At 42.5% G+C, this 144,179-nt stretch overlaps 2 protein-coding genes across 10 annotated transcripts in view; both read right to left on the bottom strand.

The window, feature by feature from the left end:
- Positions 1–14,433, bottom strand: part of Arhgap12 (Rho GTPase activating protein 12) — a 105,791-nt gene extending 91,358 nt beyond the window's left edge. For 5 of the 9 annotated variants that reach the window (XM_042277933.2, XM_042277935.2, XM_042277936.2 and 2 more), the window contains exon 1: positions 14,262–14,432. The gene's annotated coding sequence lies outside the window, so the exon portion shown is untranslated. Of the gene's footprint in view, positions 1–14,261 lie in introns of all 9 variants that reach the window. The other 4 variants (XM_042277937.2, XM_076572422.1, XM_076572423.1 and 1 more) reach the window with 2 other exon arrangements.
- Positions 14,434–77,799: 63,366 nt separating this feature from the next.
- Positions 77,800–127,992, bottom strand: Kif5b (kinesin family member 5B). Its single transcript, XM_006973911.4, has 26 exons — positions 127,800–127,992; positions 120,111–120,198; positions 112,309–112,382; positions 111,132–111,236; positions 110,655–110,703; positions 110,022–110,077; positions 109,846–109,933; positions 109,566–109,690; positions 107,477–107,581; positions 106,889–107,034; positions 105,475–105,623; positions 103,766–103,959; positions 102,309–102,377; positions 97,341–97,547; positions 94,694–94,837; positions 92,782–92,970; positions 92,305–92,422; positions 91,550–91,611; positions 91,343–91,452; positions 90,404–90,505; positions 88,388–88,448; positions 88,216–88,287; positions 87,948–88,052; positions 86,431–86,647; positions 85,565–85,712; positions 77,800–80,360 (listed from the first exon to the last, which is right to left on the bottom strand). The coding sequence occupies exons 1-25, from the start codon at positions 127,923–127,925 to the stop codon at positions 85,582–85,584; spliced, it is 2,892 nt and encodes a 963-aa protein (XP_006973973.1). The 5' UTR covers positions 127,926–127,992; the 3' UTR covers positions 77,800–80,360; positions 85,565–85,581.
- Positions 127,993–144,179: the final 16,187 nt, after the last annotated feature.

Below are 144,179 nucleotides of genomic sequence, written 5' to 3'. Positions count from 1 at the left end.
AATTCAAAAAAAATTTTTAAAGAAAATACTGGACTGGAGAGACAACTCAGTTGGTGTTCCATGCAAGCATGTGAACCTGAGTTTGGTCCCACAGAAGCCATATAAAAAAGCCATACACAATGGCATATACCTGTAGTACCAGCACTGAGGAGGTAGATTCAGAAGGATCCCTGGGATTCAAAGACAGATTATTTGTCACAAAAGGTGAAGAACTATGAAGACATTTGAGTCAACCTCTGGCTATAGCATACACGTTCACAAACACACACAAAGAACTACTCCACAGGGGCTAGAGAGATGGCTCAGTGGTTAAGAGCACTGACTGCGCTTCTGAAGGACCTAGACTCAATACCCAGCACCCACATGGCAGCTCACAACTGTCTGTAACTCCAGTTCCAGGGGATCTGGCACCCTCACATAGACATACATGCAGGCAAAACACCAAAGTACATGAAATAAATTTTTAAAAAATTACTCTAAAGATCATAATTTTTACTCAAAAAATAAACAAACAAACAAACAAACAAAATAGCTAGGCTGTGGGGGCGCACGCCTTTTGTCCCAGCACTCAGGAGGCAGAGCCAGGTGGTTCTCTGTAAGTTCGAGGCCAGCCTGGTCTATAGAGTGAGACACAGGCACCAAAACTACACGAAGAAACCCTGTCTGGAAAAAAACAAAACAAAACAAAAAAAAAAAGGCCGGGCGGTGGTGGCGCACGCCTTTAATCCCAGCACTCGGGAGGCAGAGGCAGGCGGATCTCTGTGAGTTCGAGGCCAGCCTGGTCTCCAAAGCGAGTTCCAGGAAAGGCGCAAAGCTACACAGAGAAACTCTGTCTCGAAAAACCAAAAAAAAAAAAAAAAAAAAAAAAAAAAGTAAAATTGTTGCTGTTAAAACAATACACTTCCAAAAAACTCAGTCAAGGAAGAAATCAGACAGAAAGCCTGAACTGAACTCAATGGTACACTAAGTAAAAATAATACTCAACATTTACACTATTTAATATTATTACAAAGAAAAACATTTTTAAATCTCTACTAAATGACACCCTGAGAAACGAACAGAATACAAAATTACCAGAGGTATTTGATAAAAAGCAGAGCAAAAATTAGTAATAGAAAACAGGAAAATGTTAGAAGAAATCAGTAAAACCAGATCTGGTTCTTCTAGATCAGGAAACTGGTATCTTATGATCACACTATTCAAGAGCAGGAGACACAAATTACCAGGGTCAAAAAAAAGATCTTAGGAATAAATATACTTACAGGTTCTAAAACACTGGGAGAAAAATCAAAGGATTATAAACTTTATGACAATAAAATTGATAAGTAAGACAGAACAAAAGTTTTAAAAGATAAAAATTATCAGAACTTTCTCAAAAAGAGATAGATAACTGAATACTTTTGTTTATGCAACAAAATGACTGATTATTTAAAAACTAGCCATGGGCTGTCAAGATTGTTCAGCTGGTGAAGTGCTTGCCCCACAAGCAAACAATGTGACCTGAGTTACATTCCCAGAACCCGTGTAGAAAACCTAACATGAAGGTCCACACTTTCAACCCAAGGCTGGAGACAGCAGGATCCCTAGGGCTAGCAGGGCAGCCAGACTATTTATTGATCAATGTGCTCCAGTTCAGAGAAACTCAGTCTCAAACAAACAAAGAAGTGGGACCTCCGGCCTTCACACACATATGTAAGCACACATGCATGACACATGCATGACATACACACAAAAAAAAATATTAAAAACTATCCACAAAAAAAACTCCTAGCCGAAATGGTTTGGCTGGTGAATTTTACTCAAAATTAAGGGAGAAACCTTATGTCTACAAAAGCCTCGGTGAAAGATGAATGTGAAAAAAATCTAACTCGGCCAGGCGTTGGTGGCGCACGCCTTTAATCCCAGCACTTGGGAGGCAGAGCCAGGCGGATCTCTGTGAGTTCGAGGCCAGCCTGGGCTACCAAGTGAGCTCCAGGAAAGGCGCAAAGCTACACAGAGAAACCCTGTCTCGAAAAAAAAAAAAAAAAAAAAAAAAAAATTCTAACTCATTCTATGAAGTTAGCATTATATTTATAGCAACATCAGAAAATGATGAGAGAGGAAAAACTGATGCTAACCAGTATCATTCAAGAATATAGACACAAAAATTGCTAATCCAACTGTAACAAACTGGACCCCCTTACCCTCCATCATCTCATGGAGCCCAAACCAGCCGTGAACGGCATATGCCTACTGACCCCAAACTCTCAATCTTCCTGACTCCACCTTCCAACTTCTGGGATTCAGGCACGCACCAACCATCATGCTTACCTTCCAACAATATTTTCAAATCATAATGTATCAAGTCCGAGAACAGTACAAAGTTGATCATTTAAAAATCAATGTGGGCTGGAGAAATGGCTCAGAAGTTAACAGCACTGCACCAGCTGTTCTTTCAGAGAACCCAGGTTCAACTAACTCCCAGCACCCACATGGTGGCTAAAGCTGCCTTCTGGCCTCCTCAGGCACTTGGCTCACAAATGGTATCCATACATACATGCAAGCAAACACCATACACATTTAATAAAAGAGTAACAAATTTTAAATCCATCTATTTAATGAAAAATTCTATTAAAAAAAATAGGTCAGGGCTGGAGATGGTTCAGTAGGTAAGAGCACTTACTGCTCTTGCAGAGGTCACAAGTTCAGTACCTAGCACCCATGCCAGGCAGCCCACAACCAGCTATCACTTCAGCTCTAAGAAATCCAATGCACAAGCCTCCACAGGCACCTAAACTCAATGTGCAAACACAGATAACACAAAATTAAAAATTAATCTTAAAAAAAAAAAAAAAGAGCCAAAGACCTTAACAGACACCTCACCAAAGATGATACACAGATACCATATAAACGTATCAAAAAAGACTATCAGCAGGGCCCTGGTAACCCATGCCTTTTATCCCAGCACTTGAGAGGCAGAAGCACGAAATCTCGAGTTCAAGGCCAGCCTGGTCTACATAGCAAGTTCCAGGACAGTTGGGAGCCAGGGGGAGATCCAAATATTCATACCATATGCCAAGGAAATGCAAATTAAAATAACAATGAGACATTACTGCGTACTTATTAGAAGAGCAATGTCCAAAATATTGACAGCACCAAGTACCAGCCAGGATGGAGTTCCAGGTACTCCATCGTCGGTGGGAATGTGAAATGGTATAGCCACTATTGAAGACACTGGAAGTTTCTTTCAAAACTAAACATGTTACTTTTAGCACATGCTGCAGGAATTGTGCTCCTGGGTTTTTATTTTGTTTTGTTGATTGTTGTTGTTTTTGTTTTTAGAGACAGGGTTTCTCTGTATAGCCCTGGCTGTCCTAGAACTTATTCTATAAACCAGGCTGGCCTCAAACTTAAGAGATACACCTGCCTCTGCCTCAAGTGCTGGGATTAAAGGCGTGAGTCACCACTGCCCTGATAGCTCCTAGATTTTTACCTACAGAAGATAAAATCTAAAGTCTGCACAAAAACCTGCATACAGGCGATAACCACAATGCTGTCTATAATTACTACAACCTAGGAGCAACTAAGGTATCTTTCAGTAGGCAAATGCTTAAACTCTGAGACATCCAAAATGTAATTTGTTTTGTTTTGTTGAGACTGAATCTCCCTATTTAGCACAGGCTGACCTCAAATTCTCCATCCTCCTGCCTCACCCTCATGAGTAATTTAGTACAATGTAATTTTAGCACACACAAAAGAAGCTATTAAGCCATAAAAAGACATGGAGGAAACGTATGACCAAGTAAAAAAAGCCAGTCTGAAAATGAAATATGCTGTATGATTCCAACTGTATAACACCCTGAAAAGGGCAAACTACAAGAGACTGTGAAAAAGATCAGAAAGGCAATTGGGGATTGTCACGGGCTATGAGATGAGAAGATAAACAGTGTAGTCCCCAAAACCTGGGACTTTTGTAGTGGAAATACTGTGCATTTTATTGTAACACTGGATACACAAACTCATATAATGTACACCACTAAACTCAAACTCCATTTGTGTAAATTACTATTCAGGAATAACAATGCAGGCTCACTGATTTTTAAGAAATATACCACTGGGCTTGATGGCCCACACCTTTAATCCCAGCACTCAAAGGCTAAGGCAGGAGCATCTCTATGTTCCAAGAAGCCAGCCTGGGCTACATGAGTTCCAAGACAGCCAAAGCTATATCTGTATCTATATCTGTGTCCATATATATATATATATATATATATATATATATATATATATATACATATATATATGTATATATATATATGTATATATATATGAGAGAGAGAGAAGGGAGGGAGGGACGGAGGGAGGGGGGAACAAACCACTCTAGTCTGGTGTGGGAATGTTCATAATGGGTGGTGGGAGTTGGGGGGGGTTTTCTCTCCTTCCACCATGTGGATCCTAGGGATCCACCTCAGGCTGTCAGGCTTGAAAGCAAACACCTTTACCTGCCAAGTCATATCCATAGTCTGACATTGTCAACAAACAGTAAAAATTCAACATTCATATAGTATTCTTCTACCATATACTTCACAGAAAACAGACTTTTAAAAGCTTATGACCAGGAAGATATTAGTAATTATTGGTTTGGCAAAGGTTTATTTATTTATTTATTTTCCAGACAGGGTCTCACCATGAAGCCCAGCTGACCTCAAACTCACCATCCTTAGCCCCTCAACTACTAAAATTACAGGCATTCACAATCACATTCAGCTTTGTCAACGGTTTCTTCTAAGGAACAACAACCAAAAAAATTTAAAAAAAAAAAGGCAAATATTCAAACTGGATTTCACCAAGCTCCTTTGGGGTTCCTCAGCATGTGGCAACAAAGGCATGAGTTAGAGAGATGCTAACTGTCCTCAAAACTAGCCAAGTCCACTTTGTCTCATGTGAAGTAATAGTCTTTTTTGTTTGTTTGTTTGTTTTTGGTTTTTCGAGACAGGGTTTCTCTGTGTAGCTTTGCGCCTTTCCTGGAACTCACTTGGTAGCCCAGGCTGGCCTCGAACTCACAGAGATCCGCCTGGCTCTGCCTCCCGAGTGCAGGGATTAAAGGCGTGTGCCACCAACGCCCGGCCGAAGTAATAGTCTTAATGCAACCCTTTCCTTGTCTTCTGGTGTATCATCAAGACTTTATCTGGCCAGGCAGTGGTGGCGCACGCCTTTAATCCCAGCACTCGGGAGGCAGAGCCAGGCGGATCTCTGTGAGTTCGAGGCCAGCCTGGTCTCCAAAGCAAGTTCCAGGAAAGGCGCAAAGCTACACAGAGACACCCTGTCTCGAAAAACCAAAAAAAAAAAGACTTTATCTGTAGTTCATCCCTTGTAGCATCAGGCCACTAACCTAGAGGATGCTCCATAGACTGAACGTTGCTCTCCTCATTTTACTTTAAAATTCACTATGTTTGGCTTGCAGTCTACCAATTTAAGAGGTCCTAATTCCCAACGGCAAAATGCCTCCAACAAGAAACAGCTGGTTTCACTATAGTGAAATGAAAAACAAAAAACAATGCCACCATACACCTACTATGGCTAAGTGTGGTGGTTTGAAGGAAAATGGCCCCCCAAAGGGAATGGCACTATTAGGAGGTGAGATCTTGCTGGAGGAAGTGTGTCACTCTGGGGACAGGCTTTGAGGTCTTTTTCTCAAGCTTTACTCAGTGTGACAGCCAGTCGACTTCCTGTTGCCTGCAAGATGTAGGACTCTCGGCTCCGGCACCACGTCTGCCTGCATGCTGCCATGCTCCCCTTCATGATGATAATGGACTGAACCTCCTTACCCGTAAGCAAGCCACCCCAAATAAATGTTTTCCTGATAAGTGTTGCCATGGTCATGGTATCTCTTCACAGCAATGAAAACCTAAACTAAGATAATAAGTCACATCATACTCATGTTTCTGGGAATATGGAACAGCTAGAACTCATTGCATGTAAGGATGTAAAATGGTCAAAAAATGGAAGAAAGAAAAAGAAAAAATATTTGATTACATTTATCAAATACTTAAAAATTTAACTACATCACATGACAAAAATTCTTTTAGGGATTCACCAAAGAAAAATGAAAGCAGTTTCCATTTAACAACAGTAGGTTTCTTAACAGCTGATTTGATTGCCCAAGGATCAGTCAGTAAGTTTATAGACAGACTGACTGTAGTATACCCACCTAAGAAATGCCATTATTCAATAATAAAAAGGAATGAACTAATGTCACAACAAATTAAATCTCAAATAATTTTATGGAGATAACCCCAAGGCAGTGCATGAGAGTTCATCTACACAAAATACCAGGAAATGTAAATGTGGTGATATATTGTGTACCCTAATAAACTTGCCTGAGGATCAAAGGACAGAGCCAGCCACTAAATTAGACATAGAGTTCAGTACAATGGTGCACACCAATCCTATCACTCAGGAGGCAAGGGATCCATCTGGATCTCTGTAAGTTCAAGGCCACACTGGGATACATGAGACTGATCCAGTGTAGGAGAGAAAACAGAGCCAGGCATGGTGGCATACACCTTTAATCCCAGCACTTGAGATCTCATGCCTCTGCTTGGGAAGCACACATGCCATTAATCCCAGGAAGTAATATGTCAGGGCAGAGAAAGCTATATAAGGTGTGAGGAAACAGGAACTCACTCTCTTTAGGCTGACGATTTCGTATAGGTAAGAACTAGAGGCTGGCTGTTCTGCTTCTCTGATCTTTCAGCTTTCACCCTGGCTCTAGGTTTTTTATTAAAAGACCATCTAAGATTTGAATATTAGGCGCCCAATGTGGGGCATGAATTCACAAAAAAAAAAAAAAGCCTCTTGCCTATGGCCTCACAGGCCCCAGTTCAAGCCTGAGCTGCAAGTGGCCAGAGTCTCCATCCCACGTGGGCTGGTTGTCCTTAACCTGCTGGCTAAGTTTTTGTTGCAGCCTCTCTGCAGCAAACTCCATAGGGTTTTTTTTTGGCTAGAAAAAAACATAGGAGTTAGCCACTTTCTCAAGGTCCCTCCTGCAGATGGTTGGCTCTGTCCTCTGATGCTCAGGCAAGTTTATTAGGGTACACAATGTATCACCACATGTAAACTAACTTACAATGACATAAAACAGATGAGCTGATGCCAGAAAATGGGAAAAGAACTCAAGAGATTTGGGAGTGATGGAGTGTTAGGTGCACTCACATCTTGATAATGGTGATGCCTTCTGTATTGGATTTACATACAATAATACCTGAGGCTGGTTACTTAGCTCGTGGTTCTGGAGTTTAAATGATATGGTGCTGGCACTGCCTAGGCTGTGGTGAGAGCGCATAACAAGCAGTTTCAAAGTGGTGAGAGGACAACAGAGAAGGGGGACCACAGAGCAGGAAGCCAAAATGCTACTAGGAGAAGCCAGGCTAGCTCTCTTACCAATAACCCTCTCTCTAAAACCAGCCAGATCCAAAGAGATGCACAAATTCCTCCTGAAGGAGGTGCACTCAATAGCCTCGTAATTTCCACACAGGCCTTTCCTCTCACTGGCTTGTTCCATCTTTCATTACTGCAAGAAGATGCTGTCATCTGCAAAAGTCACACTCAATAACTTAGTGACTGAATTTTTAAAACCACACACCCAAAAGCATCTTGTTTTAAGTTAAACTACAATTTTGTTTGGGGCCACCGTTATAGCTTTTTTTTGGGGGGGGAAGGGGGTTTGAGACAGGGTTTATCTGTGTAGCCCTTGCTGTCCTGGAACTCATTCTGTAGATGAGATAGTTCTCAAACTCAGAGATCTGCCCACCTCTGCCTGTTGAGTGCTGGGATTACCATGGTTTATCTTTTTGGAGGTACAAATTCAGACCTTGTTGGACATACTGGAAACTCTGAAATCACCCTGCAACATCACCACCCTGAGAAGCAAGCTCCAACACACAAACAAACTCAAACCATGTTCCAACTACAGCATGTTTACAGGTACATACATATTACTAAGCTCATCAAACTGCACATTTTAAGTCAAACAGCTAGACATTACTACTTATTTACCAATTTTTTTAAAAGACAGTATCTCACTGTACAGCCTGGCTGTAAATTAAAACTGTGTAAACAATGCAAGCCTTGAATTCAGAGTTCTCCCGGCCTCTGCCTCCTGAGTGCTGGAAGAAAAGGTGTTCCACCAAACTTAGCAAAAATGACTTTTAAAAAAGTACTCTTTTATGGGGCTGGAGAGATGGCTCAGAGGTTAAGAGCACTGACTGTTCTCGCAGAGGTCCTGAGTTCAATTCCCAGCACCCCCACATGGTGGATCACAACCATCCATAATGAGATTTGGCACCCTCTTCTGTGTACATAATAAATAAACAAATCTTTAAAAAAAAAAAAAGTACTCTTTAGGATAAAAACAGCAGCAAGTAGAATCTACATTCATCATTGTAAGAACGCAAAATGGCACAGCTATTCTAGAAAATAATTTGTCCATTTCTAATAAAAGTAAGCATATGCTTACTGTGTAAACTGGTAACCCACCCAAGAGAAGCAGCATCTGCCAACAAATGCCTAAACAAACTCTGGTACACCCCTCTGTAAAAGAGTAAACACAAACCCTGAAAGGTTTCTGAGAAGAGAAAGATAAAATGTGTACTAATGTATCTACTAATTTAAAAAGCATGGTAGACAGTATCCCGTTTGTCACTGCTTGCCCAAGGATACAAAAGTTGTGATAGAAAGAGAAAGAAAGAGAGAAAGAGAGAAAGAAAGAGAAGGAAGGAAGGAAGGAAGGAAGGAAGGAAGGAAGGAAGGAAGGAAGGAAGGAAGGAAGGAAGGAGTTAATTAATTACAGGGGATCAAACAGCCTTCTGTGCTTCATTTGTATCATTTAGAATAATGCTTCTGAAGTACATCTGTGTTGTTTTATGTATTTATTCATAGGAGTTTACTCATTTTTATTAAGCATGTGTATTTCCAATGCATGTATACTACACCTCAATAAAAGTAAGCTTCAATTTGAGCAGAGGAACACTATACATACAACCTGGGACCTACTAAAAGTGCAGGTGATTCCCCTCTTCATTAAGGTTGGAGAAACCCTAGATTAGCAACAAGGCAGAGGGCCTTCAAGACTTCAGTACTTTTTTAGCAGTTCAACTACAAAGCAAATCACCTATGAACTGAAACTGCAGGATATCAGTCAGCTCGACGAAAGCAACAAACAGCTCAGTCACCAGGATCTATCACAATTACACCAGTTGACCCAAGAACAGTCAAGTGAGAAAGATGGCAGCCCAATGGGTCCTGAACTGAAGATGACATCAAGTACAATGAGTCTCAGTGTCACAATTATTCCTTTCCATTTGTGCCTCGGTCTATAGAATAGGACACAGGTTAGTCTATAGAGCGAGTTACAGGATAGCCAAGGTGTTACACAGAAAAACCCTATCTCGAAAAAGGGAAAAAAGAAAGGAAAGAGGAAAAAAAAGATATTCTAAATTCTGTGTGGTAGAAAAGAAAAAGCACAGAACTCAAGGTCAGAGATCTAAAGTTTAAAACTGGGCTGTACCATTTCAGCTCCTTGGGTATCCTATCAGTTTAAAAAAAAAATTCGCCGCGCAGTGGTGGCGCATGCCTTTAATCCCAGCACTCGGGAGGCAGAGGCAGGGGGATCTCTGTGAGTTCGAGGCCAACCTGGTCTACAAAGCAAGTTCCAGGAAAGGTGCAAAACTACACAGAGAAACCCTGTCTCGAAAAACCAAAAAAAATAAAAATTCAAACCTCAAAAGATCCCTGTGAGAGAGAAAAAAGGAGAACTCTGTCAATGAAAACATGATACACAGTATCCACATTAATCACCATATACCTAGGAAGCAAAACTTGTGAGTAGAGAAACACAATACAGTGAAACTAGTCCCTGTCTCATTGGCTATGTGATCTAAGGGAAGGCACTGAACCTCTCCAAGCCCCTTTGTTTCCCACTGCACATCAGGCTGCTTAGTAACACGTACCACATATTGGGAGAATTAAATGTACAGGTACCTTTTTGGGGGGAGAGAAGGGGGGCGGGGTTCCAACACAGGGTTTCTCTGTGTAACAGCTTTGGCTGTCCTGGAACTCACTCTGCAGACCAGGCTGGCCTCGAACTCAGAGATCCACCTACCTCTGCCTACCAAGTGCTGGGATTAAAGGAATGTGCCATCTCCCCTGATTTTATGACTAGGTATTTAATACAGTAAGTCCCTCCTAAATTTTATCTCCTCTGGCAAAAGTACTCAATACTAAATTCCATTCAGCCAACCAAGGTGCAGAAGGGCAAGTCACTGGTGACTCAGAGCACTGATTCTCATACTTAGAGCAATGGCATCACCTGGATCATCTATTTTTTTAAATACATTTCTTATTTTAGAAGTGTTTAAGATTTATAGAATTCCCCCGCCCCAAAGAAAAAGAAGCGGTGGGAGTGGTGGCACACGCCTTTAATCCCAGCACTCAAGAGACAGAGCCAGGCGGGTCTCTATGAGTTTGAGGCCAGCCTGGGCTACAAATTGAGTTCCTGGACAGCTAGGGCTACATAGAGAAACCCTGTCTCAAAAAAACAAAATTAACAAAAACAAAGATTTATAGAATTAGAGCTGGTAAACCGGGCAGTGGTGGCGCACGCCTTAATCCCAGCACTCGGGAGGCAGAGTCAGGCAGGTCTCTGTGAGTTTGAGGCCAGCCTGGTCTACAGAGTGAGATCCAGGACAGGCACCAAAACTACACAGAGAAACCCTGTCTCAAAAAAAAAAAAAGAATTAGAGCTGGTTTACAGCTTAGGTAGAGTGCTGCTCAGCATACAAGAGACCCTGAGTTCTACTCCCAGCACAGCATAAACTGTGTGTGGTGGCAAACGCCTATGATCCCAGCACTTGGGAGGTAAAGGCAAGAGTATCTCAAATTCAAGGTCACATTCGATGACATATAAAGTTCAAGGTCAGCCTGTGCTACATAAGACCTTGTTTCAAAAAGAATTATTACAATAATAGTTCAGAAGGGTTCCCATGTGCCTAAGACCCGATTTGCCTCATTCAACATTACACTTGGCACACTTTTCTTAGTCTATAAATCAAAATCAACTGATGCATAACAATGTTCATGCTTGGTTCAGATTTTCTTAGCTCTTCCCTACTGCCCCCACCCCCACCTTTCTTATCTAGGATCCCATCTAGACAAACATTCCATAAACATATCCTGGAGAGTTTTTAAACCAAGGGGTATGAGTCCCAGTTCTAGAAATTTTAAGGACAGAATGAAACTGAGGCCCCAAAATCTACACTTCAAAATCAACACATTGCCAAGGGCTGCTGCTGTGATAATCTGCAAACATACTTAGAACAGTGTATCAAGAATTCAGACTAGGGGCTGGAAACATGGCTCAGCAGTTACAAGCACTGGCTGCTCTTCCAAAGGACCCGGGCTCAGTTCACAGCACCCACATGGCAGCTCACAACTGTCTGTGACTCCAGTCCCAGTGGATTCAACACCCTCACACAGACATACATACAGGCAAAACACCAATGCACATAAAATAAAAATAAATAAAATTGAAAATTAAAAAAAAAAGTTCAGACTAACCAACAATATACAGGATAACACAATAGCCACTGTTGATATGAAAATTTGAAACACAGGCAGAAAAAACTATGTGCTCTAAGTATAAGCTACACAATCTATCAAAAAGTTAATCAAAAAATGAGAGTAATTTTCATGATACTTATATATTTTTAATATACGAGGTTAAATAGATTTATGTTATGTAGTTTGCTCACTTGGTATTTTTTGCAACTCGAGTACTAGAAATTAAAATCACCGGGTAGCTGGCAGTGTTTTTCTAGGACACTCCAGTTGTCAGTGGTCTGGATGCAACAGTGTACATGTGACCTGGGGGCTTATTAGAAGAGTGATTCCCCTGTACTTCAGGGTAAGAGAAGCCCCAGACTGTCAACAGAGGTGAGGAGCTTCCAAAGCATCAGCATTTGTGGGCTCAGTTCAAATCACCTACAAACTGACACCACAGGACATTCACTGGGTCTATGGGAACAACGTGGTTCTGGCACAATTAGACCAGTTAACCAAAGAAAAGTGGAGTCACAAAGATGGTAGCCCAATATTTGGGTCTTCAACCGAAGGTGAGGTGAAGTACAATGAATCCTTGTTACAAAGATTCATTTCCACATCTGACTTAGTCTACAGAATAGAACATACTTATAATCATAACAAATATTTACTAGGTTGTTGTTTTTATTAGAAAAAAAACGTTCACCTAGCATGTCAAGGCCCTGGGTTTGATTTCCAGTAGCACACACTCATAAATAAGATTAAAACTGTAAATACAAAAAGTGGTAAGGGTTTAATTTCACTTTTCTCTATTACAAAATTGCAACATCCATTTCCTCAAATAATACTACTACTATTTAGTGACTTTATAGATCACTATCTCACTTTAATCAGTTTAAAATTATTATTCTTAGTTGGACATGATGGGTGCACCCTTTAATCCCAGAACTTGGGGGGAGGGTGATCTCCTGTCAGTTCAAGGCCAGCCTGGTCTACATAGAGTTTTAGGCCAGCTGGGGCTACAAAGTGAGACCCTATCTCAAAAAAAAGTGCATAAATGAATAAAATTATTACCCTTAATTCCAGTAATGTCATTTGCAAAGCTCATTTTTTTTACCAGGCCATTTTTTAAAAGTATTGAATAAATATTTTCTGATTTAAAAAAGTAAAATGATTACAATTAATAATCTGTTCTGCAGCATTTACATATTTCATTTATGCCTCACAACTGCAGCATATTCAAGAACTAAAAGATTGATAATTATATAAGCACAACTATCTACACAAGCAGCGTCATATCATGATTCAATGAGCAATCTCCAATTCCATGGGTGATTAAAAAAAAAAAAACAGGAGATTGTCAATAAATACTAAGGACTTAGAGACACACACACACACACACACACACACACACACACACACAGCATTATGCTTTGTTTCCTGGACAGAATAAATACTAAGGAACACACGAACGAACACACACACACACACACAGAGAACATTATGCTTTGTTTCCTGGACAGAAAAACACCTCAGAAAGGTGCAAAGTTACGTTCGGCCTGTGGCCTAACTCTTCGATGGCATGGCAAAATCATACCTTCGCGAACCCGTCTGCTTTGGGGTTCCAAAAACTGTTCTGAAAGGCTTCCAGTTCAATTTTAAAATAGAAAATAGTGCACCTGCAGCCAGACTCAGAGAAGTGCAGGAACGGAAAGGGGATCCATGCCACAGTACACCCTCTTAGAGATCAGGTAAGCAAAACCGGACGTGAGCAAATCAACACCTCCAGGCACCATTTCTCACTGCAACATTCGGAGTCTTCCAAGGTCTCACCTCTTTAAGTCGGACAGCAGAATCTGAACCAGAACCCGGGTGACTCCTCAATGCTCCTTCCTCCAATGTACCTCCCTTTAGGAATGTGTGCCTAAATGGTCAATAAAATCTACTTCCGCGTGTCAACATGAACCACACACGGCCAACCTTGTAACCAGTGTTAAAAACCTTTACCCGTGGCAGTTCACTTGGAATGGCATTCCAACTTTTAAAAAACGGTATACTAGAAACATTTAGCTTTCGCCTGTGCAAAGCATTTTAAACTGCTGCTGCAGGCAAAAAAGAAAAAAAGAAAGAAAAAAAAAAGGAAAACATCACCCGCCTCTGAAACTGAAGGGCGTGCCTTTCTCCCTAATGACCACCTTGTGGCCATTCTGTCTGAGAGGGTCTGCAGTAACTTAAGACACAACGTGTCAAGGGCAGCCTTTCCGGAAAGACAAAACAAGCGCCCGAGACGGGAGGCAAGCAGCGCGCTGGCAGCGGGGTCTGTTGTTTCTGATGGACTCGAGGGCTCGGAAGACTCCTCGGATCAGAGCCGGAGGCAGCAGACGCACCCCTCCGGGGCCGGGGAGAGCCAGCCGCTCGCGTCCACGGTCCCCGCCGCGGCCCAGGTGGCAGGTGTGTCCACCGGCAGCAGCCGCGGGGGGCGGGCCGGCCCTCCCGCCCTCCCGAGGGCCCGCTGCCCGCAGGCAGGAAGCCCGGGAGCCCAGGCTGAGACCCGGGTCATGGAAACCTGCTCGCCCCGTGGGCCAGGCGGCCGCCGCCCTCCCCGGCGCAGCCTTCAGCGGGCATAGCCCGCGCCCCCGAGCGCCTTTGTGCGTTCCGCGGGAACCCGCGCCCGGCCTTCTTACCAAGGGTCGTAGACTTAGCGACGGGCAGCTTCCCTCCTCCGCCGGCGCGGCGGCCGGGCGACGGAGAGACCGCCTGAAGAGCGCGCACTCGGGGGCCGCCACCGCCGGGCGTCCCCGCAGGCTGGTCTCTGAGGGAGGGTAAGTTCCAGGGCACGTCGGAGCGCGCCGGCGCGGGGGCGGGGCGGGGCGGGGTGGGCACTAAGGGGAAGGCGGGGCGTCCCTGCCACGTGATGGAAGGGGCGGGGCGGTCGCTGGGGAGGGCGGGGCGACCGGATCACATGGTGGGAGAGGGCGTGGCGAGTCGCTCGTGAGGGGCGGGGCGGAGGGCCCACGTGATGAGCGGGGGCGTGGCGGGTGTTGTGGATGGGCGGGGATGATGGGGGTCACGTGTATGGTGGCGGGGGCGCTGGCGCTGTGAAGCGCGGGCGGCTCACGTGACCGCTGGAGTGGGCGGGGCTCCAAGCTCCTGGCATCAAAGGGCGGGCAGGGAGAGATGGCCGCAGAGTTCCAGATGGGCGGGGTGCCGGGAGGTTGGTTGGGCAGGTTGGGGGGTGCGGAGGAATTAGGGAGGGAGCGGAAGCTGGCGGCCGAGTGGGTGTCAACACTTTGTAAACATCTAGTGGGAAGTGTTGGGAAAACGCTAGTGGGAATGGACGGGGGGGGGATGGAGAGCTGAAAGTACTACGGCAGCAAGGAATCTGCGGTCTAGGGCTTAATGGCGCCCTAGGTCACGGGTCCACAGGCTGGCAACCCCCTGCTAGTCGGGGAACATGCCGCACTTACATTGGCACGAAGTGGAACTCAGGTGATCTTGAGCTACTAGGTCGGTGCCGAGCTAGTGTAGTGCGGAGCTAGTGGTGGCCTCAGCCTTGCGTAGGGTGCTGGACGAGCAGTACCCAGGAGCGGCGTGGCTGCTTTTTGAGTCCATGGAGCCTGCTCTTGTGTGATCACTGTGGGCCAGGATGTCATTGTCCCAAGTTTGCAGTGTGGCAGCGTGGAACCCGGAAGTGGCCCACGGTGAAGGTTTTGGGTGGTGATCATGTGGTGAGAGTTACTAGAATGAAAATCCGCAGAGGCCTGGCTTCTGCGATTCATTGTCACTTAACCGGTTTTCTGCACCTCCACTATCACGTGAAGACTCTTGACTTAAAATCTTCCGGCGCTAAAAATCGGAAGACTTTGAAAAAAAAATTAAGTATTGGGAATTCAGAAATTATTCATTAGGCACTTGTTGGTTGTGCCTCTTAAGATGCCCAGATCAGATTTCAGTAACACCAGAGAAGACGGGAAAGCCGCATAGGGTTCAAGAGCCAGGTTCTGGAAATAGCTCTTTTCTGGTTTCATCCATAAAGATGCAGCAGTGTCTAGCTTAGCACAAGCTGAACTCTGAATTGTTTGTTAAGTGATAATAAATAAATCCCACTGGGATGTTGTCAAGGTTTCTAACAGCTGTCTCTCATAATCCTTATTAAATCTAACCGGGCTAATGTTCTAAGAAACTCTCCTCTTAGATGCTCAAGAAGAGAACTTAAAAATAGAAGACTATACTGTATCTTTGCACTTGCTATTCCCTTTCATTGGCTTTCATCATGTTTCTGGTCTCCCCCAGTTTCTAACATGTTCCCTTTTCCATGCCCTTGTTCAGGATATACAAAATATGCCATTGCTCGGTATACATAGTAAGGTTGTGTGCCTCTGAAAGTACTTTCCACAGAATTCCCTTTTGATCCCTTTCCAAAAACCAAAACAAGGACAGTGTGCAAAAAGGAAATTGTGCCTTGATAAGAATGTGCTGATGGCCCTGTCTTGCCTCCTCCCAAGCCTGAAGTGGGCACCCAGAGTTTCAGCAAGTGATAGCAGGGAACAGTTTGCATACACTTGCAAATCTGCTTGTAACTCCACTTCCTATTTCACAACCTAATCTCAGCTGATACCGCAGTCCCACAGTATGCTGATCACTACCAACAGCAGATGGAGGCGGATAAAAAGAGCTCTCTGGTTGGTATGTTGTTGGAAGAGGACCTGACAGAGTGGTGAAATCATGGGCAACATTGCCCCTACTTGGTTTTTAAATAACACTTTGTAGCATATGTCTGGCTCCCATGTGGAGAATCTCAACAGATCCTTTTCAGGATTTTGACATTTAACTGGCTTCTTAGGAAGTAGCAAAGAGTTTCAAACTGTAGAACTCAAGTGTAAGTTCCATATACAGACAGGGATATGAGTTTGAATTGTTGGGATGTATATATATTTCAAGCGCCTAAAAGCTCTTGACATGGGATAGGTTCAAAAGAAATTCCTGTTGAATGTATTTTTGAGTGAAAATTAACTCTGCATTGCTGAATATACTTGTCCTACTTTCTAGTTCTTTAATGAGAAACCTACTTACTTGGCATATTTCTAACTGAAAAGCATTAACATCTATGTAGCTTTGCTACTTTGGCGAGGCTAGAGCAAAACAGGAACTGGCAGAATCAAAATTACAAATGCACATGAATTTGAAAAGACACATTTCTATACATAAGAACGAACAGCTTTTTGTACCAACACACATTCCAGCCAGGACGTGCTGCCTGATCACAAGTTCAAAGCAGCAGGACCAAATCAATCATGCACTCAAATCTTCAACACTAGCAACAAAAACAAACCTTTTCCATTCGAAGGTTACTTGTCTCTTGCATTTTGTTATAGTACTGAAAAACTAACATGTACTGTTGTAGAGAATAGCAAAATATTGGCTACAACATAAATGTACATCAGTAGAACACTAAATCAGTTATGATACTGCTTTATGTTGTGTAACTAGGAACTGAAAGAGAAAGCTCTTTCTGGTTCAATATTAAGATTTTAAGTTTTTAAGTGAAAATGCAGAAATAGTCTAGTTTATGAATTAGCTTATTTGGGTTATGCTAACTCAGTAAACAGAAAACAAACTACAATTAGTTTTGAGACTAGGTATGTTCTTTAACAAATAAATGTAATTTTGTCTTCCTTCTGATACAGTCTACAAATGATGGAGTCTAGGGGTCTTGATCAGGTTCGATTTTTTTTCTGCCAGTTAAAGAATTAAAAGGCGCCGGGCGGTGGTGGTGCATGCCTTAAATCCCTGCACTCCGGAGGCAGAGGCAGGCGAATCTTTGTGAGTTCAAGACCAGCCTGGGCTACAGAGTGAGTTCCAGGAAAGGTGAAAAGCTACCCAGAGGAACCCTGTCTCAAAAAACCGGGGGGAAAAAAAGAATTAAAAGGCAGGAAAATGCTGAAGTGCAACAGGTAGCTGCAGAGAAATCTCAAGCACCGCAAACAGAATCAGCAAATAAAGGAAGCCACTTATTGGGGTGAGGTAACATGCACACAGCAGACACCCAGAGAAGACCCTCTACAAGGCAGAGGGGGGACTCAGAAAACTGAAACTCCAGTCTTTTCTTGAGGCCTGGGGGTTTTACAACCTCTGAAGAATCTTTCTCCCCTAATCTAGGGTTGGTCAGTTTGAAGACAGGATTGTTGACGGTCCAACTGTGTGTGATCTGTCCTGATCAGGCCTTGAACTTGTTGAGTGAGTCTGTCAGCAGGGGCATGCTAGTGGGAGACAAAAGCTGAGAGGAGGTTGTACAGGCTAGTTTTGTATCAACTTGACACAAACTAGAGTCACCAGAGAGGAGGGGGGCTCAATTGAGAAAATACCTCCGTAAGATCCAGCTGTAGGGCATTTTCTTAATCAGTGATGGGGAGGGCCCAGCCCATTGTGGATGGCGCCATCCCTGGGCTGCTGGTCTTGGGATCTATAAGAAAGCAGACTGAGCAAGCATAAGGACCAACAAGGCAATAGGCAGCCCTCCTCCATGGTCTCTGCATCAGCTCCTGCCTCCAGGTTCCAGCCCTGTTTGAGTTCCTGTCCAGGCTTCCTTCAGTAAGGGACTAAGGTGTGGAAGTATAAGTGAAATAAACTCTTTCCTCTCCAGCTTGCTTTTGGTCATAGTGTTTCATAGCCGCAGCAATAGAAACCCTAACTAAGACAGAGGTTGAGGAAGAACCTTGGGAACTGTCCCCCTTCTTACCCAGCCGTGGTCCCTCTCCCTAACTGTCTGCCTACCAGAGAGTTGGCTTAACTCCTGGTCTCTCACTTTCTTGGTTTCCTTCCCACTACTGGGGGATTGAGCACAAGACTCCATGCAAGGAAGGCCAGGACGTTGGCATTGTACTACCATCCTGGCCCCTGTACATTTTCAGAAGTGTTTTAAGTAGATCCTTGTTTAAACAAGTTTTAATTGCTTGGCTCCTCCAGTGTAAACATTAAAATTAAAATTTCACAGACCATTTTTTGGTCTGCTAATTAAGGTCAAGAAAAAACTACTTTAGGAAAAACTCCAAGGCCGTGTATTTCTTTGTGAGTCTGTTCTCTCGCCCACGTTGTAACATCGACTGCCTTTTGTGTCCATGGGTTACCACAGATGCCCTGTAAGTAGTGCTAGCTGAGATGTTTCATATTTGATTGTGCTTATTTCTAAAAACCTCAGATGTAATTATGGGTACAATAGTAGCTAAATTAACAGAACACCATTTCTTTCAACATTAATATTTTCTTATGAAATATCACTGTTTTTACCCACATGATTGGCTTTGTAAATTGCCATATGGAGCTTTGTTTCCAAAATTACATAGCCTGGGCTGCCTAATAAAAGAAAATCAATGTAGAAGGACGTAACCTGTAATCCTAACACTTGGGAGCTGAAGCAGGAGGATTGCAAGTCAGCCTTTCTCAAATCAAATAACACACAAAAATGAAAAAGAAAACCAGTAATTGGCCTTCAACTTTAGGCAGTACTTAGCCAGTCAATAATTTACCAATACATTCGTTGATAAATTATTCTGCTGTGCTCTTTACAGTAAAAGTGAACTCATTTTAGTTTTACATATAACTCAGATAAAGGCACTAAACAGCCATTAAAATTTTGCTTTATAAAGCCAGGCTTAATGGAGCACGCCTTTAATCCCAGCAATGGGGAGACAGAAGCAGGTGGATCTCTGTGAGAGGTCAGTCTGGTGTACACAGTGAATTCCAGGACAGTCAGAGCTACACAGTGAGAGCCTGTCTCCAAACAAACAAACAAAAGTTGTTTAAGCCTCTTCACGTGGCAGGTAAAACTGTCACTGTTTGTCACAGTTGGGGCACAGCTCAGAGAGAAATAGCATGGTTTGTTTCCTTGATACAGGAACAAAGCAAGGCCTTTGCCAATTCTAGCCAGCCTCACCCTGGAAGCTCTAGTAGATGTCCAGCAATATGTCCATCTGAAGAGAAGACTTTAGGAAAGTTTTGTCATTTGGCTCAATAGATAAAACATCCAAACAGCACATTGTTAAATGTCTAATCAGTATATCGGGATGTGTAGAGGACCAAACCAAATAACAGATCAGCACATTCTTATCCCGGCACAGCTTCCTTTTTGCTATCTGTCCTTGGTTTGGTTTGAGAAAGAGATAAGAGGAATGCAGGACAGCAATCTCAGAAGCAGATCCGGAAAATAGTTTCAGAAATAAACATGGGCAAATGGTAGAGTGCAGGAAATGTGAAAGAAACCTTTTTTCAACTCTTTTGTTGGTGAAAGGGAAGGGTTCCACGGATCAAACCTAGAGCTTCCTGCTCAGCTCAAATTGAACTTGACTTTGTGGGGGATTTTCAATGCAGAGCAAAGGATACAGCCAGCTCTCCTAGTTGGATCTGGGTTACTTTGAGATGATGATGTGAGATTTCCATTGTGTGAGAGTTTGTACTGACAATTCACCCCTACCATTGTGCACAGGATTGGGTTGAGAAATCAGTCTCAGGCAATTTTTATTACAGACTTGGAAAAATTGTTTTTGAGTTGTTAAAAAATATTCATTTATTTATTTATATCCTGGCGTGATCAGACTCCGGACGAGGTAGGAATTAAACATGGTTCCTCTGGAACATCAGTCAGTGTTCTTAACTGCTGAGCTACCTCTGTCCTCTAAAAATATTAGAATAGTAAAATGCATGTTGTCATCTTTATTGCTACAGAAAGCACAACCTTGTCATTTACCAGTGTCAATAATGATCTGATCTGCAGGTGTTGTCTCTGGTAAAGCCCTGTCCTAGATGCCATGCCCCCGCCCCCAGTACTACACACAAACAAAAACTAGAAATAAGGCGTCATGATCAGCCAGGTGTGGTCATGCCTTTGGTCCCAGCACTCCAGAGGCAGAGGCAGGAGGATCTCTGGGTTCAAGACCAGCCTGGTCTACAGAGCGAGTTCCAAGACAGCCAGGGCTACACAGAGAAACCCTATCTTAAAAACAACCAAAGATACAGTAATATGGTTACAAAACTGTAAGTCAGATACAAGATAATATCAACTGTCCAAATAGCTGGATAACAAAATGTAAGAAAAAAGGTGGGCTGCTATGGTGTATGCAATTTAAATTCTCATATGTTCCATAGTCTGATGATTATTCTCCATTTGCTTTACCAATTTTCAGATTCTTTCTCTACCCCTCTGTGTCCTGGAGGCTCATTCCTAGGAACTATATCAATAAAATAAGGCTTCCTTGTTCTGCCCTTCATACAAAGTCATTCACAGCTAACAGCAGTGAGAAGACGGAAAAGCCAATTTTTCATCTCCCTTTGTGCTCTGCCTTGCTCAGTTTCTAGAAGTAGCTGTTCACCTCTACAAAGGCCATTTGCACTGGACAGTCATTCTCTCATGCTGTCTGCTCCCCCTTCAACTCGTGACTAGAGGCCTGGAGTGGATGGAGATATGTTCAGACCGCCCTGGTCTCAGGATGCCTCATTATCCCCTCACCTGTTCCACTTGGCCTTAGCCAACCCTCTTTGCATGGCCCAATCCTTACATTAGTTTCTTTTTTTTTTTTTAATTTATTTTATGTGCATTGGTGTGAAGGTATCAGATCCCCTGGAACAGGAGTTTCAAACAGTTGTGAGCTGCCATGTGGGTGCTAGGAATTGAACCTGGGTCCTCTGGAAGAGCAGCCAGCTCTTAACCGCTGAGCCACCTCTCAGCCCCCTTACGTTAGTTTCTATTAAGTCCGCTTGAGTGGGCTTTTTCCTGACAACATCCTGATTAACACCCTGACTTCAGTGTTTTCCAAACAAGAAGCATTTTAAGACAGTACAAGTCTTTGATAAGTGTTTGTGCAACTAAAAATTATCAGTGTCAACAAAAATTGGTGGAAGGGTGTGGGGGGGCGGGGGGGGGGGGTCAAAGAGAGGAGAGAACAGTTTGCACACCATGAAGAGAAGTGCACCCTGAATGGTGGGAAGAGGAGGCTTGCACACAGAAAATTCCAGACTTATGAAGGGTGCAGGTCCTGACTGTGGATTGCAGATCACAGCTCGCTAGCCAGTGCTTGGCAGCAAACTGAGAGAATATGGTGAGGTGAGACTGAGGGAGACCATGCTGTGGATCACACAGTTAAAACATGAAGGTGCCCAGAGAAAGCCCCACACACCCCCCAGAAAAATGCCTGCCTGTCTCCATTAAGAACATGGGGTCATTTCCACTTGAAACCTTTCTTGGGATCATTCTGCTTTTTCTCTTCCTTTCCATCTCCCTCTTTCTATCTCATGTAGCCCAGGCAAGCTTTGGATTCTCTCTATAACAACAGGTAACAATGATTTCCTGAGCCTCCTGCCTCCAGCTGGCCTCGAACTCACAGAGGTCTGCCTGCCACTGCCTCCCTAGTGCTGGGATTAAAGGCATGTGCTACCACTGCCTGGCTTTTTTCTATTGTTTTAAAATGTTGGCTGGGCAGTGGTGGTGTAGGCCGGGCAGTGGTGGTGCACGCCTTTAATCCCAGCACTCGGGAGGCAGAGCCAGGTGGATCTCATTGAGTTTGAGGCCAGCCTGGGTTACCAAGTGAGTTCCAGGAAAGGCACAAAGCTACACAGAGAAACCCTGTCTCAAATAAATAAATAAATAAATAAATAAATAAATAAATAAATAAATAAAATTTAAAAAATAAAATGTTTTGTATTATAGTGTGTGTGTGTGTGTGTGTGTGTGTGTGTGTGTGTGTGTGTGTGCATGCAGTGTGTGAACCCCATGTGTGCAGGTGCCTGCAGATGTCAAAAGAGTGCATCAGATCCCCTGAAATTGGGAGTTACATGCAATTATAAGTTGCCTGATGTGGGTGCTGGAGACTGACTTTGGATTCTCTGGAAGAACAGCAAGTGCTCTTAACCACTGAGCCCCCACACGTCCCCCTTTGATGGAAGCCTTTTGGCAGAGAGCATTGATGGTCAAGGCAGTTATGTACCATGACAGCATCAGAGTGGCTGGCTCATCTGATGCTGTATCAGAGCCTTGGATGCCAAGGGCTAGTGAAATGGTTCAGCAGGTAAAGGCACTTGTCACCAAGCTAGACAGTGAGTTCTGTCCTTGAGATCCATGTGATAAAAAGAGAGCCAGTCCCACAAACTGTCCTTCGACCTCCTCACAAGCGCTACATAGCACATGGGGCCCCTCACCCCACAAAATGGATGAACAAATGGAACAATGTTTTTTAAGCCGGGAGGGCTGGGGAGATGACTCTGATTAAAAGCACATCTGATCTTCCAGAGGATCCAGGTTCAATCCCACATAGCAATTCACAGTTGTCTGTACCCCCAGTTCCAGGGAATTCGATGCCCTCTTCTGGTCTCCTGAGGCATCAGGCTTGCAAGTGGTACACAGACATACATGCCCACAAAACACGCATCCAAATAAAATTTAAAAAAAAATTTAAAGAAAGAAATGATCCTTGAGGCTGGTACCATTTGAGAAACTGAAGTCACTTGCTAATGAGGGGCACCAAGTACCTGTTTGTTCTGAACCAAAGTCTCTTGGGTTACATTGGTTCTGACTCCTGCTTAGCTCAGCCCAGACTCAAGGTCTTAACATTCTGGAGGATGTGTCATATCAACAAATGTTAAAACAGCACAGAATAGTCTTAAAGAGAAGCCAGAGGCTTAGCCCCAGTGAGAGAAGGAAACTGCAGGGAAGAACCGTGGGGGAGGGGCGCAGCCAGCTGGAAACAGCTGAGAAATTGGCGTTTCCTCATCTGAAAGGGCCATTTGAAGTTACCCCCTCTATGGAAATTAGCCGGTCTGGAAGTTTGAAAGCTTCCTCTTCCGCTCCGCTGGAAATATTTATCCAAGTACACCGCGTGGAACTGTCACAGCACAGACACTGCCCTGCACACCGGAGGGGACCCAGTGCAGTGAAGTCACATTGAGCTAGGGACTCTGGTTGGCCTCCAACAGCCTGAGCAAGGGAAGGTTGTTGAAGTACTCACTACAGGCTACGCCGGTTTCTAGCTAGGACCCAACATTCTTTTAACTCTCCAACAACCAGAATTCCTATAATAATAATAATAATAATAATAATAATAATAATAATAATAATAATAAATTTTAAAAAGCCACACCCTTGGGAATGCCCTTGGCTCTCATCCTCATTATCTGGGGGGTTGTCATCAGTGCATGGAATGGTCCCTCTGATTAGGATGGAGATTGCCAGGAGTTAGCACCTGAGCTGTTACTTGGAGAATGAAATTGGGGAGGCTGGCTCCCCAACAAAAACTGTCCTCCCATTTGCCAGCAATTTAAGCAGTCATGGGGGCGGGGTGCACATTAGCCTAGATATATTCTCGAAATTTAGGGTCTCATTTTTAGGTAAAACTTTGGCAAGATTAAAACAAGAGATTAGGATTGTGCATCCCTCTGAGGCTCAGGGACCATTGCAGAAGAGGAAACAGAAAGACCAGAGGAGGCAGGAGAAAGGAGGAAGAGGTATGAAGTGTCATCTTCCGCAACCTGGAATTCACTGCCACTCTGCAGGCCTCTACTGGATCTGCATAAGAACGGGCCGTCGGTAGTCAGGGGGCACCAATGGAGGAGGGTTCAGGGTTTACTTACTGCTGAATCATTTGCTACAGACAGATTCAGAGAAGGGGATGCTCGCTGGCTTCAGTTGTATCCCCACTGATGACTAGTGGGTAGGGGTAAAGTGATTAGAATGTATTATAGACATGGAAGAAAAACAGAATCAAGTCATCAAAACCAAAGATTAGTATCAACAAGGGCACAAAGAGGTAGAGTAAAGTGAATCTGGCAGACAAATGAAGTTGAAGTTAACGCCAGGGGTGAGGTGAGTAGAAGACCTCGGTTGTACATAAAGGATTTGGCTAATAGGCATCTCCTGTCCTAGCAAGTCTCTTCTGAGTATTTAAGGGAACGAGGAGCCACGGGCACATAGAGTCAAGAAGATAAATGTTAGTGCTCTGTTTGCTAATCTTAGAGGGTTTTTTTTTCAGTTAGGTTAAAAAAAAAAAGCGGGGGCGGTGCGGGGGGGACTCGGAATTTATCGTTCTGTAAATCAATGTTGTTTAGTGATTGAAGAAATACAACTGTTAAAGAGATAAGTGTTTCAGAAGGGAGAGAATTCAACTTCCAGGGCAGACGGAACAAAGTCTGTGGATATTATCATGAGAGCATTTACATAGCTGTCATGGCAACCTTCATTTAATCCTCCATTAGTGTCTCGGAACACCCAGGCATCCCAGGAAGTGAGGAGGGTGAGTCAGCGGCTGGCACACTCCTGCCTCTGAGTCAGGAAGGCACCAGCGTCCTCCCTCAGCATTGCCAGAGGCACCCTTTCAGGGGGTATAAAACGAAGCCACTGTGTGATCCGTGACACTTTGCACAAGAGCCAAGTGCTCACTTCGGTCATCTGCCTCTAAAGTCAGCCCCACTGGCTGAGCTTACACTTCGTCCAGACACGGGGCCTTTATTTCCTTCCTGTCCTAGGTCTTTCAGTCAAATTACAACACGTCGCTTTCCTCTTCGGGACAAGGTTGGTAGGGATGTAAAACAGCTCTGTTACTGCCTTTCTGGCTTTACTTGAAGGCAAGTGAGAAAAGAGATTGAAAGTAATGGCTAAAGTGAGGTGTTGTTGGTGTTCGTGTCCTGGTACTACACCATAGACCGGAATCCCCAGACCGGAATCCGCAGGACCACCAGATTCACATCGGGAGTGTGGGAAGAAGGCTCCTGTGACTTGTGTATTCCCCACAATGAGAGATATCAGCATGAACTGCAGTTTGAACCATTTTCTCTGCAGTGTGCTGGATTCAAGAGCAGCACACTCTTACCCATGGAGCCCTCTCTCCAGTCCGCTTTGAATTTATTGATTTTTAATTGTTTTGTTTTGTTTGGACTTTTGCTGTGAGGAATATGTACCAGTCCCACTGGCCTGGTACTTACTATGTAGCTCAGGCTGGCCTTGAACTCCTCACAGCAGTGGTTCTGCTTTAGTAACTCTCCTAAGCATTGGAATTACAGGCATGCACTCCCACACCACACTCAAAAGATTCATTTTAACAGAAGAAATAAAAATAGGCAAATAATTTGGAAAAGTGCCAGGAAAGTTACTGAAGCAGAGAACTTGCTCACTGACCTTCTCTGCTGACTTTTTGTCACAGTGGAGGCAACTCTCCTGTGCCCCAGGTACTCGGGCTCCCGGCCTGTATCCCACTCCCAGCTCTATTTACATTTCTTGAATGTGTGTTTGCGGTGAAAGGAAGGATTTTGTACAGCTCGATATTTATTATATATTATTTAGATTGGGTGAAGTATATGAAGGGACATGGAAGTTGTGAACTAGGAAAAGAAAATGAGGAGAAGAAGAAAAGCTTCACTCTTGGTTTCGCTAAGTTCTGTGGCAGCTCTCCATCTGCCTATAAGGTCCCAATCAGATGCTTAAAAGTATCTGCTAATGTACAGTTTCCCGCAATTCCATTCAAACAAAGCACCTTGCTCACCCCCTCCCTATCTTTTGTCAATGGTGCCTCCATCTATTGACTCTGAAGCTCCTTTCCAACCCATATATCTCTGGGGTGCCTTACACTCCCACTGAAATGCCCGAGAAGAAGGTTGGGTCCTCTGAAGTCACCCCAGAGCCTGCCTTCTTGGTGTTATCCATCTTATTTTTTTTCTCATATTAACCAATCTGTTGAAACAAGATTGCACACTCTCTGTCAAACTGGTTCCACCTCATTTCAGTGACCTTCGTCCTGCGTGTTTGCAGTACACGCTGGCTGATAGAGAATGGCATTAGCCTGAAATATGACTCTGGAGAGGCTTGGCTTTGATTAACATCTGCTCTTTGGTACTTATTTCTCAAAGTTTTAGACATATGGCATTTTGTTTACGTGCATTCACATTTTATTGTCAAAATCTTATATATATTTTTTTAGTCTATTTGAAGTAGATTTTTTTTTCCTTTTGAGACTATAGCCCAGGCTGTCCTGGGATTCCCTGTGTAGCCCAGGCTGGTCCTGAACTCAGAAGTCTTCTACCACAGACTCCCAAATGCCACCATCCACATAGTTCCTTCCATCTTTAGTAGAGATTGCATTTATTGGTTTCCTATCCTTTCTTATATGTTTCAAAGGAAAGAGAGAGAAAGCATGGTACTGCATCCTATAATCCCAGACTCAAGGAAGCTGAGGCAGAATTTCAGGCTAGTCAGAGCTATAGAGAGGAGGAAAAATAATATGGAATCCTTAACCTAATAGTACTTCAGTTGCATGAGTGTTTGCTGTCATACTTGAGCATCATTATAACATAACCTTTGGGGACTGGAAATGTGGCTCAGTAGTAAAGCTCTTGGCCCAGCATGTACAACGCCTTGGGTTCAATCACTAACACTGTGTGATAGTTTACATCAATGGTCAACTTTATAGGATCTAAATCCACTTTGGAAATGGTTCTCAGGGCATATCTTTCAGGGATTTTCTAGATTAGGTTCCTTGAGGTAGGTAAACCCATCAAGAATGTGGGCAGCACCATGACATTCCAGATTCATAAAACAGAAAAGCTAGCTGAGCAGCCACATTTGTGACTTTGTGTCTCCTGACACAAATACTATATGACCAGTGCCTTCTGCCCCTCCCCCCCACCATGATTAAGACTTCTTTTCCAATAGTAAGCTGAAATAAACCCTGTCTTCTTTAAGTTGCTTTGGTCAGGTAATTTTCATAGCAGTGGAGGAATTAAAACACTGCAAAAAAAAAAAAATCACTGCGTGAGAAGAACATTTATTATCCCTATTTTTTGTATTTCCTCTAGAAATTCAGGGAAGTTGCTTGACAAGTACGATGATGGATGTTATAGATCCCTGTCAGCATTTGAGGCTTACTTGCTGGTCTCAAGCCCCGCCAAGCCAACAAGCCTGGGTCAGGACATTCCCTAGCACACAGTGAGAACAGCCCAGTTGACCCGCATTCACTTCAAGCCAGGGAGTCTATTTATATCTCTTTTTATACTTGTTCCACTGCCTCTGTACCCCAGGCTAGCCCGGAGCGTCAAGCCCTGCCTTTCCCTGTGTACTGACACTGCCTGGTGCCACCATGGTAGGCAGATCACAACACATTGTGGAAAAGAAGCGTCACGTGTCAGCTCCTGGCAGGCAGAGCCCACACTTCCGTGAGCAGCACCTTAGCTTTGCCTTCCTCCTCTTTTGTCCCCAAGCACTTCCGCTCGGAATTTGCTGCTTCTGTTCAGAACACACACTATCTTTTGGGTACTGAATGTAATTAGTTCAATTTGAATATCAACCACTCCTCCACCCTTTATCAGCTGTTCTGTAACATGTGGTTCTGAAAACAAAAGTTTAAAACTGACAAAATGAGCCGAGCGGGTAGTGGTGCACGCCTTTAACCCCAGCACTTGGGAGGTAGAGGCAGGTGGATCTCAGTGAGTTCAAGGCCAGCCTAGTCTACAAAGCAAGTTCATTGACAGCCAGGAACACAGAGAAACCCTGTCTCAAGAAACAAAACAAAACAAACAAACAAAGTGACAAAATGGTATAGCTCTTTTTGCTCTTAACTTATAGATAAAAAATGAAAGGCACGGCCCCTTTTCATGAGACATGCTGCCGGCTCCAAGCATGCTGGGTGCAACTGTGCATTGTATCCTGTCTTGCCTGGGTGCTCATCATTGCCCTCTCACTTGGAGCTCATGCCCCGGCAATATGCATACCCTGCATGTTGTGTGCTGTCCATTCACCCTGCTCACCCTCTGTGGATTGTTGCCATCTGCTGGAAAAACAGGGTTGGCCACCAGAAGATAGTTTTGAAATTTATGTAGGAAGTAGTCCTTCCTGAGGGAAAAACGTGTTTATTTCTCTCCTGGATGTCCTGGGGTTCCAAAGTAAGAGATCTTTTGCTCTATTTCACTTAGGGAAATATTTAGCAGGTTCGGTGGCCGAACAGATGACAGATCTATTTTCCACAGAAGAGGAATACTTACGAAAAAGTTGGACCATGTTTTTATGTAACTGTGATCCTAAAACAAAATGACAAAATAAAACAGAGCTGAAATCCTTCTGCTACCTCGCCTTTTGCTGAGGGGGAAAAAATCCTGCTGCTAAATTCTATAATTGCACACTTGAGTCCCTGAGCAATTCTAGGGCACTTTGGTTTGTAAACTGACGTTTATTTGTGTTCAGCATTTAACATTTTTCAGAGTGACAAGATAAATGTAAGTCTAATGCAACGAGGAATTTCTCTTTCATAAGTTGTCACAGAATTTCCCAGCGCTGTCACAGTTCTTCACAATCGACAGGAAGAAGATAGCAGGTGTGAGTTGCTCAAGATTGTTCCACTAGAAACAGGACGGAATGTTCAGGCTGCTATAAAAAAATACAGTAGAGTGAGCTTGGCAGGGTGGTACCTGCCTATAATTCCAGCACTCCAGAGACTAAGGCTGGAGAATCGGGAGTGGGAAGTCAGCCTAGACTAAATATTTAGACCCTGTTTCAAAAGATAATGAGATAGGTAGTTACTAAACACAGTGAATGATTCTTGGTTGGAGTGTAATCTATTAAAAAAGCACAACTGCAAGAGAGAGCTGGAAAAACGTGAACGTGAACGACATAGTAGCTGGTGTTTTTCACGTGTACATGTGTGCTGGGAGGTAGGGTGTGGACAGTTGTAAGTGCACATGGAGCCTCAGCTGTTGTTTCAGGCACTGTCCACCTTCTTTTTTGAGACAAGATGTCTCGCCTGGTCGTGAACTCACCAATTAGTCTATCCTGGCTAGCCGGAAAGCCCCCAGGGAACGGCCCGTGTCTGCATCCCCAGTCCTGGGATCACAAGCGAGTGCCATCACACCTGGCACTTTTATGTAGATGCTGGGAATCGAACTTGGGCCCTCAGGCTTGCAAGGCAAGCACTCTATTGACTAAGCTATCACTCAGTCCTATATTAGCTAGTACTGTTGTGTCTGTATTATATGTAGGTGTATATTGTAATGGTTCTTAGGTAGACTAATGTTGTGACTTTATAAGAGAACGTTCTCTTCTTGAAGATGCAGGATAATCTTTCTTTCAACTGATGGAAAAATTTTAAAAGGACATAAAGCATTTGTGGTAAAATACTAAAAGTTAGTGAATCCAGACAAAGACTATGTGCATATTCACTGGTCAATGTTTTAAAATTTGACGTAAGGTCAGGTGTGGTAGCACCTATGTTTAATCCCAGCACTCAAGAATCAGAGGCAGTTGGATCTTTGTGGTTCTGAGGCCAACCTAATTTATCTAGTCAGTTTCAGGCTAGCCAGAGCTTATATTTGAGACCCTATCTCAAAACAAACAAAAATAAATAAAATACAATTTCACATAATCTTCACATTTTTTTTCTAAATAAAAGGTTGTGAGGACCGGGCTTCGAAGCACATGCCTACAATCCCAATGTGTAGGAACCAAGTGGGTGCTAGCCTAGACTACTTAGGAAGCCCTTGCCTCAAAAAGAAGAGAAAGGGACAAAAAAGACTTGGGAGAGGAGAAGATATGTAAACTTGGTGGTCTTTGCAAAGTTCTCAAGAGTGGGTGAGGTTCCTCACACATATTGAAGTTATCACTGGGCTGAGGGTGCAGTTAGGTGCTAGAGTACTTACCAAAAATGAGGTTGATTTCAGTCCTGAGAATCCTAAAAACTATCACTAATGAGGATGAAAATGGGCTCAACTGTTGCTCTAATTGTAGACCCATTACTGTATTGCCAGTTGGCAGACTATAAGGAGGTCACTTAGTCGGACCAGAAAGCATCAAGTAGTTTCTGCTTCCAGCCATGGTGAGACAAGACTTGAGTTTACTGTCTGACCTTAACCAAAAGACTGAACATGTATGAAGCACAGGTTTCCACACAGTGACCAGCATTCACTCCGGACTGTGATCCCTGGAAGAAGAAAAGCAAACGGGTTGAGACCTCCCCTGGTCCCAGCTTACTCTCTAAAGAGGAGCATATGGGCTTTGTTTGGCTCATGGTGAGGCAAACACAAATAGGATCTCCCGGATGCCCTGGGTTGAGAAGATGGAGTTGAAAATGACTGAGTTGAAGTGAACACAATGAGAAAATGTAGTACAAAACGAGGCACATTCCTGTAATCCCAACACGAAGGGAGCAGAGGCAGGTGGATCTCTGTAACTTCAGGACTAATCTAGTCTACATTGTGAGTTCCTGGCCAGCCCGGGCTACATAGTGAGACCCTGTCTCAAAAACAAACGAAAAATTAGAATTTGTGGTACTGGAGAGGAAAGAATTGTATAGAAAGACAACTTCATGGAACTTTCTCTCAGGTCTTCACCAGAGTACAGATCAGCACACACCTGTGAAGGAACCACCTGAGAGTGGGAAGTGTCCCAGCAGGAGAGAGGAAGTGACACCCTCACTGGAGACTGCCTTGGGCAGGTGTCCTCGTATCGTTGTATCGCTGTGACCAAATGCCTGACAGAAGCAACCGAGAGAGGAAGAGCTTTATTTACTCTGCCTCACACTTTGAAAGGCTTTTAGTCCCTCATGGTGGGGCAGGCCTCGAAGAAGCGCATCAGTTCATGGCTGCAGGAACATGTAGCAAAGGCCGTTCACATCACAGTGGACCAGGAGGGCCAGGTATAACCTCCAGAGGCCCACCCCAGTGACCTACTGCTATCAGCTAGGTCCTATTTCCTGGAGGATCATGGAGGCAACCACGCAGATGCAGAGAAAAGCCTGTGAGACGAGGCATTGTGTGGTGGTGCTGGATTCCCTCCAGGAGCCCCTGATAAGACGAGATGTGAAGCCATGAGGACTAAATTTGATCACCAGTGGAAATCCCAAGATATTCCCAAAGGCTCCACAGACTCCCAAACATCACCAGGAGAAGGTCAGCTATTCAAAACACGAGGTGTGTTTGGGTGTGTATTTCAGATTTTTTTTTAAAGATTTATTTATTATGTATATGGCGTTCTGCCTGCATGTAGACTTGAATGCCAGAAGAAGGCGTCAGATTTCATTACAGATGGTTGTGAGCCACCATGTGGTTGCTGGGAATCAAACTCAGGACATCTGGAAGATCAGCCAGTGCTCTTAATGGCTGAGCCATCTCTCCAGTCCCCATATTTCAGATTTAAACCACAAAATCTGTCCCTGAACCCCAAAGATTCATGGGGAATCAAATAATGCAGAAAGCATTTAATCCAACTTTAAAAGTCTCAAAGTCTTAACAGTCTAGTGTTGTTCAAAAGACTAAGGGCAAAGTCTATATTAACACACAAGGCTTTTTTTTTTTTTTTTTTTTTTTTTTTTTTTTTAAGATAGTCTTTCTACATAGCACTGGCTGTCCTGGAACTCACTATATAGTTGTAGACCAGGCTAGCCTCAAACTCACAGGCCTGCCTCTGCCTCTCAAATGCTAGGATTAAAGTTGTGTTCCATCATACCTGGAGGCACAAGGCAATCTTTACATTTTGAGTCTCTATAAAATAATTTTAAAAGTTGAATACATCTGATATACAGTGGGCTGACTAAACATCCCTCTATAAAAGGGAGGAAACCAAAATATGACTGAAACTAACAGACATACATTTAATTCTGTAGCTCATGCCTGATATTTGAACCAGTATAGCATCATCGGAGCTCCAACAGGCGCGGGCAGTTTCACCTCCTTGGCCTTGCCATTTGTAGCCCACATGACTCCTTTTCTGGCCTGGCTTTTCATAGCAGGCATCTCCAACGTTATAGATTCTCCAGTACAATTTAGGCCTTACTCTTGCAATTTCATACTGCCTGTCAGGAGCTCCCTGCTGGGAACCCAACATTGCCACACAATGCCTGTTCTCATAGGCGCTTCTCTGGAATCTCGGAGGAAGTCTTCAGGATCCTGTGACTCTTGTATTTTTCACAACTGCAAAAAAACCGGTACCACATTGATGATGCCAACTCCTGCTGGGGCCCTCTTGGACAATAGCTGCAGTGCCTTCTGAATGCCAGGGTGGCTGAACCCGTGAAGACACAGCAGAATGCAGTGGGAGCACCCTCTTTTTCTTTCTTTCTTTCTTTCTTCCTTCCTTCCTTCCTTCCTTCCTTCCTTCCTTCCTTCCTTCCTTCCTTCCTTCCTTCCTTTCTTTCTTTCTTTCTTTCTTTCTTTCTTTCTTTCTTTCTTTCTTTCTTTCTTTCTTTGTCATTCAGTTCTTTATCAGACCATCAGGTGTTTTAGACAGACACAGTATCACAGCTTCACAGAGTTAAACAAATGCAACATAAACAAAAGTAACACACCTTAAAATAATATTCTACAACAGAGAAAGAACAAAAGAAAAAAATCCTGCATTGTTACAGGGTTTTATACAATGTTGAATGCTTTTTATATTCTTGGAGGAGGTCTGGCTGGCTGGCATGGATTCTCCCATGAAGTCTGATTACTGCGTTGTAACTTGGCTTTTTTAAAAAAAAATTTTAAATGCCAAACGCCTTTTATTGAAGGAGGGCAGAGGTCTTAATTACAGGCTTACAGCACAATGGGAGAACCCCAGAGGGCAGAAGTTCGCTACTGATGTTTTACAATCTTGCATCTAAGCTATTAACACCCATTATGCAGGATACACAGACAAGGAACTTCCCTTAAGCATTCAGGAGGGTGGAACCTGGCAGGGAATTAGCATAGGGAGGATATCAAGGTCAAGGTCAGCAAGCAAGGTAACAGTTACCCAAAAACGGGGGCCAGGGCCCTACAGGTCCCCTTTTACTAAAAAATGAGCTTCTGACTTAGGTTGTGTGGGACATCAGCAGGTCACCTTACCCAACATGGAGACGCCTGCCCAGGCCACACAGGTACTCTGTCTTAGGTTAGTGAGTGCCCCCCAGGTATTACCTGTCTCTGAATACTCCTTATCATACAGGATCAATCATGTGTGAGCTGCAGTGTTAACTGCTGCCAAAGATCTCAAAGTGGTGCTGGGCTTGCAATCTGTGTGTTCGACACAGAAAAGACCAACAGAGGTCCTAACCCACCCATAGCCAGTAGGCTAAAGGCAACTGAGCCATTCCCTTCCTTAACGAGCCTTGCTGCAAATTGGAGTCCTTGTAAGATGGTATCCCAAAAGCAAATGGAACTTGAGTTTATAAATTTATAACTTTCAAAGCCAATCGAAATGTATATAACTATTGAATTAAATTTATCATGCCCAATAGAATGAAAGATTAACTAACTGTGGTAGCTACTTTTGCTGCCAGGGTCATCATTGTGCTAGCTGTAGCAACCAATTATAAAATGGTAATCCCAGAAACAGTAACAGCAGAGGCCACCACTGCTATAACAGCAACAACACCAGCAGCAATGTCAATTCTCTTCTGGAGCGTGTGGGCATCCACTGGCATGGACACAACTCCAGGAACACGAACCGCCAAGGCCCATTTTTCTTGATCCCAGCACGACTTCAGCTGGCAGCTCTGCAAAAGAACAACTAAGAACCATAAAGAAAAAACAGGCAGCTCATAAGGAGCATAACTAATGGTCTTATAATGGCTACATTCAGGCTCACAAATTTTAAGATATCTTCAAAGGGGGCTAAATGAATTTCAGGAGGCCAATAAATGCTGCACAGAGCCATTCCTAAAAAGTAGGTACTACACCAGCTTGAGGATTGTGAAAATGAAAAGGCTTAGCTGGCATGCTGCTGTTAACAACTGGAGGTCAGTGACCTTCAGCACCCTCTCTTTAAAAGACAACCCCTTAAATGGGTTTGTAGTTTTACACTTTACAGCCAGCAATGGATAGGATCTTGTTAATTCTTAAAATGTCTTCAAGGTACCTTTCCTGTTGCCCCATTGCAAAGTGCATGGCTTTCCTTTAACGGAGCTAATAATCTTCCTCTCTGCCCCTTTAAAATGTATTTATCTGTTGTGTGTGTGTATGTCAGTTTTCTCTCTTTCTACCATTCAGGCTCTGGACATTAAACTCAGATGTAGAGCCTGACAGTCAGTACCTTAGTCACTGAGCCCCCAAATAATCTCTTTAGACAACTCTGCTTTCTTTCTCTCCAGCTTTTTTATTTAGTTTTTCAGTTAGCATGTGTATTCATTACTTTGTTGCTGTGATAAAATACCATGTCCAAAGACAACTTGAAAAAGAGTTTGTTTTGGCTTGTGTGTCCAGAGACTGGATGTTGATAATGGTGGAAAAAATCCTGGCAGCAGAAAGCTGAAAGTTTACACATCAACCACACACAGGAAGTGGAGAGAGTGGGGCAAAGCTACAAACTCTCAAAGCCCATTCACATCCTGAAATTCCATAACCCCCCAAACAGCACCACCAGCTGGGGATCACGTGTTCAAATGCCTAAGCCTATGGAGGACATTTCTCATTCAAACTGCCACAGCGCACAAACTAATGTTCCACTATGGCATTTTCATACATCTGTGATATTATACTTCTTATTTACTGCTCACAACTTTAAATGTCCTTTTTTTCTGATCAAATTGTGTTTTCCCCATCTTTCTCTGCTTGTCGTTCCCAGTTCTCACAGTAAACTTGGCTAAAGGCCGCCAGCAATAACCATGTCCCGGCCAAGATGCTATTCTCTCTTGAAATTTCCTCTCTGGAAATTAGCAAATGGTGGGGCTGGAGAGATGGCTCAGAGGTTAAGAGCACTGACTGCTCTTCCAGAGGTCCTGAGTTCAATTCACAACAACCACATGGTGGCTCACAACTCTCAGTAATGAGATCTTGTGCCCTCTTCTGACCTGCCGCCATACATGCTGTATACATAATAAATAAATAAATCTTTAAAAAAAGAAATTAGCAAATTGCTTAGTTCGTGACTTGTGAATTCAGTCTCACTCCATTTTTAAGGACACAGGCAAAATGTAGCCAAATTATTTGCCAGATTGTGACACAACTGGGCTGTCATTCAGTGCCCACTAAAGTCCTTCTTTCCACCTGAAACCTTTTGATCGCTCTCTTTATGGTCAATATTTCTATTGACTTTCTGGTCTTTTGCCCTTCAAGCTCTGCTTAGGGCTTTTCAGCCTACTAATCCAAATTCCCTTCCCAAACTAGTTCCAAAGGCCAAAGAGCCACAGGATCAAGTGTGGCTCAGGGAAGAGGCCCTACTTCTCTTATATTAGTTTTCCAGAACTAATTTATGGCAGAAACATCTTTGGGAAGGAAGATTTATTTTGATTCATGGTTTTAGAGGGTTTCGTTCCATTTTGGCAGGAAGCCACAACAGGAAAGCATCTCAGTGGTGACAGGAGCATCCGCAGGAGGTTGGTCACATCCCTGGAGAACAGGAAGCAGAGGGAAACACTGAACTTTCAGAGGTGTACCCCTTGGGAAGTACTTCACCAGATAGCTAGGCCCTTCCTCCTGAAGGTTTCATGGCCTTCCATAGTAGATCCCTCTCTGGGGAACAAGTGTTTAAATCTTTGGCCAGTGGGAGCATTTTATTTTCAAACCTTAACAGCGAGGAATAACTTGTGTTCTCTGAATGAAAGACCTCATAACTCTGGAACATTGAATAAAGTACTTAGAAGGGTATTCCCATTCAATGGCTTTTTTAATTTTATTTTTATTCAATGTATTTTAAGTGTATAAATATGTATGCACACACAACATGTGTGCAGTGCCCACAGAGGCCGGAAGAGGGTGTTGGATCCTGTGGAGGCCCACAAAGGTTTCCTCATGAGATCTGAGATTGCTTTACCCAGCAGAGCTGCATTAGACGATTACTTGACCATGTGCATGGTTACAAAGTGATTGGAAGGGTCTACACTTGGCTGAGCTATAGGGAGGTCTTTTGCTCCACCCCTTGACATTCCTATAAATAGCCCTTTAGAAGAGACAGAAGGGACTGGTGGATGAGGATCTAGGCCTTCCTGAGGCTATCCTGTGTTTCTGTTTCTCTCCCTTCTCTCCTTTTATCTAAGTCTCTTATCCCTTTCTCCTCAAGAGTACCCTGGGGTAAAATGTGGGAGCTGTCTCCCAGCTGGCCTCCCACAGGAGCCCTTGGAACTACAGCTACAGATGGTAGTGAGTCATCACGTGGGTGTCATGAATTGAATCTGGGTCTTCCGCAAGATCAGCCAGTGCTCTTCACCTCTGAGCCATCTCTCCAGCTCCGGGTATTGCCATTTAAAGAGACTAGATTAGTACCAGCTAACTACCGATGGGTCCCAATGAACATTAACCATGAGCTTCAAAAAGATAAAATTAGGGCCAGCAAGATGGCTCAGAGTGCTAAGGCTCTTGCCACCAAGCTTGACAACCTCAGTTCAATCCCTGAACCCCCATGATAGAAGAAGAGAACTGACTTCTGAAAGCTGCCTTCTGGACCTCCACATGTGCACCATGGCATGTGTGAGCACACACACAATGAGTGTAATTGAAATTTGTATTTTACATTTATATTTATTTGTTTATGTGTGTGTGTGTGCATGCGTGCGTGCGCGTGAGCATGGAGTTCGGAGGACAACTCCTTCCTCCATATGGGTCCTAGTGTTTGAACTCGGGTTGTAAGGCCTGACAGCAAGCCCCTTTACTCTCTGAGCCATCTCACTGGACCTTTTTTTTTTTTTTTTTTTTTTTTGGGGTTTTTCGAGACAGGGTTTCTCTGTGTAGCTTTGTGCCTTTCCTGGATCTTGCTCTGTAGACCAGGCTGGTCTCAAACTCACAGAGATCGGCCTGGCTCTGCCTCCCGAGTGCTGGGATTAAAGGCGTGCGCCACCACCTCCCAGTCCTACTTTTTTTTTTTTTTTTTTTTTTTAAGTAAAAAGATAAAATTATATCAAAGTTAGTTAATTGTACTTAGGACAAAGCTCATAACATGTAGGAATATCAAACAACAGTCTACCAGGAAATACAAAACTCACAAGGTTCAGCATCCAAATGAACGACAGCATTGGGGTGGGGTGGAGTTATATCCCATAGTGACAAGAAAAGTCAGTCCATAGAAACAGACGTGGTACTGACACATGATAGAACGGGTAGATGAAGGCATCAATGTAGTTGTTACAGATGCACTCCACATATTACAGAACCATGACAGAGATACAGAGATGCTACTGGCCCACAATAAACTCCTGAATATGGCAAATTAAAAAAAAAATCTCACTGGATGGGATCAACAGCAGATGGCTACCACAGCAGAGAAGAGAGTGAATTTGAGTCCCTCACAGTAAGTCACCCAAAATAAAGCACATGGAGAAGAAAGACTTCAAGACGAAATTGAGCAGAATTCAGGGCAACAACAGCAGTACAGCGTATGTGTGAGCAGAGTTCTAGGAGAGGAATGTGGGGGAGTAGAAAGACACTCAATATAATGACCCTAGATTCCCATACTTGATGAAAATCATCTGCCTACAAGATCCATGTAGTTCAGTGAGGAATGTGAAATGGCAAGCTTTATTTCAAGGAATTATAATTACCCCCAATTCAAGATTCATGCCCTTGTGAATTGGATTAGTACTTCTCTTAATCCCTCTGTGTTACACAGAACACTGTAGACTGGCTAGTTTATAAATGATAGGAATTTATTTCTCTAGTTATGGTAGCTGGGAGCCCGATATCAAGGCATCTTAGGCGTGTTCAGAGTGGCTGTATTGGTCCAAGGGTGGTCTCACTGGCTGTTCAACTGGGGGGGGCCTTTAAAGCAGTCAGTACAGCAAAGGGGAGTCCAGCAATTGCCAATTAGGGAGTCAAATTGCTCTCACAACATAATTTTTTAAAAAGATTTATTTATTTATTATTTGTATAGAAGAGAGTGCCAGATCTCATTACAGATGGTTGTGAGCCACCATGTGGGTGCTGGGAATTGAACTCAGGACCTCTGGAAGAGCGGTCGGTGCTCTTGACCTCTGAGCCATCTCTCCACCCCTCAACATCATTTTTTATTTACATCACATTAGGAGTGCTGACTTTAAGAACTTACGTTAGTGATGTTTTAAAGACTTATTTATTTGTTCGTTCATTTTCTGTGTATGTGTGTGTCCTGAGTGTATGATGTGTACCACATGCATGTGCACAGGTGTCCACTAAAGCCAGAAAAATATCGTCAGACTCCCTGGAACTGGTGTTCCAGATGGTTGTGAGCCTCTTTGTGAGTACTGGAGACTGAAACCAGGTCCTCTGCAAGAGCAGCGGGTGTTCTTAAGCTCTGAGCCAAACTCTCTAGAGCACTCTCAGTGACCTGAGCATCGACAGTGCTTTAACAAAAGCTTAAGACCCAGCCTGCACTCCAGGGATTGGCAAGACCCCATCTGAGAGTGTCTTCAATAGGACCCAAAGTTTTGCATTTCAATTTAAAGAATGCCATTTTACCTTTTTTTCTTTTTTCTTTTTTTTTTTTTTTTCTTTTTTTGGTAGTGGTGGTGGTTGGGTGAGAAAAGATTTCTCTGTGTAGCCCTGGTTGTCCTGGAATCAGCTATAGACAAGGTTGGCCTCAAATGCAGAGATCTGCCTGGCTCTGCCTCCCAACTGCTGGAATTAAGTGTGTGTGCCATATAACATCTTAAAAAACAAACAAACAAACAAAAAAACCAACCAACCAAACAAACAAACAAAAACAAAAAACCACACACATACACACACAAACCCAAACTTTATTTTTTTAAATAATTTATTTTTAGTTCATGCATATTTGTATTTTGCCTGCATGTATATCTGTGTGAAGGTGTTAGATGCCCTGAAACTGGAGTTTCCAGCTGTTATGAGTTGCCCTGTGGGTTCTGGGAAGAGCAGCCACTGCTCTTAATGGCTGAGCCATCTCTCCAGCCCATCAAGTTTTATTTTTTTAATCTATGTGTCTGTGTGTGAGCATGCCCTCATGCATGAAGGTGCCTGTGGACAGGAAGGACATTTGATTCTCTGGTGCTGGAACTACAACAGATTGTGAGCCATCTGATGTCTCAAAAAAACAGACAGGGTCATGTTAGAGGTCAGAGGATTGTCTGGCACTACCTGGGTTCTGGGGACCTGAACACATGCTGTCCAGCTAGTACTACAAGCACCTTTACCCACGGAGCCATTTGCCACCCTCATGAATCATTTTGTTGACTTCTATGGACAGCATTCTCCTTCAACTGACTGTCCATCAACATTATGGGTATTTTTAATTCTTCATTGAATAATTCAGAGATCTCTATTTCCTTAGCAATGACTTCTGGAGATTTCTCTGCTTCTTGGGTTTCTCTGTGTCTGGCTGTCTTTGTATGCTTGTAATCTTCTGTTGAAATCTGGGCACATGGATTTCACTGTCTCTTTGGGTCTCTATAGATTGACTTCATGCAGTAATCCTTTGGAAGAGCGTAGTGTTGGGATCCAGCCATGCAGGTCATGGTACCTGCAGCCTGTGACCACAGATCCCTGACAGGAGCCACACTAAGACACCGTGAGACCCTGTGAACTGACTGTTCAGTGCAGGAATTCTCACCAAAGCCGCACTTCCAGTTCCCACCTCTTCCCCACCTCCTGCCTGGCAACAGGGGAACCTGGCTATAGGCTATGGCTGTAAAACCTACTCATCCTTAGAAAGTATGAGAACAGATTCTCGCTGCTGCCACAGGACCCTGATTTCTCTCTTCAGAGATTCAGCGTACTATTGCCTGCCTGCCTGCCTGTCTGTCTGTCTATGGCATTTAAAACTTTTTTCTTGGGATGCGTGTTTTCTATAGTGTTCTGTTTGTTTGTGCTTTGAGATAGGCTCTTATGTAGCCCAAGCTGGCCCTGAACTCACTACATAGCTGAGGGTGGACTTGAACTCTCCATGCTCCAGCTCCCACCTCTTGAGTGTGGGCTTTACAAGTAGGCACCACCAAGCCCTGCTGTTTTCTGGGTTTGTGTGTTCAATTTTCAAGTTAAAGACGTTTGCCTCTCTTTTCTGTCCTGAGCATGAAAGTTCTTCCTTCCCCGATGTCTCTCCATTGTGCTTTAGTCTCCCCGGTGGCACCTTTGTTTTCATGAGGCCTTTAGTGAGCAACCCAACTGTGCTGCTGTCTCCATCAGCATCTGAGTCGGATGGACGGCACCCCTCTGGGTACCTTACCATCACATGCACCTTTTCCAGTCTCTTCTTCCCTCTGAGGGAGAAGCCAGGAGTAAGGATTTTCTCTGGATCATTCCAGAAGTTAGTGGGGACAGAATTCCACACACTTTTCTACCTGTTTTTTTCATTTTGTTTGTATTGTTTGAGATAGGTTCTGAAATAGCCTGGGCTGACCTCAAACTTGCCATGCCGACAAAGACGGCTGGCGCTGTGTCCTCCTGGATGCTGGGATATAAGCATCTAATAGCACAGCTAGGCTTCTCCCTCAGTTGATGGAGTTATCTGTGGCTTTGTACTCTAACCTAGATGCTTTTGCCTCTTGACTGATTTCTGTATATCTGTGTATCTGAAGACAGTGTCCCCATGGGTGAGCAGTATTTCAGGCCTCCCATTCCATCCTTTCACTCATATCCCACTCTTTACATCATGATTTTTAAATTTGGTGCAACATGTTCTTTTAGAAAGAGCAAATTTGCTAACTTGGATGCAACTGAGAACTTAACGATCTCAGTTACCAATAAATCACTGAATTGTGATATTACCAGCAAGTTCACAGTAATAATGAAAATGATGGCTTCAGTGTTAAATAAACGTGAAGGAATCCCAAGGGAGCAAACCTTTAAGCACGATGCCTGTGTCTTTGTCCGGATGTTGTTTATTTATGCTCGTGGAGTCTCGGGAGGACAGACACTGGTTCCAGACAAAAGCTCTTATTTCAGCTCTTCCATTGTTTAGCCAGCAGTGGCCTGATCTTTAAGGTGTAGATAATACAGTTCTGATCTCATGGATTATCTGAGGATTTAACAACTTCCTTAAGCTAGTTCCTGGCAGAGTACATGTTATCCATGTACAGGTTGTTGTTAGAATTCACATAGAAAAAAATACTTTTTACTCCAATCATCAATTGAAAAGAGAGCTTATTTTCTTTTGCTTTTTGAAACAGAATCTAATGTAACCCAAGCTGGCTTCAGACTTGCTGGGTAGCCAAATATGGCTTCAGCTCCTGATCCTCCAGCCTCTATCTCCCAAAGGCTGGGATTATAGGCATGCACCACCACATTTAGCCTAAAACACTTATTTATATCTGGGGAAGAAATTTTAAGAATTTATTCTGAGTCAAGCATGGTGGCACGTCTTTAATCCCAGCGTTCAGGAAGCAGAGGCCAGGGGGATCTTTAACTTTGAGGCCAATCTGATTTATATAGCCAAAGCTACACAGTGAGACCCTGTCTCCAAAAAAATAATGTATTTTGAGAAGTTATTGTTGCTCTTTTGTCATAAATCTTCGACTTCCCATTTATATTAGCAGAGACTGTTAATAGTATAATAGGATATCTGGGAAAATATGTACCACTGATTATGTACTGTAGAGGATAATCCTGAATTTAGTTTACTTTTCTTAGTATCATTTAACAGACTGGATTACCCAAAAAGCAATGTGTGAGAGGGAAGTGTAGGAATGGGTCATTTGGTGTTAAACACAGACTGCACGCTGGCAAATGTTAATAATAAGTGTTGACACGCATTGGGCGTTCCCTGAGTGACAGTCACTGCTCTGAGCACGTGCAGTAACTCTTTGAACTCTGATGACACAGGCAGAAGCAGATGCTATAACTATTTCCCTCTGGCAGATGGAGAAACTGAGGCCTTGAGTGGATAAACAGCTTGCCCAAGATTATGTAACTCATCACCTGCAGAGCCAGAAGAATTATGTGTGGCTCAGTGAGCAGGAACTCCACATGATGAGGAAGACAAGAATGCCATTAATTACAAAGAAGCTTACTTTGAAGGAATTTAGATATGATGTATTTTAATGGCAAGAATACTGGTGCCAATCTAATTTTAAGTGATGGTGTTCTCTTTCTTTTCTTATTCTTCCTTTTTTCTCTTTCTTTTTGAAGACAGGGGCTCACCATGCAGACATCTAACTCACAGAGATCCATGTGCCTCTGCCTCCTGAGTGCTGGAATTAAAGGTGTGTGTCATCATGCCAGCTAGACGCTACTTTTCTGTTTACTATTTTTATTTACATGTTGTGTGTGTGTGAGTATTTCCCTGTGTGTGCCTGGTGCCTGTAGAGACCAAAAGAAGACATCGGATTCCCTGCAACTGGAATTACAGGCGGTTGTAAGCCACCATGTTGGTGGTGGGAACCAAACCCAGGTCCTCTGTAAGAGCAGAAAGTGTTCTTAGTCACTGAGCCATCTCTCCAACCCCATAGATGGTATTTTTCTTAAAGCTGAAGTGTATAAACTACATGAGGAAAATGAATGTAGAATTATTTAAAAACAAGTGTTTTTGTATTACACAATCTCCCCACTACAGTTAATAGCATCAAGATAACTAGGCATTTCTCTTCCTTATTTAGAGATGTCTCCTTTGAGCCTTGCTGTAGTAATAGTACATCAATGGATTGACCTGTCTAAAAAAATTCCTTTGCCTGCAGTTGCTTGTTATAAATTTCGACTTTCTTTCTTTCTTTCTTTCTTTTTTTTTTTTGGGGGGGGGGGAGGGGGTTTCAAGACAGGGTTTCCCTGTGTAGCTTTGTGCCTTTCCTGGAACTCACTTTGTAGACCAAGCTGGCCTCGAACTCTCAGAGATCCGCCTGCCTCTGCCTCCCAAGTGCTGGGATTAAAGGCGTGCGCCACCACCGCCCAGCTAAATTTTGACTTTCTATGTGGCTATGTGAGAAGAGTTTCCAACTAACATGCCCTCCCCTACCTTCTGCCCGGGGATATTGGGCCGTGTCTGGAGATGTTTCTTGCACACACAACACGGAGGAGCAAGGTGGCACTCATATTTAGCCGACGGAAGCCTGCAGCTCCTCTGAGCACCCTATAATATGAAGGGCAGTTCACAAAACAGCGTATCAGCAGTGCCAAGTCTGAGAAGCACCAAGTCTGTATCATTTCCACAACACAATGGTAAAAAGGAAATTTTAGATGATACCTTCTTTTCAAATACAAACACTGATTTTAAAATATTTATTTTTAGTTTGTGTATATACGTGTTTATGTGCCTGCGTGTGTGTGTGTGTGTGTGTGTGTGTGTGTGTGTGTGTGTGTGTGTGTGTGTGTAGGCACCAAATGTATACCTGGCACCCCATGAAGGTCGGAAGATGACATTGGATCCCCTGGAACTGGAACTGGAGATACAGAGGGTTGTGAGCTGTCATGTGGGTGCTGAGGAAATGAACCCAGATACTCTGTAAGAGCAGCAAGTGCTCTTAATTACTGAATGAGTCTCTCTCTAGCCTCTGATTTTGTTTTGTTTTGATTTGAGACAGGGTTTCTTCAGTCCAGTTCCAGCTGTCCTGGAACTCACTCTGTAGACCAGGCTGGCCTTGAATTCAGAGATCCACCTGCCTCTGCCTCCTGAGTGCTGGGAATAAGGGTGTGTGCCACCACCACCTAGCTCCCTGATTATTATTTTTTTAAGAATAGTTTTCATGTAACCCAGACTGGCCTCAAACTATGCAGCTGAGGGTGACCTTGAACTTCTGATCCTCCTGCCTCTACCTCCCAAATTCTAGGATTACAGGCTTGTGCCACCATGCCATTTATGCGGTATTGAGCCTGGAACCCAAGGCTTTGTGTATGCTTGGCAATCACCCTATCAATTGAGCCACATCCCTGGCATCAATTACTGATTATTGTTTAGTCATGAAGATTAATTCCAAACGTATTATCACTAATAAGTTCCTACTGTGCACTGAGAAGCTCTTTGCCAGATGCCAGCATGAGGCTTACTGTATCTCTCCAAAAAGACCAGAATGATAGTTTTTAATTACATTTGTTTGTGTGCGTGCATGTGTGCACATGTGTCCATGTGTGTGTGTATGTGTATATGTGTGTGTGTGTGTGTGTGTGTGTGTGTGTGTGTGTGTAAGACACAGAGAGAGGGAGACAGAGAAAGCATGTGGAAGCCATGGCACACAAATGGAGCTCAGAGCACAGCTCTCAGGAATTGGCTCTCTTCACACCACCTGGATCCTGAGAATCAATCTCAGGTCATCATACTTGGTGGGATGTTCCTTTATCTGCTGAGCTACCTTACTGTGTCTCATTCATTTTTTATTAGCCTACGGTAGGCTGCTTCAAGGTATATATTAATTTAAAAAGGAGGGCAAGAAATCAGCTGCCAACTGGCTTATGATACAGGTATAAAACCAAAGGAAAACAAATGATAAAGATAGGGAAAGCCATCATCCATCCTTGGATGGGTTGTTGGGAATGTTCAAGATATCAAACCACTGAGGTGTTTTGCTGTTTTCCTTAGTGAATAAAGTTCCCAGGTGTCATTGCTTTTCCTTAAAGTGTCTGTCTTTAGAATGAGGTGGAATATTGTACCCAAAGCTCCCACTATGGGCTCTGCCAGTCTTACTTGTCCCATTCAGAGACACTCTGATGTCACAGCATGGCAGAGTTTACCTTACACAAAAGAGATGTGCTGCTGAGGAGGATGCTCAGTGCTGTTCTTCCAGACCAGCTAAGTTCTGTTCCTAGCTCCAGTTCTGGTGACTCACAACTACCTGTAAGTCCAACTCCTGGGGATCCAATGCCCTCTTCTGGCCTTCATGGGGGTGCGTGCACGCGCACACACACACCCACACACCACATATACACACACCCACACCCACACTTCTTCCTTCCTTCTTTCCTTCCTTTCTTCCTTTTTCTTCCTTCCTTCCTTCTTTCCTTCCTTCCTTCCTTCCTCCCTCCCTCCCTCCCTCCCTCCCTTCCTTCCTTCCTCCTTCCCTTCCTTCCTTTCTCTCTCTCTCTCTTTTTTCCTAAGACAGGATCTCTCTATGTAGTCCTGGCTGATCTGGAACTCTATGTAGACTAGGCTGCCTTCAAACTGGTAGACATCAGCCCATCTCCACCTCCTGAGTGTTGATATTAAAAGTGTGTACCACCCTATCGTGCCTTAAAAGTTGAGAGAAATTCATTCAGCGTGCTAGAAGCATTCCAGCCCTGGGCAGTGCTTCCTTTGGATGAGGAAGTATGTATTCAGGAGTTCCTCATTCAAGTTGGAGAGGGCAGGAGTGGGAGAGGGACTGGGAAGAGTTTTGTCATGCTCGCTTCCCTCGGGAGTCGGGAGTCGCACAAGTCAAGGTGGGAGGGGTCGAGGCGGGAGGGGCCAACAGCCCACAGTTCATAAAACAGAGCCAGGCTTGGTGGACTCATCCTGTAATCCCAGCACTCAAGAGACAGAGGCAGGAGGATTGCTGCAAGTTTGAGGCCAGCCTGGTCTACACTGTGAATTTCAGATCAACCAGGGCTACAGAGCAAGGCCTTGTCTCCAAAAATAAACAGAACAACAGCAACAGAAACAGCACACACTGGTCCATTGTAAAACAACAGGTTAGAGATGGGAAGGTAGACAGCAAAAGCATGAGTGAGTCTCACCTGCGTGCTGGGGTGAAGGGGAGCCTGATTACTTACTGGGTATGCACGCACACGCAGATGTTCGATTTTTAGACTGTTAGCATGTCTTATTTACACATTTACATAATTTAATGTATATCTGGTACTTGGGATGAAATCCAAGGTGTGTGTGTGTGTGTGTGTGTGTATGTGTGTGTGTGTGTGTGTGTGTGTGTGTGTGTGTGTGTAAAATTCTTTCCTTATTTTCTTATGTTTAGACAGCATTTTGCTATGTGACCCAGGGTGACCTTGATTTTCTGGGCTCAGGTGATCTCTTGTCTCAGCCTCCTGTGTAGCTGAGATATTTGCCCAATTTCAGTTTTCATGTAGAGAGGAAAAGAAAGCATTGAAGCTGAGTAGATTGATATATAAGCTTCATAAACAAAGCACTGGAGCTGGAGACTGTAGACACTGTCACAGACAAAAGCATAGATTAACCACCAGGGAATCTCAGACAGCTGACTCCTTGCCTAGTTAACCTTTCTGTCTGTTTCCTTGAGCAGCTTCCTGTGGTCTAATGCACTACAGGACACTGACGTGTGACTCTATTTTGAGTGATAGGGAAGGGTTTCTCTCCATGAACTAAATGATGAGCTTGTTGGCTTGACAGTTTATTCCTTAGCACCATTTCAGAAATCTGTAACATGCTGGAAAGACTTGAAAAGATTATTCTCAATATAAAGCTAACTGCAAATGTGTCCAAACAGTCTGGAACCAGGCAAAAAGAAAATTATAAGTGCATACACACACACACACACACACACACACACACACCACACCACACACACACAGGCACGGACAGGCACATGCACAGGAGTGTGTGTGTGTGTGTGTGTGTGTGTGTGTGTGTGTGTGTGTGTATGTGTGTGCATATGTGTTGTGGTGTGTGTGCATATGTGTTTGTGTGTGTATGGGAGAACAATTTGCAGGATTTCTCTCCTTCCATCATGTGAATCCTAGGGATCAAACTCAGGTTACCAATCTTGGTAGTAAGCATCCACTGAGCTGTCTCAGTGGCTCCAAACACACACTTTTTTTTTTAAAGATTTATTTACTTATTATGTATACAGTGTTCTGTTTGCATGTACCCCTACAGGACAGAAGAGGGTACCAGATCTCATTACGGATGGTTGTGAGCCACCATGTGGTTGCTGGGAATTGAACTCAGGACCTCTGGAGGAGCAGTCAGTGCTCTTAACCTCTGAGCCATCTCTCCAGCCCCCCAAACACACACTTTTAACATAACCACCTTGTTGATGTTTCTCTTGGTCTCGTGGCTGAGTGTTGGGTGATGTTGTTCTGTATTCTGTGAATGTGTTGCTCTGATTGGTTGATAAATAAAATGCTGATTAGCCAGTAGCCAGGCAGGAATTATAGGTGAGATAAGCAGACAAAGAGAATTTTGGCAAGAGGAAGACTGAGTCAGTAGACGCCAGCCCGCCAACCAGACAGCAGCATGTAATGGCACACAGGTAAAGCCATGGAACACATGGCAACATATAGATTAACAGAAATGGGCTGAGTTTAAGTGTAAGAGCTAGTCAGTGGTAGGCCTTAGCAAATGGCCGAGCAGTTTTAATTAATATAATCTTCTGAGTGATTTTTTTATAAGTGGCTGCAGGGTCCATGGGGTTGGAAGACTGGAGAAAACTTCAGCTACAGCTGAGGATGTTGTTGATGACACACTCGATTTAAAAAAAGCAAAACCAGAATTTGAGAATAGAGAAATGTGTACGTTCTAGACCAGTGTAAGGGCAGCCCTTTATGAACACTCAGAACCAGCAGTGGGGATTATTAACCTCTTTTCCGTGTTTCATAGAGTGTTTCACTGCAAACTTTTCTTTTTATTTGTTCATTTTTGAGGTGGAGATCTCATCGGATTGACCAGGCTGGCCTCGATCTCATGGGTTCAAGCAATGTGTCTGTCTTAGTGTCTCCGGCCTCTGCGAACCCATGTGCAGTTTCCCCTCACCCCTTTCTGGCTCTGTGTTCATTTAGCTAACGGTTTTGAAGGTTTGAATGCAAGGTGGACCAGGTCCATTGCTTTGGACCTGTGGTGAAGACAGAAGGCTGCAATGGTGGTATCAGTTGCCAAAGGAACCAGGAAGCAGAGAAACAGAGAGACTGGCATCTCCCAGTCCCTGACAAGACTGCCTGGGAACAGAGGAGCCTCCCCTGGGCCCCGCCTCCTAAAGTTCAGTACCTCCTGGAAACCAAGATTTTAAAATAAAATAAAATTTCACTTGTTATTGGGTGTGGGGGCACATGTGTGCCGTGGAGCATGTGTGGCGAGTCAGAGGACAACTCTGTGGAGTGGGTTCTCTCCATCCACCTTTCTGTGGGTTCTGGGAATCGAACTCAGGCTGTCAAGTTTGCACACCAAGCGTCTCTAACCATGGAACTGCCCCCCCCCAGCTTGAAGTACATGAATTTTCAGTGACATCCCTGAAAAACGATAGCACAGGGTTGGGGAACATAGTTTAAATGGTACAGCACTTGTCTAGGAAGTATAAGACTCTGCATTTTATCTCCAGCACTGAAAAAATAGCAAAATCCCACAATGCATTCCTGCACCCAGGAGGAAGGTTGGTGTAGTCTGTGTGTCTGTCTGAATCATTGCTGGGCCAGTGGATTTTGTCCTTAGGATATTGAATCTAGAAGATCTTTGATTTTTTTGTTTTGTTTTGTTTTCTTGAAATGTTAGGGATCAAACCTAGGTTCTTGTTTGTGCTCTACCGCTGAGCTACATCCCCAGACCAGAATTTTAAATTTAAAACTCAGAGAAAATCAAGCTAGTCTCACATGGGGAGGCTGAGGCGGTAGGTGGAAATGTTCATGTTCTCCACCATACAAATTGAGAAGCAGAAGGAATGTCTGTCTGTATGGGGGTGGGGGTGGGGTGAACGCAGAGACAAGTAGACACAGAACCTGCAGAGACAGACTGGAGAGAGTTCTGGATCCCCATGCTGTTCAGCTTCTCCCTAAATTCTGTGACATGCTGGGGTTTGTCACAAACATGCAGAGGTCTAACCTTATTACTGGCGATGCATTTGGTTTGGATCCTGTTGAGTGTGGAGGGCCCACAGTCTCCCAGTGGGGCTTGTCCATCAGGAGGGTGGGCAGTGGCTTGGGCAGCAGGTGCTGCTCAGTTCTCTGCATTTACACTGAGATCCATGGGACTGTGTGAGGCAGAAATACCAAAGCAAGTAACTGTTTACCTCTTCAGCTGGGAAACAGGTGGAGAGACCAGGGTCCTACTTGTCCCCTCCCAAGGGCCCTTAGGACCTAAGATACATAAACATGGAGGAAAAAACCCAACAATAATAATTAGAAAAAAAAACCAATCAATAGAAACACCCAAGAAATGATACTTACTTTTAATTTGAAAAAGGTGGAGCTAATTGAAAAAAACATCAATATAGTTGTTGAAACTACCACATAAAGGAGGGATTAAAAACTAGAGATGGGCTCTAGGGACAAAAACACATTAAAGAGGCCAAAATAGCCAGGCAGTGGTGGCGCATGCCTTTAATCCCAGCGCTTGGGAGGCAGAGCCAGGTGGATCTCTGTGAGTTCAAGGCCAGCCTGGTCTACAGAGCAAGATCCCAGACAGGCACCAAAACTACATGGAGAAACCCTGTCTTGAAAAACTAAAAAAAAAAAAAAAAAAAAAAAGGCAAAAACAGAAAGGCCTAGGGCTGGGATGTAGCTCAGTTGACAGGGCACTACCTGGAATACACGAAAGCCTGGGTTCAGTCCCAGCACAAAGTCTCGTCTGATGGTGCAGGCCAAGAAGCCCTAGAACCTGGGAGGCAGAAGCACAGGATGATAGTCAAGGTCACTGAACTCCATTGTGAGTTTGAGGCCAGCCTGGGCTACACGTGACTGTCTTCAAACAAATAAGATCCAGAGAAAGCTCTAGAGAAGGAATGTCTGTCCACCCAGGCATGGAGGTGTGGAGAAAATCTAGGAAAAGAGAATTTTGCCAAACAGGAAAATGAGGCAGGTGGTAAGGTGGCTCAGAAGGTGAAAGTCTTTGCTTCACAAATCTGATCCCCAGAGCTCCACCTGGAAGGAGGGAACCAGCTCTCCAAGGTTTTCCTCTGACCATGCACTGAGGTACAACCGAGCATGTGTGTGTGTTCAGACACACAGACTCACACACTCAGACACATCATAATATACACACAACAATACATATGCATTTTTAAAGAGAGGAGGGAAATCTAAAACAGTACAGATTCCTGAAGTATCTAGAACATTCCTAACCTTTGATATCAACCACCAACTGCCCACGCTTTTCACACCGCTTCTTTTTTTTCCCCTGCCCATATTTACCACACATGAATCAATATTTCTGTTTCTGACCTCAACTTGCTAACTTCCCTACAACGTGATTTGACTTTAACTCTTCAGTGTCCTGTAGTAGCCAAGGGATTAGGTAGATCAGCAAGGAAGGAAGGAAGGAAGGAAGGAAGGAAGGAAGGAAGGAAGGAAGGAAGGAAGGAAGGAAGGAAGGAAGGAAGGAAGGAAGGGCTTAGCCCTTCTCCCCCAGAGTGAGTGAGTCAAGGCAGGATCGAGAAGAGATATATGGTGTCAATAAGAGAGAGCTGAGCCGAATGGATCCATTAAAGCCTTTTATGGAGGCACATGTGCTCATGGAAAGAAACTCGTGAATGGCATCTATTTAGATTTTCAAAAAGCCTTTCACAAAGTTCCACACAAAAGACTGTTTTAGAAGTGGAGTCATCGCGGTCGGATGGGGCCTGGGTGATGCAGGAGAAGGTTGCTTAGAGACAAGAAACAATGGTTTAGGATAAAAGGGCTTCTTGGAGGGCTGAGCATGAGCACTGGCCTCCCCTCCCTGTTTTATGAATTGTTTGGGGGAGGGAAAGCCAAGCCAGTGGCCACAAGCTCTCCTGTTTAGGAAAAGTCTTCACATAAGGGGCCAACCCGGGTAGACGGAAAATACTGAGCCAGTCTTCATATGAGCAAAATAATGTGCTGACCGCGCTTCGGGAGCGGGGGTGGTGGCGGGAAACCAATCTGAGTTGTGCTTAGAAGATTCGTTATTCCACTGGATAGTTGCTGAGGGTGTCATGTGACCAAACACTGCCGCTACACGCTGAAGATGGCAAGATTAGAAACACAATAGGAAATAGGAGGGATTTGATTTTCTACGTGTTAAACTGCGAAGACTGAAAAAATGTAAATATACTCATTACATTTAGATGATTGCACAAAAGCCTGTGTGGTTTCAATAAGGGAAGCAAGACTGCGGAGACACACCCCTAATGTCTGGGTCATTTTTATTTCAAGAGGTAAACCTTCCAAGCCAGATGTGGTAGCACATGTCTGTCACCCCAGCCCTTGGACACTAAGACAAGCTTGCAAGGTCAAGCCTGGCTTGGGCCATTTAGCAAGTCTTCTTTCAAGAAATATCAACAGCAATGGAAAGCACATGATTTTTTTTTTCACATTAGGAGAGTTTCAGACTTCACGGGGCATAGGATGGCAGGGCGTTAGAGAGGCTGGTGTAGCTCATTAGCCCACCACCCCTCAGCTGTGTTGGCTTTTGTTTGCTTCTCTTCCAGAACTTTGTTCCCGTAAAGAGCAAATGTGGCCTCTGTGAAAACATGGAAACTGGAAAACCACCCAGTTTCCTGTGTCCCACAGCGCCTGTGATAGCAGATCCTCCTCCTGCCCCAGCACTGCCAGCCAGCCCCACATGAAGGGAGAGGGATTCTGGATGGCCTATCCCTGAATCACTCACTTAGGCCAGACAAGTTGAAATATTGTTCCCATCTAGGCCAAGAATACCAAAGCTCCTGCTCTAGGAGCCAAGATGGATAGAGCCTTCAGCTAGCCCCCAGAATCTGAAAATTGAGAAAGGAGTCATTTCCTAAATAGATGGTAGGGGAGAGATAAAACCGTTTACACTATAGAAAACCATCATAGGCCGGCGGTGGTGGCACACGCCTTTAATCCTAGCACTCGAGAGGCAGAGCCAGATCTCTATGAGTTCAAGGCCAGCCTGGTCTACTGAGTGAGATCCAGGAAAGGCGCCAAGCTACACAGAGAAACCCTGTCTCAGAAAAACCAAAAAAGAAAAGAAAAGAAAAGAAAAGAAAACCATAATAGACCAGTGCCCCTGTGGTAAGCGGCTCCTGTGATAAGTGCTCTTGATTCCCACTTTCTGGTATTCAGACTTTTTGTGATCCTCTCTTTTCCAGTGTGGTCTGGATTGGCAATCTAAAGATTCAGCAGAACCAATGATATGTCCCTTCTGAGATTAGATCGTAAAAGCCTGTAGGCTGCATCCATGGTGGGTGTTCTTATCTGCTCCAGCTTTCTCTGGAATGCTCAATGGGGAAAGCCAGCTGTAATGTAGTGAGTTACTTCCGTCGAGGCCTGTGATAGTGATCTCAGAATCAGCTTTTCTGAAACAGCCTGCGGATAACCTCCCAAGAGACCTAAAGTCCCAGGGATGCTGTTCCCATAGTCCTGATCCACACAGACTGAGAGGTCACTGAGCGTTGTGAAATATTCCTTTGCACTGTGTGAAGATATGTCACTGTGATTGGTTTAGTAAAAAGCTATACGGCCAATAGCTAGACAGGATTTTCAGGGCTGAGAGAACGCTGAGAAGAAGAAGGTAGTGTCGCTAGCTGGATGCAGAGGAAGCATGGCGTGTAGGAGATGAGGTAAGAAGCTATGAGCCACATGGCAGCACATAGATGAATAGAAATGGGTTAATTTACATTATAAGAACTAGTTAGAAGCCGGGCGGTGGTGGCGCACGCCTTTAATCCCAGCACTCGGGAGGCAGAGCCAGGCGGATCTCTGTGAGTTCGAGGCCAGCCTGGGCTACCAAGTGAGCTCCAGGAAAGGCGCAAAGCTACACAGAGAAACCCTGTCTCGAAAAACCAAAAAAAAAAAAAAAAAAAAAAAAAAGAACTAGTTAGGAACAAGCCTAAGCTATGGGCCAAGCTTTCATGAATAATAAGTCTCCATGTCCTGATTTGGGAGCTGGCTGGCAGGACAGAGAAAGACTAGCTACAACCTAGTCCTATTTTTATAGGGCACTAAGTTTGGGGGCAGTTTGTTGCATAGCAGTATATAACCAATACACGTGTATGGCTTTTCCTAAAATTTAACTTCTTTTTTTAACTGACACATAAAACATTAAAAATATAAACATGTTCACAGGGTACCATGTAATTTTTTTAAAAATGTGTGTTTCTCTGTGTGTGTGTGTCTGTTTGTGTGTGTGTGTGTATGTGTGTGTATGTGCAGGTCCTGAGAAGTCCAGAAGAGGGCTTCGAATCTCCTGGAGCTAGAGGTATGGGCAGTTTCCAGCTTCCTGATGTGGGTGCTGGGAACCAAATTTGATCTTCAAGAGCTGTGTGTGCTCTTAACCCCCAAGACATCTTCCCAGGAGGGGCTGGAGAAATGGCTCAGCCGTAAGAGCATTTGTGGAGGACCTGGGTTTGGTTCTCAGCACCCACATGGTAGCATATGGTACACAGACCTGCAGGCAAAACACCTATACTATGCGTGTAAAATAAAAATTAATGTTTTCTTTTTTCTTTTGAGACAGGGTTTCTCTGTACAGCCATAACTATCCTCGCCCTGTAGACCAGGCTGGCCTCGAACTCAGAGATCTGCCTGCCTCTGCCTCTCAAGTACTGGGATTAAAGGCATGGATGCCCATCACCCAGCTGATTTTTTTTTTTTTTTTTTTTTTAAGGAGAGAGCTATTTGGGAAGAGGAAGAGGCCATATGGAGGTGAAAGGGAGGGTAATGTGGGGGTGAATATGATCAAAGTGTATTTATATGTGTATAAAATGTCATAATGAAACTGATTCCTCTTAATATATGCTACTAAGGAAAAGAGGAAACCTCAGTTTTCTTTGAAACTTGTCCTTTCTCTGCTGGTAGTTTCACAATAAAATAAAGCTATTTTTAGGTTTATACGTTGTGCAATCTGAGCCTAAACCCCAGATTGCTGTGATGGGTGCCAAGCTGGAACCCTGGGAGCTAAAGGCACCACAGAGATGCTCCTGCCTGGCCGCTGTGTCCAGTGGTCTCCATATACCCTAGGGCACTTTGGAACATCTCTTTCATTTTTAGGTATGTATGTTTTGGAGGAGGGCTACCCACAGAAGCCAGAATAAGATGCTGCATCCCCTGGAGCTGGAGTTTCAGGTGGTTGTGAGCCACCTGCCATGGGTGCTGGGAAGCAAATCTGGGTCCTCTGGAAGAGCAGCAAATGCTCTTAACTACTGAGCCGCCCCACCGATGGATGGCATCTTTAACTTCCAGGTAACTCCGAGTGGGATTTTCCTACCACGAGTGCCCCTATAATTTAGAAATTTTTAATTAGGAACTAATTACCATTCCTCCCATCACCACAGGACTGCTGCTGCTGCTGACTGCTGTCTTCCCAAGCGATGGGCAGCTCGCAACATGTCCTGCTAATTACACAGCCCAGGGAACAGCACTGCATGCTGCTACTTCTGCAAGACTTAACTGTGTCCAGACAGGCAGCGGGCTTGATGTAGAACCGAAAGAAAGGCTTTCACTTTTGGTAGGTTCCAGCGCTCCTGGCAAGACGTTGGAAATGGGGTTCTTAGAATCTGCTGAAATCCAGTAAGGAGAATTCACAGGTACTCATTCGCACAGAGCTCACTTGTGTGAATGGAGAGGAAAGAGAACTGGCATGACGTTCTCTCCATCTCCTGAGTCCACCTGGTGCCAAGGGGGAAAAGGGGTGCTCTCGTGTACCCCACCTCAGTTTGGCATCACAAAGCTGAGGTTCGTGCTCTGGCTGTTGGTAATGACAGAGAATGGTTATGATGGAGAACTAGCCTGCTTAGTATAAATGACAGCTATGTATGGCAAGGAAGTCCTCGAGGGAAGGACTGTTTTAACACAAAAAGATCAAGACAGGTCACAGAGTGGCATAAATATACCCAAAGGGCAGTGAGCAGACCAGAGATGCTCACACAACACCTAATAACGCAATGGAGACTAAGGCCGGAGGGAGCAGAACCTTTTCTAATCTGTAGATATAAAATTGGGGTTTTGTTCTTTTTTTCTCTGCTGGGGATGGTGTCTGGAGGTGTTCAACATGGTGTAGTATTCGACGTGTGTGCTGGCTAGTTTTGTGTCAATCTGACACAAGCTGGAGTCATCTGAAAGGAGGAAACCTCAGCTGAGAAAATGCCTCCAGAAGATCAGGCTGTAGGGCATTTTTCTTAATTTGTGATTGACGGGGGAGGGCCCAGCCCACTGCAGATGGTGCCATCCCTGCGCTGGTCGTCCTGGGTTCTATCAGAAAGCAGGCTGAGCAAGCCATAGGGAACAGGCCAGTAAGCAGCACCCCTCCATGGCCTCAGCACCATCTTCTGCCTCCAGGGTCCTGTCCTGACTTCCTTGGATGACAAACCATGATCTGGAAGTATAAACCAAAAATAGCCCTTTCCTCCCCAAGTTACTTTTGGTCATGGCATTTCATCACAGCAATCAGTGGTGACCCTGTCTAAGACAACATACCACTGAAGACAGTCAGAAGCTGGGCTTCTGGGAAGTCACTGGATGATGAGAGCTCTGACTTCCTCAATGGATAGTTGTGGTGATATCGTGTTCCCTGAAATATTGTGCACGCTAATAAACTTTTCTGGGGTCAGAGAATGGAACAGCCACAATATTAAACAGAGAGGATAGGCAGTGGTAGCACACGCCTTTAATCCTAGCATTCCAGAGGCAGAAATCCCTCTGGATCTCTGTGAGTTCAAAGATTCAGCCAAGCATGGTGACACACGCCTTTAATCCCAGAAAGTGAGCCTTTAATCCCAGAGAGTGGTGGCAGAAAGCAGAAAGGTATATAAGGCGTGAAGACCAGGAACTAGAGCTGGTTAAGCTTTTAGGCTTTTGAGCAACAGTTCAGCTGAGATTCATTCTAGATGAAGACTGAGAAGCATCCAGTCTGAGGAAACAAAATCAGCTGAGGAATTGGTGAGGTGAAATAGCTGTGGCTTGTTCTGCTTCTCTGATCTTCCAGCGTTCACCCCAATACCTGGCTCCAGGTTTGATTTAATTAATAAAACCTTTTAAGATTCTTGCTACAGATAGTAGCTCAGTAAGTTTGGGAAGGGCTTCATTGTAAGGCGAATTTTCTCTCTACATTCTGGCCATCATGAGGTGAACAGTTTGCTCCACCACACATTCCTGCCGGGATGTTCTGCCTCACCAGAAAGTGGCCAGGGTTGGGGTGACACTTGCCACAGAAGGACTGAGCTTGGATCTCCAGCACCCCTGAAAGGGCAGGGTGGTGTTGTGGCTCATTTGCAATTCCAGTGCAGAGGAGAGAATTGCTGGAGTAAGATGGCTAGCCAGACTAGCCAAAACAGCGAGCTTAAACCCTGCCTCAAAGGATAAGGTAGAGAGCCGTCAAGAAAGGCACCCAACACCAACCTCAGGCCTCCACAGGCTCACACATACACGTGTGTGCCCAACATATGAACACACACACACACACATATGCAAAAAAAGGTTCTGTGTGTGTGTGTGTGTGATGTATGGTATGTGTGTATGTGTGTGGGGTGTGTGGTGTACAGTTTGTGTGTATGTGCGGTGTGTGTGTGGGGGTGTGGGGTGTGGTATATGGTGAGTGGTGTGTGTGTGTGTGTGTGTACAGTGTGTGTGTACAGTGTGTGTGTGGTGTGTGTGCTCATGTTCCTAACCTCGAAGCATTGCTGCTGGACGCCGTCTTGAATTGCACTGCGTCTTACATTAGAGACAAGGTCTCTCCCAAGACCTGCACCTCCCCAGTTGTGCTAGATTGGCTGAGCAGCGAGCTCTGGAGATCTTCCTGTCCCCTCCCCTCCCCGCAACACTGAACTTACAGGTGTGCAAGAACACAGGCAGCTTTTCCGTGGGTGTTCATCTAAACTCGGGTCCTCATGCCTGCACACAAGTGCTTTACTGCAGAGCATCTCCCCGGCCTGAGGTTTCTTTTAAGTGAGTAAAAAGAAATCAGAGCCTGTTAGGCTGGCGTATGCACCCCAAAGCCTGAGCATTGGGAACCCAGCTTCTGGCACTGCAGGGCTGAGAGGAAGCACTGGTTTTGTGTGTGTGTGTGTGTGTGTGTGTGTGTGTGTGTGTGTGTGTGTGGTTCGTTCCCAGGGACTCGCCTTCCTAAATTGACTCATATGCTCGTTCTAAGGGTGACTTTGTCCTCTGCAGTCCAGCCATGTGATACCGTCCACCATGTCAGGGCACCGCAAGAAGACCCTCCCCAAGGAGATGTCCGGTCTAAGATGACTTCAAGTGGAGGAGAGTAGCATAGGAAAACCATGAAGTAGTGAAAACAAAGAAATACTGTCGCTCCATTAAAAACCACAGTGCCAAGGAAGAACTAACTAACAGCGCAGGAAGTACCCATCATGTTGTTAGATGGGAAGTGTTGGTTGTAAAGACACTAAATACAGCAGAGGCCCAATCTTAGAAAAACATAGAATATACTATGTAGTTCGGGTTTCTAACTTACTTTTCTCTCACCTCCCAGCCCCTTTTCTTGAGATAGGGTTTCTTTATATAGCTCTGGCTGTCCTGGAGCTTGTTATGTAGACCTGGCTGGTCTTGAACTCACAGAGATTCTCCTGCCTCTGTCTCCCAAGTGCTGGGATTAAAGGCATGTGCCACCGTGCCTGGCCTATTTTCATTAAAAAAAAAAAAAAAAAAAATATATATATATATATATATATATATATATATATATATATATATTCTGTGTGTGTGTGTGTGTGTGTGTGTGTGCTTGTGAGTGCAGGTGCTCTTGTAAGCCAAAAGACAGCACTGATTTCCTGGAGTTGGAGTTAACAGGTGGATTTGAGCTGCCTGACGTGGGCAATGGGAACTGAATTCAGGTCCTCTGGAAGACATGCAAATACTCTTAACTGCTGAGCCATCTCTCCAACCTGAGTTTTAAGCTTTTATATCGCTTCTTTCTTGAAAACAAAAAAAAGCAATATAAATACTTTATTTAGCAGTTGCTGGTCATCCCATGGGCCAAGCGGTGGATATCCAGGAGCAAGGTCAGTGTAACCTCTGAGCTTCTCTTTCTGACTCCAACCATCAACCTCTCAAAGGAGGCCTTTGATGTTTCAGATGATAGAGTGGTTGGTGTCATCCATAAATTTCACACGCACCTGTGTGTACTGTCCCTGCAAATCAGTCCTACCTAGCACTTTGGTTGCCCTAGCCAGCTTGATGGGCTGCACGTGACTTGTGTCCATGATGGTGGTGATCCGGAGGAGAGGAGCATGATACCGTTTCTTACACTATTTTTAAGCTGGTAGACAAAATAATGTGTTTCATTATGTTCCTTTGTGCATGTGTTATTGTACTTTCTCACACTCACCCCCATGTTCTGTGTATTGAGAATAATGGGCTTACATTATGATTTTAACACACTTTGTGAAATCTAGACCAGGGCTTGGAAGCATAGCATTATCCTACATCCTTGTAACATTCAGGGTTCCTTTCATTTCTGGGTTTTGGAGACAAGGATTCTCTGTGTAACAGCCCTGGCTGTCCTGAAACTCACTCTGTAGACCAGGCTGGCCTTGAACTCACAGAGATCCACCTGCCTCTACCTCCAGAGTGCTGGGATTAAAGGAGTGCACCACCATGCCCAGCTCGTTCCTCTCATTTCTTTGGGAATAATTTCTCTCCCTCTGCAAGCAGGGCCATTTTTATGTTCCGGACATTACATCTACCTATTAGAGCAGCCCAGGACCTTTGACCCTAGAGACAGCAATCCATCCGTGGTGGAGCTTCATTGCAACAGCGACATTGTGCAAGGGGATGTGGGCTGGGCTGGTACAGGTCTTCCAGAGTCTGGGGACTCCTTGGTTCCCATCCTTCCCCAGGCTGGTTTTTCTTCTCCCACTCATGGGCCTCTGTTAGGCTGCCAGTAAGACCTCTTCTCCTTAAGTTAGCCAGGGTCTATTTCTGTTGCTTGTAACCAAAAAAACAAAAAACAAAAAACTTCTGAATATACTCATTTCAACACCTGGATAATGAATAAAGCAAGTATGTAATATGACAGCAGCTGCAGAACCATTCTTTGTGGGGATCCTCTGAACTGCTGACACATCCCTCCAGCCCCCCAGGGTCGCTTTTTAATGTTGATCCGCATTGTTGATTTCTATAGTGGAAAGCTGACTAACAACAGAGCGGGATCGACACCGAGCTTTGTGCTAGGACAGTGTGCCCCGGGACAGGGCCAGGCTCCGTGCTCCGTCTGCTCTGGCGGCAGCAATGTGTCCCTGGACACCTATGACTTGGCAGCATGACGTCATTTGTTTTCTAAACCTTTCTTCGAGCCAGCTATTAAAATGATTATAGCCCTTGGTACAGGTAAGTACTAGGTCTCCAGCGCACAGCCGCAGCCCTTAGCTTCCTAACAGTTCCAAGTCGGAGCTTCTAAAACCTCTTGGTTCCCCTTCTCCAGCACCCTGCCAGTTTTCTCCAGCCAGTTCTCAGGAAGATACCTTCCAGCAGTGAGTCTGGCCTGAAACCTGGACACATTTTAATACTCAGAAGATACAGCACTGTTAGGAGACATCAACCATGCGTCTCTTTAGAAATAATGGCTGTAAATACGATTTTTCACTCATTATGCAGCTTTTCATCAATTATAAGGACAGTTTCTTAAGGAACTGTTATGCTTTAAATCAATGCATCTCAGTTGGATGCGCCCATGTATCATGGAGCAATCTTGTGAGAGTGCGGATGAGGGCTGAAGGATTTTCTGGGTGGCTGCTGCGGCCCAGCAAACTCTCCCAAACACATCACACCAAAACAGTCATTAAATGACTAGTCATTTACTTTCTCACATCCTGAAATTTGGGCAGGGCTTGGTAGGAATAGTTGTTTGTTGGTGCTGGTTGTCAATGGAGACCACAGCTGGGGCTCCTGACCATAAAACACACACACTTCCTCCATGTGTGGACACAAAGCTTCCCGACAGCATGGTGGCTGAGTTCCACCCAGGATCCCCCTGGCAAAGAGAGTAAAAATGCGTGGTACCTCTCAACCTGACCTCCGAAGTCAGGCAGCCATTTTTGCCGTGCCCCTGATCAAGGCCATCCTAAAGGTCTGCCAAGATTTAAGGGAAGATGTGATGACATCAGTAATTGATGGGATGGGCGTAAACTCTAGAAGAAGAGCATGTGGAATGGAGCTTACCATAGTGGTCATATTTATAAAATAGCATCACTTCTCTAATAGCCAGATGATCCCAGCGCCGCTGACATCACACCTGTGCTTTAAGTAGCAAGGGTCTAGACTGCTTTTTAAAGTCAACATATGGATATTCTTGAAAGATACTGGGGGTTGGGGATTTAGCTCAGTGGTAGAGTGCTTGCCTAGCAAGAGCAAGGCCCTGGGTTCGGTCCTCAGTCCTGGAGAAAAAAAGAGAGAGAGAAAGATACCGTAATGGTTACTTTGCTGTGGTAACACACCATCCAAAGGCAACCCAAGGAAGAGAGAGTATATTTTGACTAACGGTTCCAAAGGATAAGAATCCGTGATGGTGGAGTGGAGGCATGGTCCCAAGCAGCAGGAATGGAGGTTGGAGCAGGATGCTGAGAACTCACATCTGTTACTATCAGCATGCAGCGAAGAATGGACTGGAAATAGCAGGGGGTTTTCCGAACTGAAAGCTCATCTCCAGGGATGCTTTCTCCATCAAGGCCACACCTTCTCAACCTCCCTAAACAGCGCCACCCACAGGACCAAACAGTCCAGTGCCCGAGAGCGTGGGGGCATTTCTCATTCAAACCACCACAAGTGCCAGGTAATGTTTTTTTGCTTTGTCTTTTATTTTCTTTTGGTTTTTTGAGACAGGGTTTCTCTGTGTAGCTTTGTGCCTTTCCTGGATCTCACTCTGTAGACCAGGCTGGCCTCAAGCTCACAAAGATCCGCCTGCCTCTGCCTCCCGAGGTGCTGGGATTAAAGGTGTGCGCCACCACCGACTGCCCGCCTGTCTTTTATTTTCTTACAATGTTCCTTTTCCCTCATCTTATTTACTCTTTCTCTGGGACGTTCATCAAGAAAGGAGAAAGCTACACAAAGCTTTGCTTAGTGTCTAGTTCGTTTTCTATGGCTGTGATGAGTAGCATCACCAACAGCATCCTGGGGAGAAAAGGGTTCACTTCATCTCACAGCTTACAGCCCATCACTGAGGGAAGTCAAGGCAGGAACTCAAGAGAGGAACCTGCAGGCAGGACCTGAGGAATTGAAGCAGACCACGGAGAAATGCTGCATTGCTGGCTTGCTCCCCATGGCTTGCTCAGCCTGATGTCTTTCTTTCTTTTGTAATGTAGCCCAGGCTGACCTGGAACTCACATCCATTCACCTGCCTCCACCTTCCCGGGCTGAGATTATAAGCAAAAGCTGCATGCCTGGCTTAGCAAATCTGTTTCTTAAGGTCAAATTTATGCCTGCTGAAACTGGTTGGTTTTAAGCTAATTTGTCTTTATGACAGTGATTGTTGTTTGTTTTGCTTTTCTTGTTTCTTTTTCACAGAACTGAAGGTGGAATTCAGGGCCTTGCACTTGCTAGGCAAGCACTCAAATCAGACATTGAGCTAAATGCCAGACCCTTGGATTTCTTATGTTTCGACCGAATCTGTTGCTAGAGCATCAGAAAAGTGACAGAATGACTCAGGAAGGCCGCCCGAAGAGTCTCTTGTGTCCAGTCACTGAACAAATGATTGCTGTGGGCCTCAATGAGCTAAATACTGTTCTAAGTACAGAGACGCAGGATTCCCGCTCCCCAAAGCTTCTATCCACTGGGTAGTACTGGGAGAAGCCAATTATAAATAAGCAATGAGTTCAAGTGTGGATTGTTGGGAGTCCCCCAAGACCCTTTAAGAAGGACTGCAGTGTTGTGTCTGGGTAAAAGATCTGACCAAAGTACTAATAGACATTGGATTTTAATGAAGTGGAATGTGTGGAATCCACATTTCAGTTCACCTTTAAGAAACTACTACGCATCCAGTCTGCACGTAGGATCAGAGGAAAATATCCACATACCCACCTATGTTAGGGTAGATCATCTCCAGACACTTCAGCCAAAACGAAATGTTTCTTTGCATGCAAAAGCAAATGAAAATCAAGCTTTCTGGTCAGCAAATATTAAAGAGATTTGCAAATGTGGAAAACAATAGTCTTCTTACTTAATTTTAGATCATTTTTAAACATTTTACAGTTTTGTAGGGACACATCCACAACACAGGGAGCACAAGGTCAGAGAATAAACTTCAGTAGCTGGTTTTCTCCTCTGCCATGTAGGACTCGGGGGCGAGGGCCTTTACCAGCCCTAATTTTAGTATGGAAAATATACTTGAATTGGTATAAGGTATGTGCTAGGGAATATAACACATGATAGATGGAGCAGTTGTTAGTGTGCAAAAAGCCTAGGTTTGAGCCTTAGAGAACACACACACACACACACACACACACACACACACACACACACACACACACACACCCCAGGATCATAAAAACATGCTGTTTGCCTTGGTAGTACCTCATGCCTGTAATCTTAGCACTCAGGAAGCAAGAGAGGAGGAGGATTACCCACAATTGGAAGCCAGCCTGGTATACATAGTGCGTTCCAGGCCAGCCAGGGCTACAGGGTGAGTGAGATTCTGTCTTAACCCTGCCCCCATTAGAAACATGCTACTTATGTCTGCATATGAAATTTGTATTATTTCAAATCAAATATAAGTAATATGGGCATATGTGAGCCACATCAATGGCTTCGAATGTCGGAATATGCTTCCTACACTTCTTTGTTTTTTGAGGCAAGGTCTCACTATGTAGCTCAGGCTAGACTCAAACACGTGCTCCTTTTACCTTAGACTCTGAAGCACTGGAATCACACCACACACCATCCTGCCCTGAAATCTCCCACACTTAAGTCGCATCACATGTCCTCCTGGGTGGCTATCATGGATTATACTGATTGTCAACTATAAGAGCTAGAATTGTCTAGAAAAGAATCCTCTGGGCAAGTTAGTGAGGTGTTATGGAAATTAGGCTAGCTTCCGGGCATGCCTGTGAGGGATTATGTAGATTAGGCTAGCCTCTGAGAACCCCTGCAATGGATTATATAGATTAGGTTAGCCTCTGGGAACCCCTGTGAGGGATTATGTAGATTAGGCTAGCCTCTGAGAACACCTATGAGGGATTATGTAGATTAGGCTAGCCTCTGGGAACCCTTGTGAGGGATTAGGTAGATTAGGCTAGCCTCTGGGCATGCTTGTGAGGGAAGATATATATGTCAAGTTTGGGGGTGTGTCTGTGAGTGACTTTTTCTATTAGGTAAATTGAGTTGGGAAGACCCACCCTAAATGGTGATGGTAGCATCCCAAGAGCTGGGGTCCTGCATCCTGACAGTTGATGCAGCATCGCCATCCACTTCATGCTCCTACTGCTGTTGCTGTCCCACCATGATGGCCTGTGGTACTGTGGAACTGTGGGCCAAACAAACCCTTCCTCCCTCAAATTGCTGTTGTCAGGGTATTTTGTCATAGCCACAGAAAAGTAACTAATATGGTGGCCATTGGGGATGTCACATCTCATGCCTTGCTGTGTGGTTTCAAGAAGTGGCTCACAGCCGTCCATAACCCCAGTTCCAGGGATCTGATGCCTCTTCAGGCCTCCATGGGCACCAGACACTCACAGGGTGCACAGACATACATTCATTCAAAAAACCCACACACATAAAATAATTTTTATTTAAAAAAAAAAGAAAAGCTGGAGAGATGGTTCATCGGTCTTTTGTTTGTTTGTTTGTTTTGAGACAGGGTTTCTCGGTGTAGTTTTGGTGCCTGTCCTGGATCTTGCTTGCTCTGTAGACCAGGCTGGCCTCGAACTCACAGAGACCTGCCTGGCTCTGTCTCCAGACTGCTGGGATTAAAGGCGTGTGAGAACTTCATACTAAATGAAACAAGCCAGTCACAAAGGGAGAGATATGGTTCCAGCCATAAGAGGTATTTGAAGTAGTCAGCCTTTTAGAGATGGAAAGCAAAATGGTGACTGCCACAGGCTGAGGGGTGGTGGTGGCAATGGAGTTATTATTTAATGAATGGGCATAGCTTTTATGTAGAGTTTTCAGTGAGGCAGGCAAGGCGGCCAGGGTGGCTTCATCTGTGACCATGGGGACTTGATTATATCTTAGAGGGTTAGGGAGCAGAGATAGCTTTGGCCAGACCAGAAACATGTGAGCCTTTCAAGGTCCTGCCTCCAGTGATCTATTTTTTTCTAGCTAGGTCATGATCCCAATTGCTTCAGGTCATGGGGGCCTGAGCTGGGTTTCCAACTTCACGGCCTCTTAAAATCAAGAATGAAATAAAAGCCCAGAGATTGCAGAGTAGCAAGGAAGTTTATTTAAAGCGAAGCCATGGAACAGTTTAGAAATACATTATCAAGGTTGACAGTGGGCTGAGTGAGTGAAGGTCTTCAAGGCCTCCATTATTGTTGGAGCTCCCATTTATGGATTTCAAGTGCAAGCTTGGTTCCTAAGTGCGGTTTGAGTGGTTCTTGATTGACAGATAAAGTTATATAACCACGTCTCTACTGCTCATGCCCCTTCCCATAAGGCATCTGATTTTAATCAGTGCATGCCCAATTAATGTATAGGCACAGATGGTAAACAGGACTTGTCCTCAGAGTTCATTTTGAGGACAGCTTGCCTTATTGTGCATGCACTCAAAACCAGTCTAGGCTGGATTGGCGCATTGCCCAGAGTTCCAGGATTGTGTTCCGGGATGTGTTTGAATAGAGCATTATCAAGGGCTCTTTAGAGGAGCAGCTTATTTCCATTATTTAAAGCGAGTACATGACTGGTGGCAGTGGCACACACCTTTAATCCCAGCACTCTGGATGGAGAGGCAGGCGGATCTCTGAGTTCAAGCCCAGCCTGGTCTACATAGTTCCAGGACAGCCAGGGTTACACAGAGAAACCCTGTCTTGAAAAACAAACAAAAATCCTATGCTCAAATGATCACCCCTCTTAAGTTCTGGAACTATATACAGGTGTGCACCTCTGGAACCAGCCATTTTGAGTCTTTTTAAATTCCACTTAAAGTGGATACTGTATGTTGAAGACAAAATGTGTATGGAGTTCTTCAAGCCCACTGATGTTATTTATATACCTACTGTGCACTACCTTTTCTACATTCTGAAAATTTCAAAAGTCCATACATTTGTTCCCAAGGCTTGTGGGAACATCATTTTTTTGCCTTTTGTGCATGCTGAATTGCAGGTGATGGGGGGGGGGCTCCCAAGCAGAGACGCTTGTATGTACCCACCCTACCTGAGGAGCTATTGGCAAGGATGGCTTCCAGAGAAGGGGGTCCTTTTCTTTTACACTTTGGCCCCTACTCAGCCCCACACCCATACCCACAAGTAGGGAGCACAAAGTGGACCTTGTGGGTTGTTAAAAGAAGAAAAAAAAAAAAAGAGGCTGAGCATGATGGCACACACCTTTGGTCCCAGCACTTTTGATCCCAGAAGGCAGAGGGAGGTGGATTTCAGTGAGTTCAAGTCCAGCCTGAACTACATAGTGAGTTTCAGGACAATCCGGCTAGGTAGAAAGACCCTGTTTAAACACACACACACACACATACACACACCAAAAAAATGAAGTTGGGGTGGGAAGATCTTGGAGGAGTCAGGGAATAAGCAAGGATGAATGTGACGAAAATACATTGTATTCATGTACGAAATTCTTTTTTAAAAAAATGATTTACTTTTATTTTATGTGCATTGGTGTTTTGCCTGCATGTATGTCTGTATGAGGGTGTCAGGTCCCCTGGAACTGAAGTTACAGGCCGTTGTGAGCTATCATACAGGTGCTGGGAATTGAACCCAGGTCCTCTGGAAGAACAGTCAGTGTGCTCTTATCTACCAGGCCATCCCTCCAGCCCCATGTATGAAATTCTTAAAGAATAAACATATTGTTGAAAGGAAAGCAATCATTGACATGATGGGGGATCTGAAGGAGAGCAGCCTTCAGAGAAATCCCCTGAACAAAGGGGATAAAGGACTTTGTAAAGTTTTTGGAAGTTGGTGTAAGTTCCACTTAACATGGCTTAGTCCATATGATGCTTCTATGAGCAGAGCTAGGTACTGGACAGGATGCCAAATTTCTGTTGCCGCTTTGAGGGAAGGGTCTGATCTGGGAGGCCCCAGAACAATGTGGCTTCTCAGCTCTATGCCAGAAAGAGAGCTACAGGAGAGAGTGGTCTGATTTCTAGGATGGAGAAGGGCATCTAGAGGGTCTGTGATCTAATCACAGTAAGACCACCAGTATTTAAGAGATGAATACAGCCAGGCATCATGGCACACACCTTTAATCCCAACACTAGGGAGCCAGAGGCAGGCAGATCTCTAAGTTCGAGGCCAGCCTGGTCTACAGAGAGTTTCAGGACGGCCAGGCCTACATAGTGAGACCCTGTCTTGGAAAACAATTTGAAACAAAAAGCCAACAAGAGAGCAAGAACAGGAGAGAGAAAGAGAGAGGGAGACGGAGAAATAAAAGTCCATGATGCCTGGTGTTATAATACACACCTCTAGGTCCAGATAGTCAGAAAGCTGAGGCAGGAGGATCACTTGAGCTCAGGGATAGAAGGCCAGATTGGGGACCACAGCAAAACTACCTCCAAAAAAGTTTCAGGGCTGCAGGAGCAAAAAAGCTCCTGGCAGGGAAAAGCACTTTGTCATGCACGCCTGATGACCTGAGTTCAATGTAAGCATTCCACGGCGGTGAGGAAGACCACCCAAGGGCTGACTCTGACCTCTACGTGTATGTTGTGACCAGTGCCCCCACCATCACACACGAGTCCGCGCTCGCATACACACACACAGCACACACACACACACACACACACACACACACAGAGCACACACACATTAGGAGTTCTCCAGGGCTTGAAGAGATGGATGAGCAGTTAAGAGCACTCCAGCGCTCCATCTCTTCGGGCATATGCAGCCTCCCCCCCCCCCCCCCCCCACACACACACACAAGCCATAGACTCACTCATACACATTCATTTCAAAGAGTTCATGAGTGGGCAAGTGCTGAGTAAGGGAAGCTGGACTAGCAGAGGTATGCTAGTTCCTGGGCCGTGGCCAATAACCACAGCCATGGAGGACACAGTGGCCCTTGGATGGCCGGGAGGTTCTCCACAGAGATAGCTCTTGGGATTCAGAATGAATTCAGTCTCGTGGAATGTACGTGTGGCACTGGGTGGGAAGAGCTTCGAAGTTCCCTCTACTAAGAGCCTCTGGACCTCAGCATCCCTTAATAACCAGGCATCTTCTCAGCGTCCCTTTAAGAATGGGGGTAAGGCCTCCCCTCCTGTAAGAGTTCTGGTTAGTGGTCCAGAGAAGTCTCCGGCCCCTCCACTGTGTCTGTGGGACAACAGCAGTCCAGACCTTTTGAGGAACGAGGTGCTACAGTGGTGTGGGAGGCAGTGGTGTGGGAGGCACCTGGTCCTCCACACAGGTATGGGCTACGGGAGTCCTGGAGATCTTTCAGCTTCCTTCTGTTTGAGCAGGACTGTTCAGAAAGTACTAGTGTTCAGGCCCTTCGGAAACAGAGACAACTGACAGATTTCAGGTCTGTTAACCCATGTGGTCGCCTGTCTAACGGAAGAAAAACCCCTTTGTCACGTTCAGCTGAATGTTCTCAGCCTTAAAATGTGGGCCTTTGTGCATTCTGATTCGCCTACATCTGCCTAAAACAAAAGTTCATTTTCAGAGCAGTGAGAGGGAGGTTTTGCACAATTCTAGTCATTGTACAGGGAAGCTGTGTGCCTAATGCTTTGTTCAAAGAGAAAATAATATATTGGAGATGCGAACGTGGTGATTTTCTGTGGTGCATACTGGTGGCATCTTGTCTGTCTCAGGAAACAATGGGCACCCAACTCGGTTGCTTGGACCTTGCTGTGTGGCTTTCAGTTCAAATAACTCTAAAATAAATGGGTGGGAAATGCCAGTTTCTTAAACGTTTTAAATAGTTGTCATTGATTTTAATTTTAGCTATGAAAGAATGGTTTGAATGTATGGCATAGTATTAACACTACTTTGGTAAATTAATAGAAAGTGACAAACTCTAAGCAAGTATTTTGATTTGGGTTATGAAACATACAGCAAGTTAGTTGGTGGAGCTGGACTGATGGCTAAGTGGGTGAAGGCACTTGCTGCCAGGCCTGACCCCCTGGGCTTGGTCCCTGGGATGTGGTAATGTGGTAGAGGGAGGGAAGTGACCCTGGCAATATTGTCCTCGGACACACACACAAGCATGCTGTGGCATATGTGCATGCACCACCCTCCCCAAATACGTAAGTGTAATTTGTTTGTTTGTTTTTGTTTTTCAAGACAGGGTTTCTCTGTGTAACCCTGGCTGTCCTGGAACTCACTCTGTAGAGGAGGCTGACCTTGAACACACAGAGATCCGCCTGCCTCTGCCTCCCGAATTGTGGGATTAAAGGCGTGCGCCACGCCACCCAGCTAAGTAAATGTAATTTTAAAAAGACACTAGCTTTTCTAGTTCTGAACCAATTTCTGCGTGCATTTCCTTGGGGGTGGGGGGAGACTCCTTCCAACACCATTGCATATGGTATACTTGAAAGTGGCCCAGATGGTAAATATTGTATGTATGTGTTTTACCACAATTAAATAAAGTACATTTCTCTTTCAGATCGTCAAAATCTGGAAGCACTCATTTAAAGAAAGGAGTTCTTCCAATATCTGCTTATTTAACCCTGAGTAACTATACTCCAGATGAACCGGTATGGTGATGGGAGGTTGAGGCAGAAAGATTGCTCCAAGTGGGAGACCAGCCTGGGCTACTTAGTGACTACAGGGCCAACGTGAGCTACAAGTTAGAACCTGTCTCGAGAAGGATAACAGTAACTGTGAAGTTGGTAAGAAGGAAAACGGACAGAGAAGGGGCTCACCAGCAGAGGTAAGACCTGCAGAGGGGTGCTCCAGTCCGGGGGCCCCAGAGCCTGGGCTCCACTCACAGCCTGGGGTGGCTAGGAGGGGCAAGGGGACCGAATGTTTCCCATTTCTTGGTCCATGGCTGGTGGTTGCTGGGAGTAGCAAGCGAAACTAGGCGAGTGGAGTTTCAGAATGTCAGGTAACGGATAAGCATCTTTCGTGGCCTCCGTTTCTGGGGTCAGTAGGGCAAGAGTCTAGAAAAACAAGTTACTTGAGCGTGGCCTTGGCTGGCAATAGCAAACCTCACCAAGTCCGAGATCTGGTGGGCTTGTTCTTCTCCAGTGTGATTATGAAGGCTTCGTTAAAGCAAACCCGACCCTTCCTTCACTGCTACACTGATAATTTCAGAAAAGATCACTCAACATCTCGGAATCAGAGAGCAACAAGAAACCAAAGGGTCACCCTGAGGTTTTCAAATGACAATTCATTGTTCCACCGATGAGCAGGGAAGATCCACTCTGAATGGCAAGCTGACAGCATTCATCCCTGCCTGCCGGTGGGTGCCATGTGACCAGCCGCCCCTCTTCTGCTGCCATGACCCCCAGACATGGACTGAACCCGTTACCGAGGAGTCACAAGAAACTCTTCCTTCTTGAGGCAGCTTTCACCAGACATTTTGTCATAGCAGTGAGAAAAGGGATCAGTACTGTCGGAAACCAGGACCACACGGCAAGGCAGTTGGCTCCAGGATGCCTGCTCCATAGCCACAGCTCTCCCATCAGATCTCACTTCTTTCCTTCCCAGGAGCAAGCACCCACTTTCACGATTTTCATCTCCGAACCTCTGATCCTTCTGAATTATCCATTCTTAGGCATCACCTATAACTCACTAGGTAAGATGAGGAGTGAACCCACCACCAGCACCACTGCCCCATCTCCCTCCTTCTCAATTATGAATTTTGTTAATCTGGTGAACTACTAATCATAGCTGAGCCATATAACACAGTATGATGACGTTTCCTTTCTTGTCTGATTCCCCCCGCCCCCTAAGTGCTGGAATCAAAGTTAGTGTCGTGTACAGGCTAAGCATATGGCCTTACCACTGGGTTATCCGGAAAGCCCTATGCTTTTCTGAATCAGTAATTTTTCTTCTTTGTGCTTTATGTACTATTTTCTCAGCCCTAAGCTGCATTCTAATTGCATTAACTCTCCTATCAAAATGATACATCACCTAATCTGTCCCATTTTTTTTTTCTTAGAAACTTAACCGCTGGCAGCCTGCCCGAGCCAGGACTGAGTGTCCTGCATGCAGTCACCTTGCAAGTTCTCTCAAAGACTTCACTGTTTTCAATTATGTGTAGGTACGTGTGCCTGCGTGTGTGCATGTGCACGTGAGTGCAGGTGCCCATGGAGCTCTGAAGCTCGAGTTACAGATGGTTGTGAGCAGCCAATATGGATGTTGGGGACTGAATTCAGGTTATCTGGAAGAGCAGTTAGTGCTGTTAATGGCTTAGCTATCTCTCTAGCCTCAAGTCCTTTCTTTTGTTGATTTTACTTTTTTTTTTTTTTTTTTGGTTTTTCGAGACAGGGTTTCTCTGCGTAGTTTTGCGCCTTTCCTGGAGCTCACTTGGTAGCCCAGGCTGGCCTCGAACTCACAGCGATCCACCTGGCTCTGCCTCCCGAGTGCTGGGATTAAAGGCGTGCGCCACCACCGCCCGGCTACTTTTTTTTTTTGAGACAGGTGTGTGTGTGTGTGTGTGTGTGTGTGTGTGTGTGTGTGTGTGTGTGTGTGTGTTAGTAGTAGTAGTAGTAGTAGTAGTAGTAGTAGTAGTAGTAGTAGTCATAGTAGCAGCAGCTCTGGCTATCCTGGAACTCACTCTGTAGACTAGGCTGGCCTCGAACTCACAGAGATCTGCCTGCCTCTGCCTCGTGAGTGCTGAGGTTGGATTACTTTCTGGAAGCCTCCAAGTGGGCTATGTATGAAGTTGTGAGACCCCAAGATATTGGAGACCAACATAGACTGTCTGCTGAGGAAAGCTGTAGGTACTGAGTAGAACAAGCAACAGGTATAAGGGAAGCTAATTCAGGCTCACATAGTACTACCATGTAGCCTGGAGGCTGGACAGATTACAATGTAATGCTTGCCCTGCTGCGTTTCAGCCTTGCTGTGGGTCCCATCTTGCTATTCCTCTGTTCTTCCCTTTGAGGACAGGAATGCTTACCCCATGCCATTGTATATTGGAGGTAGCTCTGTTCTAGAGTCCGGCAGTTGAGAGTTTGCTTGAGGCTTGTGAGGCGGTTCAGTGTGTAGAGACACTTGCACATAGGCTGATGGGATGGGTTCAGCCTCTGGATCCCACAAAGTGGCTGGAGAGAATTTTCTGAGAATTCTCGGAGCTACACACACGCTGTGGGACACACGCATCTGCACTCACACAATACGTAAAGCGTTTGCGTCTTAGCAGACTGACCTTTGAACACTCAGTGTTGGACCTGTTAAAATGATGGGCTTGGGGCTGGAGAGATGGCTCAGAGGTTAAGAGCACCGACTGCTCTTCCAGAGGTCATGAGTTCAATTCCCAGCAACCACATGGTGGCTCACAACCATCTGTAATGAGATCTGGCGCCCTCTTCTGTATACATAATAAATAAATAAATCTTAAAAAAAAAAAAGATGGGCTTGATGTTAGCTTGAATACCATGGCCTTTAGGGCTGAGGTGAGATTCTCTGGTCTGAGTCTGCAGTGCGTCCCGCAGGCTCAGATATTAAGCGGTGACCCCCAGCCTGTAGTGGTGCTACTCTGAAGGTGGTGGAGACTTAGGGGGCGCAGCCTGGCTGGTGGAACTAGGGGTGGGTCTTTGACAACTGTCAGCATCTTTGCTTCTGCCTGTCTGTGCTTTGTGAATCAGCCTCTGCTGCATGCTCCGGCTGCCATGACAACCCCAAATCTCTCTACAACTGTAAGTCCAAATAAACCTTCCCTCCATTATGTTGTTTCTAAGGTCTTTTGCTCATAGCAATGCATGAGTAACTAATACCCCTGGGACACAAACCTGCTAGGCTTTAGTGTGATCCAGCCTAGGAAAGGGCTCCACAGGAGATGGGACAAGAGGCCAAATGCAATGAGCGGCAATGCCCAGAGGCCAAAGTCCCAGGCCCCAAAGCTCCGCAGTAAGATTGTGAACTCTACAGTAAAATGTACGCTCTTGGAACAACAATTCTGGTGTAATGCTGGGTCTAGCAGAGATGGAGACCTGAACACAGAACCCAAAGTGACAACCCACTTGGAAATGACACCAAGAGATGGATTTTTACCAAAGCCAGAATGTTACAAGGTCAGTGGTGCATTCAGGATTGAGCATGAGCAAGACCACACGTACAAGCAAAATCCAAGTGCTGGTCCCCCAGATACCTGTATCATCTATCACTACCTTGACAGTACCTTTCCCCTTACTTCACACCTATCATCGTGAGTGATCCCATGTGAAGTGGAGGAAAATCCCAGGTTTGTGTTACAGATGGGCTGTTTCTGTGAATACATTCAGGTCAAATATGGACTGCAGTATCTCATGTACGGTCTTGAACAATAGTGACTTGGGGAGACTTCTGGTTTCCAGTCAACAGATCAGGAGTTTGGAAGACATCACTCCATTCTCACAAAAGAAAAGCTGGACCCGATGCTGCCCTCGTCAACAGTGCTGAAGACGGAGTCTAAGGCCCTGAGCATGGTAGATATGGGGTCTCCTCAAAAGACATGGACAAAGTCCTGGTCCCCAAACTGGAGACACAGGAGAACAGAGTCCTGGTCAACTGGAGAAGTAGTGATGCTTTTAGGAGTTACATGCATGACTCTTGGAGCCAGTACTCAACTTCAGACCATCATGTCCAGCTTTTAACAAAATATTATAAGACATTTCTTGATGGAACACATACAGAAAAGAATCAGAAGCATATTCAGATATCAGTATAGACTTTGGATCAGACTAAGAATTTTAAAGTAACTTATGGGTTGCTTAGCATGTCTGAAACCCTGAGCTTGAGCAGCACTGCGTAAGTGGAGTGTGGTGGCTCACACTTGTAATCCAACACTAGGAGGTGATGACAGGAAGATCAGAAATTGAAGGCTATCTTTGGCTACAGAGAGAATTTGAGGATAGCTTGTTGCTAAACAAACAACAAACACGAAAATGTATAATGGATATACAGAGTTGGTATAGTAAATGTGAGCAACACAGAAAACGGAGTGGGAAATTCTTAACCGTCAAAACCCCCCAGATGTAGTGAGGGGACAACGACTCAGTAGACTAAGAACTTGCACAATTACAAAGGCATCCATGTGACGACAGCAAAGGAGTGTCTGAAGCAGGAACAACCCAAGTTTCCTAAAACTAGGGATACAAACCCACGGATCTGGTCAGGTATGGTGCTGTGGACCTGCAGTCCCAGACCTGGGGAGGTGGAGGCAGGGGACTCACACTGAAGGCAGCCTAGCTATTAGAAGACACTGTCTCAAAAACTAAAACACCACAGATCCAGTTACCCCTCAAAACTGAAAGGGCAGTACTTCTTAGATAAAGCTAGAAGAAATGAATGTCACTGGAAGATGTGCCTGGCAAGAATGTTAAAATGAAGAGCTCAGTCAGGCCTATAGGAAGGAAGAGCGTGGAGAGGGAACACACTAAAAACCAACCCTAGTCACAAGGGAGAGTCCTCCTGTCATACAACACAAAGGGAGTCAGCACTAGCTACTCTGGCAGAAAGATCAGGAAATATCAATCTGTGTGTATTCACAGGTAAGAGCAAATGGTATGCCATTTGTCTGTCATGGGGATGATGGCATGGCGGCAGAAGCATGAATTCAGCCTGTTAGAATGCATCCAGTAGGGCACAGTTGCAAACCCTCATCGACTGTCCCGAGTGTACTTCCTCCATCAAAGCTCTGCCTTCTAAAGACTCCGGAACCTTCCAGAACAGTGCTGCCTGGGAGCGAAGCGTTTAAACATGAGCCTATGAAACGGACACTTCCCATTCAAACCTCAATGACTAGCTGGATGAGAACAGAGGTTTAGGCTGGAGCAAGCCAGGAAGAACTCTACATATGAACTACTACACGTACCAGGAAGAAGCATTCCTACACAGCATGGAATGGTACTTAAACCGAGTGCCAATAGTGGGCTCTATCAAAACCACACCTGCTCCTAAAACAAGGACACCAACTTGGGAAGTCTGATCCAATCACTACTTTGGCAGCATGTTCTACCTCTTGGCAATGGGCTTGGCCATCCTTGAAGAGATCAGCTAGCAGGCAGTAAGGTAACTACATTAAGTCTACTACCCTGGAAGGGCTGGAGATTTGTCTCTTGTGCTTCTGGATCTTAAGCAGTATTGACAGAGGTTACAGCAGCTTGCTCATTCTAAGACCAGAACTCTCATTTCACAAAGAGGTACAGAGTGTGGGCCCATGGTTCAGATCACACACTTCAAAGCTCAAAAGCTGCTGGCGTGGTAGCATAAGAGTAGTTTGATGCCGGTGTTAACTGAAAGGCCATCTAAAAACAAACATTTTTAAGAATGAAGTACTATCCTTCAGAACAGTACACTTATCTGAGTACTTCTGAGTTCTTTGTTTCCAAAAGGACACAGTTCTAGGAGAAGGGAGCACCAAAACCCCATTTATCACCCCACCCCATGTCTCTGTGACCATGGGAACATTGTGTCCCCTCCCCTATAACCTAGAGGTCCTGATTGTCAGAGAAGTTTTACAACACAGTTTTAATCCTGCAGTACTCCACTGCTTCACACAAATTGTGTGCACATAAATTTGTAGGTCAAAGGTCAACCTGAGTAGCATTCCCGAGATATCACCGACCTTGTCTTTTGGGACAAGGGCCTCTTATTGGCCTGGGATTCATCCTTCAGGCTAGGATGGCCTGGCAAATGAGCCCCAGGGATCTGTTAGTCTTTGCCTCACCAGCACTGGATTACAAGCAGGCCCCCATTGAACGCAGCTTTTTTGTTTGTTTGTTTTTTTCAAGACAGGGTTTCTCTGTGTAGCTTTGCGCCTTTCCTGGAGCTCACTTGGTAGCCCTGGCTGGCCTGGAACTCACAGAGATCTGCCTGGCTCTGCCTCCTGAGTGCTGGGATTAAAGGCGTGCACCACCAACGCCCGGCTGAACCCAGCTTTTATATGTGGTTACTGGGGATGAAACTCAAGTCCTCACAACCAGCTGAGCTATCTTTCAGCTCCTGCTTTATGTAAATTTCTTTCCACTATCAATATTTGAATACAAAACTATAAATTCTCTGTAGCCAAAGTGAAACTTAACTTTCAAAGAACAATGGCAATTTTTATTGCCTGTGCCTGAGAATTAGAGCCATGGGTTCTGATCCCTCTAATGGTTGAGGATTTGTCATTACTTATGACCATCACTTCAAAGGCATTAGAACTCCTTTAAGAGTTTTGCATCAACTACCTAGCAAGAAATAACCAAATTCTCTGGTCCTTCCTTTCATTTAGATACTGAAATGTATCTACTCCCTATCCTGATTTGCCTCATTAATGCAAGCATACACATCTGCACTTACGTCTTCCCTCGATGGAGCCCTTTATCACCCCACCCTTTACTTGGACTACCTGTAGATTTTGTTTGGAAACCTCTTTTTGTTTATGTTTCTTCAGAAAAGGAAACACCCTGAAGACTATGACACCTAAAAAACAGAAACAGGGTTGGGAAGATGGCTTGGCTGGTCAAGGGCTTTGTAGAATAATCCTCCTTTACACTGTGGAGATCTGTCACTTGGATTGGTCTAATAAAGAAGCTGACTGGCCAATAGCTGAACAGGATAAGGTTAGGTGGGAGGGCCAAACTGAGAATGCTGGGAGAAAGAAGTGCGCAACTAGAGAGTTGCCAGCGATGCAGAGAAGCAAGATGGGCATGCCATACTGAGAAAAGTTACTAAGCTACAGGGCAAAGCATCGATAAGAAATATGCACCAACATAAATGTAAGAGTTAGCTAGTAACAAGCCCCAGCTTTTGGCTGAGCATTTATAATATTAAGACTGTGTGGTAGTTTGGAAGTGGGTTGGTGGGACAGGAAAACTCCACCTACAGTATTTGACAACTGGGGAGATGGAAATGGCTGGCTAGCTAGTCTAGCTGAATTGACGAGCTCCAAGTTCAATTTGAACCCTGTCTCAAAAATGGTAGACAGTAACTGAGGAGGAAAGCTGAGGTTTGCCTCATGCCTCCATATGTACATTCACATGTGTATATACAGAGAGGAACCTGAGCAACCACCTGCTCATCACTAATGATGAAGAGAAGCAACAGATGTTTTGAAACTTAAGAGAGACTGGGAAGAGAATCAAGTATTTATTCCATCTTTCTTATGCAAACTAACCTTTGGGTAAACAAATAGGAAGAGGGCAAGTTATTCTACTGAAGCTAACAAAAGGAATGATAGGATTACAGTGGTGCCATTCAGTAACTCCTATTGAACATCTATGGCATTATTAAATGCCTGTTAACTCATAAGAGAGACTATAAGGTATTATGTATCACTTGATGTAATACTAGTAGTACTACTGGTAAGTTTTCTAATGAAACAAAGTACCTAAATCCCAATGGATGTAAAAACAAATGTACAGAAAACAACTGAGTGATGTTAAATACTCAAGGATTGTAATCAGCAACATCTGGGAAACTATGGCAGCCTATTGGCTGTCTTCATAAACTAATTTCAAGAGAAAAATAATAGAAGAGGATTCTGCAATATGTGGGTGGCCCTTAACTGGATTTTGATGCAAACAAAATTCCTACAAAAACTAAAAATCTGGTTAAGAAATTATTTCTGCCGGACGGTGGTGGCGCATGCCTTTAATCCCAGCACTCGAGGCCAGCCTGGGCTACAGAGCCAGTTCCAGGACAGGCTCCAAAGCTACAAAGAGAAACCCTGTCTCGAAAAACCAAAAAATAAATAAATAAATATATATATAATGTTTCTATTTTGGTGTAATAATGATATCTGGTGTGTCTTGTGTTCTTTTTAAGACAAAGCATACAGCCCAGGCTGACCTTGCCTCTGCTTCCAGGGTCTGACATTAAAGGCATGCTCTACCATATCTACCTTTGCTATATGCTTTAGGGCATTTTTATTTTTAAAAAGTAGACAATAACAGCATCATGAAAATACCTTTAAAAAACTATGGACGAGGGCTAGAGAGATGGCTCAGTGGTTAAGACCACTCACTGGCTGCTCTTCCAGAGGTCCTGAGTTCAATTCCCAGCAGCCACATGGTAGCTCACAACCACCTATAATAGGATCAGTGGCATCCTCTGGAGAGCAGAGGAACATGCAGATAGAGCTAAGCACTCATACATAAATAATATGCTGATATATGATTAAAACTTTCCACAATAATTTTAAGATACAAACCAAAATACAAGCCAATCCCACCTGAATTTAGTAGAAGTCACTCATTGCTAAAATATACACAAATGAGTAGAAAGATGCAAAATAACATTAAAATAACAAAAATGAGGCTGATGATTTCTAGGTCTTAATTTTTGGCCTGTTGTTCGAGAGGCAACAACACATTAAACACACACACACACACATACACACACACCGCTATTCTGTCAGAGCAGGCCATTCAGTTATATAAAATCAAGCTAATAATTCATTAAGTAAAGTTCAAAAATGCCATTACATTTCAAAAAGATTTTCCTTTATTTAAACTCATTTACAGCATGCAGGTTAACTTAAAATTGTATGGCGTCTTCCCAAACCAATTCTGTGTGAATGGAACTCTAAGCACTGACAATACACCAGCATATTCCACAGGTAGACTCAGACTCTCTTCTGTTACCTCAAGTCTAACTGAGAGTTGCAAATAAATTCAGTTATGCATAGTAGTTAGTTTCCTTAAGTTAGGCAAATAATTTAATTGATCACCATGAATAAATACTACTCTTATTTCACCGAGTTTCTTTTTCTGAACCAATTACCAATACCACTCAGAAGGACATTAATATATCCAGTCACAAAAAAAGACACTGCAAATTAAAATATTTTCAATATTCTAGATGATAAAAAAAGTCCATTTCAAGTGAATGCTATATTTAATGACCTATCATAGCAAAAAAGAGCAGTTCAGTTCACTAAAAAGAAATTTATGAAATTCTTAGTATAGTTTATGAAAGTTTGAAATTATAAATAGAAAAGAAACATTAAAATTTAAAAAAACCTAACAATGTGTTTTCTTAACAACATGCTAGTCACAATTCATTGTGTTACACAGCACCAATACCCATGATACATTTTAAAACTACTATATTCAGACAAAAGAGGATTTTTTTCCTTTATGAAAACTGCCAAAGCAGCAAACTTTCACTTGGAAAGAATGTCCTTATGAATGCAGCCAGATGTCAGATGTCTTTCACAGAGACAGTGATGACCAGAGGAGCCGTGCACCTTACTTAACCACGACTTACACACACACCTTGCTGCTTCAAGGTTTCACTTCAATTTGTGGAGTGTTTCTTTCGATCATAAAAGCAACACAATCATTAAAGGCTGCAGACTACAACAGCAAAGATTTTGACTGTTAAAAAAATAAATAAGTTTATTTTTCAAATCAAAATTATTATAAAAGTGGAAATTACAATAGTTAAGGAAATAGAAAAATAAGCCAATTACGATCTGAGTCTTCTGACTATGGCTCCAAATTTAATAATACAAATATCTGTATATAAAACTTTTCCAAAGATTCTGACAGCCAGATTCTAACACAGAACTTCCAAAGCTCCTCTATCAACTGAATAACCTCAGATACCCCATTTCCTGTGGATTTCTGCTAATAGGGTTGCAGTTACCCCAGCACTGAGGAAGCAGATGTTGAAATCTTTCCCTGTTACTTTTATAGTTCCTTAAAATAAACCTGATTTGAATTTAATCATCTGAAAAATGAGTGGCAAAAATAGGTACACACAGTTTTAATTACAAAATTATGCACTATAGCCAACAATCTAACTTTTTTGAGGATTATTAGTGACTTGCAAACAATTTATTATTTCTAACCAAACAAATTATAGTGTATGACAGTGTAGCAGGTGAAAACCACCTTCAAGATTTCAGAGCAGAATTAACCATGTATTTTTAAGTTTATGGTTTATCTGTCCTATTCACAATTTTTCTCAATTTTCAAAGGCTATGAATTTATAACAGTCAATGCAATTATTTAACAATTTACAATTGTTTAATTCTATAATGTCTTAATCCATAATATTTCCTAATATTAAAGATGACATTAGCATCTGTCAATTCTTGCTCTAGCAGGCAGGTCTAACAGAATGAAGCAGGGCACTGCTGTCCCATTAAGCTATGTTGAGTGCAGGAGTAGAAATACATAGTCATTTCCACACTCATCCTTAAGATGAGACTTGTTTTTGACATGTAAAATACTTCTATTTAAAGTAATATGCAACAGGAATTTCATGAGCTAACAGTCAAGCAGCCTGCTCAGTCTTGAACTCCTGGCTAGACAATCACAGGTCTCAGTGTTCAATGTTTTCAGAGGCCAGCTTCAGAGACTCCAGAGACTCTGATTTCATTTCAAGGGATATTTATTTTTAAATTTATTAATGTTTTTGTCTTTGTTTTTTGAGACAGGGTCTCTCCTGGAACGTAATAGATAGATCAGGCTAGCCTCAAACTGGCTGATATCCACCTGCCTCTGCCTGGGATTAAACATGTGTGCCACCATACCCTGCTCAAAGGATTTCTGAAATACAGTACTCACTGATTTGATATATTTTGTGGCATGTAGTCTTGTAAGTGGTAAAATTTAAGACATTTAATCTAAATATTCCATATTTCCTTTAAAAAAAAAAAAGAAGACATTTAGTAGGAAAAGAAACCAACAGCAATAGCAGCTAGGTAATGTAAACAAGATTCAAGACACAGAAAGGCATGGAAAGGAACACAGTCCTGTCATGGAGTTACTCGGCACAGTGCAGACACAAAGACAAACCGTAATAAATAGGCCGCAGCTGTAACTGTCATTCCCTTCTAGGACATCAACATTGCACTCTAGTGTTGGGAAGCAGCAGAGTTTACAAGAGTAGATAGGAAACAGCTGTACAGGTTAGGAATAATTTACACAGTAAAAAATCAAATGTCTACGATCCCAAGGGGGTAGAGGTTAGAGTTATTGAAAGACTGTTTTGATTTTATGTCCTCTTCAAACTTCAATTACTTTTCAACACCTGAAATGGGAGAAAGCAGAGAAAATTTTAGTTTTAATAAAACTCATGTTTGAGATAATAATGAAGGATGAAAACAGGAATGACTTAATTTCTTTTAAAAATACTTTTCAATTAGAATTATGTGCGTAAGTGTCTTGCCTGTATGGGCACCACATGACTGACTGGTACCCATGAAGTTCAGATGAGGGAGCCCCTGGAACTGGAATTAGGTATGTGGGTAATGGGAAAGGAATTCAGGTCCTATGCAAGAGCAGCAAGCGCTCCTAATCAATATGTATCTCTCCAGCCCGATTTCTTTCTTTTACTTATTTTTTTTTTAAATATTTAATTTTTTATTATGTATACAGTGTTCTGTCTGTATGTATGCCTGAAGACCAGAAGAGGGCACCAGATCTCATTACAGATGGTTGTGAGCCACCATGTGGGTGCTGAGAATTGAACTCAGGACCTCTGGAAGAGCAGCCAGATGTTCTTAACCGCTGAGCCGTCTCTCCAGCCCCTTTTACTTATCTTTTAACTTGATCATTTATGAGCAGGACAATACATACAAGGTCAGCCCATCATTTCTTTTCATCCCTAGTAATAAAGCCATAGGTGGGCTGATATATGACTAATTTTAATAAAGAAATAGAGCTGGGCATGGTGGCTCAATCGTGTAATCCTAGTATTTGGGATTTTTAGGAGGAAGGCTTAACCATGAGTTGGAGGCGGGGCATGGGGAGCATGGAGAAGTGGGGAAAGCAGGCTTGTCAATCTTTTAAACATGACATTCTTAAATCAAAGAACCACTAATTAGCAGCAGTTAGTTACAAATATATGTGGCTTAAATAAACATAAGGAAGTGCTGGGGAGATGCCTCATTGGGTAAAAGTGCTCACTTGAGTTTGGATCCCCAGAACCCACGTGAAGCAAGGTACAGGAGTGCATGCCTGTGTATCGTAGGAGACGTGAGAATGTCTGGATGCTGTCGGGACAGTTAGACTGGAATGTGCAGAGTAGAGTCTGTCTCAAACAAGGTCGAGGACAATGAATGACACCTAGTGTTGACCTCTGACTTCCACAAACATGCTGTGGTACGTGGGGGCCTGCAGACATACCCCCCCCAAATACACAATTATCCTCAAGTGCCTGCATTTAGTAAAATCCTGTTCACAGTGCTATGTGACAGAAGACTGGTTATGAAAAACTGGAAACAAAACATACTAACACTATTACAAACTATTACCACTGCCCTAAATGTATCCATATTTTGAAATGTTTTTCTCAAAAATAAAAAAAATTATCTTCAGGATATTTAACTTTTCAACAACAGTTCATTAGTTATCTATCACAGTTTAAGATACACTGGAATAAGAAATTAAAAGGCTTGAGGGATGCTGCTCTTGCAGAGGGCCTTAGTTCAGATCCCAGCACCCACTGGGTGGTCCATAGTCACCTATAATTCCAATTCCAGAGGGGCTGATATCGCTGGCTTCTGTGGGCACTACACATATACACACAATTAAAAAATATTAATAAAAATAAGCCAGGCGGTGGTGGCACACACCTTTAACCCCAGTATTTGGAAGGCAGAGGCAAGTCGATCTCTGTGATTTCGAAGACAGCCTGGACTACAAACTGAGTTCCAGGACAGCCAGAGCTGTTACACAGAGAAACCTCGTCTCAAAGAACCAAAACCAAAACCAACCAAAAAATATTAAATAAAAAATGACCATCCTTTGATACAGCAATCAACAAACCTATCAGCAATTATACTTCATAATCCATTTTCAGCTCCCGAGCAGCCCCCCAGCTGAGCCGGCTTTCTCCCTATGTGCTGAACTGCCAGCGTTACACAAGTAGCTGTACACACTTAACAGATCATGGTCTACTCTGTGCGAATGAAATGAGTTCAAGGCTTACACATGAACTTTAACATGAAAACAGCTCTGAAGATAGAAACGTCAGCTCTAAAACTCCCTGCTCTAGGAAGGCAGAAGGGGCAGCTTCTCTGTCATGAAAGCTTGCTGCTACATGATGACACCTTAACTCAGATAATCCTCAAGAACTGTTGCCATCTTATTAATAAATGAGGGTTGAAGTCAGTTATTAGTCCAAAGTGGGCAGACAGGACATGGAGTGTGGAGGGCACCTCTCAGTGTAGGAACATTACGCTATCTTCTGTGTCACTATAGCATAGCTCAATCAAAAATGCTTACGTTACCACCTGGGCGCCTGTAATCCCAGCACTCAGGAGGCAGAGGTAGGCAATCTGTGAGTTCAAGGCCAGCCTGGTCTACAAAGTGAGTTCCAAGACAGCCAGGGCTGTTACACAGAGAAACCCTGTCTCAGGGGTGGGGGGGTTGGGGGTTGGGGGGTGGAGGTGGGGATGCTTACATTATGGGCATGGTGGCACACAACTTTAATCCCAACACCTGGGAGACAAAGGCGAATGGATCTCTGTAAATTCAAGGCCAGTCTGGTCTACACAGCAAGTCTAGGCAAGCCAAAACATACAAGTGAGACCCTGGCTCAAAAAAAAGAAAACAAACAAAAAGCTTACGCTGTATCAGTCAATCTACATTCATATATAATGAATAAAGGAATAACCATTAGTCACATATAGTAAATAAAGGAATAAACACACATAATTAAACACATCCAGAAGGTAGCATACATTCATGGTAAGGGGTATCTTGAGTAAATCACTCTCACTAAAAGGGGATAGATATATTCTAGATTAAAAGAAAATTTAGGGAAAAAATAAAAAGTCCTACATCATGCCCTGGTTTAGAATAGCTTTACAGGATATTAACAAGAAATAGAAGGGCTGAGGGGTATAGCTCAATGGCACAGCCCTTGACTAGCAGGTACAAAGTCCTGGGTTAAGTCCTCAGCACCCCAAGAGAGAGGCACAAGAGAAATCTCAATTTGGATATTAGATAATATTACACATATTAATTTTGTTAGATGTGATTGTTATTACAGCTGCGCAAAAAAAAAAAACACACTTATTTTTCATGAATCCATAACTTACTTTTATAGTGAATTTCAAAGGGATTAAAAAGGAGAATGAGTTAACTTTTCATGTGTGTGTTGTCTGTCGTGTTTGTAGAGGCCAGAGGGGTAATTTGCTTCACCGATATATTTCTTAGACACAGGACATTTTACTGAACCCAGAACTCTGGTTTACTAGCTGGCTGCCCAGTGAACTCTGGGGATTTCCCCTCCTCCAAGCAGGGTTTACGGATGTGCACTTCCTTGTCTACCCTTTACATGGGTGCCAAGCCAAATTCAAGTCCTCACGCTTCTATGGCAGACATTGAGCTGGAAGAGCGAGCCATCTGCCCAGCCCAGGAAGAATTAACTTTAAAAAAAAGTTACTAGCTCAAGTTCACGAATGCAACAGGCTGACTGCTGCCAGACTGACACTTCTAAACCCCACACTTTTTATCTCTCACTAAAATCTTACACTAGATACTGCTGCTTTAATCTCTATTCAAAAGTTAGAGACAGTAAAATGCAAAGTGTCAAACAAAACCAAAATAAACCAGCTTTAGCATTTCTCAGAAGCAGTAAGAGTTTACCATCTCATAATTATCTAGTATTTTAAGTTTTCAGCTTTTGTCTGTGTAGTTTTTTTCAAGACAGGGTTTCTTTGTTTAACAGTCATGGCTGTCTTGGAACACTTTGTAGACCAGGCTGGACTAACCCACAGAGATCCACCTACCTCTGCCTCCAGAGTGCTGGGATTAAAGGAGTGTGCCACCACACCCAGCAAAATTTCAGCATTTACTGTGGGACTTCTGTAGCTAAAAGTCAGACTTATGGCAATGTGTCATAAACTATTAGGTAGCTATTTATTAATGAATGTGATAGAGAACAAAGTTTGAGGTTATCACTAAATTAGAAAGAAAGCTATCAAGTACCACATGAAGAACACGTGCAGTATGTTATTTCCAGAACCTTAAATTTCAAAGTTATAGTATATAAAGAAAAGTCCTCAACTACTACTACTATTACTACTACTACTACTACTACACACACACACACACACACACACACACACACACACACACACACACACTCTCTATACAAAGAAAGTCCTCAAATGACATCTCCTCAACTACTACTACTACTACTACTACTACTACTCACACACACACACACACACACACACACACACACACACACACACACACACACACACACTCTCTCTCTCTATATATATATACAAAGAAAGCCCTCAAATGACATCTTCCTGCCAGGAACAGATGACAAGCCTGAATTTGATCCCTGGGACCTACATGGTGGGAGGAGAACAGAATCTCCAAGTTGTCCTCTAATTTCTACACACAACATGAAGACACATATACATCAAATAAGTAAGGAAGAAAAGAAAAAAGAAAAAGAAAGAAAAGAAGGAAAACTCAGAAACCCATTAGAAAAATCAACTCACAGGGGCCGGATAACTCAGTGCTTAAGAGCAGTACCCTCTACCAGAGGATTAGGATTCAATTTCCAGCACCAACATGGCAGCTCACTGCCTATAACTCCAGTCCCAGAGATCCAACCACCTTTCTGACCCAAAAGGGCACTGCATGCATGTGGTACACAGACATACATGCCGGGCGGTGGTGGTGCATGCCTTTAATCCTAGCACTTGGGAGGCAGAGCCAGGAGGATCTCTGTGAGTTCGAGGCCAGCCTGGGCTACCAAGTGAGTTCCAGGAAAAGGCGCAAAGCTACACAGAGAAACCCTGTCTCAAAAAACAAAAAAACAAAACCAAAAAAAAGCCTTAAATAACGTTTACTCCTTGGAATTCCAGTTTGGGGCATCTTCAGATAGTAATCTAAAGGATGCGATAGTATAAAAGACACTTCACATTTCACATTTCATTTATATAAGTTTCAATTTTGAAACAAAATTAATGTGCTTTATTAAATTTCTAGTTAAGGCAATATTATAAACCAGGGCATAACCATTAGGTAGGATACAAATAACTATTTTAAATGATCCAACGAGAGTTTAAAAACAACATAAAACTGAAAATACAGAGTATCTGAATCATGAAACAGACATAAGAAATCATGTCAAGTTACTTTCATAAAACCACACACATTTAAAAAAAAAAAATTCTGATCCTAATGTGAAACTAATCCTAAGCCTGTAGCTCAGCACTTCCACAAATAGTGACAACTCAAAAGCCAGGCCCGAACCCACACCTGCGATGTGTCAAGGATTACGCCTGCTTGCCTCCGCCACCTCGAAGCGCCACTGGCTGGTTGTTCTGAACAACTGTGCCTCCTCCACGAACTGCAGCAGGGTGAGTTGGAGAGGCTGCTGGATGCTGTCCAGGACGGATGGGTTTTGCTGTGTGACAGACAATGGAGTTAGAACATGGTTTAACAGTGACTGCAGTGATTACTTAGGTTTCTACCCATTCCCCAGTATTTCCATGTATTAATTTCTTTTTGTATTTTTGTTTCTTGATCTCTTTTTCTTGGTTATTTCCCATTCTTCAGAAATTATCAATATAATCTCTTGTCTCTAACAATCTTTCAAAATATTTATCGACTACTTGTTCATTTTTGAAGTAGGTTTTCTCCATATAGCTCTAGTTGTCCTGGAACTCTCTATGTGGACTAGGCTGGCCTAGAACTCTCAGATGGGTAATTTTCAGAAGTCAATTCTCTTATACCTATGGGATTTAGGGATCAAACTCAAACCATCAGGCTCGCACAGGAAGTGTTTTCATCTGCATGCTGTTACAATCTCTTTTTCTACACCAATAATCATTCTAATACATGAATAACTAAGTATGGCTGCTGTCTCTCCTTTCTAGAAATTCTCTTCTACTTTCCTGGTGTTTACCTAGACAAGTCATTTAATAAGGTATCCAGTGAGTGTGGCTATCTCTTGGTTTCTATCTTCCTTCCCAACACTGTCACTTTTTAGTAGTTTAGAAAATAAAGAAAGGAAATACTGTCCTGACAAAGCATGATAAAGGAGAAAATGCTTTCAAGTTGAAGGACAAGCTACTTGGGCATCATGTCAAAGTTTGATTTTGTTTTTTGTATATTCTACTAACCAATCTGTGCAGAGTGCCCCCTTCTGGCCATATTCTTTGACCGGACTGCTTCCTTTATCCGATCTACTTCTTGCTGATAGCGTTTGCGGTCACGAGATGCATTTTCTTTGGCTTCTTTCAGGGCTGACTCCAAAGCTTTTACTCTCTCAGCAGTAGCTCTAAGTCGCTTTTCTAACTTAGGAAGTTCGCAGCGAAGATCTGCATTATCACGTACTAACTAAAGGTATACAAAGAAAATATGGACAGCCTTAACAAGATGATTTAAGAAAATGAGCATTTCATAACTGCAATTTAGAAAAGTAAATAAAACTACATTTTCTATTGAGCTTTTCCATTTAGGCAGCATCATGTGAAAACACACACTAGACATGTATCTCACAAAGCACACACTGTTTAGTTATTTGTTTTGAGACAATAACCTAGAATAGCCTCAAACTCACCCTGTGGAGATGAGCTTAAACTTCGGATCCTGACTCTACTGAGTGCTGGGATTAGAGGCATCATCACCACACTAGGTTTTCTGTGGTGCTGAGGACAGAACCCAGGGTGTCCTGCATGCTGGGCGCTAACATCCCAGCCCTGTTCATTTAATTATTTTTTCATTTTTTTATGGGGCTGATTGACTGTAATCTTTCTGTACCTAGGCAGACAATAAAGTAGACCACAGTGCTAGTGCAGTTACTTCCTTCAGTAGTACAACTCAGCTGGTAAAGCAAACATCCCTTTGGGTAGGTTTTTGAGACAGAGTTCCACGTATCCCACATGGCCTCCTATTCATGTAGCGAAGGATGACCTTGATCCTCTGGCCTCCATGCCCCAGTTGGGATTACAGGTAAGCACAGCCACATCCAGTTTATGGGGGTGCTGGGTATTGAACCCAGGATTTCGTGCATCTTAGGCAAACACTACTAACTGAGCTTAGTCTCCAGCTTGCTCTTTAGGCATATGAAAAGCCCAAGTAAATACACTAATAAAAAGTCTTTTAACTTTATAGTGGTGCAATCACTGAGTTTGTAGTAACAAAGTTGTATTTTTAAAAATTGGCAAAACAAACATACACATGCCTGTAAAAAATATGAATTGCTCCTTATGTTACATTATGTATTTCAGAAAGATCAACAAAGAAAAAGACCACGCTTTAACTATAAAATATAGCCTTTCCAATAAATTTACAAGAAATTTCAACCTTGAACTCCTACAGAGGAAACAAGGGTATTTCATACTTTTCATAGGATTTGTATAATAACAGGGTTAGTAAAAACATGTAGTTCATACCTATAACCACAACATTTGGGAAACAGAGGCAGGAAGATTGTTGAGTTACATAATGAGACTCAGGCTGAGAAAGTAACAAGTGAAAATGTGAACTTCCCAGCAAGTTCCTGGTCTCTGTATAACTGCTCAATGAACCACTGAGCAATGAACCAAATGCTAACGGTTCAGGGCTCTGAGGGTTAACATGCTTCCTACTCCCCCAGTTATGGTCTGGAATGCTGCCACAGGACGCGCTCTGTTACCTGCTTGTGCACTTTGGTCAGCTGCTCCAGGTTGTTCTCCAGGAAGGAGATCTTCTGCTTCTGGGCAGCACTGCCACCAGTGTCGTCAGAGTCAACCTCGGCACTCTGAGAGGAGGGTGACAAAAGCAGAGTGTGCAGATCAAACACCGGGCTTTCTCCACACGAACACGGATGCTGCGAGACGCACGAAGCACGCCCACGTACACACACTTAATAAAAGCCCCCCACCGCAAGCACTCCTCAGGCAGCCCTCGCACTATGAGGTCACCTTTTTCACCCGGGTAGCCAGGTCCTGAACAAAGAGCTTCCGCAGGTTGTGCAAAGTCTGAAGTTCTTTTGCCTTGAATTAAGAATAAAGACACCAGTCTTACATTCACAGTAACTACAGCAGAAAAATCCAAACACACTCCCCAGTCCTATTGATTTTCACATTTTCTTACCACGGTCTCCTCCAAACCCTTCAAGTCTTGCCTTGCTTGCTCTCGTCTGTCTTGCATAACCCTAAATTGAAGCAACACAGGTACATGTTTTCAGCTTTGACTCTATAAATCAGTTTTATCTAGCAAAAATTAAATCAAAATTTATTAAACTCAAATAGAAAGATGCTCATATTTCAACAACAGTTTGTGTTTGCCCACGCTGTATCTTTCTTTTTCTTTTTTAGTTTTTTTTCAGACAAGGTTTCTCTGTGTAACAGCTCTAGCTGTCCTGTAGACCAGGCTGGCTTGAACTCACAGAGATCCGCCTGACTCTGTCTCCTGAGTGCTGGGATTAAAGGCGTGCTCCACCACAGCCTAGCTGTGCTGTATCTTTCAAAGAAATCTGTATGTATATATTTCAGTCTTTTTTTCAATATACAATTGATTAGGGAGAAACAGCCCTCATATAGCAATGGAAGAGATCAAACAGTATGTGGCAGAGTTCATATAAGGGATGGCTTAAATTTTTATTCTAAAACATGCTACATATAGTATACTGTTAATTTATCCAAAATAACACTCATTCAGTGGAAAAATTTGTCTGAAACTGAAATACTTCATATTACACAAAACTGCAGCTGCAATTTAGCAGAACCCGCTGTGCTGTGGTGCTGGGACTTAAACCCAGGGCTTTGTGCATGCCTGGCACATTCCCCACCCACTGGACAACATTCCCAGCCCTCAGCAGAACCTTTATGCCATTCTTGCTGAACTAGTCTTACAGTTTAACTATCCTAACCATCATAGTTCATTTGCAAATCATTTCTTAAGACTATGGAAGCCTGTGGAAGACTATTATCATGAGTTATCTACCTACTCAGACTCTGGGGAAAAAGTAACTCATAGTGAATGAGGAAAAGTATGGTGAAAACTCTCTGTTCAAAACCTTAAGTCAGAGGCTGGAAAGGTGACTTGGCAGTTGAAGCTCTTGTCACTCTGACAGAGGACCCATTTGATTCCCGGCAACCACGTTAACTGAGACAGTCTGTGGCTCCAGTTCTAGGGGATCTGTTCCTCTCTTCTGACTTCTGTGGGCGCCAGGCATGCACATGGTGAGCATGCATAAATCTGGGCAGGCCACTCCATACACATTAAGAGAGACAGAAAAAACAAACAAAAAACCAAACCAAACAAACAAACCAACAACAACAACTAAAAAACTCAAAAAAAAAACTTTTTTAAAAAAGCCAAAACAATGTCCTTTTTATGAAAAATCAAATTTGACAAAATGTATTAGAAATATATTCTACAATTTTCTAAATTATTATTATTATCAGATTTTAGGATTTTTTTTTAATGATAGATTCTGAAGTAATGTAGACACTAAGAAAAGAACAGGCAGTCTGAGAAACAGGACTATAGTCTTTTTTTTTTTAAGATTTATTTATTTATTTTTATTCCCCTTTCTTTCTTTCTTTCTTTCTTTCTTTCTTTCTTTCTTTCTTTCTTTCTTTCTTTCTTTCTTTCTTTCTTTCTTTTTCTTTCTTTCTTTCTTCCTTCCTTCCTTTTTCTTTCTTTGTAAAGATTTGTTTATTTATTATATATACAGTATTCTGTTTGTATGTATGTCTGCACACCAGAAGAGGACACCAGATCTCATTACAGATGGTTGTGAACCACCATGTGGTTGCTGGGACTTGAACTCAGGACCTCTGAAAGAGCAGTCAGTGCTCTTAACCTCTGAGCCATCTCTCCAGCCCTTTTTAAAGATTTATTTATTTATTATGTACAGTGTTCTGTCTGCACATATCCCCATGGGCCATGTGGTTGCTGGGAATTGAACTCGGGACCTTTGGAAGAGCAAGCAGTGCTCTTAATCTCTGAGCCATCTCTCCAGCCCAGAACTACAGTCTATGTGAGAACTTGCTTTCACTACAGAACAAGTACGTGTCACAAATGAAGCAAGGCAGAAGGCAGCCATGCCCTGGGAGTGCCTGCAGTACCTTGTACTCTAGGCTTTAGTCAGGTGACACTCACGTGAGCTCGTGCAGCTTCCGGCTCTTCTCCTGGTCCGTAGCTTTCAGCCTCTCGTGCTCCACTCTTAGGCGTTCCTGCTCCAACACCATCTTCTGGTTTTGGCTGATGGAAGAATAGAATACAAGACTCAACCTCAAAGGTGTCTGAATGTCAGCATCAAAATTGAACCTTTGGGGGCTTTGCTTTTTGAAATTACACATTCCTGTCCAGGAACTTGAAACCTTCCTGCATCAGCCTAGGATTACAGATGTGTGCCACTACACTGGGCTTGAACTCTAAAATGCTCTATCTCCTTTGCCAATTGGCCAGGACCTCACTGCTCCGTTCTCTAAGGGCAGGAAAGGGAGGGCCTGGACCTTTCCATCACTTGACCATCTGAGATCACTGTTTTCTGCTCCCCTAACTTTTATCTTCACTCTCATCAGGTGTTAGAATCAAGAGCCACCTCCCAGAACGCTGTCATCACTATTCTGTTCCTTCCTTTCGGTTTTTTACTCCAATTATCACAGACTTCTCTATTGTTTAGTCTATGTATGTGAAGCTAGGAAACATGGGAAGAGAAGAAATGGCTTCTAGATAGAAGACAATGACTATTTAAAAACAAAGAAACATCTCCATAGTTTTCTAGGATGCCCTTCTCAAACCTCTTAGAAGCTAGTAACTATCTCTCCACAAATGAGTTCAAGCTGGGCCCCTTGTTCCCTTTCCTCTCTTTTAGAACATATTCAGATCAAACAGTCTAAAAAATATTTTCAAAACTGATCTGAAACTTGGGAAGTGTTACTAAAAAATGTGAAAATAAATCTAATTTTGCTGAAAACAGCAGGTTTCTAGTGAGACTGTGTCTGTCCGTTAGTACCCAATGAGCTCCTCCTGTCTGAACAGTCAACCTTCTGAATTAGCACTGGGCAACGCAGAGGCGGCCAGTGCAACACTTACTCTTGGAGATCGGTGATTAGTTTTTCCTTTGCTTCAACTTCATCTCTCAAACTACTGATTTGTTTTTGGTGAGTTTCTCTGTGACTCTGGATCTGCTGTTCAACAGCTTGCTAAATGAGTTCGGAAGGAGAAAGATATTAAAGTTAGACTAAGTCAATAGCAGTGGTGGATTAAAAACCTTAGGACCCGCTACAGCATCACACTTGCCTTCACTTCATTTGCAGTCTGAACCTTGTTTAAGTGCTCTTTTTCCATTTCATGGACTTTCTCTGTTTGGGTGAGAGAGAGAGAGAGAAAGGAAAAAAAGAGGACCAAAGTGAGCCTGAGATTCCTAATAGAAACTGTAAAGCAAGCATGTTCTATAAGAACTTGGCCAAATTCTCCACGTTCAATAACACTAGGATACTTCATTGCCAAAAATGTATGGATATCACAAAAGGGAAATGAAATAGTTTCTAAGTGTTGCATGTTAGAATTTTCTTTTTTCTTTTTTTGGTTTTTCGAGACAGGGTTTCTCTGTGTAGCTTTGCGCCTTTCCTGGATCTCACTCTGTAGACCAGGCTGGCCTCGAATTCACAAAGATCCGCCTGCCTCTGCCTCCCGAGTACTGGGATTAAAGGCGGGCACCACCACTGCCCAGCGCATGTTAAAATTTGCATATACACACCTACTCCCTCCCACGCATACAAGAACTCTGTGGGAAATCCCTTGAATTGCTATTTATACTCAATACAATTTTTCTTTTTCAAAACATGTATGTTTCGGCCACATATGTTCATATGGATGTGTTTATCTGTGTGTGTATGTGTCTGGAGGCCAGATACTCCTTAATTTTAAAAAAGTCACATTGAAGTAGATAATTTATTTACTATTCCAAATTATCTATTTTCTTTCAGTGGGAATATGTGTACATCAATTTACATTAGAGTAAGAATATGGACACAGCAATTGAAAGCCAGTACCTTGTGCTCGAAGTTGGACCAGTTCCTCCCCAAGAGAGTCGACAGACTCCTCTAGCTGTCTCTTCTTCTGCTCTACATTTTGAAGGTATTCGGTCAGTGACTTGATTTTGGCTTCGTGCTTTTGGGGAAAAAATACCGAACATACATTGTGCTGTTAAAATGTACCACCTGAAACCTGAGACACTGCTATTCCTGACCCTCCCTGAACAGTTCCAGGGTAGGACCTACCATTATGTATCAGGAAAGACAGAACACTGGGCCCTGCAGTTCTGCTCATCCATTTTGTCAGTCACATATTTCTAGGTAATTTCCATACTTAGGATGTTCATGTTAAATCATTCAACTACACTAAAAAACAGCTACACTAAGAAAACTAGGTCTTTTGTTACTGAAAAACACAGAAGCTTGTGAAAACCTTTATAATAAAATTACACATGTAACTTTTTAGGAACTTGAAAACCATTCTGTAGCACATACTTGGGAGATGCGGAGCTGGCATGCTGCTAACTCCTTCTCATTTTCTTCCATTTTTTTGTTGCTCTCAGTCTGTGTGCTTTCTAGCTGTTTGCAGCGTTTCACCATGGTTTTTACTTCCGATTTCATTTTGCTAATGTAGAGCCTTGCAACAGTGAACTCTTCGTCTATCATACCAGTGCCCTCCGGTTGCTGGGAGAAAAACATGAGGTAGTAAGTTAAAGCTAGAGCCGAGTGGTAGCAAACATCCCAGTACTTGGGAGGCTGAGGCAGTCAGATCTCTGTAAGTTCAAGAACAGCCTGCTTTACAAACTGAACCAACTGAGAACCTGTCTCAAAATAAAACACCACAAACACCACCCCCTTTAAAGAACAAACAAAAAATACAAAAAACAAGAACAAAAACAAAAAAAAAACAAAAACAAAAAAAAAAAAGGAAAGAATAAGTTAAAGCTGAAATTGTTCATTGTCTATTTTCCCAAATTAGGCTTGTTGGCCAGCCAGTCTAGGCAGTCAATGAGACCCTTGTTCCAAAACATATGTGTATGAGCAGGTAGATGGCCCCACAGGTCAAATGCTTGCTGTCAAGATTGAGGACTGAGGTTTTGAGCTGCAGAACGCAGGTAAAAGCTCAGCAGTCACAGTGGTCACTGTGAATTCCCAGCACTCAGGAGCAGAGGATCTCTATGGCAGGAAGCTAGCTAACTGAGCTCCAGGTTCAGTGAAAGACCCAGTCCCAATAACGAAGGGGAGTGAATAAGGAAGACACCTGATGTTGATCTCTGACCTCCATACACATTCACAAATACACATATTATTTTCAAAAAAGTATGAAGTGACAATAGGTCAATTCATTTATGAGCTTTCTCTCCAAGCTCATTTACTACTGTTCTAATCAAATACATACACAAATAAATAAAGACGTTTAAAGACTTTACCATCAATATCAACATGCACATGTATGATGTGCTTAAATGCCAATGTGCATGTGATAAAGTACATGAAGTCAGTTCTCTCCTTCCACCATGGGCTCCAGGGATCAAATTCAGGTTATCAGGATTATGTGGTAAGCGCCTTTACTCACTAAGCCACATCACCAGCCCAGTGAGGTGATTTTGAAGTGAAAACCTTTACACATTTGAGGAAAGAATCCAACATGGCCCAATGAGGTTGCTTAGTGAATACTGTTTCTGTGCCTGTTACCCCCTCTTTTCTCATCTACTGAAATCAGAATTAAGGGGCTGGAGAGATGTCTCAGTGTTAAGAGCACTTGCTGCTCTTCCAGAGGAGCTGAACTGGGTTGCCAGCACCCAATTGGGGCACCACAACAGCCTATTAACTCCAACTCCAAGAGATCCCAGACCCTCTTCTGCACTCGAGACACATGCACACACATGGTATACACACACAAATTAAAAAAATAAAATAATCTAAAAGTGTAGTTAATACCACCTGCCATACATGGTTATGAGGATAATAGGTATGAAAAGAACTTTGTAAAAAAAACAAATAGCAGGACTGAGAATATAGTGTAGTTAGTAAGACACAAAAGTCTGAGGATTTTTTTTTAAACCTACATTAAAAATACCAAAATTCAAAACAAAACACAGCCAGGTGTAGTGGGAATGTAACTGTATTCAATGCTTGGGAGGAAGGTAGAGGAGAGTCCCCGTGGGAAGCCCCAGATTCCACTGGGAGACTTACTTCAAAAACACAAGGTAAGGCGCAAAGAAAAAGAAAATCCCAAAGTGAATGGGTGCTCAGGAACAACACCCAAGATTCATCCCTGACCTTCACACATACCTGAAAACATGTGCATCTGCACTGCACAATAATGCACACACACAATAAACTAGTAAGCCAAAGGGTGAGCTGTACACAGAAAATTATATGTAATATTCAATAACCCTATTACCTTCACATCATTATTTCCTACAGCAATTCCTATTTCTGCGAGGTCTTTTAGCAATGATGCCATCATTTCGGCTGCTCGTTTCTTCTGATGGTTGGTCATTTCCTTCAGTTTCTGAAGCTCAGCATCGATACTTGCTAAAGTTGCCTGCCGGAGTGAAAACAGTACAGACGAGAATCTTCAAATATTCATCATAGTCTTTATAAAAGCATTTATTTTATTTATTTCTTGCTTTGAGATTCTTCATCTATAATGAATGATGAGGTAGCTTCTAGTTCAAGCTTAAATAAGACTTCAAACTATGTAAAGTAGGCATGTTCTATTCTTATATCCCAGTAAAAGCAGGTATAATAATAAATGTATCATTAAGTTCCTCAGATTGGATATTTTCTACATAGAAATGGGGAACTTCAGTATTAATTATGTACTACTGTCATCTACTACTATATTTTGTTTATCTTTTGAAATTAATGTTTGGAATGCTATTCCCTGGTTTTGGACAGCTGCTTTCTATGCAGTTAGTATGCTTCCTTTATTTACTTTGTATATGCTCACTAAAGAGAACTTACCTAGTCATAATTATTATTTTTACTACTATGATATAAGCAATTACCTAAAAGCTAATGATGAATCAATGTTATCAAGCTTAATTACTCTAACTGTACATTAAAAATAATACCTGGTTATCAGCTACAAAGTCATTACATTTGGAAGAGTACAATCCAATTTGGCCCATGTTAAAAATGACATATCAAATATCAAATGTAGCATTTTAAATGCAATTTATTGTCTTTTAGTCAATATTGAGTACAGGTGCTATCATTTCAATTGCTTGCTGCTTCAGGTGGTTGGTCATTCCCTTTAGTTTCCGCCCATCAGCAGAACATTTGTTCTCCCAATTTATAATATACTAGCTCTCCTCCAGGTTTCATAATTCAGCATGTTTCTATCATAATCAAACTGCCAGGTATTTTCATTAATATCTAAACAACAATACTGCTTAAATATATAAGCAACAAAATCTGGTGATTTCAGCTCCACATCTGAGCTACAAGCACAACTGTCTTAAACACCAAAACCAGTGGACAGAGGCCCACCTACCGCCTCTAAGATTCACCTGATGTTTTACCAAACAGCAATTAGGTTTGATAAAATAATTCAACCAGGGAAGAAGGGGAACCTTCTTAGATATCCTTGTCAACTAACTATGACAAACCTAACTGTTAACTTTCGAAATTAAAAACAGAAAACGAACTCATCGGGAGCAGTAATCCTTTCATTTAAAAGCTCTATTTCTTTTAAAATGTATTTTATGTGTATGAGTGTTGGTGGTTTGTGTCCCCCGACGTGGATGCTAGGAATCAAATCTGCTCTTGAAAGAGCAACAAATGCTTTCAACCACTGAGCACCTTACAGGCATTAGTTCACAGTAACTCAGAAGAAGTAAATCTTTTAAAGGTGCTATTTGATACCACTTCAGGAGGAGTAAACCTTTTTAAAGGCACTATTTCTTAGTATTGACTACTTTCTTTCAGACACAGATAGGAAAGATATGGCAAGGCACCAAAATGCAGGCACAGATAGGAAAGATATGGAAGGTACCAATACTGAATACAACTAGGAATTGATTTCTAAGCAGAAAGTATTAGTAACTGAAACATGAGACCAGTGTTGTTCAAATAATAACAGCTATCTACTACTTCTGACGTCACTCCAGGAAGTAGGTATCCCACACAAATCACCACCTGCTACAGAACCATGAGGTCCTATTCCTTGTGTTGGGAAGGTATGAACAGTCAGTACTCTAGTAAGCAAACCAATAATTATTCAGAATAATGTATCCCATGACTACTCTGATAACTCAATTACATGGCATTTCCTCCCTCCCTCCCTCCCTCCCTCCCTCCCTCCCTCCCTCCCTCCTTCTCTCTTAGTTTTGCTGACAGGGCATCACTATATAGCCCAGGCTGTCCTTGAATTTGCAGCTATTTTCCTGTCTCTTCTTCTCCAGTATTACAATTAAAGACACATGCCACAACATCTGGCTACATTTATTATTTTTTAAATGTGTATTTCTTTTTTAAAAATATAATTTATTTATTTTTATTTTATTTGCATTGGTATTTTGGGGCATGTATGACTGTGTGAGGATGTCAGATCTTGAGTTACAGACAGTTGTGAGCTCCCATGTATGTGGGTGCTGGGACTTGAACCCAGGTTTAACCCAGGTTTTCTGGAAGAGTAGTCAGTGCTCTTAACCACTGAGCCATCTCTCCAGCCCCAAGTGTGTATTTCTTAATTTGAGTTTGATCATCTGATAGTTTTACTAAAATATATATTACTATTTTTTCCTAACATTAGAAATAGCCAACATTGACCTTTGGGGAAAAAAGAAAGAAAAAGAAAAGAAACAGCCAACATAATTTAAATTAACAATTAAGTTACATATCAATATACTTTTAGGAACCAAAATTATAACCCTGTTGCTCTACCTCTTAGGCTTTATATGTAAGAAGTGAGAGTGAGACCTGAGTGTCTTGAGGGCTGATGTTACTAATATCTTAGGCATACACAGGAATAACTTACTTAAATAACTTTTCATTTAACATAACTTGTAGTTAAGTATAAAGAAAACAAAAACACATCTTACAGATTTTTGATTTAATTCATCACTAAGCAATTCATATTCCTTGGTTTTGTCTTCAACTTCCTGAGACTTCTGATCATAGTTAACAGCCAGTTCCTCTAAGGCTTGTAAAACTTCTTTGACTTCTTCTTTAGAGGCGTCATTTTCTGCCTGGAGGCGATTCAGTTCAGCTTGCATATTATCTTGATCCCTTCTGGTTGATGCCAGAAGCTATATGAAAGAGTAAAACGGAATTTTAACAAACTTGTGAGAAAACATTCATTCGTGTCATGATTTACAAAAACAAGAGAAATGAAGAGTAGCACTATTAAAGGTACTGATACTGTATGTGTGGGCACTGTGCTACATGTGTAGAATACAGAAAGGAAGAAAAGTAACACTCTAACTTGGAGGAATCTACTAAAACTGAAGTCCAGGAAAATAAGGGCAATACAAGGCACAGTTTAATAGCATAGACAGCAGATCACTTGGTACCATAGGAAAGAGCTATCTTTTTGGATAGTATTCATGGAGAAGTTAGTGAAGAAGTAGAGTTTAGTCATGTAAAAAAATTAAAAAAAAAAAAAAAAAAGATTCTAGACTTGAGAGTACCATGTACAAAACCTCAAATCCAAAATGAATAGTTCTTTAAAAATTTAGATCTGGCCGGGCGGTGGTGGCGCACGCCTTTAATCCCAGCACTCGGGAGGCAGAGCCAGGTGGATCTCTGTGAGTTCGAGGCCAGCCTGGGCTACCAAGTGAGTCCCAGGAAAGGCGCAAAGCTACACAGAGAAACCCTGTCTCGAAAAACCAAAAAAAAAAAAAAAAAAAAAAAAAAAAAAAAATTTAGATCTGGGGCTGGAGACATGGCTCATCACTTAAGAGCACATGCTGCTCTTCAGAATATCTGGGCTCAGATCCCAGTACCCATGTCAGGAGGAACACAATTGCTTCTAACTCCAGTTTCAGGGAATCAAATGCCTTCTGCTCTCTCTGGGCACCAGGCACACACTCTGTACACATGCATACATGCAGGCACTCACATATACATTTGAAATCAAAGTAAATCATCTTTAAAGAACTTAGATTTGCTTTAGGAAACTAAGTGTGGCCTCTGAGTTATGCCTCAGAGAAACATTTCAACACATTCAAGTTTGAACTGGAGAGAAGACAAAAGATCATCCAGGTCAGTTACTTTTCAGCAAAGACATTTGGAAATGCAAGGGAATGTTAGTAGTGGTTATTAATAGCACTGGGGAACAGGAATCATAAATGCTATATGTCCCACAGTACATGGACAGAACAGCAAAGAAATTATCAACCCCCAAATGCTAAGAGTCCCCCCAAGAACAACACTATGGTTGAAGTAATGAAAGACACCAGGCATGGTGGCACACACCAGGAGGCTGAGGCAGCAACACACACTGAGGTTAGCTTGGGCTCAATGTGGAGTTCCAGGCCAACTAAAAAGCAAGACCGTGTCTCCATACACCAAAAAGATAAACCGATGAAGACTGATTTTTCTGAAGATGGATATTTCATTCTACTGAAGCTTATAGCCTTTTCTATTCCTTCAGGCTTTCAAAAAAGCCTTAAATAGGGACTATTTTCCAATTATCTCCACTATATTGGGTGAAATAAAATAAGGATCCAAACTAACTCCTAAGAGAAACATGGGAGAAATGAAATGAAAAGTAGCACAGACTGGGTGTAGGAAGACAGCATGAAGGAGTAAAAGTATGTTTATTCATGTGACATTCACATTCCCCAAAAAAAAATCACATTGAAAATTACACAATTACTAACAACTGTGATGGCTATTCTTGGTTGTCAACTTGACTATATCTGGAATTAACTAAAACCCAAATGGCTGGGCACACCTGTGAGGGATTTTTTTCCCCTTAATTAAATCGTTTGAAATGGGAAGACCCATTTCTAGTCCAGATCTTTCAAGGTGAGAAGACCGACCTTTAATCTGGGACACACTTTCTACTGGACATGGAAGAAGGAACTTTTTACTCTTGCCTGTTGGCCCTCACTGTGGCTGCTAAGTCCATTCCTCCCAAGTAGGCATTATGGCCTACTTCTTTGCAATTCTGTTGTTGCAAACCAGCTGAGACATCCAGCCTTGTGGACTAAACAACTACTGGATTCTTGGATCTTCAGTTGGTAGACAGCAGTTGTTGAACTGTTGTTGTTATAGCCTGTAATGTATTCTGATAAATCCCCTTTAATACACAACCAACACACACACACACACACACACACACACCTCTCCACCGCCATGTTGCAGCACATAACTCAGCAGCCTGAGATATGAACACACAATATATGTGCATCCTCAGGCCTGTAACACCAAAGAACTTTGTTTAAATATCTGGGCTCATGTTCCAAGACTACTGTATGTTATTAACTACAGTGTTTTTAAATTTGCATACAAGGTTTTCTGCTGTTACAGAAATAAGGTGATTTAATTATGGAAAATAAAACTTCAAATATTTTTCCTACCATCATCTCCCAACATGTAAATATCAAATTTATGGTAGTATTTGCGTGTGTGTGGGGGGGGTCCCCAGGGTACTCTTAAGGAGTGAGGGATAAGAGATTTATATAGAAATATAGAGGGGAGAGGGAGACAGATAGAAACACAGGATAGCCTTGGGAGGGCCTGGATCCTTACCCACTGGCCCCTTTTGTTTGTAAAGGGCTTTTTAAAAGAATGCCAAGGGGTGGAGCAAAAGACCTCTCCCTAGTACAGCCAAGTGCAGACCCTTCCAAACACCTGGTAACCACCTATGTGGTCAATCCATTCCCTTATGCAGCCCTGCTGGGTAAAGCAAGCTCAGATCTCACTAGGAAACCTCTGTGGGCTCCCACAGGTATTGTTTTAGAATTTATTATTATTATTATTTTGGTTTTTCAAGATAAGGTTTCTCTGTATAGCCCTGGCTGTTTTCAAACTCGATCTATGGATCAGGCTGACCTTGAACTCCAGAGATCTGCCTGTCTCTGACTCCTGAGGTCTGGGATTGCAGGTGTGCACCATACTGTCTTGAAACACCAAAACCAAACAAACAAAACCTGCCATGAGTTCCTGTCTTAAGTCATAAAATTGTTCAGTGAGTTTTGGCTTGGGATTAGGACAGAAATTTCAGCAATTATGAAATGGCCCTTAAACATACTTCTATCGTTTGTTTGTACTACATATTTATGCTAAGTGCCATTCTCAGCATCAACCATGAAAAAATCAAGACACTGAACAACTCAGTGTTGAAGATGCTGTATTCTGCAGTATCAAATGTGCAGCCAAAATTTAATTCTTTATATAAAAATGGTGAAGCACTCATTGGTATTCAAATCTACTTTTATTTTTAGTAGCAAGCATAAATGCACACCAAAGAACTGTTCTAAAATGAATTTCTTATTAATTTATTATAAGTAAATGTTTGATTTATATATCTATTATACTGGCTGTTTCTTTGTTGTTTTTAAGACTGGGTTTTTCTGTGTAGCCTTGACTATCCTGGAACTTGCTCTGTAGATCAGGCTAGCCTTGAACTCACAGAGATCAACCTGCCTCTGCCTCCCAAGTGCTGGAATTAAAGGTGTGCACCACCACCGTCCAGCATGTTGGCTTTTTTTTAAAAAAATGATTTATTTATTTTCATTTTATGTGCACTGGTGTTCTGCCTGCATGTATGTCTGTGTGAGTATGGTGATATCTTATTTGTGCTGAAATTGATTTTATTTGTATGTTAATAAATAAAGTTGCCTGGAGGTCAAAGCTAATAGCAAGCCATAGCAGAAGTTTGGCAGTGGTAGCACATGCCCTTAATCCCAATCACATGACAGGCAGATAGATCTCTGTGTGTTCAAGGACATAGCCAGCATGGAGACACACACCTTAAATCTCAATACCAACCATAGAGGACCTGGAGGTCTGTATAGACAGGCAATGATGAGGAGGTCATGTGGTTGGGTTTACAACCAATGAGAAGGCAGAACAGAAAGTCAATAAAAAGACAGATACACAGGAAGTAGGTCTCTTTCTCAGGGGAAGGATGGCAGCGGCAGGAAGGGTAAGAAGGCAGTTTTAAGTCTCAGCTCTTAGCTACTGCTCTGACCTCTTAGGCTTTTAACTCTGCATTTGGCTCTGTGTTTCTTATTCAATAAGACTGTTACATCTACATGTGAGGGTTTCAGATCCCCTGGAACTGGAATTACAGACAGTTGTGAGCTGCCATGTGGGTGCTGGGAATTGAACCCAAGTCCTTTGGAAAAGCAGCCACATCTCTTAATCGCTGAGCTATCTCTCCAGCCCATGCTGGCTTGTTTTATGTCAATTTGATGCAAGTTAGATTAATTTTGGAAGAGGGAACCTCAACTGAGAAAATGTCCCTACTAGACAGGCCTGTGGGCAAGCCTATGGTCAATTTTCTTGACTGATAATTGATGTGGGTGGGAGCTGACCCAGAGGAGGTAGTACCAACCCTGGGCTGGTGATCCTGGGTGCTATAAGAAAGCAGGCTGAGCAAACCATGATATGTCAGTCAGTTAAAAAGCCCAAAAGCATACGGTCCAGAATTTCACTACTGTTGTTTCTGAGAAAGGATCTCACTTATGTAGTCTTTACTGGCCTCAAACTTGGAATTCCTCTGCCTCAGTACCCCTATTTCTGACATTACAGGCTTATGTGGACTATATGCCACTATACCTGGCAAAAAATAAACATTTTATAGAAGCTGTCTTCTCCTTTCCATATAAGAGGAAATCCAAACTTTAAAACCAAACCACAAAAAGCATCTAAAAGAGGAAATCAGTCTCCGCTTCAATACATGGCATGATTTATCTCATAGCACACTGACAAGCATGCACACACCACTTCACAACTTTACTGGTGTAAGGCATAATATCTAGCATGAGCTGAGCTGCACAGATTCCTTTATCTTCAGATGATAAACACCAAAGCTTTTCAGGGAGCATTTAACTCACCTCTTCTTGATCCAACATTTGTGTCTTCAATTTCTCCACTAGTTGGCTTTGTTGGTTAATCTCTTCATCCTAAAAATGTAAAGGATCCCATTAGCAAAGTAGACTATAACCTGGCTTCTTTCCCAACACCAACCCCTTCAAAATAGTTAGCAGAATTATCATCATCATCATCATCATCATCATCATCATCATCATCATCATTTTGGAGACAGGGTTTCTATGTGTAATAGTTCTAGCTGTCCAGGAACTCTCTCTGTAGACCAGTCTGGCCTTGTACTCATAGAGATCCACCTGCCTCTGCCTCCCAAGTGCTGAGAGTAAAGGTGTGCACCACCACCAGGACCAGAATTAAATTCCTAAGGAAAACTGAAAAGGGAAGGCTTTTCTTCATTAACAATGTACCATGTGCTATACAACCAAGAAAATGTCCGAAGTTTATAAAATAACTTTAAAGGCTAAAAATAGCCTTAGTTTATCCTAGTTTACACCTTTAATCCCAGTACTCAGAGGCAGAGGTAGGTGGATCTCTGAGTTTGAGGGCAGCTTGGTTTATAAAGTGAGTTCCAGGACAGCCAGAGCTGCATGGGGAAACCTGTTTTGAAAAACCAAAAAAACAAAATGAAACAACAAAACCCCCACATCAAACCAAACCAAATGATTTTCTATCTCTACTGTGCTCATGCCTGCCTTCTTGCTAAGCAATGTAAGCAGGGAAGATAATAATCCTCCATTCTTTGTTCTTTCCTCTCTTCTCTTCCATGATCTCTTATGAGGTCCTAAGATCCCCAATTTGAAATGATTGCTTCATTATGATTCTTCAGTGACCCAATGCACATTTTCCTGTTCAGTGTTGTCTGTCTGTTTCTAAGGGGTTGGCAGGACGTCCAGGTCATTCCAGGCATGTGGCACGCACTCTACCAATGAGCTGCTGCTGCTGTTTGTCAGATAGGGTATCTCTAGCTGGCCTCAAACTGGCGAGTCTTCTGCCTTGGCTTCTTGTATGCTAACATTACAGGTATGTCCCCCCATTTGGAACAGTTTGTATTTTCCTTCCCCAGTGCTGCTAATGGAATCCAAAGCCCCATGCGGCGCAAACATTCTACCACTTAGTCATATCCCCAAACTCCTGAAATCAGCTCTTCAATTTCCTGTTAACATAACTCCCCCACTCCTTCTAATCATCTTGGGTCTCATATAGCCCAGGCTGGCTTCAAAATTACTATTTAATGAAGAGTAGCATATGCCTGGTCTTCCTGCCTCCACCTCCTAAGTGCAAGAATTTCAGCATGTTCCACCACACCCACAACATCATGGCTTTCTAAAAGCTAAAAGAAATAAAAGGAAAAAAATGTAAATCACAAGGAACCTTAAAACTGAAATTAAAAACTAAAAATACTGATCTCAACAGCATTCTAAAACAAAACAGACAAATATAAAACAAGTAATACAAAATCTACCTTGTCATCGAGTTGTTTATACAATTTAGCGATCTCCTCTTCACACTTCCTTCTTTCAGCATCTGTAAAACTGCCAGCCACCCCAACTGCAGCTGCTGGTTTGTCATTGGTGATAGTGATATCTTTATCTGCTGTGAAAGCCTCCAAATTGGCTTTCTCCTTGTCAAACTGCTCATCGATAGGCACTGTCTCCCCTAAAGTAAGACGACGAAATGGTCACTACACATCTAAAACACACACACATTCTTTTCCCTCCGCATGTCCACTTTCCTCTGCTTCGACCAAGTCTGCTGCTGGTGCTTCCTCCTGCCATTTTAGCACAGGTTTGTCTGACTGAGCTTTAAAAAGTACTTTAATTTCTGTCCAGTCACAGTTTTCATTTCCTTCAACTGTCTCTCTATACTTTGCAGATTTTCAGAGCTTGGTTACAATAGCTACTCTGAATCATCAGGTGATTCACTTATCTCTATTACTTTAGGATTAACCATTGACACTTTATTTCACATCTCTGTGGCGCCATGTTTTCCTATATAATCCTTATCGTATACTTTGATGTCAACATTTGAAGAACAACCAACTTATTCTAGTCTTTGCAGATTATATTTGTTCAACAAAGACCAGCAAAAGTCAGCCCATTCAGAGATACTGGAGAGAATAGTATGCATGGTTCTGAAGCCCAGGGCTTCCGCAGTTGGAGCACCAATGAGGCCTGCCTGCTGCTGAAAGCTGTCCAAATTCTGGGATTGCTAAAGTTGGAGACAAGAGTCCATTTAGCAGCCTTAAAGCCTGAGTCTGTGAGCTCTCAGACGGCACTGAGGGGGGCCGGAGGCATCTGTTTGAGGTATGGAGCAGAGGAAGTTTGCCCAGACGTGGGGTCCAATGTACACTTATTTCCTTTTCCTTCTCCCTATCTTGGGTAAGGAATAGGGAGACCCAAGAAATCTAAAAGTGTCCTTTTTACATTTTCATTGAAACTTTGCTTATTATTAAACTACATCAAGTTCTATTTTTCACCTGTTATTAAAATTAATGTTTTTGCAAAGGGTGATAGGTAGCAATTTCCATTTTACCACTCTTCTTTGTTCCTCCTCCTTACTCAATGTCAGCAGCTCTCAACAACTTTGCCTTCGGCTCTGTTCCTGAGTTTTTTGTTTGTTTTTGAGACAGGTAGAGTCTTGCCATACAGACCAGGCCGCCTTACAAATGCTCGGATTAAAATCATGTGCTACCACTCCCAGTTTTGTTTTACATATAATACACATAAATGTATATGTTTGAAAATATGTGTGTTTTTATTTACGTACACATATTTTATACAAGGCATTGTTACACAGGCTAGGCAGGGTCAGACTTACAAAACTACTGAGGTTCTGCCTCCCAAGTGCTAGGCAAGTACCACAAAGCTCTGTCCCTGAGGTCTGGACATCTGGAATTTCACTGATCTTACCTGCTCTTTGGAATCCATCAAATCTTGCCTATTACTGACTCCTTTCTAACCTAGGCACCTTACTATACTGTAGCAGCTATGGCTCTTAGTGTTTTAAGTAAAGCAAACATTTAATGACAGATCTTGATCTCTATTTGAAGACCGAAACATGCTTAAAACCTGAAAATAGGTTTTATTTTCATTTAGCATTCATATAAAGATTTCAAGTATGTAAAATGGTGCCAAGTGAGAAAATTTAAATGACAAATCCTTAAGTCATTACCATTACGCCATCGGTTGAGTTCATTTTCAAGCCACTGAATGGTGTTTCGTAGAGTCTTATTTTTTTCCTTTTCTTTTTCATACTTCTTTTTCCACTGCTCCGCAGTTAACTCTACATTGACACAGACCGTGTTCTTAATTGTTTTGGCCCTAAGAGATGCAATTACAGAAAAGATGATATAATTAAGAGTAGCAGTTACAAAAAAAAAAAGATACAAATGAAAATATTTATTGACATCCCTATTTAATATATGAATATATAGCTAAGTAACAACTTGTCCAAGATTATCTAGTTTTTTCTTAGAATAAACAATAAAAGATATCACATAGAGTATTGTTTATGCACAACCCAAATAAATTTCTGTCAGTCCTAAATCTTTAGTAACATTAAAGAAACAAACAATCAAATCAAAACTAAGAATATATACTTATTTTCTCAACTCACCTTGCAAGGTTGAATTAATAACATATATTATTATTGCAGGTCTAAGATAATGTTGTCATTGACTTTCCTACAGTAGCCATTTCTTTCCTTTTTTTTCATTTTTCTTTATTAAGAAATTTTCTACTCACTCCACATACTATCCACAACCCCCCCCTCTCCCCACCCCCCAGCCCTCTTTCCCAAGCCACCCTGCATCCCCACATCACCCAGATCGAGGTCTCCCACGGGGAGTCAGCAGAGCCCAGCATACTGAGCCTAGGCCGGTCCAAGCCCCTTCCCACTGCACCAAGGCTGTGCAAGGTGTCACACCACAGGCACCAAATTCCCAAAAGCCTGCCCATGCACCAGGGACAGATCCCGATCCCCCTGCCTGGGTGCCCCCCAAACAGTTCGAGCCAACCACAGTAGCCATTTCATGTACATTACTTTGAGCCCTGTTATAAGTATGTCAGTGAGCTAAATATAGGCTCATATATCTGACAAACTTCAACTTTTTCAACTTTTTCATCTGATTCAAATGCTTACTTCATCAATGGGAAATTAAATTCCCACAAAAAATGTGACTAAATTTCACAATTAATTGTAATGTCTATGAAAAGTTAAAGCTCATTAGTCTAAAATATGGATCTAATTTATATTACCTATGTTCTATGTACAGGATCTAGCTCTCTGTATGGATTTGGATTTACAGAGTAGTAGCCATCTGACATTAATAACTTTCATGCACAAATGTCTTTAGACTTTGTTTTTTTGTTTGTTTGTTGTTGTTGATTTTTTGAGACAGGGTTTGTCTATGTAGCCCTGGCTGTCCTGGATCTCACTCTGTAGACCACGCTGGCCTCAAACTCACAGAGACCCGCCTGCTTCTGCCTCCTGAACACTGGGATTAAAGGTGTGCGCCACCACCACAACCACAACAACCACCGCCGCTGCCGCCCGGCTTTAGATTTTGTACTTCTTAACAACAAACCTTTGACCAAAGAGGAGTGTTGATTTTGTCTCGGACTCATTGTAGGATGACGGGGAGCAGCAGATGACAATGGTGGTCCTGCAGTTGCCGCCTAGTGAGTCTTGCAGGATTCTGGTCATTTTACTGTCTCGGTAAGGGACGTAGGTCTACAAACAAAACCAAGAACACAAAGCCAGGGGGTTATACATCAAATCTGTTCGACAACTTTTCTTTCTGTTTGTTTTAAGACAGGGTTTCTCTGTGTAACAGCTTTGGTCGCCCTGGAACTTGCTTTGTAGACCAGGCTGGCCTGGATGGAATTCACTAAACTCCACCTGCTTCTACCTCCTGAGTGCTGGGATTAAGTCCTATAACTCTTAATCATCTGTTTGTGCCTCAAGCGCTGTGATCAGATGCGCTTTCCCGGGTCTGGCTCATTTCGTTTAACTTTGACTTCAAGACAGGAACTAGGATGCACATACTAACACTAGCTCAGAAGATAGCACACATACTCATTCAGTGGCTCTTTCAGTTTTACATTCTGGCACACATGTGGTCTCTATAAATAACTACCCATAGGAAAGGAAACTAACAGACATGTATACTCACACTGCCCTCTGCCAAAGCAGAAATGACATTGCCAAGTGCAGAAAGTGACTTGTTGATGTTCTTAGCTTCATCCAGCACAGCACCTTCAGCTCCAGTTTTACTAACCTATTAGAAAGAATACAAAGAATGAAGTAAAATTACAATAAGTTAAGATAATTTTCTTTCAACTTTTCAAACAATCATCAATGAACAGCAGTATAAAATTACAAAGGAAAACGGGTATTCATACTGAGGAAATAAGACTCCTTGCACCCTTACTATTATCCTAAGAACTTGGTCAAATAACTAGTTGTATAAGAATGTGATTAAAGAAATATTAAATTGTATTTTTAGTGTATCTGTGGCAATAACAAATTTAGATGTAAATATGTAGTTTTCATTTTTTAATCTCTTTGCTACATTAGAAAATGAGAAACTGAAAATCACCTAAGCATAATGAAGATGTTATAACTGCTAAAAATAAGACACAGTTCTAAAGTACTACATAAGCTAACTTATAATTTAAAAAAACAAGTATACTATCTAAATGGCTTCTAGAATTTTAAGATTAGAGGTAATAATAGATAAGCTATGTATAAGACTTTTGGTAAACAAGACTAGTTACATCATTATAAATCAGAAGAAGCAAAATAGCATAATGGTCACCAAAGTCCATATTAAAACATTTAAATATACTGATTTTTTTATAGACTAAGATTGAATTATATAGGACCATAATAATAAAACAAAAATCCCCATTAGTGCAACTGACCCTCCTATACCCATGTGTTGTGGAAGTAGTTCAAGATGTGTGATGTTCATTTATGTTGTGGAATATTAGTTTAATGATGCAAAAATGCGTTTCATTCTTTTATGTTGCATTTATTTCACTCTGTGAAGCTGTGTTACTTTGCCTGTCTAAAACTCCTGATTGGTCTAATAAAGAGTTGAATGGCCTATAGCTAGGCAGGAGAGAGAAATAGGCAGGGCTGCCAGGCAGAGAGAATAAATAGAAGAACGAGGGAGGGAGAAACGGAAGAGAGGAGGATGCCAGGGGCCAGTCACACAGCTACACAGCCAGCCACAGAGTAAGAAGAAAGAAAAGATATACATAAATAGAGAAAGGTAAAAGCCCAAAGGCAAAAGGTAGACAGGATTATTTAAGTTAAGAAAAGCTGGCTAGCTGGGCGGCAGTGGCACACGCCTTTAATCCCAGCACTTGGGAGGCAGAGGCAAGCGGATCTGAGTTCGAGGCCAGCCTGGTCTACAGAGTGAGTTCCAGGACAGGCACCAAAGCTACACGGAGAAACCCCGTCTCAAAAAACCAAAAAGGAAAAAAAAAAAGAAAAGAAAAGAAAAGTTGGCTAGAAATAAGCCAAGCTACAAGCTAAGGCCAGGCATTCATGAGAATAAGCCTCCGTGTATTTATTTGGGAGCTGGGTGGCAGGCCCCTAAAGAACAAAAAAAATCCAACTACGCCCATGGATTCAACTAGCCAAGGAAGAGAAGCATTACAAAACAAACTGCATTTGTACTGAATATATATGAACTCAGTCTCTTGTCAACAGTTTCTGAACATTATAGTTTAACATCCATTTACATGGTCTTTACATTAGGTATTAGTAGTAATCTAGAGAATATATATAGAAGAATGTATATAGAGTCTATGCAAACACTATATCATTTTACCAGTGGTCTGAGCATCTGTGGATGTTGGTATACTGGTGAGGGTGCTGAGGGGTCCTAAAAACATTCCCCCATGATATATCAAGGGACAACAGTACAACCAAACCAGAAAGGTCGCAGAGAGAGGGATGGAGAATAAAGTTATAAGGGCATGTTAGCAAGTTGTCAGTAAGGACATTCACCTTAATTCAAACAGTATATCTGCTGAATGAATCAAATACAGCTAAATGACAGTAACTTGGGAACAAGCTATCTTTCAGTTATCATAGAGAATTGGTATCACCAGTTACAATTATCAGATTACCAAATTCAATTTCACAAGTTCTCAAGATGCAACAATAGGTAGGTAGCATACAAATTTCAATTCAAGGTAAAGTTTACAGAAATGCCTAAGTATCTATCAGAATTTCAAGAGGGGGTTTACCTTTTCACTGCCAGCTAAATCAACCAGATAAAGCTTTCCACTCAGTTTCTGTTCCGTTTGTGTATTCTCTTGTTTTACATTAATAAGAAATATACTGTGACTCCTAGAGCTATGTTCATTCATATCTGCAACGAAATTAGTAAGCAACTATAAATACAGTTCCTTCAAATAATTTCCCCATACACATTATTTTATACTAGAAATATCTTGAAATTAAGACTGCATTATCCTCATGTAAGATTGACATGCCCTACCCAGTACTAATGAATACTACACTTACTTGTAACTGCTACGTGTCTGTTGGATTTCCCTTCATCTATGGTATCCATAACTTCATCTGGACTACATACAAAACGTTCTGTGCACCCCTATGGAATAATTTAAAAAGTATTATTAATATCCTTTTAAAAATCTCTTACTGGGCTTTCTATAGTAATCACTCTCTTTCATAAGTACCTTTACATAAGGAACACGGTTTTTGTCTTCATGGACTGAAAGGTTGGTCTTCGAAACTGAAAAAGAAAAGTTGTATTAGCAGTATTACCTAAACTCTAATATCAGCTATGAAATAACTACAAGTGGTAGCCTTCTCTTAGCAGCCCAACAGAAGGAAAACTTAAAAAATATATATTATACATATTATATATGTATTATTATAAAAAAGCAAGGCCTGTTAAATATACTAGGAGAGTAATCTAGAAACGAATGTAACAATATAGAATTTAGGTACATTCAAACTTCTACCACTTACATTTTATAAATAAGAACATTAGGCCCGTGGGAAGGACAATGAATATAATAACTGAGACAAACATTTTGGGTTTAAGCCCTACAACTTTTAGTTTGAAGCTCTCGTTATCACTTAAGAATTGCCCATATGATGGTGGTTCATATTCAGGTCCTCTCCCAGCTTCCCAGCTACAAAGAGCTATTCCTTTACTTAATAAATTTTGCTTGCCTTTAAAAAGAAATTTATAAATAGATGTACGCATATGCTGTAAGTTATCCTATGTATAACATATCACTTTATGAAATTACTAGAAGAGCAACAGGTGCTATTAAAATTATTAGAGCAAGAATTTAACTTACCATCTAACAGGTCCCTTATCTTATCCAAATATATTTCAAAATATGAAACCTAAAGCAAAACAAAGAAAAAACTTAATCCACCAAAATTACAACAGCTCGTTCACTTTGTAAACCATGCAGTCTAAGTGCCTGATATGCACACTAGGACATTACACTTGCTGCAGTTCACACTCTAATAGAAAGTGTGATGACCAGGCTGCTGAAATAATGGAAAGCCCATTTCTGTTACAAATCACCCCCAATGGACAGAACAGTTAAGTGTGGTGGGAACCTCGAAGCTCTGTAGTCAAACTGCCTTTTGTACACAGAGAGAAGCTAAGAACAGACTTAGCTAACCCAGGTAGTCATTTAATGGCATAGGTACTAGAGTCAGGTTGCTACCTCTAATGATCCTTCAACCTTATCTCTAACAACTTTTTGAAACTGACTTTCAGGAAGCAGCTATTTTGGAAAATAACTTTTCCCACAGGAATTTACCTTAATATGAAATTCCAAATTTTCATCCATCGAGTAAATGTAATTAAAAATATCTTGCACTATTCTTGGAATAATACCCATGCCTTCTGGATCATGTAGTTTACCCTGCATGTAAAGAAAAGCAGAATTCTTAACAAATTTTATGAGATAAATTAAAAACAAAACACTTTGACTCTTTAATAATATATAATTAATAAGATAAGAACTGCGACTATCTTTTTTTTGTAGAAGTTGCTCTATAATTAAATTAAAATTTTCAACTATTACATGTAATATTGTACAAGCATATACCAATTAAGTTCTTCTTTTTCTTTCTTTCTTTCTATCTATCTATCTATCTATCTATCTATCTATCTATCTATCTATCTATCTATCTATTGAGGCAGGATTTCTCTGTGTGACAAGCCCCAGCTGTCCTGGATCTTGCTCTGTAGACCAGGTTGGGCCTAAACTCAGAGATCTGCCTGCCTCTGCCTCCTGAGTGCTAGGACTAAAGGTATGTGCCACCATCACCTAGCCACCAACTACATTCTTTAAGTACTAGACTTAGATAATCTGCATTTGTAAAGTAAACAGAAGATTTTAATTTCTTTCCATATAAATATACACTATTTTCTATACCAAATCAAATTCATGCAAATGCTAGGAATGTCTTTATTTTTATTATTTTATAAAAATAACAAAAATAAGTTGTCATTTACTTTATATAGTACATTTGGATAAATGATAAACCCAGAGGGCCTGCAGCAGGGGCCAATCACAGGCAGTTTTCTAGGAGCAAAGTTAGAAAGGGCCAGCCATATCTAGTATTGAAGAGCAGAATTGAGAAAGGAGGGAACAATCTTTTCAGAAGTATAGCAGATACTCAGGAGATATTAATCACTTTTAATACCATCTACATTTTTCCACATGGTAGAAAAACTCATGTTTAATTATAAAATGTTCCTTATTTTACAGTAACACTAACCAGTAAGACAAAACTTCATAATATAAAATACAAGTACAGGTTACTTGAGAGCTAATTAGAACCCAACACTTACTTTTGTATCATTTGTATGAGAAAAGGCAATAAAGTTCAAACAAAAACATTTAAGCATGGTGAATTAACTGCAAGAATTAAAATGGGTGGCTTATCTATGCTACAAATTATATTCAAGCACAGATTATGAAATGTTACCTCCATTGTGTGTGTCTTCCCAGATGATGTCTGCCCATATGCAAATATTGTTCCATTGTAGCCCTCAAGAACATCTATGAGAAAACAAAAGACCTTGTATTTCCGGGACTTTTTCCCTTAAGCATTGCTCTCATAATAAAATACTTAAGAAATGATTAAAGTTTAGTATGTAAAGAGTTTATAAAGTCATCAAAAGAATGCATGGAGAGATGGTTAGTTTTATGTCAACTTGACACAAGCTAGGGTCATCTCATTGAAGGGAACCTCAGTTAAGAAAATATCTCCATAAGATCTGGCTGTATGCAAGCCTGTAGGTCATTTCTTTTTCTTTTTCTTTCTTTTTTTTGCGGGGGTGGGGGTGGTGGGGGTGGTGGTGGTGGTTTCGAGACAGGGTTTCTCTGTGTAGCTTTGCGCCTCTCCTGGAACTCACTTGGTAGCCCAGGCTGGCCTCGAACTCACAGAGATCCGCCTGGCTCTGCCTCCCGAGTGCTGGGATTAAAGGCGTGCGCCGCCGCCGCCGCCGCCGCCGCCGCCGCCGCCGCCGCCGCCACCCGGCTGGTCATTTCTTAATTAGTGACTGACAGGGGAGGGCACAGTCCACTGTGGGTGAGGCTACCTCTGGGATGGTGGATCTGGGTTCTATTAGAAGCAGGTTGAGCAGCCAGGCACAGGTAGTGCATGCCTGTAATTCCAGCTCTAAGGGGGGGGGGGGCAGGGGCAGAGGCAGGCGGCTGTTTGTGAGTTCAAGACCAGCCTGGTCTACAGAGTGAGTTCCAGGATAGCCAGGACTGTTACTGTCTCAGGGTGGGAAGCAGGCTAAGAAAGCCATGAAAGGCAAGGCAGTAAGCAGCATCCTTCCATGGCCTCTGCATCCGTTCCTGCCTCCAGGTTCCTCCTCACTGCTTTTGATGATGAACTGGTATCTGAAACTGCGAGTGAAAGAAACCCTTTCTTCCCCAAGTTGCTTTTGGTTATGGTGTTTCATCACAAAAGTAGTAACCCTAACTAATACAGATGGCTCAGTGGTTAGGGGTGCTTCCTGTTCTTCCAGAGGACCCAAAATTCACATAGGGTAGCTCAGTACCACCTGTAACTCCAGCTCCAGGCAATCCAAGGCCTCTGACCTCCAGGGCCAACTGCACTCATCAGTGTGTGCACACCAGCACACCATACACACAGAGACTTTAAAATAATAAAAATAGGACTGGAAAGGTGGCTCAGAAGTTAAGAGCACTGGCTGCTCTTTCAGAGGCCCAGAGTTCAATTCTCAGCAACCATATGGTGGCTCACAACCATCTATGATGAGATATAGTGACCTCTTCTGGCATAAAGGCAGAACACTATATACATAATAAATCTTTAAAAAAATTAAAAAATATATTTAATAGTAGTGTTCTAAGTAATGATCCATATAAGCAATTATTTTCAGGCCTAGATTACTTCCTGTAATCAACTAAATAAATTTTAAGATTCACTGCTTAAGATCAACTTACTACCATAAAGCTCAACACTTCATTACACTTATATCCCAAAGCTTTATTGACTTAAAAGACAAAAACCAGCCAGGCAGTGGTGGTACATGCCTTTAATCCCAGCACTCAGGAGGCAGATCTCTGTGAGTTCAAGACCAGCCTGGAATACAAGGGGAGTTAGTTCTAGGACAGCCAGAGCTACACACCTAGAAACTCTGTCCTGAAAACCCAAAATCCAAAACCAAAGCCAAGAAGACAAAACTCGGTCAATAAGTAGGCATGTATGAATTAGCTTTACAAACAGGCTTAATTAATTGCTGGCTAATCTCACAAACCCACCCATGAGTATTTCACACTCAATCCTGGTTTGATGAGACTGGCTCCTATATTAGAATGCTTAGTCCCCAGTTGATGAGCTCGTTGGGAAGGATTAGGAGGATAGGTGGCCTTGTTGGAGGAGCTATGTCACTAGGGGTCGGCTTTGAGGTTTCAAAAGTCCAAGCAACGTCCACTGTCACTCTGCCTGCCTGCTTGCCTGCAGATAAGAATGTAGCTCTCAGCTACTTCTTCAGCACCATGCCACCTGTGTGTAGCCATGTTCCCCATCATGATGATAATGGATTAACCCTCGGAGACTGTAAGCAAGCCTCCAAATAAATGTGTTCTTTTATACGAGTTGTGTTGTAGAATATTTCTGTACACTGTGAAGATGTGTTTTTGCCAAAGCACCTTCTGATTGGTTTAATAAAGAGCTGAATGGCCAATAGCTAGGCAGGAAGAGATTAGGTGGGACTTCTGGGCAGGAAGAGGAAAGGAAATGAAGCTAGACACAAGAGAGACACCAGGAAACACCAAGAGGCAATAGGAGGTGCAAGATGGAAGAGAAGTAATGCCATGTGATAGAACATAGATTAATATTAATGGGCCAATTTAAGTTCTAAGAGCTAGTTAGAAATAAGCCTAAGCTATAGGCCAAGCTTTCCTAAGTATTAAGTCTCAGTGTCATTATTTGGGAACTGGTGGTACAAAGGACAATCTTACTAGGAGCTGCTGTGGTCATGGTGTCTCTTCACAGCAATACAGTAACTAAAACACTAACTAAAAAGTAATTTTGCTAAGAAATTATTAAAGTCCTCAGGATCATTAACATGCAAGAATCTTAAGGAAGGATTGGAGGGGAAAAAGAGTTATCAGGGGACCTTCTGATGCCCAATTTTCAGGGATTTTAGTTGATTTTTAGAACCAAAAAAGGGAGCTATAGTATGAAATTGTGTTCTATAAGAAGTAAAAATAGCCGGGCGGTGGTGGCGCACACCTTTAATCCCAGCACTCGGAGGCAGAGGCAGGCGGATCTCTGTTAGTTCAAGGCCAGCCTGGTCTACAGAGAGAGTTCCAGGAAAGGCACAAAGCTACACAGAGAAACCCTGTCTTGAAAAACCAAAAGTAAAAATAAAAAAAAGACTCTGGCCAGCCATGGGTTGCACACCTTTAATCCTGGTACTTAGGAAGCAGAGGAAGACAGATCTTTGTGAATTTGAGGCCAGACTGGTCTACATGAGTCCCAGGACAGCCAGGGCTAGTAGAGACCTGTCTGGGGGGGAAGTTGGGCAGAGTCTGCTGGAAATGGACAGTAAAAGGAGCAACTGGGGCCGCTTGGTTTTGTTTGTTTGCAGTGCTACGGATTAAGGAAAGGCCTTGCCCAAGCTAGGCAAGCACTCTCCTACTGAGCATGCTCAAAGCCCCTAGCTGTTTATATTGACATTTTGGAAAAGGAAATAAATAAATAAACAAATACCAACAATGTACACATTCAGAAATAACATTAACTAAAAAAGAAGGCATTCCAGCCTGTTGTGATGGGTCCTATTTCAAGCCCCCACCTCCTACTGATCTCAGCAGAGGATCAGAAGTTCAAGGCCATCCTGGGTTGTAAAAAAAAGACCTTGGGGACTGAGGTGGTGGAGGGGAAGAAGGCATTATTACTTAGTGCCCATTGAAGATACTTAATAAATTTCAAGTATTTGAAATTTTCCTTCAAAATGTTTTACTTTTTTGTTATTCTCTTTTCTATCTATCTATCTATCTATCTATCTATCTATCTATCTATCTATCTATCTATCTATCTATCTATCTTTCTTTCTTCTCCTCCTCCTCCTCCTCCTCTTCTTCTTCTCTCTCTGTCTCTCTCTGTCTCTCTCTGTCTCTCTCTGTCTCTCTCTCTCTCTCTTTAATTTTTGCAATACCAGGGACTGAACCAAGAGTCTTGTATATGGCAGGCAAGTGCTGAGCTACATCCTTCAATGCTCCTTTTATTTTAAGCTAGCATTCTTTTCTGGTTAATTTATTTATTTGGTGGTACTGGAGACTGAACCTAGAGCCTTGTGTATGGCAGACAAGCACCCTGAGTTGTATTACATTTCCCAAAGTCCTTTTTTCCCCGTTTTTCAAGACAGGGTTTCTCTGTATAGCTTTGCGCCTTTTTCCTGGAACTCACTTGGTAGCCCAGGCTGGCCTCGAACTCACAGAGATCTGCCTGGCTCTGCCTCCCGAGTGCTGGGATTAAGGGCGTGCGCCACCACTGCTGGCTCCTTTATTTTTAAGGGAAATAAAATCATTTCTTGAGTCACATTTACAATACATGGGATAGTAATACCTATGCCAGCAATTCTAAAGAAGCAGGGCAAACAGGACCAGACCCATTCCTACCCACTTTATATATAACTCTCAATAGGTCTATGTCAAACTGCCTTGCTTAAGATCTTTCAACCAATCACATACCTAAGCATACAATTCAATGTTTTGATATATCTTTTAAAAAGATCCTTCTGAAGCTGGAGAGGTGGCTCAACAGTTAAGAGTACTGGCCGCTCTTCCAGGATCTTGGGTTCAATTCCCAGCACCTATATGGAGGCTCAAAATTGTAACTAGCTCCAGGGGATCCAACGCCTCTTCTGACTTCTGCAGACACCAGGCACACAAGTGTTGCACAGTCATACATGCAGGCAGAATACCCAAGCACATAAAATAAAATTAAAGTACTTTAGAAATAATAGAAGTAAAATGTCCTTTCATAATATGATCTAAATTAACCTGCTACTTCACAATTGGTACTAAGTAAATATTTGTAGAGAAATGTCTACATAATACATTTACCAGACTACATACAGTTGTATAACATTGAGGCAATAAATGCATACATGTAACACATCTGAGACTTAAGCACCATTTTTAAAGGTTTATATAATTACAGAGAGTGTGAATTATGCAATGTTCAAATATTTACTAAGCACCCACTATTATCTATGTTGTTTGGGGTGTGGAAAAGACAACAAATGCTAAGATTACATTTAAGTATTCAAATATGGCAACAGCAATTGCATTTTTATCAGTTAGGAACAGTATCAAGAGGGACTAGTTTTAGGACCTCTGAGGACCTACCAAAATGCATAGGTACTCAAGTCTCTTACACAAGACAGGCATGTTTGCATATAATCTATTCATATCCTCTCATTTACTTAAATCATCTAATTACCTTCTAAATGTAAGCCAATGCTATACAGTTGCTACACTGTATCATTTAAGGAATAATGAACAGGGTGGTGGGAGGGTGTATATATTTGGTATGGCATAATTGTATTTTTCAAAGACTTTCGACCAAAGGTTGGTAGACTTATGGTTGACTGTAATAATTTTTCATATCTTCAAATCTACTCAAATTTAATTTTTGTATTGTTTTGTTTTTTGGCTTTTTTGAGACAGGGTTTCTCTGTGTAGCTTTGGAGCCTTTCCTAGAACTAACTCTGTAGCCCAGACTGGCCTTGAACTCACAGAGATCTGCCTGCATCTGCCTCCTGAGTGCTGGGATTAAAGGTGTGTGCCATCATCGCCTGGCTTCAGACTTTAATTTTTATAATAATTTTATTGCCAACATTTTTCAATATAATATTAAGAATGAGTTCTATGGTAAATACTCTCATGACCAAGAATCTGCCACTAACACTATTTTACTGTTTGCTTTTAGTCTTGAGAAGGAAAAAGAGGAGGAATCTAACAATCTCTTCTGGCCTCCATGAGTACCCGTACATCCATGGCAAACATTCACACAGACAAACAGAACCAGACCAACATATGGACGTCTAGGTACACATACTAAAAATAAAAATCTTTTTTAAAAAGCAAAACAGCAATTGAGAAGATATCTGAGGTTAACCTCTGACCTCTACATACAAACACATGTACACAAAGTAGGGTTGCAAAGAATGCAATATAAGTACAGTCCATAATCCAATCTTTGGGAAAAATTATTGATGCTATAACACAGTATAACACCACTGTTCCTCTTTGTTGCAGTTATAGAATGACAAATTAATCCTCCCTCATTTTACAAACATTTTAGCAGCCAGTTCACTGCCTCTCACCAATATCACTCTTGTTGTAATTCTTGGTGGAGTTCAAGTCCAAACAGTATATGACCTGACTAGGACACTGACTGCCCTCTCAGATACTTGATATGACGGACAGCCAATTTCACAATGAGACCCTGGCCTTTCATTGTTAGCTAACCACAGCACCACTGTAATCTTATTTATTTATTTTTTTTTTAAGATTTATTTATTATGTATACAGTGCATGCCAGAAGAGGGCGTCAGATCTCATTATAGATGGCTGTGAGCTACCACATGGGTGCTGGGAATTGAACTCAGGACCTCTGCAAGAACAGCCAGTGCTCTTAACCTCTGAGCTATCTCTCCAGCCCTCACCTCTGTACTCTTAATTTAAACATTCACCTTCTATTACACCTGACTGATGGAGTCCAAGAAGCCTTTTGTCTTCTGGAACCTATAACCTATTAACCTATCAGTTTGTTATGCTTTTTTAGAGATAGGATCTTAATAATATGTAGCCCTGGATGGTCTGGAACTCCCTAGATGGCCCAGGTTGTCCTCATAGTTTTGGTAATCCTCCTGTCTCCTCCCAAGGGCTGACATTATAGGCATTCCCAGTTTGCCCATTATCCACCATCATTTTTTCCTGTCTTTCACAGTTCCTCATACTGAACTTACCTTAGGTACCATGGTACACCACTATAAATGTTACACTGACAATATCATCAGTTCTCTTGCCTTTCTCTCTCCTGTTTTGTCCTTGCCTGGTAAAACTCCAAATGGGTAAATTCAATTCTTCTGGAAGCTAACTTCAGTTGGGCTCTTAATGCTGCCTAGCAATTCTTCCTCATGCCCCAATCCATCCATTTCATGCCTGTTCCTAGAACCACCTCCCCATTCTTCACTCTTTGTGATGATTTTGGCTCTTACATTCAATATGCAATATATAATTATTGTGAAAAGAATGTCTATAGTTTTCCCCATCACATTTATAAACCTGCTTTTATCTATAAACTCAACTTTCTCTTGTTGTTAAGATATACTATACTACCTCTGCTATTTAATCCTAAGTCATTTGCTTTTCTTTTTCTTTTTTGAGACAGGATCTCACTGTGTAGACTCGGCTGGTCTGGAACTTACTATGTAGACCGGGCTAGCTTTGAGCTCATAGAGACTGGCCTACCTCTGCTGTCCAAGTCCAGGACTTAAAGACTTGTGCCACCAGGTCTGGCCCTTACTTACTTATTTTTATATTTAATCCTAACATGTCTGGCAGATATCATAAGATTTTTGCTTCAAACTAGGCAGTATTTTTAGAACCATCAATAAATATAATAACCATAAACAATTTAACTGTGAAAGCCCTTTGATAAAAAGGCATTTTTACAGTAAACATGAACTCCAGGCTAAGTATTTAGCACCCACTCTGCTTTCAGATTTCTACAGATTTAGAAAATATAAAACTGGAAAATACTTTCATAGGTGTTACTTTTCTTTTAATCCTTGGCAATCCCTAATAAACTCCTCAGGGTTTCATTAATGACTATAAGTTAAGCCTTTGAGGAAGGAACAATGGAATAGGAAAAAAGAGATGTATTTTCTAATTTTTGGAAATTTATCTAGCCACTTCATTCTCACACTGTTTCATTTCTATAATATTACCTTGGAAATTCTCCCATGAATAGTGAATAGAAACTCACTTTTCAAGAATATGCTTGTAACATAATCCCTGTAACAGCCTTAACTAGGTGCAGTATATGAGATCTTGGTCATTGAAAAGTACAATATATTAACTAATTGTATTCATATTTTTGTTACTTAACTTTCTTCTAATTAATGTATGTGAAAGGGATATTAAAAAGAAAAAGCAATGTTAGGAAATGGGAAAGATCACAAACGAAGTTTTGCTTATTGCTGGGACAGAGTTTAAGTTAAACATATTTACCTTTAACAATTTTTTTTGCACAATCATTGTATACTTGCTCTTGAGATGTGCTTGACTGGAACACACGATCAAATGCGTAAGGTTTGGACTGAAAAATAAAAGCAAAAGTATTACACAAATGACAGATGAGTGGGCATTTTAAAACTCAAAGATGTCATGACATTCTTTAAAAATAGTATACTTACTCTGCACCTCAAGGGGAAGAGATCTTAGCAAATCAGCTCCACGAAAACAAGCATAGCCATTTCTGCTCTCCTCGTACCGAGATCTATTCTGGTAAGTACTGAGATTCAATTTTCTTTCTCTCCCGCTCCACTTGCTATCCATAACGCCACTTCTGAGGTCTAGCCCCAGCCCTCCTCACCTTCTTTAAAAGCACTTTTGTTTTGAGACAGAGTTGCACTAAATTGTCCAAGTTGGCCCTTAACATAAAATTCTCTTGGCTCAAACTCCCAAAGTAGTTTAGATTTCAGGCCTTTCACCTCCAGGACTGGCTTCCATTTTCAATATTAATATTACTTTGCAGATAAGAAAAATAGAACTTTTACAGGAACAAAAACTGTTGTTAATGATGAAATTAAAATAGACAAATCTGTCAATTAAAATCCAGTCCTCTTTCAATAACTTTGATTCAGCTTTTTATTCTTTAACAAATATTTATGGAATGCAGATGCCATACTGACCAAGACAGATTCTCTGTTTCAGTGGAAGCTTAAGCAACAGTGGGATACATACGACACAACTGAGTGACTACAGCACTTAACTGATGTGCTGAGAGTACACAAGAGAAGAGCAGAACGTCAGACAGTCACAGAAAAAGCACCGACTCACTGGCCCGCTTTCCATCACCAGCCACAATGCCAGCTGGCTTGAGGAAGCAGGGCAGGCATTGCTAAGATGCTTCAAGAGCCCAGAGTCAAGAGGAGCTTGTAACACTTAAAAACCAAAGTCTGAAGTGGCAGCAGCAAGGATCAAATGCAAATGTCAACCCAGTGAAAATGACATCATATTCTGAAAGTCCTTTAAGCCTTGTGGATTCTTTATGGAAAGTAATATGAACACTGGGGACCACAGAGACCACACCTGGAGAAATACTTCGATAGTCTACGAAATAGCCAGAAGCCTAGAAAATTTTTAAAAATTCGGAACATGGGGCCAGTGAGATGGCTCGGTTGATAAAAGAGCCTGCCATGCCTGACGACATGAGTTCAACCCCTGGTACTAATGTTAGGAGGCCTAGTAAGTACTACTCTATAATGTTAAAATTGTTTTTCCCTAGAAAAACATGACTGTTGTATATTTTGAGATCCAGCTTTTTTTCCTTTAAGAAAAACTAGGGAGCAGGTGTCTATCTAGAACTTCTGTCCCTCTTTTTCTCATCTTTAGAGGCCAGCTCTCCACAATGATTACACTGTTCCTACTAGTGTTCAACCTATTTTAAAAATTAAATCTGGGGCTGGAGAGATGGCTCAGAGGTTAAGAGCACTGGCTGCTCTCCCAGAGGACCCGGATTCAATTCCCAGCACCCACATGTTAGCTCACAACTATCTGTAACTCCAGTTCCAGGGAATCTGGTACCCTCACACTGACACCAGTACACATAAAAATAAGTAAAATGTTTTTTAATTAAATCTTCATAGACTCACTGACAAATCTTCTGCTCTACTTGATTGCTTCTTATTCCTTTTTAACCTACTATAACCCTGAAGTCAATGCTCTATCACTGACCCATACCCCTGGCACTAACCTGACCTTTGTTACCGGGGATTTTTCAGTTCACAACTACCTTTCCTTGGAGTATATGCATTTTATATTCTGAATTTTCTTAATTTAAAAACTAAATTACACCGGGTGGTGGTGGCAAACACCTTTAATCCAGCACTCGGGAGGCAGGAGCAGGTGTATCTCTGTGAGTTGGAGGCCAGCCTGGTCTACAGAGGGAGTTCAAGAACAGGCTCCAAAGCTACAAAGAGAAACCCTGTCTTGAAAAACCAAAACAAACAAATAAGTAAACAAACGGGGGAAAAAAATCACTAAATTACATTTATTTGTGTGTGTACATGCACTGCACACAGGCATTCAGGACAACTTGGAGGAGTTGGTTCTTTTCAACCTACGAAGATACTCAATATCTTGTAGATTTAATTCTCTGTGTAAAAGTAAATAAGCACAACTATCTCATTAATATGTAAAATCGTATTCAACTTTAACAAGTAGTATCAAAGGAATGTTTAAAATAATTTTACCATTATCAGTAAATGTCTGATATTTTACGTTTTATATACCCATATACCGGTAAGTACCATAAGAATCCCTTAGGCAAGTTTGAAAAGATTAAGAAGCCCTGTTCTACAAGGCTACCTATACCAAACCTTCTCTTTTCCCTCTGACTTTCTACTAGTCTAGCCCACTTGCAACTGGTGGTCTTATGACCCAGTTCTGGAGCATATAAAGTGGTGATCTGCTAGGAGGCCTCTGAAAAGGTCTTACTTCCCTGATAAAAGGGACTACCCAGTTGAAACTGCTTTCTTCTTGGTGGAATTAAATCTAGAGTTGTAGCATCCATATTGCAAATATAATATTATAATCAAAAGTGAGTAACTAAGCATGACAGACTATAACAGGGGCTTGGAAGCAGCAGCAATATGAACCTATTTCTAAAATTGCTATGACATGAGAAAAACAAAACTTTACTTATTTAAGCCCTACTTGTTTTTCCTCAGCAACTGGAAGCATTCCTAATGGGAAAAATGATGTCATCTGGGCATCAATTTAAAATGGTATCAATTTTGATTATTCTAAAAGTATCCTTCTGCTAAGATGCTACTGACACGTTGACATTCAATCCCATACGTATAGGTTTGTTAAGATAATTTGTTTGACAAAACATTCTTTTTGGATTACAGTTCTAAGATATTAATTTTGAGACTGGAGAGATGGCTCAGGAGTTAAGATTTCCTACTATTTTTCTAGAGGACCTGAGTTTTGTTCCTAACATGCCAGGCAGCTTATAATAGCCTGTAACTACCTCCTGGTAATCCAATGCACTCTCCTGACTTCGATGGGTACCTGCATACATGCACACATACACATATGCACACATAAACCCCAACAAAAATATTAAAAATAAATAACTTATTTTACTATGTAAGGCAAATGTTATCATTAAAGACATAGTCGTGAATTTACTAACTGAACCTGGCTTCCTTGGAAGAAATCAAGACCTTGTGAATGAAAATTTCAGTTAAGACACATCTCTTATCTTTTGAATAAATTAAACAAAGGAAACCTATATATTAGTTCTTTAATTTTTTTTCAGTTCACTTCTTTGATTTGAAATACACATTATACAACCTATAATTCTATGTTTTCAAAATTACTCTACTTTACAAGTCTAAGTCACAAGATGCATCCCTATCTGACTTAGCCTTCAAGGGGATAAATCCAAGGAATGAGTCTAAGTGAACTACATCATACCTTAGATTTCTTGAATGACTGCCATGAGGTTGCACAGATCAAACCAAATTTGGTCATGAAGCAGGGATATGCTACCGATAGAAATTCTGAACAGTGATCTTTCAAACTGTAGTGTGTGCTGAATTTTCCTTACACATGAAGGTAAGTAAGGATGTCTCTTTCCTCTCTTTCAGTTTTCACTCAAGGCAACCAAGGTTTAAACATCAAACCAGTATTTGACTTGTAAGTGCAAGTTATGTTTTGCTTGAGGTAAGGAAACAGGCAAGATAATCTAATTAGTTTTAATTCTCTTCCAATGTCAATGAATTACAGGAGGCTGGCTTAGGTCCTGGCAACCTGAACAATATACTGTATAAGGAACTATGATTAGAAGACATTTAATCCTGCACACACAGATACAGAAATAATTTCTATGAACTTTTTAGCTTTGGGGTTTTCATCAAGTTCAGTGGAACATGTGGGGTTTTTGCCTTTTGTTTTCTCTCTTTTTTTGTAAGCTCTCTAAGTGAAATAGGATATTTTGTAGTGTTTAAAGATTTTCAGGGAATAATTTGTTTCATTCAGTGTGGTATTTATGACACCTTACCAAGTATTTATGTCACAAATAAAACTAAAAGCTACATAAGACATACACAATACTATAAGATCAAAATGTTTATCAGAATGTCATATTATATTAAAATGATTGACTTGGAGGGTAACAGGAAAAATTTTGGACAAAATATTAAAAACTAAACTTAGAAGAAAAGCAGAGTCCTTAATTATTTCCTTTATGAGCAGTGTTATGATTACTATTCAGTGACATTATAAATTAACACAATCAGGTTTTAAGTTTTGATTTGACTTAAAGAAAATGGACAAGATACTTAAAAAATCATATTTAAAATAAGAGGAGGGGAGAAGGATTGTAGGAGTCAAGGAGGGGATGAGGAAACCATGAGAACATGGCCACCTGAATCTACCAAGCAGGACTCATATGGGCTCACAGAGACTGACATGTCAAACATGGACGCTATATGGGTCTGGGCTAGGTCCTCTGAATATACCTTATGGTTGTGTAGCTTGGTGTTCTTGGGGGACTCCCAATAGGAGTGGGGGTATGTCTCGGGCTCTTTTGTGTGCACTAGGGACCCTTTTCCTCCTAATGTGTTGCCATGTCCAGCTATGATATGAGGGTTTGTGCCCAGTATTATTGTATCGTGTTAGGCTATGTTGGGTGGAGATCCCTGGGAGCCCTGCTCTTTTTTTTTTTTCCATTTTTTTTTGAAGGGAAACAGAGGAGGAGTTGATCTGGGAGAGAAGGGAGGTAGGGAGAGGAATGGAGGGAGGAGAAATTGTGGAGAGAATAAAAGTTAAAAATATAATAATTTAATTTTACACGTTATGCTGTTGAAATTCTCTCCTCCCCTCCCCCAGTTTATTTTTTGAGACAAGGTTTCTTTGTATAGCCCTGGATACCCTGAAATTCATTCTGTAGATCAGGTTGGCCTCAAACTCAGAGATCAGCCTGCCTCCTAAGCGCTGGGATCAAAAGCGTATGTCACCACCAACCAGCTGCAAGTCTTCTAAACTATTTACTTCTAATTTATCATGTTCGGGATCCAATAAAATGAATAAAATAAATCATGTTTTATAATTTTTTTCAATATGGTTCTTTGGCATAGAGACTTCCATTTCATTCCTTAAACACTCTTATGAATTCCCAATAGGCTTTTAAAATAGAATTCACTAAAACTTTGAATACAAAGACTCCAGCATATTAAAATGTAAGAAACCAGTTCCTAAAATAATGAATGAAATACATTAAATATTTTCTTAGTGTCTTCTTAATGTTTCCCTTGGTTTTATAATGTACTTTCCCTATACTTTTTATTCACCATCTACCCAAAGTTTTGATTCATCACTTAAACTTATTTGTATTACTTACAGAAACTTTGAAACAGAAATTATGAACAATTTTCCCAAAGGAAAGGACCTAGAAGAAATGTGTTTTCTGTAGTAGTGGCTAGCTTTTGTTTCTTTGTGTATTATATGCCAAATTTGGCCCACACTAGAAAATTACTTTCTAACTTAATCTCTCTCAACCCTCCCTCTCTCCCTGGGGTGTGTGTGTGTGTGTGAGATGATACATAGCCCAGGCTAAAGTCATACTCATGGGGATCCTCCTGCATCAGGAGTGCTGAGATCAAGGGTCTAAGTTACCACCTCTGGCTTTTTAAAACAACAACAAACAAAACCAGGCTCTCACAAGCCTCTTGTCTCAGGCTCACAAGTGCTGTGATTACCATAACTGAAAACATTTTGGAAATCCTAAATTTTGACATTCCAGACAAAATAATCTTAGTGATATTTATAGATTTGTTTAAATATGCACAAAACCCCAGAGAACTAAGACTGTCTTAATACAAGTGGAAAATGAAATGCACCCTTATTGTCTAAACTACTGCTGAAGCTAATAATCATAGATCCTACAGAAATAAGTAGCCTCAAGTTTGATAACTAATCCTGAAGTTTAAAGTTTCTACTGACTGCAGGCACCACACACACACACACACACACACACACACACACACCTCTCCCCCACTCCCAGGCGCCTAAAGAAAAGGAGGATCCCTACACTTAACTTCCCTTCCTTATGATGACCTCATTTATAGCAAGAGCATCTTGAGGGCTTATTAACAAAGAACCGGCCTGACAGTCTCCACACAGCAGTAGCTGGTAGTGACCTAATGATTTCCTTTTTCTGCCAAAAGCCTACCAAGAGGATGTGGTACTAACACATTCAATTTCCAAAACTGAACTTTGGAAACCTTTGCATTAACACACCCATTAGAGAACTTTAGTACCATCTTCAGGCCAATGCTTTCAATCATCAATGGTCTGTCTCCTGTGACCTCTCTGCCCTATTTCTATATTAAGTAACCCAAATGGTAGACTAAATATAAAATTCCACTCAAGAAAACAATTGAGAGTAAAAACTGACATTAAAAATTGAATCCTAGTGACAATGCACACGGCATCATCACTAATGGTGAATTTTCTTTTTAGTTTGGCTTGCTGTTTTGTATACAAACTCTTATTTACCTTTAATCTTTAATTCAGAATGCTGTTTTCAAAGAACTTGCAATGCTATACATGAAAAGTTCTCTTTCAGGTTTCTCTAACAATAATCGATCACCTCAGTTATATTTTACACTACAAGGGAATATTTACTACTTCTCAGATTACCAAGATCAACTTTCTTCAAGATAGATTGTATTTGTATTAGTATAAATGTAATAACGGTGATTTCTCCTGCCCCAATAAGGTCTTTACAACACTCTGTCTCATTTATAGCTAAATTTCCTACATTGTTATCCCATAAGACTCAGTCAAGAGTGAAATTCTAGATCTTTCTGACACTTATTTGGCCCAACCTGAATCCACTTATATCTACTGTAACATTAGACATAATTACTCTAATTTCAAAGAAAAGCCACTAATTCTTTTTATAGGCTTTAATTTCCCACTTATTACGGTTAACATGCAAAGTCTAGAGGGTGAACGTTTGAGCTACAAGCATTATTGTAGCTGCTTTTCCTCTTCCCCTGGGATTTCAACTCCAGCAGCATGTTCCTTAAAACTTAAAACTAGGTATCTATTATTTACCGTACAGTACAGTTAGACCCATGGCTCAGTGTTGTGGGTGAACTCTGAATTCTTCTCAATTTGGAGATAGTGCACAACACCAACAGCATCAGGAACAATAAGCCACCCCCCCCACGCAATGAATATGTCCTAAACTAGCTCCCAGGAGGTAGCCTCCAGAGCCCCAGGGAGGAGAGTTTCCTAACATACAGACACAGACTGACAGACGGACAGCTCCCGTAGAGTATCCTGAAAACACACACACACACACACACACAATGTGCCCTAAACTAGCTCCTGGGACGTGGCCTCCAGAGTACCAGATAGGGGAGTGTCCAGGCTAAAAGACAAGACACCTCCCCGCTGCCAGAGCTTGGAACTGGAGTTGGGGGTGACCCTCGAACCATCACGGAGTCTCCTGATCAGTATTCGTTCCTCTCTGGCCTTCTGAACCCACAAACCCGGCTCGGGAGAGCATGCCCTGCCCTGCTCCCTCTGGGCTCCGCGACCGGCCACGTCCCAGAACTCACCGCCCTTGCCGACCTCGCGCGAGGTGGGGACGGGGTGGGGGGCGGGGGCACTCACCGCGATCATCACCGTGTCTTCTCCCTGGAACTTAGCGACATACTTGTCGCCGCGGTTCACCTCGGACTCGTTGAGAGGTCTGAAGCGACACATCACTTTGATGTTGCACTCCGCCGGGTCCGCCATCTTTCTGGTAGCCGGGGCCGCAGGCCGGGAGCCACTCCCCGCCGCTCGGTCTCGGGGCTAAGCGGCGGGAGCCGAGGGGCAGGGGTCGCGAGAGCCGGGAGGGCCGGGCTCCGCAGCGCCGCGCGGGGGGCCCCGGGCAGCGCCGGGCAGCGAGACCGAAGCGCTCTCGCCGGCAGCCCGCGCCCGGAGCTCACTTCCGCTCCATCATGGCGGCCATTGGCGGCGGCGGCGGCGGCGCCCGCAGCGTCTCCGTGCTCCTCAGCCTCCCTCACCGGCCTCCGCAGGCTGCGGGGACTGGAGAGCAGCTCCTTCCTTTCTTCCCGGGAGGGGCAGCCGGGCTACGGCTCGGCCCGCTAGCCTATCCCGGCAGCTCGCCGGCTTCCCCGCCAGCTGACGCTCGAACCCTCCAAAGGCCACAGACCCCGGACCGGCGGCGGGCTGGGCGGGCGGGAGGGACACTGCGCAGGCGCGGAGAGAGGCCGAGCAGCCAATCATAGCCCGCGCCGGGCCGCAGGCCACCGCTGGCTCCACCTCAGCTGTAGGGTTTGGGCTCCAGATCAAGTTTTCCTGCGAGTAGCGCCGAGGCCACAGCAGAATTCTTTACAACTCTGGAAGGTTCACTCATCTTTTTCTTTGGAGAAGTTTGTTTTAACCACTTCACAGTGTTGTTTAATTTAATAGGACACCAGATCCCTTAAAAGGAAGAGTTGGCTTTCATTTTGGCCTTAGAGGGGAAAATGATAACGGATGCACTGGTGGTTTGGTTTTGTTTCTTTTTCAGATTGCTTTGCCAAAACTGGGGAAGATTTGAATGAAGGGTGGGGCATGGTCCGGGTGCAGCAGTACTCCCCCATCCCCGCCCCCCGCGCGCTGTTCGGTATGAGTTGCACAGACATAACAAAGGGGAAGTTTCTTTTAAGTAACGAAAAAAGTTTCCGAAGAGATCTGGAACTGCAGGGTGGGATGGAAGAAGACCCCCTCAGTTTTCACCTTCAGCTACCCAGGGCTTGGCCATCACACAGGTGGGCCCACAGCATCCCAGAAGGGATTCATTGAATCTGAGGTACCACTACCCCACCACCTGGAAACTTAACCCAGCTGCAACACAGAGGAATGGATTGCTTAAGGCTTTCAAAGTTCTAGAATCTAGGCCCTAGATTAGTAAGAAAAACACTGTGGAGGCTGGAGTTGTAGCTCTGGTGTGGTGCTTGTTTAGAAAGCAGGAGGCTTCGACCACTCCCTTGCACTGCAGAAACAAACAAATGTCTTAGCATTCTCCTTTCAGAAGATAAATACCACAAACATTCTGTGTGGAAAAGGCTCTGAGGTGCTACAAGGGAAAAAACTTCAATGACAATTAGAAACCTTTCTTCTGCTTTCCAGACTTTGCTGGGAAAAGGAATGATGGAACTATGAAAAACTCCACTGACCCCTGAGCTCACTGGAGCATTCTAGCACCTCCGGAAACAAATCCAGAGTTCAACAGAGTCAGCCTCATTGGTCTACCGCAGTGGAGGAGAGCTCACAACAGAGGAACAGTGGAGAATCTTAGAAATAAAGAAAAAGACGGGAGTATCAGGCCTCGCAAGTGTGGAATTTGGATACAATTTAAATGATCCAGTATTTTGAGAGGCTCCGAGCAAAGAAGAACTCCGAGTAAAGGTACCACCCTCAGGTCTAGATAACAGTGGGCCAAGGTTCCATTTCCTTGAACATGACAAAGTTACCACGTATGCAGAATGTTGTCTTGGGAGTACCCTTTTTCTGAAACTCTTCAAATCAAGGCTGCTTTGCTGTTTCTGTGATCCTCCAGACATGAGTGGAAGGTTTTCTTTTTGCTGATATTTGGAACCACAGTTTCTGGTAGTCTGTAGTTTTAGAGAACAGTTTTTCAGTAAGCAATCCAGTCAGTATAGGAGGAATTGGCTGTGATGTTGTATGGATGGAACATGTCCTTGAGTGGGATACGTTTTTTTCTGCTCTGTTTGTATCTGTCTTTATGTGTATTATTAGTCCAGTCTACTGAGATTTTTAACTTTATTGCCTCTTCAGCCCTATTATTCTTCATCTGATTTCTTCATCATATCTATAGCCTGTCATCACTATCTCTAATTTCAAAAGGAATTAGTTCTCCTTTTGAAAAGTTAGTTTCTCATTTACATTGCACGTTCTCCAGTACCTGGCCCCTACCAGTGTTCATCTTCTGCCACTAACTGTTCCTCCTCCTCCTCCTCCTCCTCCTCTTCTTTTTTCAGCTCACCTGAAGGAAAGAAGGAGACAAGTGGGTGCACTGTTATAATTGCAGAGCTTAGGAAGCTGAAATAGAAGGATTGCAAGTTCAAGGCCAGCCTGGCATACACGATGAGTTCCAGGCCACCTCAGATAGAGATGCCCTACCTCAAACAAACAAAAAACTATAAGCAAAACAGACAAACAAAAAAGAAAGCCGATATTAAATATAATGCCTTCATTGGTTTCTTTGACTATTAGCCTTTCATCAACGGTAAATAAAGCCAGACCTAAAGGCAAACTCTAAGCAGACTCTCATCAGTACTGTGCTGCTGCTGTTCCACAAGAACCCATAGGGAACTGAACTCTGCTCTGTACTGAGATAACTGGGTGTTTTTAAGGAAAAATAGAGGAGCAAAGAAGGAAATGGTCTGAGGTTCAATAGCGTCAGAGAAATGAAAAAAAAAAAGACTCAAAGTAGGAAATGGGGGTTTGTCTATGTGGAATCCATTTGGGTTTGTTAACTGCAGCTTGTGGAGGCTAGGATCCAAATCTCCCAGAGACCCATCTCCTGCCATGACTTAGTTGGGGTTTCTATTGCTGTGAAGAGACACGATGACCATGGCGACTTTTATAAAGGAACGCATTTAATTGGGGCTGGCTTACAGTTCAGAGGTTTAGTCCATTGTTGCCATGGTGGGCCACGGTGACATGCAGGCAGACATGGTGCTGAAGAAGGAGCTGAGAGTTCTACATCTTGATCCACAGGCAACAAGAAGTGAACTGTGACACTGGGCATAGCTTGAGCATAGGAGACCTCAAAGCCCACCCCCACAGTGACATACTTCCTCCAACAAGGCCACACCTACTCCAACAAGGCTACCTCCTAATAGTGCCACTCCCTTTGGCGCCATTTTCTGAACAATGCTATTTTTTTTTTTTAGTCTTGAATGGTCTGAGACAAAGGCATTTTAAAGGAGCTGGGGTCACCCTAAAGACGTATCATTCAGCTGTTACAACTATGTTGATGGTTTTGTTTGGTTTCAAGTTAAGGTTAACGTCTAGTTGAGAAAGGCCCCAGAGTAACCTGGCTAGGATTTGGTGAGGAAGCTAATTTTAGTCGCTGTGGGAGCCCATTTTCAGGTTTCCTAGTGGCTTTACCCAGCAGGTCTGCATAGAGAGGATGATTGGACCACGGGCCTGAGTGCAGGTGTCCAAGATGGTATGCACTTGGCTGTGCTGGGGGGAGGTCTTTTGCTTTACCCCTTGGCATTCCTATACCCTAGGGCAGAGACAGTCGGGGCTAATGGATTAGCATCCAGGCCCTCTCAAGGCTATCCTGTATTTTCTATCTGTTTCTCTCCCCTCTATCCTTCTAATAGTTTTTGCTGTTCTTACTCAAGAGCACTCTGGGGAAATGCAGGGTGGTGGGTAGCCCCTCCACAAGTCGCCTTTCCTGCCATTAAGTATGTGAAGTTGACGGGAAAGGATTGTGGCTTTCCAGAGGTAGCCTGCCCATCTGAAGATAGCAGGGACCACTTAACTCTAGTCACAGGAAAATGTGGTCCCAACAGTGCAGTTTCCCTTTTTTCCCAAAAAAGGCAGGAGGTCTAGATGTAAGTCCCCAATTTTAAAATTAAATTAGCCATTAATTTAAGAATAATTTATACAGCATATGTGTAGCTAGAGTTTTCCTGCCTTGCCCACACTCAGGACAGTTCTTTGTCACCCGCCAGTCCCACAGCCGCTCAGACCCAACCAAGTAAACAGTTTGCTTACAAACTGTATGACCATGGCAGGCTTCTTGCTAACAGTTCTTATAGCTTAAATTAATCCATTTCCATAAATCTATACCTTGCCACGTGGCTCGTGGCTTACCAGCATCTTTTCATGCTGCTTGTCAGGGTGGCGGCTGGCAGTGACTCCTTCTGCCTTCCTGTTCTTTTATTTCTCCTCTCTGTTAGTCCCGCCTATACTTCCTGCCTAGCCACGGCCAATCAGGTTTTATTTATTGACCAATCAGAGCAACTTGACATACAGACCATCCCACAGCACAGCCAAGTGCAGACCATCTCAGACACCTGCACTCAGGCCGGTGGTCCTAATCATCCTCTATGCAGACCTGCTGGGTAAAGCCATGAGGAACCCGAGAACGGGCTCCCACAGGACATACAGAACATCCCACAGCACATGTGATTTAAGTAAAATCTGACCAGCGGTATCAGTTGTGATTGGCTGCTTCATGTGTGTGGCACCCTCATCTGTCCAGCTACATACAGGCATTTGTGTTCAAGACTGTCAATAACCTCGGAGAGACTCCAAGCATTGGGTCCATTATTCTCTACTTCCTACAAATACGTGACTACTCAACTCTCTGGCTCAATTACCAATATCAGCATTCTTCCATACCCCCAGGCTTGAAAATTACATCAGTGAGAACCACAGCTTCCTAATCTCCTTACATGCAAAAGAGAAGTGTGGTAGTCCACATCTGAATTTCAGCCTCCACTTCATGGTTCCCCCTTGTTTTCCCATACTCCCCAACTCAGAATAGCTGACGGATGATTGATTAAGAGCCTTGACTTCCACATGGAAACGAATGCCCAAGAGGTGATTCAGAAGGCCTCCTGGGTATGGGAAGCAAAAAAAGATGAACGGACCTGCGAGGGATGCTCTGGGGTGCTGCTCTGAGCAAAGGACCCAACAACCAGAGTCTATGGCCTTTCAACCCTTGCTTCTTCCTCCTTCATAGCAGATTTGGGAAGCTCAGGCCTCATAAAAACAAAAGCCATAAAGGGAAGTGTCCTGCAAGAGCCTTCGCTTTCAGACCTGCTGTACATATTTGGGTACAGAAGCACCCACATCCTGTCATCATAGAAACAAGAAGGAGAGAAATTCTAAAACAAGATCTTTCTCAACCTTTTTTGGTAATAAACAATTATGGTAATAAAAGCATATGAAATACTTTAATGAGAGAACAAAAGGTTTGTTTTATTTTTTTATTTGTGTGTATTGTGTACTTCTATATAAGTGTATGCCTTGTGTACAGGTACCAGTTAAGGCACAGAATTCCTGGAGCAGGGGTTACAGGTTTTGTGAGCCACTTGATGGTGGGTACTGGGACCGAACTGGTATCCTGTGGAATAGTAGCAAATGTTCCCAGGCCCTGAACTACCTTTTCAGTCCCCTCAAGATTGATTTTTAAAATTTGGTAATCCCAGTTTTTCATCCATATATAAATAAGACAATTATACAATTGCTGATCCTTCATGACTTGGTCCTGGAAACCTGACGAGGGTGACTGGGGAATGAGGAAAGGACAGACAGACATACAGAAAAGCTGGGATTGGTTAGCTTGTGCTCTAACAGGCCCTTATTCTGTCCAGCAGGAGAAGGAGGGGTTAGCTGGACTCAGTGGAAGGTCTCTGTATGGGAGCAGTTTCAAGCTGTTAAGATCCAGGATGAAGCTGCTTCTGTAAACTCTGTGAACATTTGCACATAGATCATAGGAAGGCTGGTTGGTACCCTGAGCCTTACCCAGGGAAGATTTTGCAGATTCCTATTGGTCTAAGGCATGGGGGTCTTTGTCAGTAAGGTGCATTCACTCAGAACCTCCTCTTCTTCTTACACACTCACTTGAGGCTTCCTCCACTCTCCATAATACAACATTAGTAGTGAAATAGGTCATGACTTGTCAACACAACATCCTAAGGAAAATGTGATACCTTTATCTGTACAGATTAAGTTAGTCTTCAGTGACAGCCCTCCAATGAACCAGGCCTCCGGGGATTCACACCTTTGTGTGACCTCTTTCCTAGGATCTAAGCTGGCCCCACTGTGAGCCTTGTTCAATATGGAAGAATTGTAACACTTCATGATACCTGAAACTAACTGTGAAGAAAGCTTGTAGTGACAACTTTGATCTCTTGGAATACTCCTTTTGTGGTTCTGACTGCCACATCAAGACCAGCCACCCAGAAAGCACCATGCTAGCAAGGTCATGTGTAGGCACTCCAGGCAATAGTCTCAGACGATCTCAGTTTCCCAGCCATTCCTACCTAGGGACCAGACTTGTTAGGGAAGCCATTTTAGACATGCAGGCCAGCATTATCCATTAGTTGAATACCAGTAAGTAATCTCAATTGACACGCAGAGCAGGAAAGGCAACCAGCTGAGGCCTGCCTAAATTCCTAGTCCATAAAATCATTAAATACAATAAAACAGTTATTGTTTCAAGATGCTCCTGCAACTTGGAATTTAAATTTTGTCTTCCAGAAATAAATTTGCAAAATGTAGTTCATGTGTAATGAATGTACTTAGATTGGACTTCATTCTAGAGTAATTAAAAATTTTAAAGTTGGAGAGGGAACTGGAGAGATGACTTAGTAGTTAAGAGTCCTGGCTGTTCTCCAAAAGAACCCAGGTTTGATTTCTACCACCCTCACAGAGGCTTACAACCATCTGCAACTTCTGTTCCAGGGGATCCAACTCCCTGTTTTGGCCTCAGGCACCGCATGCACATGATGTACAGACGTACATGCGGGTGAAACAGCCACACATACAAAGTTGGAGAGGATCTGTCATAACTACTGTCTAGAACAGTATTACTCTAAAAATGTGTTTTATATTTTCTGTGAAATGGCTTTCAGAATGGGCTTCTAGGATAGGTTATTAATAGCCATCTCTTCAACCTCTAAAAACTATTATTTTTATTTTTATTTTATTTAAGACAGGGTCTCTCTCTATACCTCTGGCTGTCCCGAGCTCACTGTGTAGACCAGGCTGGCCTCCAGAATGTTAGGATTAAAGGTGCATTCCACCATGCCCACCCAGCACCCTAAAAGCTATTTTTTACAAAAATCTTTTGAGAGCCTGGAGAGACTGTTCAGGGGTTAAGAGCCCTTGCGGCTCCTGTGGAGGGCAGAGTTTGGTTCCCAGCACTCATGCTGGGTGGCTTTGCAACTTCCTGAGACTTTGGCTCCAGGGGAGTCTACAATGTCCTCTCACCTCAGAGAGCACCTGAACACACGTGGCATAGACACATACACATATAAATAAACATAAATCTTTAAGTTATTTTTAAATATAACAGATAAGATTGTATTTAAAGTATACAGCATGAGACTTTGAAGTGTGTGTGTGTTGTGGAGTGATTGCATCTAGCTAAATCTAGCTAATTAACATATGCATTACCTCACATAATTATCATTTTGCAATAGGAACACTCTGTATGTACTCTCTTAACATATTTCAAGAATATACCACACGGTTAACTACCATGTTGTTTACAATAGATGTCTTGAAATTGTTCTTTCCATTTCAATGGCATTTTTTTATATTTTGGCCAACATCTTCTCCAACTCCCCCTTGCTATCCACCCTATTCTCTGGCCATTACTCTGTACTCCTATGAATCTATGTTTTAGATCCCATATATAACTGAGAACATGAAATATTTGTACTTCAGTACCCAGCTTATTTCACTTTTTTTTTCAAGCTGGAGTATCATGTAACCCAGACTGTTTTAGACTTTCTATGCAATTAATATGACCTTTACATTTTTAATTTTAATTTATTACTGTTGTTGTATAAGTGATGTGTGTGTGGTGTATATGAGTATGGGTTCATTTGTGGAGGTCAAAGGATAACTTTCGGGAGTCAGTTTTCTTCTATCTTGTAGAGGCAAGCTTTCCCTTGCTGTTTCTGCTGCTGTGCAGGCTAGCTGGCTTGATAGGCAATTCTCCTGTCTCTGCCTCTCACGTCACCATAACAGTGCTGGGATTACAGGTGTGTACCAACATGCTTGGTTTCTGTGTGATGCTGGAGGTTGAAACCAGGACATCATGCAGGCTAGGCAAGCACTCTACCAATGAAGTTACATCCTCAGCCTGCTCATTTCACTTAACATAATGTCCTCCATGTTCATCCATGTTACACAAATGACAAGATTTCCTTTACTTAAATGAATGAAGAGTATCCATTGTGTGTGTATCATGTTTTCTTTATCCATTCATTTATTGGTAAACACTTAGACTGATTCTGTGTCTTAGCTGTTTTGAATATTGTTGCAGTAAACATGGGAACATAGATACCTTTGACATACTGATTGCATTTCCCTTGGATACATACACAGTAGTGGGACAGTGGATAGTATGTAATTGTTTGTTTTTGCTCTTTTGGGGGCCTGCCACCCAGCTCCCAAATAAAAAACACACAGAGGCTTACACTTAGTTATAAATGCCAAGCCTTAGCTTGGCTTGCTTCTAGACAGCTTTCCTTAAATTATCCTGTCTATTATTGCCTCTGGGCTTACATCTTTCTCTACTCCTGTATACCTCTTTGTTTCTTACTCCATGGCTTGCTGTGTAGCTGGGTGCCTGGCCCCTGATGTCCTCCTCCCTCTCCCATTCCTTCTTCTTCTTCTCCCAGATTTCTCCTTCTATTAATTTTTTCTGCCTCTGCCAGCCCCACCTATCCTTAATCCCGCCTTACTATTGGCCATTCAGTTCTTTATTAGACCATCCGGTGTTTTAGACAGGTAAAGTAACACAGCTTCACAGAGTTAAACAAATGCAACATAAACAAAAATAACACACCTTAAAATAATATTCCCCAACAATAGTAGTTCTCTTTTTTACTTTTTGGGGAAACTACTTTTTCCCATAATGGCTGTACTGTTTGTTCCTACTAACGGTGTGTGAGGGTTTTCTTTTCTCACATCATAATCAACACTTACAATCTTTTATGTTTTTAATAGTTATCTTATCATGCATGAGGTAATATCTGATAGTGGTTTTGACTTGCATTCTTTCTAATTATGGATAATGTTGGACATTTTTCACCTACTTATTGGCCACTGTGTGTCTATTCAGGTCCTTCACCCATTTAAAATTGTTAAGTTTGTTTTCTTGCTATTGAGGTGTCTATCATTTGGATATTAACTGCTCCGTAGAGACATACTTTGCAGACACTTTCTCTCATCCTATAGGCTTTCTCTTCCTCTGCTAATTGTTCCTTTTGCTGTGCCTCTTAGCTTGGTGTAAACTCCTTAGTCAATTCTTGATTTTGTTACCCCTTTCTGGGATCACAGCCACAGACATCCTTGTCCTGGCCACTGTTGTAGAGTATTTCTTTCTCCTATATTTTCCAATAGGTTCATAGTTTGAATTTTGCGTTTAAGTGTTTATTCCATTTTGATTTTATTTTTGTGTATGTGGTAAGATAATGTTTCATTTCACTCTTCTACATGTAAATACTCAGCTTCTCAAATTCTCTGTTTTGTGTTCTTGGCATTGTGGAAAATCCGTTGGATGTGTGGATTTTTTGGGGGGTTACCTATTCTAGTCCATTGGCCTATGTGTCTGATTTGATCCTAGTACCATGGCCTTTTGGACACTCAACTGTGTAGTATATTTTGAAGTCAAGTATTGTTATGCAGGTGTCTACTCCCCAGCTGTGTGTGCTCTTTCTGCTCAAGAATGCTGTGACCATTGAAGGTCTTTTGTGCTTCCTGCCCACGTCAGGATTTTTAAAAAAACATCTATATATTTCTGTAGAATAACTTGGTATTTCCACAGGGATTACACTGAATCTGTAGCTTGCTCTAATCTAAATGTCTCTGTTGACATTCTTCTGGACTGATTGTTTTCAACAGAGATGAACTCTAATTTATTGCTAGGTTAATACATCTGCTGTCAGTTTTGATTTTTTTGTTGTTGTTTGCTTTATTTTGTTTATTGAGTAGGGTTGGGTAATCTCAACACTCAGTTTGTGGTTTGTTTTCCAGTTTTCAGGGAGGCAAGCCAGTCTTCTCTTCAAACGTGTCTGGTGTTCCCAAGTCCTCAGCCTCTCTGGCCCAGCCTACCCAGATAGGAAGTTTCCTTCCTTCAATTGTGTGGGAGGGTGCAATCACTTGGTATTTTTGGTTGAGGGAGATTGTGTTTTAAAAGGTCTCTATAGAAATTTCAATAACACTTTCCTATTTTCCACTCTGCCCTGCCCCCATGCCTCTCGGTATCTACAATTCCTAAGGCTTTTGGGTGTTGCATGTAGAACACAGACTGACTTCTTAACTTTCTACTCTGCCAGCAAAGGACTTGGCAGTCTCCATAATATTTAGGTAGATTACATCTCCAAAATGGTGCTGCTGTCTTGTTGGTTATGGTTTTCCACACATTTGTGGGTTTAGGACTTTTGTCTGTATTTACTGTCATTTTAATGGAAAATCAGGGGATAGAAGATAAATGTGAATATTCAGTCTGCTTTATTTTCTTTTTTGCAGTTCTAGAAATTGAATCTAAGACCCAGGTCAGGCAAGCAGTCTACCACTAAGCTCTGTCTCCATGCCCAACTTGCCCAATATTTAATTGGCCACAGTTTATGCCTATCTAGTTATCACCCTAAGATAAAAGCCTTTCTGGAGAATGCTACTCATTCTCCAACAATGCTTACTTAGCTCAATATATGGGCTCTCTTAAATGTTAATAAATCATCTGTATTGAATGAAATTGGAATTCAATGAACTTCTCTTAATTACCCTGCTCTAGTCAAGAGGTGGTGGGATACAAGTGTGAACAGCTTCCTGTTGAGGGAGGCCTGTTCTAGGGTGGGGTCACCGTAATCATAAATCACCAGGGCAAGTTCTATAAGTGGTGCCACCACAGCACAAAAAGTGGACATTTAGGGGGCCAGTTATTTTCATTTATTTACTTACTGTGTGCACCCCCCCCCCCTGTTGCCGCACCTCTGTGAAGTCAGGGTTGTTGATTCTCTCCTTTCACCATGTGCATTCTGGGAATAGAACTCAGATTATAAGGCTTGGGGGCAAGCGCGTTCATCCACCTAGCCATCTTATTGCCCCCAAGGATTTCATGCCTCTTCCTTTTTGACATTTATTTATATATGTATGTATTTGAGGGGTGCATGTGTGCCTCAGGACACACGTGGAGGTCAGAAGACAACTTGTTATTTTGTTTTTGCTGGCTTTTTAAAATTGCTTTATTTGGGAAATGTTCTGCCTACAAAAGGGCAGCTACAAACTATAGTGACCTCTGCAACCATGCCTTGCTTTTCTCAAGTGACAGATGGGTGGGTTCCTGGGAAGTGAGGCAGATGGATGAATCCAGAGCATCTCCCAAGTTATTTCAGGAAACAGAGTAACAGAAGGCAAAAGTGAAATTCCCATCAAGGAATTCTAACAACTTAACTTTTGCATGTCCTGTGAGTGGCCACATCCCCCACTTTGGGTGGGAAGGAGGTTTATTACTGCAGAGCAATCCAGATATGTATAAAGAAATATCTATCTCTTGATAGTCAATTCTTTCCTTCCAGCATGCGTGCAAATGTGGGTGCAATGTCACAGCACCCCATACTAACCTTGCAGGACAGTTAGTGTTTATTTCTGCAAAGATTTCATTTTTCACAGAGTAAAAACCATCGGCTGATGCTTCTGCATCAACGGTTCTCTTCTTTACCAGTAACTAAAAACAAAGCTAAGTGATTAAATGGGCCCCACTAAAAAGAAAAGAAGATGAACTTGGTTTTCTGTGACTGTGCTCCCAGTTAAAGGCCACCATGCTGTCTAACTGACACTCATAGTCAACTCTTTCCAAGTCTTTTTCTTTGATATATATTTTCAATCAAGTCGTGTGTCTGCGTGTGGGTATGTACATGTGAATCAGGTGCCAGAGGCCCTGGTTCCCCTGGAACTGGGGTTACAGGCAGTCGTGAGCTGCCTGACAAGGGTGCTGGGAATCAAACTTAGGTCCTCTGCAAGAACAATAGGTGTCTTTAACTGATCAGCCATCTCTCCAGCCCCCAAGTGTATGTCTTAATGTCCAAGACCCCTTGGGACCTTGGAAGCTGACTGGTTGCCAGCACCCATCTCCTTTTCAGTTCTGATTTTCAGTGACATCCCACAAGATAAGGAACTAAGGCAAATCCTGTTCAGAAGGAGCACAAGAAGGAGCACACTCTTATTATAGAGGCCCTGAAGTGAGTGTATGTATGAAAGTATAGCCTTGTATTCTACCACATACACCCGAATGATAGAATCAAAATGGAAGAGTCTTTAAAGTTGAAATCAAGAAGGCAAAGCCTCCCTTGTCCTAATAGTAATCACGTTGGAACATGTCTGTCTTAGCTAAGGCTTAATCAGGACAACTCCACCTCATGATGGATATAAAATACACAGAGTAACTACTAAGCTATTTCTATGACTAAGAGCTACAGTAATCTCCTTGTCTGAGGGGAGCATGTGCCAGTCCCTCCAGTGGATGCTTGAAATTGCAGATAGTACCAACACTTAGCTATACCCTGTTTTTCCCATTCATACGTACAGTGTAGTGTGGATGCCCTGGAAAAGGGATGATTCATGCTCTGGATGAGACAGCAGAAGGCCAGAAGATTTCATCATGCTACTCAGAATGGACTGAATATAAACAATTCCAAACATACAAATTGTTTATACCAGAATTTTCCATATAACATTTTCAGATAGTAGTTGGCCAACAGATAATTGAAAACCCATGGGAATACCAAATGTATAAACTCAAAATTGATAAGGATTGATTGTCTTTTCCAAGCTCATCAAACTGTAAATCTATCACTCTTGAGTGTTAAATGAGCAGAACTGGCAGCAAGATGGTGTTCCAATAGCTTGTTTGGTAGAGGAGTCTATTAGGCATCAAATCTTTTATTCACAGCATTAAAATTGATGTAATTGACATTTCTGAAAGTCATTTATACATTTGCAGCTGGTTGATCTAAAACTCACAATATGGAAGAACTGAATTCTTGGAGAATTAGGGAACTACTAGAAGGAAGATGTATATCATTCAGATCAACAATGTTAAACACTGGCATTTACAATATTGTTGAGCAAAACACATTCTGATTGATTTAACAGTCAAAATGCAACTTCCAAGTACAGGATCTATAATTCAAATGCAGCTCTTTCATTTCCTTATTGGCGTGCTGAGAATAAGCACATGACTGACCAGAATCCAAGTGCAGTATGTACCCAGACTATGAAAGTCTCCAAATCAATATGTGAAAGTAGTTCAGTGTATCTTTGCCAAATTTGACTCTGTGAAATAACTTGCTCTCCTTCTTCGGGCTATAACGAAAATATGTATTAGATCTGGTTAAGTTCACAAGATAGAAATTCTTTGTTGTTTCTTTATAAGAAACATACATGTGTACACTCATATATACATATCGCAGTAGCTTATTTATATCTATCTATAATGCATACATAAGTGATCCATATATATAATATATATGTATGTATTTGGAGTCAGTCATTCATTTCCTACATTATCCCCTCCCCCAAAATTCTGCTCCCTCATCCCATTTAATGTAGCCTTAGGAAGTACAAGCAGCCATAAAGTTCAAGGTCACAAACAAAGGAGTTCTGCCAGCCACTGAGTGACGTCTACAGCAACCAACCAGCACTCACCATTAAGTTTTCTGATCTGCAGTCAATGGTCAGTGCAGGGTGTTCGACAGTTGCTTTAGCCCAGGTGATGAGGAGCAGGGAAGGGGTGGAGTCAGAGTTCAGCTCTGTCGGCTTTCCTCCAGTCTTTGACAGCAACACAGGTGCCAGGAGCCCACGAGCCATAGAGTATCTTCCAGGACTAAAATCTTCATTCAACAGATATCAGCTCCCCACAGTAAGCACCAGCCTCTGAGGTTATAATGGGGGAAATAGACCTAGTCCCGCCCTCAAGGCTCTAACAGCCCAATGGAAAAGATGAGGCCGCTAGTTGAGGTAGAAATCTAATTTTTCCTACTACCGTTTGTTAAAGAGTTTGTAATTCTTCATAACTTTGTAATGCTACTGTCAAACACCAAATTTTCATGTATTCATGGACATGTTCCTGGGCTCCTTAAGATAAAAGATATGAGGCAAGCACAGAGGCACACAACAATGCTCATAGCACTCAGGAGACAAAGTCAGAAGAAGAGTTCAAGGCCAGCCTGGTCTACATAGGCCATTCCAGATCAACCAGGACTGCATACTGAGACCCTTTCTCAAATAAATAAACAATAAAACACTCACTGAAGATTCTATTGCTTTAATTATATACTCTTACATTTTGCCAATTGTTAAACTTATAGCAAAGTCGACAGAATTTTCTAGTAATCACCCGTATTCCTATAGCTTGGATTCTGCTCTAATCATTTCACTATCTTTTTTGTGAATCCAGCCATCCATCACCCACCCACCCAGCCATCTATCACCCACCTAGCCATCACCACCCACCCAGCCATCCATCCCCCACCCACCCAGCCATCTATCACCCACCTAGCCAGCCAGCCATCACCCACCCACCCAGCCATCTATCACCTACCCAGCCATCACCCACCCACCCACCCAGCCAGCCATCACCCACCCAGCCAGCCATCTATCACCCACCCAGCCATCACCCACCCAGCCATCCATCCATCACCCACCCACCCAGCCATCTATCACCCACCTAGCCATCACCACCCACCTAGCCATCCATCACCTACCCAGCCATCACCCATCCAGCCATCACCCACCCACCCAGCCATCTATCACCAACCCAGCCAGCCATCATCCAGCCAGCCATCACCCAGCCAGCCATCACCCACCCAGCCATCACTCACTCAGCAATCCATCACCCACATACCCAGCCATTACCCACCTACCCAGTCATCCACCCTCTCATCCATCTGTTGACTACCTTCTTTTTGATGTATTTCCAGTTAAACTGTAGACACCACCACACTTTTCTTTAGATACAACACAATACTTTAAAAATTATAGTTTTGTGGTAAGTTTATAGTTTTGCTGTTATCAGAGCTGGATTTTTCAACTATTTGAGATTTAAAGGAATTTCTTACTAAGAACATGAAAACTTACCAATGCTGGGACAACAGCTTGTTTGGTGGAGAGTGTTGTGCTTTTGTTCCTTTCGCTTGGTGTCTGCTGCGCTCTTAGCTTACCTGTACCTGGGATCTGTCAAACTCAGAGAAGTATACAGTTCTGAACTCAGATGCACGTTGCCAAGCAGGAGGCCTAAGTCTACCTGTGAGGGCAGAATGTCCCTTTTCTCCTAGTTTTTGAAAAATACATTAATGGGCTTTTGGGAAAAGAAACACACTCTCTCTCTCTCTCTCTCTCTCTCTCTCTCTCTCTCTCTCTCTCTCTCTCTCTCTCTCTCTCTCACACACACACACACACACACACACATTTTATAATTGAAATCTTTAGTAACATGGCAAGCTATACTTTCTGTATAACATTTCAAACCCTTGTCTTCATTATGGGAGAACCCCTAAGAACTGAGATTCCTTGGGGACAGCATTTCTTCCTTAAATACAGTTTTGCTCTGTTCTGTCCTTGAGAATGATTTCTTGTTCTTGTAGATGTGTCTGTGTGTCTGTCTATTTCTGTTTAAACTAAGATCAAAGCACCTGGCACAAAATAGACACCCAACAAAAGTTAATCATTATGCACAATAAAAATACTGGGCTTCTGTTGATCACAGACCCTGGGAGCTCACACTGCTCACCTTTCAGTGTGACAGGAAGTGAAGTCAGAAGGTAGAGACATCCATTAGGCACTCCTAGAGACTCCTAGAGAACATTCCCTCCATACCCTCCGAGGAGGGTGGTTATTTAATTTCCCAGAAATATGAATGCTAACTAGTGGGAAGTGACCTGCCAGAGCTCTGCCTGAGAGGTCAGCAGACATCCAATGAACACACTGAGAGATGGGAAGGGCTTGGGACTCAGAAAGGATCCTGGGAACAAATGGGAGAACTCCGAATCTCAGCTTTCGGCACTTCCTCTCCCGTCCTTCCTCAATGACTCTTCTCAAATCTCTCCCCAGAGAGGATTTCAAACACAGTCACAGTCAACTACAAATTACAGACTGTTTAAAGCATCACCTTTCCCGGGGACAGAAGCACACCTTACCTGTGGGTTGGCTTCAATGCAGCTCCCGTAGCACTGTCTGTGGGCATTATACAGGGCATGTAACACTGAAACTAGAGTC

This window comes from Peromyscus maniculatus, chromosome 5 (assembly GCF_049852395.1).
Source record: "Peromyscus maniculatus bairdii isolate BWxNUB_F1_BW_parent chromosome 5, HU_Pman_BW_mat_3.1, whole genome shotgun sequence".
Taxonomy (NCBI): domain Eukaryota; kingdom Metazoa; phylum Chordata; class Mammalia; order Rodentia; family Cricetidae; genus Peromyscus; species Peromyscus maniculatus.
Note: the sequence above shows the minus strand (reverse complement) of the source record. Positions and strands in the feature narration are given on the sequence as shown.

What these genes read in the sequence shown, in the direction of transcription:
- Kif5b (XM_006973911.4), bottom strand. Translation starts at nt 127,925, where the DNA reads ATGGCGGACCCGGCGGAGTGCAACATCAAAGTGATGTGTCGCTTCAGA. An exon ending in ATTTAGCTGGCAGTGAAAAG is followed by an intron (nt 107,582 to 109,565) that starts GTAAACCCCCTC and finishes TCTTTCTAATAG; the next exon opens with GTTAGTAAAACTGGAGCTGA. An exon ending in GGTCCAACTTCGAGCACAAG is followed by an intron (nt 91,612 to 92,304) that starts GTACTGGCTTTC and finishes TCACCCAAACAG; the next exon opens with AGAAAGTCCATGAAATGGAA.